We start from the raw sequence: 144,179 nt of genomic DNA on the forward strand, positions 1-144,179 counted from the left end.
CTCCTACCCTTGAGCTTAGTGCAAGCTCTTCTTAATGCTCTAGGATCAGCCTCAGGCTGGATTTGACTTATGATAGACATGCTATTAGTGAGCATTTCAGCCAATGATATCACTGTCATGAACTGCTCCTCACTTGATGTTCTTAGAGTGGCTAAGAGGTCAGCATTCAGTTTGTCCTTGAGATGAATGATGTATATAACAGCAGTTCTGTCTCCCATGTGCTTAACTTTTCACCCTTTTGGGTGGGGAGGGCCCACTCTTCTTCAGTCTAGGAGCACCAAGAGGCTGTATTCTAACTTCATTAATCCAAAAGCCTTCTTATCAGAAACAAGGGCATAATGATTACTCTCTCAAATGCTCACTCTTCCTTGGTAAGACAAAGTTTATTGATACTTGGGACGAAAGTATTATTGTATAAAGAACTTACTGACCAAAATGAGCTTCATAAGTTTTCTTCTTACTCTAGTTTATGCCAAGCATTTAAAAAAAATCTTGACAGGAGTTCTGTTTTCTTTATCTCCCAAAGGAAAACAATCACAAATATATACAAATTTCTAAAAATAATCAATATAAATTTATACCATAGTTTTAACTTCACCACTTTGGGCATTATCCTTTCTATAAATGTCGTAAGTTTTTTTTTCCTTATTTTAAAAGCTGATTTAATTTTTACTTTCAAGTTACATATGTAAAAATGAAGAGACTAAAAATTAAGTAATCCTTATTTGTGAAGCAACTCTATTCAAAGTGGCAACTAAACATTGTTGACAAATATCCTAATTGACACAAAAATTTTCTATCACAATTATATCAAAGTGGCTGTAGTGATAAAGAGGTAGTTTGCTTTAATATTCCCTTTAATGCAAATATAATTGGTGAGTGAGATAGTGTAGAAATAATTATCACTTTAAAATATTACTGCTATATATATGCTAGAGATTATTCTGGACTATATATATATGTGTAGTATAATATATACACACATATACACACATACACACACATACACATACATATAAACACACATATATACATATATATACACATGCATATGCACATATATATATACACATGCACACACACATATACACATGCATACACATATATACATATACATACATACACATGTATATATATATACACATGTATACACATATACACATGTATACTCATATACATATGTACACATACACACATACACATACAAACATACACACACACACATACACACACATATATATACACACACACACATATATATATAATTCCTTATAGCACAATATTCCCTACTTGTATTATTTCTATATTCAGATCACAGTATGTAATTGTGGTTTATTTTCCACATTCCCTTCTGGGACAGATACCCTGTAGGATAAAGGCACTGTGGGAAAAGGAGTCTGAAGAACTGATGTGGTAGAGAAGCTACCATACCTTGTTATGATCAGTTTATCCTGCAGTCATCTCATCTTGCCTCCCTGCAACTCTACTCTGACTGCCCACCAGGTACAACAGAGAATGGGTCTCCCCTGGTGGAAGCATGGGTTGGGGGGAGCAGGAAACCTGCCCCTCACCAACAGCCCTTTCCTCTCAGTCTGCCCAAAACCCTGCCTACAACTGAAGCAGATGAGTGGCATAAGGCCTCTTTGATAATTTAGTAGGAGGAAACCCAGACATCATTGTTGGAATGGGCATTGCTATAGACACTGTGATGTTGAAGCCCACTTCCTCTGGCTAGGAGCGTGACTACAGAACACAAGTTGATTAATGCTCTGCCAACACAACTTTACTTCACTGGGGAGATTGATCAGGGATTTTTCCTGTTTTCATTTAAGCTGTACATTTTTTTCCGTTCAAAATTCTGGGGGCAAAACAATTAACTGCAGCAAATACAGACCTCTAGAGATTGTGAGTGCTGAATCTTATTTTTTTTTACTAATTCAATGTGAGATCTAGGCTAGTCCCCTCCTTGGCTGGCCCTTGGACTTTACCTTTGTGAAAATGAAAAGGTTGATTAGTAGATTTCCTCTGTCATTTCCAGCATTAGTCTCCTAAGGGTTTAAGTGATTAATACTGGACCTGCGGTAATCATAGATTTTATGGGGTTCCACCTAGTGGCTCTGCCGCATATTGCAACTCTAAATTGTACAGGGTTTTATTAAGGCCTTCACTAAGGTACCCTGGGTAGATTTTGGTGTGTCCATCAGACAGTACATTTGCTATCAATAGAATTGGGGAGGATGAAAGTGGTGGTGAGAAGAAATATAACAGGACTAATATTTGTTTTGAGTTTTACAGTAATTAAATCTCAAATTTAGATCAAATTTAGACTTTGGTATTATCTCAAATTGAGGTAATATAGAAAGCTATTGAGCCTGTGTATTTTAAATATTAACCCTTTAAATGCAAACATTTAAAATATGCTTCAATTTTTGAAGCGATGTGTCAGAATTTCCTCTTTTAAATAATTAGGATTGGAGTTTTTACTCTTTCTGAGAATTTTTACGTTTAGAGAGTACACTTAGTGTTTGCCTAGCAAAATGCTAGATGCTGTAGTAGATTCCCAGGTGAAAAATTCTTAGGGAAGGTAGAATAGCATGCACACCTAGGATAGCCCTATAAAACATGATCATATTTTCACTACATAATTTACTTGAGATTAGGTTGAACACTGGGGATAGAAACATACCAGAGCCATGGTTCCTACTGTCCTCAGGAGACTGGTATTTCTGTTGGAGAGCAGATGTTTATAAACAGTCACAATGCTCTATGTAAATAGACAAGCTACAATAGAGATTTTAAAAATATACCTACAGTGATATATAATAGAGAGGTTTTTTGAGGGAGAGTTTGGAAATACTTTATCAAATAGAAGACATGAAAGAATAAAATAGAAGGAATCTTTCACAGAACAGATCCTTAAAGCATAATTTGAAGTTTTCTAAGATGTTGGGGAAGAGATTTTCAAAGAAACTGAAAAGCATAAAAGGCATATGTTAAGTAAAAAATAATCCCAAACAGTCCTTAATGTCAAATGTATTTAAGTGATTAGAGACTGAGGAAAGTGCATTTACCTTCTCTGTATTCTAGCTTTTCTTTTTCTTGGACAAAGCCCCACTACAATATGCATTTTTTTTTCCTGCAAGGACTAAAATCAGCATAACTGTGACTACAATGTATATTAGAAGCAAGTCTGGCATGGTTGTAAAAAATGGGGGCTTTTGAGGCTGTAGTCCTTACTTGGGGTCCTGTGATTTGTTTATTTCCCTGTAAAGGTGGGGATAATAATAATAATAATAATAATAATAATAATAATAATAATAATACATATTACATAGGGTTGCTGTAAAGATTAAATGTTAGAAAAAATAACATCAGGAATAAAAGTGAGATAATTATTATTTGATTATAAGAAATTAAAATGATACAAATAATGAAAAGTAGTCTCATTAAAGCAAACGATTTTGCTAAAGTGGGCATTACTTTAATTGTAATTTATTAAAACATGAACAAAATAATATGCAAATCAAACAGCACTATATCTAATAAATAATTGTGTCTGAAAACAAAAACTTTCCAACAAAGGAAAGTTCAGGCACAGATGAGTTTAATGGTGACCTATTTGAAACACTAAAAAAAAAAATCAACTTTTTTTCAGAGAATAGAAAAAAGAGGAACACTTCCAATTTTACTAGGCCAGAATAATCTTTATAGTAAAATCTTAGAAGGCCATTATAGGAAGTAAATACTACAGTTCAATATTTCTCATAAACTAAAAGCAAGAATTCTGAATATTATTAGCTGATTACTGAATCAAAGGAGATCCAGGTGAATTTATTTCAGATTATTTTAATATTCAGAATTTCATATAATTCACTGTCTTAACCCATTGTATATCATACTCCCAGATGTGGAACCCCTGTAAACATTTAAATATAGTATATAATATATAATAACAATAATTTTAGAATCAAAATAATTTTAGAATTATATTATTAATTAATATTCATTATGTGTAAGCTCTAGATTATGATTCCAACCTATTTTAATGCACCTATGTTAGTTTCATTGAGATATTCACAGAATTGAAAACTTGGGACTTAGTGGGTTAAGAAATCATGTCTGATTAGTTTCAGAACAGGAATGGAGCAATAGAATAGCTTGGTGGTAGAACTCTTGATTAGCAAGAGCGTGAGCAAGATCCTCATTTTTATCCTTAGCATCGAGGAAAAAATATAAAGTTGAAGAGCAAAAAGCATTTGATACCCTTAAGGTCCATTCATATTATTCACCTTTAGCATACCAGAAATAGAGGCAAAGTTCTTTAGTCTGTTAAGAATGTCTGTAAAACCCTCATTCTACAACTCATGGATAGAGATAAAATATTTGACATTTACCCTGTGAGCTAGTGATGAGAGAGGATGGTCACTCTTACCTCTTCTATCTAACACCGTCCTAGAAGAGACTTGTTCAAAGAAACAGTGGCTCAAGGATTAGAAAGGAAGAAATAACTCATCATTTCTCATGGAAAACATGATTAGATGTATGGAAAATCCCAAAGAATCTCCAGATAAACTAAAAGCATTAGCAAATGAACTTAACAATTTCAGCATGAAAGTAAATTTTATTTTATATGCAAGTAAAAAGAAATTAGAGGAAAGTTTCATAATTCTGTATCTAATGAATTATGTACAAGGTCTCCTTCTATACAGAATACTAGAAAACATTAGTGAGAGATTTTAAACATGTTCAGATAGAACCCAGATCAAAAGCAAAGATGTTCAGGGCCATGAATAAAATGTTAGAACTAATTGCGCACAAACTCCAACAAGAATGAAACAACTTATTAACGGCTTATCATAGGATAGCTGTCAGAAAATTTCTATGAAAACTTTCATTGATTTTAATTCTTTGATCATGTTTGGATGAAAAGGTTGTGGTCTATCTTGTGAATGTCTGGAGCATCTGTGGCCCTAAAAAATTTAATATTAATAGTGATCTTCAAACTACAAATAAGGATGGTCAAGAAAATGGGGAGAGTGGGTGAAAGAAACTGATTCATATATGTAAAGCCATTGCGGAAGTCCAAAGACAAACAGCAGATCACCTTGATTTGATTTTTCAGTTGGAACCAAATGATTGTATTAATAATATTTTTTTGTCATTTTATTCAACACTTATTTATACCCAACTCCAGCTTTTCGTATTCCAGAAATTATTATAGTCAGTTCTTGACCTTAATGAATTTATTGATGAAACTAAAGACACATGGAAAGAAACAATAAGGCAATGTCATTCAAATCAAGGATACATTTTCTGTACCTGTTTTTAGCTCTGTGAATTTATTGAGCACCTACTATGTTTCATGTGTTTATGAAGAGATTTTGCTTTCATAATATCTGCTGACATTATTGTCTCCATCTTAAAGATAAGGAAATGAGATTCAAGGAACCCAGATAGTTAGGAGCCAACTTTTGAACAAAAACCTACTTACAGCATGATGCTGTGAGTTTGAGACATGTGATAAACTGGTTAGCTTGATATCAGGGACACATCATTAGTATTTGGTAAATTCATTGTTATCATTCAAACATATGAGTCTCAAAAGAAGGTTCTTTCCCTCTCTCTCAATGTGAAGGAGCCTGACTGTCTTATTCAATAGGAATTGCTCTTTTTGATAGCACACACTATGAAGAATTACAGAAATAATGTAAAATATGGTAGAGATAAATGTTGCTAATCTTTCCTTCCAGGAAATAACAATTATGATAGTAAATTGACACTCCCTAAAGGAAGCTTTGGTTAGTATTTAGCAAATTCAATAGTGGGGTATTTTCTTAGAAAGAAATTCTAAAAAGTGACTTTTGGGAGTTTTGCTCTAAAACTCTGAGACTTGCAATATATTAGTCATCTGATAAAGCCTTAATTAATCTAACAGATGGCAATCTCTATTACAAATCCTGAAAACACCATAAATAAACTGCTAGTAAGTAAATAATTCTTCTTTCTTGACTAGATTAGATTCAGATAATCAATGGATTTGCAATGAAGGAATCCTTTTCTGCCTTCTGTGTAGATAATAGATCATATCTATCAGAGATAATTCCCTCTGTATATTTGCATGAACTTTAGAATTCTACCTAAGCAGATACATCTCAGACAGTGGGATGATAATGGGAAACTGTAACTAGCTGTCTTAAATCTTTTACATAAGCTAGGGTATTAATAATGAATGAATCAAAGATGTTTCAAGTCAGAATATAACAGATCAGTGTTAGTTCTGATATGTGTTAAAGCAACATATCACAGTATGCATCAGCATGTACAAAGGAGAAAAATAGATTTGAAATTTAGTTCTTTATAATTATCCAGTGTTTTAGACAAGTATTTCCTCTTCTCCACTTCTCATTTCTCCTTATTTAGTCCCTAGAGGATACCCAGCTCAATACCATCAGCCCCTTAGAATATATTTTGTTTTTCCACATAGCATGTGTATTAAGTTTTGTTCCGTGGTAATTTGTACACATTACCTGTATGAATACCTTTTTTCATCACTCAGATATGCAGATTTAACGACAGTGATTACTTTTTAATGTACTTTTATAAGCTTAAGGGAGACTAACACAGTGTGTTCCATCCAGCAGGTGTTCAACAAATGGTTGTTGAATAAATAAGAATAAATAAGAAAAACAGTAAGATTACTTTGAGAAAACTACAATAGAAAGCAGAAATTTAAAAAACAAAGTAGTTTTAAATTCTCTGTGGGAAAGTTTTATGCTATTCTGAAAGAAAAATAAAAAAGGTGTCAGTGGAAATTAAAAAGCCATTTGAGATATATACATGAGAAAAAGAGCAGAGTAATGGGAATGGAAAACAACATTTTTTTTTGCAAGTTATTTTCAGGAAAAAAGGCAAATGGTTTTTTTGACAAGAAAATGTAAAAAATAGTATTCACTTGTGAATCCACATTGTGAATTGTCTGTGACAAATATTTAATCTGTACATATCTTTTTTTTCCATTACACTAGATATTCTAGGCCAAAAGTAATGCTATTAGTTATCCCATCAATCCTTATGAAAAGCAAACTTCTTTTTATTTAAACCTAACCGAACATAATTATATTGGGATCATTCCTTTCTGGATCCATTTTATCTTCCGAGACAAGCACTGGGGCCCCTGCCCCACTTTACACCTCTTTCTCATAAATCTCATTCATTTTTATAAACTCAACTTACAAACCATACAGGTGACTGTTGTTTCCATATTGACAGTTATCCCAAGCTCAAAATCTTTACCTGAAAGTATCATCAACAGTGCTACTTGCATAGCCCACTATCACCACAAAATCAGAACTGGGTTAAATAAGATGTAAGTACCAAGTATCTGCTAGGTACTTTCTAGCCATGCCTAACTCTATAATCTCATCTTAAAAAATAAAAATCTCAAATTTGAATTTATAATCTCCTCTACACCCCACAAATCCCAGTATAGTACTATAACAGCTACGGTGTATGAAACAATCTACTGAGATTTATGTACTGTACAAGTTACTGTTTACACTTGGGATCTTTTAAATTTGAAATTAATAAATAAAATTATCATTTTTTTTAAAAAAAGGATACTTAAACTCAAAATGTTTTATGCGTTCAAGACTTCATATGATAAAGCACTCAAGTGGAGGTTATTACACTTCCAAAGTTTAAACTCTTCCCAGTGTCACTACTGTTTCCAATGTCTTGTTACATATTCTTAAAATAGAGGATAGTGCTTGCTCTAGTCACTAGTCAGTCTGAATTCTAGATGTTACACTTGCCATGCTTATTTCCCTTTGCCTCGTTTTCCCATTTAATAAAAAAACATAACTCAATGGAGCTTAATAAATGAAATAAGAAGCACCTAGCACAGCAACTGACACATGATAAACTCAACAGGAGTCATCTGATAGAATACCTTATCAGTGTTTTATTTAAAATTCTCCTGTATTCCTTTCCATCTTTTCAGACTTAATGTCCCTAGTATAATATAGGAATCCATAACCTTGAATGACTGTTCCATTTTCTACCCTCATAACTATAGTCAGCTCTGTACCTGCACTGGTTTTTGCTTGTTTTATGCTACACTTCCCTCCAAGAATACCCTCTTTGCTGTTCTCTTCCTAATCTGATCCTACCCACCTCTTTGGGTGAAGCTCAAATGTGCCCTAATCAAATATTTCTCTGATTAATCCAACCAAAATGTGTGCTTTCTTCTTTCCACTGAGGAACCAGGAGTTGACTCATAAAGGTTTGGATCAAGTTTACATTTGGTGGCCTTCATTATGCCCATGGAGTTCACATATTCACAATTCTTTCCTCCATGAAACAACCTTGTAGTTCTGTCACTCTGTCCATTAAGGTACAGACTTCTTTGATTCTTGACTCTCCTGTGGTTTTCCAGAGAAAGTTTTGCATATTTAATTCTTCAAGAAAATTATTATCTACATAGTGTTACCATGCATTTAGTTATCACAATCAGTGTAGGTATGAGGCACATAATTGTTAATATTCTCAGAATTTTGTAGAAATAGAGTTAGATCATATATTTATTAGGCTAATTAACTCTAGCTTCTAGGGAAAACAAACCCAAATCACATTGATTGAAACAGCAAATGTTTGTCTTTTGATTATGTTACAATCTGCACAGGATCAAGTGATTTGCTAGGGGTTTTGAGTAGTGCTGACTTTCAAGCAGTGATTCAGGCATATTGATTTCTCATCATTCAGCTTTATAATCTCATAGTCATGCCTGTCTAGTAATAAGGTCAGGAGAAAGTTATATCAGAAATCATTGAGGTGGTTTATAATGGGGCCTATGTAGTAGTACATCTTCATTCACATTTTATTGGTCAGATTCATGTCACATGACTTCAATTCAACTGTAAAGGAAGCTGGGAAATTACTATTTTTGAATTTTCTGAGTGAGGATCTTGATGAATATCTAGCTAGTCTGAAACCATACAACTGCTTCCTTCATACTGACATCCATTCATCTAACTTCTATCAAGGTGTTTCTTCCCTTTTGCACCTGAACTGGATCAATAGTGACTATTTCAATGACTTCCAGATTAAAAAAAAAACCACTTGAGTTCTAAGAATAGTCGCAGTGTAGTAATTAAAAAATATCCATTCTGCATTAAAAAAACCAAGAAAGTTAATTTGAACTTAAAGTTTTCTTTTCTACAACTTGCACCATATTGAGAAGCCAGTAATGGGGTAGAAAACATGACGAGCTTCTTTATAGCTGCAATTCCTGGCTCTCTGGGATTGGTGTAAGGAGAGGGCAGAGATTACATTCAGGCAATAGCATGTTTGAATTGTGTGGTTGTGATCTGGAACTAGTGCTCTCTGGGCATGATGGAACTTCAAAATTATTATTCTTCCCAGCTTAGTCACATTCGTAGTTCTTTGACAATTTCTCAATTGGGAACATCTGATTTCCATAGCTTTAAAATATCTTGGCAATTTTTTCCTTTTGACTGTCCACTCAAAGCTCCCATACCATTCTTTATTAATCTGACAGGTCTGTCAATAGGTCGACTCTTAGAAAGTCTCTTAAAAATAACTCTAGGCTGGTTGCCTACTACATAATCTATGTTGGGTCCTGGACAAATATGCATTGTTCCCCTGCCATCAGAGAAAAGTAGCTGGCTGTCAATGTAGGCATCATTTATCACTCTGGCAGTAGGACCTTTCATTACAGCATTTTAAATTTACATTTCACAAGTAGTAGTTCCAAGACTCCAAGGGATATATGTCAGGTCATCTAAGTGGTCTTTTTGAAACCTTTCTCAATAGGCTAAAACAGTCAAAATGCAAATGAGTGGGTTTGTTTCCCAAGAAAACAAATATTTGTTTATTTGTTTATTAAAATATTTGTTTCCAGAAGTACTATAACATTATCAACTACTTTCCTTCAAAAGTTTTCACATCCTTCAATCTTATTTAGGGAGATAGCTTTATAGTTACATTCTTTAACAATCTACATAGGTATCTTAGAATCCTTTTGGAATTTGGGAGGAGTAGGGATTTGTTCATATTGTTTTGTTTCAGCTATGGATCTGTCAACCAAAACTGGGGACATTACAAATTTAATATATTGTTAGCTAAGTATTAGTTATAATTTCCAAGAAATAATACACTTTAGAAAATCAGAATGAATTGACTCATGTCATGATCCACTAAATTGCATTTTGACTGTGAAAGAAAGAGGAAGAGCTAGAGCTTACTGTGCTGAGAATTTCCAGGCATCATCATTTTGGTGTGTTTATGAAATTATTTGGCATGTGGGAATATCATTGGTCATATGCATCTGTGCAAAATGAATGTTGAGAGCGTATGTTGAAGGGACATGAATGTTACAGCCTTCTTGATGTCTTTCACAGCACAGCCATCATGTATATGCATACTGGATATGCAGCACATAATGGAAGACCTTTTTAGCTATTTAACAATATGAAAATACCATACCATATTGTCAATATGAGGGAAATTTCTGTGGGTGAAGGAGATGAGTATGTTTGTACTTACCTGAAACGGATCAAAAGAGCCAATGTGATATAATACTAGCAGACAATGTAGATACTAGAACATTTAGAGGTTATTCTTACCTCTAAAACAACACGGACTATTATCAAAGATGAAGAGGGTTGTTAAATAATATTAAAGAGGACAACTCACCAAGAACATATAGCAGTACTAAATCCTGGCACTTGGATTGAGTGGGTTTCTGGTCTTTGTTTCTTCAGCATGGAAAGACTGATATTCAAGCATGTCTTTCAGGGCTTCCCATATACCTCCTCAACCTCAGATCTCACATAATTTTAAAATCTGATAATGCATCTAGGAAGAGATTGAGTATGTATTTCATGTTTATTTCCTACCATTGGTCTTGCTTTATATTTTAACCATCTGAGACTAAGGAAGTTTTAATCTTTCTTCATAGAAACTTTTGCCTAATTCCCAGCTCTGGTACAGCCCCAGAGTGTAGGAATTGCCCCACAAGGGCTCTTTAGAATTATGTTTGTTGAAGTTACAGAGATATGGTGTCCAAATTTCCAGTTTATTTTATTCCAATCTTGCATGATTGTCAACAGCTTTCATATTTCCCTTTCCCTAGTAAAGGTACTAGACCTGGGTAAAATCCAATCCTGGCTAGTCTTAGAATGGATAAATGATCTCAGGGGAAAAAGAAACTTGAGATTATGAGCAAACTTTTCAAGGGATTTTTTTCTTGGAAATTTTAATTTAGTGTTATTGTTTTCACATCCTCTCTTAATGTCTTTAAAATTGGGATTTGAATAATTTATCTAACTTTGTCTAGGCTTAATTTTCTCCCAGTGGGATCTATTCTCCTACATTTGAAAATAGAAATCCTTTTCTCTATTAACTTTTAAAGGTTAAACTTCATTTATTAAACTATATTCCCTAATTTGATGAGTCAGTTTTAGGATTTGACCATTTCTTCTATTTAGAATAATAACTACTAACTACATTTTGTCTAAATAGATTAATTGTATTGAGAAACAGTAAGAAATTAAAATTATTTCTTTGAAAATACATTTCCTTATCTGTAAACATGAATTAATGTTTGCAGAGTTGTGAAAATAATATAACACACCTGAAAGCAATTTGAATGATAGAAAAGAATATGCAAATATGAAGAATTTTTAAAATTATAATATGGAGGTGAGGGAACAATTTGAAAAGCAGGATCCCCTCTATTTGTACTAATTATGTTCATTGAAGCAACAGAGATATGTGTCCAAAGTATGGTTACAAACACCCTTTCCCTAAGCAAAAGCTTCTTAGGCATAGAAAACATTCAAGTGGAGAGGAAAAATGTAATTTATTGAGTATACAATTTTTGTTCAGTCGTTTTCATGTAAATTATCTTGTTGTATTTTCTCAAGAATTGGAAAGATATTATATTCTTCAGTATAAAAATAAATATGGCAATTCAAGAAGAAGGAGAAAAAGAAAACAAAATTAGCTGTGTACCATGGAAAACAACTGAAGTCCCAACTATTCTGGAGACTGAGGCAGGAGGAAGACTATTTGACCCCAAGAGTTCAAGACCAGTCTCTTCAGAAAAATAAGGCCCAACACCCACTGTGTTGGGAAAGGAATTGACTTCCTTAACAAGACACCCAAAGCACAAGAAATAAAACCAAAAGTCAGTAAGTGGGATGGTATCAGTTCAAAAAGCTTTGGCACAGAAAATGAAACAAAGGCATGAACAGACAGTTTACAGAATGGGAAAAGATCTTTGCCAACCACAAAGGTAGGGCATTGATATCCAGAATATACAAAGATCTCAAATGCTTAACACCAAAAAAAAAAAAAAAAAAAGGGGGCAAAAGAATCAAACTGATACTTCTGCAAAGAATGAATAAAATACGTTCACCATCTCTACCAATTAAGAAGATGCAAATCAAAACTACATTAAAATTTTATATTACCCCGCTTAGAATAGCAATTATCAAAAATGCAAATAATAGTAAATGTTGGTAAGGATGTGCAGGAAAAAGGTACACTCAGACTTTGTTGATGAGACCAAATTAGTTGAGACCACTCTGGAAAGCAATATGGAGATTCCTCAAAACCTAGGACAGAAATCACCATATAACCCAAGCATTCCACTCCTTGGTATATATCCAAAAGAAACAAAATCAACATACTATAGGGAGACAGCCATAACAATTCACAACAGCCATGGAACTATGGAAGCAACCTAGGTATGCTTCAACAGATGATTGGATAAAGAAAAAGTGGTATATATACATAATGGAATATTACTGTTATGAAAAAGAATGAAATTATGGCATTTGTTAGTAAATGGATGAAACTGGAGATTATCACGCTAAGTGAAACAAGCCAGACCCAGAAAGTCAAAGGTTGAATGTTTTCTCTGATAAGAAGCAGCTAGTTGAAAACTAAGGGGAAAGGAGAAAAAGAGAATTGGGAGGGGGGATTCCATCAAAATAGAAGAAATATCAGTGGAGAAGAGGGAGGAAGGATATTGAGGGCAAGTGAGGAGGGATGGGATGAGGGAAGAACAGTGGAATGAATCTGACCTAACTTTCCTATGTACATATATGAATATAGCACAGTGAATCTCCTCATTATGTGTATCCACAAAGCACTAATTTAAAAAAGAAACAACCCTATAAGTATATAGCAGAAAGATTAGTAGAATAGAATAGAAGGAAGGTAACATGGGGAGAGAGGAGGGGAGGGAAAGGGAAAGTACTGGAAACCGCATTAAGCAAATTATATTCCGTGCTTTTATAATTATGTAAAAATGAATTGCAATGCTATATATAACTAAAAAGAGCCAATAAAAATGAGAAATAAAAAATAAGGCAATTCAGGCTGTAAAAAGTTTGAGATCTTACATTGTAGACACACTAGTAGAAGAGTGAAGGACAATTATTCAAACCTCTAAAAGTAACGACAAGCCTGGGCTCTGAACCATACCAAAGACCCCCTCCCCACCTTTTTATTTTCAATCACTGGGAAGAGAAATGAATTATGACTTCAGATTCTCCTTGAACTATTCTGTTATAATTGCAGCATAAAATACATTTAAATGATGGATAGTATCTTCTTTAGTAAATGCATATCCACCTAAACTCATTTGCTTGGAGGTTGAAAAAACTCATTTTTATATCCAAACATTTTTATTGATTTTTGTTCCTTTTAAAAAATATATTGGTTCGTTTTAGTTATACACGACAGTCTGAAAAAAAAATCATTTTGAAAGCCTCACGTGGAGTGATCTTTTCTCAACTGCTAACAGTACATTAAACCTAAAATTATACCCATATGCTAGAGAGCTAGAAGCAAGGTCTTAGCAAAATCATTTTCCAGAAGATGTAGATACTGTTCCACAATGTTAATGGAGGATTTTGCTGATTACAGACTAGATGTGAGTTCTTGAGGACATAGTGCAAATGTTTCAAAGTTTGAGGACTGCAGAGGGGAAGAAGTTAAGGCTTTGGTGAAAAATGGGATCAGATTTGGGGATACAGTCCTTTAAGTGGTGGAGGGTCCAGGAGACCTGGGTGTTCTGAGCTTCTGGAGGTGAATGCTATGAATCACAATACAGGCGCAATTGCCTTAGTTTGGAAAGGCTTTAAAAGCAGACAGCACTATTGAAACTGTGACTGGTGAGTGCAGGAAGGAGAGGATAGTAGCTGAGAACTGGAAATAAGTAAAAGCAGAGTGGTTCTCTGGGGAAGCCATCAGTGTTTGGTGATAACAACCATAGAAGAGTGGAAAAAGATGCAGCGAAAGAGTAAGAAACTTCCGCTGACAGATCCAAGAAGCCTGAATCAGCAATGTGCCAATTCTTCAGCCAAGAATTCTTGATTATCACTTAACAACTTTAAATTTAGCAAAATGTTGCAATTTTTCAGCTGCTTAGTTTCAGCTATTAAATCCAAAGAAATAGCACCAGCTGTCATATGATTAATGAAGTACAATACTTCCTAGGCATTACTCTTTAGGGAGGTCCTCTTCTTCTTTACTAGATGTGTATTAAAATATGTTCATCTTCATTCCCATGCAGCCAATCTGAGAATTTTCTGAGTAATTTCAATGGCATTAAATCAAGGACTTAATTATTACAAAGTTGATTTGATGTAACTATATTTGCTAATAGTGTATTTGAAGATCCATATCTTTGCATTACTTCCAGTGAGTCTATTTTATCACCCTGATTTTAGTGCAGAGTATAAGAATAAATATGATCAAAGTACCAGTCAGGAAGGTTACCAGATGAAGCATGAAAATGTATTTAGTCACTTAATATTAACTTCATACCCCATATGAGAACATTGTACTTTATAATTTTCCCTTTGATTTTACAAAGAAGCCAAGTCTGTTTAAATAAGTTTAATATATTCAACTAGGCAAATTCAAATATAATATTTAGTTCTGGTAAACATATTACTTTTCTAGGTAATTTATTCTCTCACAAAAGGCAGAATGTATGCTTAGATTTCTTTTTAAGTCCAGCTTTTTTATTCCTAGAGCACATACTGTCTGTCCCTTCTATGTGGAATCATCTCCCTATCCATACTATTTAGAAAAATCTTTTCATCATTTAAAACTGAATCCAATGTCTCCTCTATAAAAGTTTTCTTGATCCTTTTATCTCCATTACTATACCTCTGAAGTTAATGTTTCTATCCTCTGAACAATTTCTGGACATATATAAAATTACATATATGTTTAAACATAAATACAAAATAAATATGCACATATTTGTTTTATTTTTACCATACTATTTTGCAATTTATCTTCATACCTGCCTCTCTTAGTGATTATTCATGGGAATATACAATATTATTTTTATCTGCATATCCACAACTTTGTAAATGTTTTCATTACATGTCCAGTAAAGTTTGAGTTGAAATGTGTGTGGCTTATGGATGGATTTGCCACTTCTTTAGTTTTGGACAATTTTGAAATGTGTTTGCCTAAATTAATACACATTTTTCATTAAATGAGGTGGAATGCAAGATAGTGATTTATCAGATACGGAAAATTCCTTAAGACACTTGGAGTCCAGGGTAGAAAAAAGAATATGCCATGTCTGAAATGTCTCCATTAAAGTAATTTTTAAACATTAACTAAGATATTTTTATGTAGAATAGTTCCATCCTTATAACCCTCTTTTCCCTGTCCCCTGGATCCCATTTATTCTGACAATTTTCTCATCAAAGTTTGGGAATTTCAGAAATGTAGAGCAAATTCTTTCACCACATATCTATTAGGTAAAAAGTTCTATAGTAGATCCAAAACTTGAGTAAAATATTGACCTTCCTTAAAATAAAATATTTTCATGGGTTCCTAGTGTTGGCTTAAGTTATTTTTATTATAATGTTACTGATATATGTATAAGATTAAGCCTAGTTAAAAACAGTTCTTTTAGAACTATAAAATGCACAAAACACATGTATAGATTAAATTAATAAATCTAGAACTAAATATTTATTTAAAATTAAATACCAATTACATGTGATAGATAATATCATTGACATTTAAATTCCAATATTAAAATTAATAACGATTCACCTGAAGTGCAAATAATGCATTGCATTGTTTTGTTTTGAATTTTGAATTTTGTGGACTTGATTTTGTTTGTTTGAATTTCCCAGACTGTCCTTTGGTGGTTTTAAAAATTATCACTATTATTTTAATTTCATTTTAAAAGAAACATCTTTGTAACTACCCAAACATTATTTTACTGGACCAGTACAATTAATGGTGCATTATTAAATGCAACACTGGAAGATTTAAAGGTCCATTTAATAAAGACTCAATCATTTTATATTTATTACTCTGGTGGAAAGACTGATTCTATTTAGCGTCATGTATGATTCCTTTTAGGTCATTTCTTTTCCAGCTTCAGAGAGTTTCCTCACATACATGTGCTGATCTGTACTTTGCTGAAAACTCAAGGGGTGCCCTTTGCATAAAGCCTGAGTTCATCTCTGAAAAACTCTTTCCTTTCTGGTATGCTGCCCTGTGAACTATAGCTGCCTTGGTTCCCCCAGACTTCCATCTCTGAGTCCTCAAATTTAGAGTGTGCTGGGATCTGCCTGTCTCTGCCTCCCTGAGCTAGGTCTTGGAAACACACTGCAGACAGCAAGCTGGGACAGACATAGAGGTCACTTGCTCATGGTTCCTCAGGGATCACTATCATTCAATGCCTGATGTCTATGCCCAGTGCATAGAAAACCACTGTTTCAAATATTTTGTTGAATTCATTGGTTATTTTAGAAGGAAAGTAAATCTGGGTCCTTCAGACCATTTTCATTAGAAGCAGAAATGGCCAAACTCCTTGCATCTTATGGCTCCTTTACTCTCAACACAGCTTGCACAATCTCCGTGCTCTTTTCATCAAGTCGTGGAAAGAGAAAAAACTTGAAAGTTCACATGTGGGTAGTTTTTATGAGTCAGGTCTAAAAATGGTTTCTCAGTTCTGTCACACTTCTCTGGCCAGACATCAGTCACAAGATTACACTTGACTGAAAGGCCAGTGGGAAATAATAGTCAAACTTCAATCCCAGAAAAAAAACTAGGAAATGGTTTTTATGAACAGCTAATCCCTTCAGAGTTGCAACTTTATAGGTACCACACAGCTATTTTGCTTTTCCTCCCATATAATAAAAGATACTCATACCATTTTGAGGGAGACAAACTGTAGTCTCATCACAATTATGATCTACAGGTGCTACTCCTTATCTCTGTTAATCTGAGTATCATCTCTAATGATTTTTAAGAATTGGAAGCAAAAAATAAATAATGTATTTACTCCCCCATATCCATTTAATAAATAGTATTGAAACAGGGATGGGATAACTTCAATTAAAACTTCCATTCACACAAAGAAGTGTGAGATTTTACTTTAATCAGTAGTACATAGCAATGATGAAAATCCTGCCAGGTAAGAAATGTAATATCATCATACTATAGTGATACAACCACATCAATGTTCATAGCAGCACAATTCACAATAGCCAAGCTATGGAACCAACCTAGAGGCACATCAACAGATGAATGGATAAAGAAATTGTGGTATATATACACAATGGAATATTATTCAGCCAGAAAGAAAAATGACTTTATGGCATTTGCCAATAAGTGGATGGATCTGGAGACTACCATGCTAAGTGAAGTAAGTGAATCCCCCAAAACCAAAGGTTGAATGTTTTTGCTGATATATGGAAGCTAAACTATCATAAAAGTGAAGGGTAAGAAGAGAAGTTTACTAGATTAGACAAAGGGGAATAAAGGCAAGAGAGGGGAGATAGGAATAGGACAATTGGTAGAATAAATCTAACATAATTATATATACATATGAAAATACCTAAGTAAATCCCACCATTGTGTCCACTCACAAGAATGGGATCCTAACTAGAATAAGATATATTCCATACTTGTACAATTTTATCAAAATGTATTCTACTGTGATGTATAACTAAAAAGAACCAATAAAAAATAGAAGAAAAAGAATTATAAGATCTTACTTTACTAGAAAAAAAAGATTATTCCATGATTTAACTTTTATTCTATGTTCTAAAAGGAACATTTTCATCTTTTATTTTCTAAAGACTAACTACTCCTCTGCGAGATATTTCCCTAATAATTTTTATCCTCCATTACCTTTCATGATGACAGCTGAAGTTAGTTTTGGGGAGTAGTTGCTTTTCAGGGGTTACACATATTTCATAGTTCTTTTCTGCTCATGGCATTTTAGAGCATCCAGATTTGAAAACAGGTAGTCAAGGCATTTTTTTTTTGGTATTGATTCATTTAATTTAGCAATTAAATTTCCTCAAAATATAGTGGATCTGTTTCCTTTCAGGTACTGAAGTTCTTTTAAAAATTTGTCAAAGTATAGTTGATATACAAAAATCTAGGTATATTTCATATATACAACCATTAAGTTGTCAGCTTAAAATAGGCCTCATAGAATGTTTCACATAAGACTCAAGGTAACCACACACACACACACACACACACACACAAAACACATAAAAACAAACCATAGGGGCTGGGGTTTATGGCTCAGCAGTAGAGCGCTCACCTAGCACATGCGGGGCCCTGGGTTTGATCCTCAGCATCACATAAAAATAAATAAATAAAATAAAGGTATTTTGTCCAACTACAACTAAAAAATAAATATTTTTCAAAAAAGAAGATATACAAACAGAGAGAAGTCAAATATATTAATGAAAAAAAATTGGCAAGTCAAAAAAGAAGACAGAGAAGAAGGAGCAAAGCAGACCTGCAGAAAATAATTAATCAAATGTTTATTAGTATATACCTATCTATCAATAATTACTTTAAATGTAAATGGATTAAGCTCCTCAATCAAAAAAAGCCCAGTGATGAAATGTATAAAAGAAATCCTACTATTTAATGTTAAAGGAGTAAACTCTACAGGATGATGTAACAATTATAAATACATAGGCACCCAACATCAGAGTACCTAAATATATAAAGCAAACATTGACAGATCTAAAGGAAGAGATGAATGGCAATACAATAGGAGTGGGAGATTTCAATACCCTACTTCCAAAGATAGATGTGACATCCAAACAGGAAATCAATAAGGAAAAAAACAAGTTTGAACAACACTATAGATCAAATGGCCTTGACAGAAAAATAATTTTCCACCCAACAGCAGTGGAATATACTTTATTCTCAAGGGCACATGAAACTTTCTCTAGGATAGTTATTTTCTAAACTCACGTGGGAAGTCTGATTCATTTCAGTTTTTGCCTTACATATCTATCATTCTCAATTTAAAAGATAGTTATCTGAAAACTTTCTAAATAATCTGTGAGAAGGGTACATAAATAATCTGTGAGAAGGGTACACACTTTTAATCTTTTTCCATCTGAGTTCTATAACTGGTCATCTTTTTCCAATCCTTGAGGGTCCAAATTCAGAAAACCATTACCTTTTAGTTGTGATTGAAAACTATTATCTAAATAGACTTGGTTCTCCAGACACAAAATATATATTCCATGGCCATGCCCCAAACGAACCATTTCCTCTAGGTGCACCCCAACTGCCTCCAGTTACCACCCCAGTTAACCCCATCCGGAATCAATCAACTTGATTAGACCAAGACTATAATCCGATCATTTCTCCTCCAAACCTTCTTGCATTGTCTCACACATGAGTTTTGGGAGGACACCTCACATCCAAACCATAACAGATGATGTCTCCATCATTTTTTGGGGAGGAGAAACATGGAGGATTTTTGCCCACTGCCTCTTAGCCAGAATTCAATCACAGTCACATGGCCAAATTTAACTATGAAGAAGGCTACAAAATGCACATGGGCCAGTTGTATCAGCAGGAGAACAAGATGAAAAACTCTGGTAAATAGTCATTTAGCTTCTACACAGAAGCCGATATTGTGAAAGCTAGAGCAGGAGGACATAAGAAACTATGTGCTTCTTTGAGCTACTGGGTCATGTTTGACCATATTTTGCTAAACTGAATGCTAGCTTACATTCCTTTTATTATTGAAGGCCATTTTACTCATTAAGCTGAGCATTGTAATTAATACAGTTGTCAGATGAATTTTCCGTTGAATAACCTAACAAACCAAATACCTTCTGCTGCCTTCCTTTTATCTGTTTGTATAAAGCACAATCAGAATGTTTAATGTTTGGGTTGCCAATAAAGCAGCTGATACATTAAGTTTGCATCCTGGGAGATTCCGTTCTAAGAAAGTGTAAGGCTTCAAAATGTGTAAGATAGCAGTTTGGGGCAGGCCGGTTCAGGTCTGAAGGAGCCTTTGGAATTCAATACTTATTTGAGAGTAAATCCTGTAGCAGGAATGTGGTTTGCGATAATCCAATAAATCCTCATAATCTATGGCCACACTTCTGAACTTTCCTAGCAGAAGAAAATCCATAGATCTGTACCTGGTTGAAAACACCTCCTGTGTTTTATTGGTTTTTCAACCTAAAAATCATCTGAGCAGAAACTAAACTTCTTGGTGATACCCAATTTGAACTCACACCTTTAACTAAATTCAAATAACCTTACTTTCTAAGGTCAAAATTCAACTGAATGCAGTTCCCACCTCCCTTTGTCTGCCTCCCTTTGCTTATTGTATAAGAACAAAACCTCATTTTCTCATTTTTCTTCTGCTTTTTGGAACCATTCATTCACTCAGCCAGTTAACAAATGCTTAAAAAAAATTCATAATACTGTGTGTCAGACTCTGCAATGAGCTAGAGAAAAGACAGACAGAGGTACTTCCATAAATCAGGCAGTAGAAAAGCCGATTTCTAGTGTTGGATATGTAGATATAGAACCAAATACAGGTTTTGAAGTCAGATACTTAAACCCCAGCTCAATTACTAACAAGAAGTGTTCAATTTCATTTTCTTCTGTAAAACACAGATAAAGCCTGCATTTTATGGTTAGATTGATAGTTAAATGATGCAATGCAGGTGGCAAGAAGTATGGGTGCAGTGAAATCCCTCCCTCCCTCTTCTCACTTCCCTCCTTCTGTCACCTTCTCTTTGATTTTATTTTTTCTTCTTTCCTTCCTCTTTTTATGTTTATCTTGCTTCTTTTCCAACTTCTCAGTTTTGTAATTCCCTTTTCTGGTAAGCATGCTAAAGGCTAAATTCTCATCCTCCAGGATTACATTGAAATACTAATAAAGCCGAGGGTAGTGGCTCACACCTGTAAGTAATCCCAGCAGCTCAGGAGGCTGAGGCAGGAGGATTTCAAGTTCAAAGCCAGTCTCAGCAAAATCAAGGCACTAAGCAACTCAGTGAGACCCTGTCTCTAAATAAAATACAAAATAGGACTGGGGATGTGGCTCAGTGGTCGTATGCCGCTGAGTTTAATCCCCAGTACCCTCCGCCAAAGGAAAGAAAAAAAAGGAAATACCAATAAATGCTCCTTGACAAAAATGCTCCAGATTAAATGCCCTTTGAATAACCTAGGAATATAAATTATTCTATATGAGATACATACTTTCTTCCTAGATGGCTGAATGGGTTGTTTATTCTTCTGATTCTAAAAGTAAGGCATTAATGTTAAATTGGGATGGCATCCACTGACACTTCTCAGATATATTTTATAAATAAAACTGACAACAAGTAGTTAGAAATCCTAAATAATGATCACAGAAAGCTGAAAACTAAAAAATGGCAGAGGATAATATTTTAAAAGGATGGCAGAAGAGCATGAGGATTTAGTAAAGTCTTCATCGAATTGACTCTGCTTAATTTTAAAAAATACTATTTGAATTTATTGCATTTTAATAAATAATTACAATAGGTAAAAAATAGAAAAATTATTTTTAATTCAATTTGCAGTATATTTTTCTTGAAATATAACATTCATTTCAGTGCTTTAGAAACAGTCTGTAGTGATATATTATTATAGGTAGTGTCTTATATATTTTGGTAGAATTTCTTGTTAATATAATTCCAAATTAGATCTTTTAAAAGAACTTTGAATCTTTGTTAAGATATGTGAAATGCTTTCATATATTCAAGATAAGCAGTTCTAAGTATAATTAGATGTAGACAATTTGCATATGCTAAAAATTATGTTCAAAGACCTCATTGATTTTTTTGTGTGTGTGAAATTTGCACATGGGAGGAACTCCCAAAATATCTGAAAGATGACATATATAGCTCAAGAATACTATTTTTATAATTCTCTTCTTTATTTCAAAAAAAGCAGATGTTTTGTTACCTTTTGAGGAAGGAAAAGACACTTTCTTAAAATGCTATTTCCTGTGATATATCATTTTATATGTAATGTGTTTAAAACTCATTAAGACTATAGTGATGTTATATTTATAAAAACCCTATTGGATTAAAATTATAGCATGCTGAGCTTTATCTTAAATGCACTTTTAAGAAACAATGGGCTATATATTAAAAAAATTCATAATATTTAAAACCAAATATTTAAAACTCTATTACATAAACAAGTGCAATTTAGAAACCAAGCTATGTTTATAGAATTTTTTACTTTATTTGCATATCTACATATACACACATATATACAAACAGAGCAATAAATAGTAAAATGCAGTAAACTTTGGCAGCAATTGTGTTAAACAATGAAATTCTGATTAGTTTTCCCTATTTCTGTATTTACCAAACTTCATGAAAATGCACCTGTATGAGTTATAATAAAAAACATAAAATGAAAAATACCCCCTAATTTGTCTCATAGTGATTAATGATAATTCAGCCTTAAATATGTATTATCAGAAATATTTATTACTTACTAGTAACTCTACAACGCATAAATTATTTATTTTTAGTGCTTATATACTTTGCTTCTTCATAAAATAGACAGTGATACAGTATGTTTACATTACATATTGGTGAAGAGGTCAGAAAAATCATTTTCATCAAGCAGTGATCATTTTTATTGAGTACTTTCTTTAAGTACTATACATATATTAATTCAGCACTTAGAATAAACCTACAGAATAGGGCTACACTTATCTCCATTCTACAGGGAAGGAAACTGAGGCACAGAAAACGTAATTATCTTTCCCATGGTCACACAGGCAATAACTGGGAGTGCCAGAATGAACCCGGACACTTTGGCTTCAGAGACCAAACTTTAAACAAGATACTATGCCTGCAGCCAGTAGATGTCTACTATGTGCTCTGTACTTTGATCATGTATTATTACATAATAGAAAGGATAATAACCTCAGATCTGGATGGTTTGGGCTTAAATTCTGATTCAATTAGATTAAGAAATTCATTGTATACATGTTGACTACAATTAAAAACAATGTTCCATATTCTTGAAAATTTCTGAAACAAGTACATTTAAGCATTCTCACCACCAAAATGTGACATGCATATAAAGTAATGCATGTGTAAATTAACTCAATTTATCTATTCTGCAGTGTGTACGTATTCTCAAACATGTTGTACATGATAATTATATATAATTTTATTTGTCAATTAAAAATAATAAATGCCAGACATGGTGGCACATAACTGTAATCTCAGCAGCTCAAGAGGCTCAGGCACAAGGATGGTGAGTTCAAAGACATCCTCAGTGAAAGTGAGGTGCTAAGCAACTCAGTGAGACCCAACCTCTAAAGAAAATACAAAATAGAGCTGGGGATGTGGCTCAGTGGGCAAGTGACCCTGAGTTGAATACCTGGTTAAAATAATAATAATAATAATAATAATAATAATAATAATAATAATAATAATAATTCAATTCAGGTATTTACATGTGCTGTATCTTTAGAAAAGGAATTAACTTCTCAGCTTGAGTTTCTACATAAATAAACTAACAGTAGTATTTGTTGTTAAAAGAATGAGCTTTAATTATACATTAAATGCAAACATGAAATACATATGTCTTGACACATTAAGAAACTTCTCCAAGGTCATACAATTAGTAAGTGGTAGAAGCACAATTCAAAATCAGGTCTGTTTGATGCAAAGCAATGCTCAGTGATATTTTTTTTAGAGGGGGTGAAATCCTTTAGCTTTTAGGATGGATGGTAGACTTATATTAGATTCATAGTAAAGCTGTATGTTTAGTCTTACAATAGAGTATTTCAACTTCAGTACTTCAATAGAACCATTACTGCCATTAGTGTTTAGTCTTACAGCAGAGTTCTTTTGATCATATGGCATGGACACTAGGAGTAGTGAGAAATCATAATTTTGTATAAATATCCCTTCAATTTCCTAAATAATTGCTCAGCCATTTTTCTGATTTGATTTTTTTATAGCCATGGAGAGTAGATAATATTCATCAAATGTCACTGCTAATGAATCTGAGGCTTGCTATTTCTTTATCTATTAGCCAAGATCAAGTGCAGAATCTAGGCTGAAAGAGATCCTAATAGACTGCCCATGTTCACACTGCAGGTGAATTGTGGAACTGATACTAAACTCCATAACTTGTCTTTTTCAGTAGAATTTGTTTAAGAGATTTATGTACATTTATCATGAATGCAAAGTGAAGAGTGGCCTCACAGCAGAGTGTGTCCCAGTGATCTGCTGTATGTCTTTCCTTCTCTCAGGCAAGATGACCATCAATCACTTCTGTGCTGAGACCCATAATTACAACCTTAAGTAATTCTTGCCAGCCCCGGGTTGGAAATTATGTTTTTCCTAGTTCTGCCAACTTCTCTATAATAAATGCCAGATTGCACTAGCCAATTAGTGAAGAGCAGGCAATGCAATTTGATACATAACTCTTACACCCTTCCAACACACTCAGTGATTGTGACCTCACTGTGAACCCAAGTGGTAGTAAAGCTACCATTATGAGTAGGGTTAAAATAGATATAGTCTTCTTAGCCTTTGTTGAAACTATGAAAATCTCTTTCATTTTCAATGATTATTTATTTGATCCATTTCTCTGGAGGGCGGGGGGCTGTCTGATCCCTTAGGCTGAGCTTCCGGAGTCTGTCCCAGAAAAAAAAAAGAATGCCAGACTTTGCATTCCAGGAGCTGGGAGACTGGGCCATGACCCCACTGAGAATGGAAATGAGGATGCTTCCAGAGCTTCCCTGTCTGATATTTATTCAGCCAGGGACTGTTTTAGAAACGCTCAAGAAAAGTTTTTAGCATTGTAAAATTGTCCTAAGTGGAGGGGAATAAATAAAGATAAAACGTTTTATTAAAAACAACAACAACAACCACACACACACACACACACACATACACACATACACACACACACACACACACCATAGAGTAAACTGAATAACTACAGAATGACTCAAGGAGGACCGAGCTGATGAATGTGATGAATGTATTGCATTATGACAGCAAGCCAATGCATGCTCTTTGGAGACTCACAGACTTTGTTCTACAGCTGAATGTTGGAAATTGTGTTCATCAAGACCCAAATGGGATTACCCTGAAGTACCTTGACTTCAATGAATCAGTAGTAAAGATTCAGTTGGAGAACCATTTCATCTAAAGAAGGCAGCAGCACTCAGCAATAACTATCACCAGGTACACCAAATGAGGCTACCAGTGGAGGAGGAAGCCCTCCCACCTACAACTGCTGCAAACATTTGTCCCATGGGCCCTGGAGCTTTGAATTCTTGTAGCCCTAATCTTCTTGAGTCTTCTGGTAGTCAGCAAGCTGGAGTACCTGATGTCTCTTTTTTAAATTTTTGATGGTATTGTCAGCCTCAAGAAGCCAATAGATATGTCTAGTGAGAGGCCTCTGCTCCTCCTGTCTCTCTTCCCTACAACAGAGGCCAATTTGTACAACAAAATACCATACTTGGGGAAGATGATTGCAGCAGTCTAGATAAGTGTCTCTTCTCCAACTTGAATAGGCATCAATCAACATTAAAGGTTCGATTCAGGTGCTAAGCTGTTGGAAAAGATCTGGTAAATAAATCCTGATCCACAGACAACATTGCCAGAAACCTTTAATGTGTAGATTTCAATCTGAACAGAAAAGAGCTAAGGTACTTTTTAAAAATAAACATCAAACAAACCAACCAAGCAAAGAAACAATATAATCCTTTCATCTTTTCTCATTGCTTGGATTTTCTATCTTTCCTTTGAGTTCTCCATAACTAAAGTTTCTGAATCAAAGATGGTCAGAAAAATAGTAGATACCAGCCAGTTTTCCAGACTCCTAGCTTGAACCTATCTGAGGTTAGTTCACTAAAAGACTATTCCAATATCAGTACCATTTGAAAATTCCTACTGTCCATAAATCAATTATCTCCTTCACTAAAAACTCTTCAGTGTAAAATTTCAAAATACCAAATATAAATATAAATAATAACGATGAAAATATTTCCAAAATACTATACATTAATTTTACAGATTTTAATATTGACATATATATGTGTTGAAGAGTTCAGAAAAGTATAAGGAAGAAAAATCTCACATATTAAGACTATAACCCTATTTTGGTAAGTTTCCTTTCAGTATGTATAGAATCATGCACGTATGTTTATAAAATTGAGATGATAACTAGCACACACATATATATGCACATATGTATATAATTATATGTACCACATACATGGTACATTTCAATTATTTTACATTTTGCCTTTTTCCACATAGTATATCATATATAAAATAACATGTACAATTATTATACATAAAATTGTATATTTTACCTTTTTTCAAATAATATAGTATCTTGAACATTGTCAATATTCTTTATAAATTTATATGACAACAAAGTATTTAATTTTATGTATACAACATTTTTTTTATTTAACTAATTCTCTGTTGATATATACTCAGTTTGCTTTTAAAATAATGGTGCATTAAATATACTGTGCGTAAATCTTTTAAAGATGGCCTATTTTAAAAGAATAGATTCTTAAAATAGGAAAAACTGGTTAAAGGATACTTATCATTTGTTGTATAATTATGTCTATATATAAGACCCTTAATACATATGATCAAACTCTTTTAAAATGTCTTATCAATTTGAACAAGGTATTCAAATGTACTTGGCAGAGTGCAAAGTGACTCTGGAATTAGTATAGGAGTCAGAAAAATAACGCACAGTTCTTATAACTTTCATCCCAGTGGACTTTGGCTCCCATCTTCCCATTGTTTTCTACGGATGCTGGATGCTGGTAGCAATACTCAAGTTTCTCCTCCTTCTTTCAGTACTAGGAGTTGAACCCAGGGGATTACATATACTAGGTAAGCATTGAACTCCATCCCCAGCCTTTTTATTTTGTATTTTGAGACAGAGTCTCACAATGATGCCCAGGCTGGCCTTGAATTTGCAATCCTTCTGTCTTAGCCTCTCAGAGTACAGTGTGTCACTGTGCCCAGTTGCTGAAGCTTCCTGTAGAAAACAAAACAAAAACAGAAGGCTTACTATATCGACAGCTCAGTGGTTGGCAAGAACAGAAGACATGATCTTTCATGTTTCCTATCTTCCATTCTCATTAAAAGATTTACTGAGTGTCTGAGCAAGTCAGGACATCAAGTGCAGCCAGGCCTGAACAAGTATGGAACATGTCTTGGGCATACAGGTAAGACGTGACGGGTACTACGCCAGGTGCTGGTAGGGAATATACTTCTGATTTCACAGGTAGAGTCAAATAGGACAGAGATGAAATCTATTAAAAGAATGCCAGTAGGAGGTGGAACAATATTATACAGGTGTGCAAGGGAAGGACATAACCTCCTCTTTCACATCCAAGGAAGTTTATAATTTATGATTTGGTTCGGCTACATACAACAGAAAAACCCAACTCAATAAAAGGTCAAATAAAACAAAATCTGTTCCTCTCATATACAAAATAGGCTTCAAGTTTGTGAGTAGAGGAGCGCCCTGTTGAAGTAATTTATTTTTGAAGATTGATCTGCAAGTGATGATGGGTGTTCAAACCAGGGGAAATTGAATCAGAGATTACCTTAGGAATAGGTGAGATATTAAGAGGTATTGAAAGGGATGAGATGAATGAATGGAAGAGACATTATAGAGAAGAATTATCAGACACCTGGTGTCAAAAGTGGAAAAGCAAGACATGAGGAGAAAGGAGCAAAGATGAAATCTAGGTTTGGAAACCAGTGACCCTGGTGGGAATTTTTATCCAAATGGAGCATGTGGGGTTGGCTTCTATCAGTGCCTCTTGAGTGAATAACCCTGGACAATGTAAGGACCCTGTCTGACTGGTTCTGGAGTGTCACACTGATTGTGCCACCCATGAAATGGTGTGTTGATTTCCTTGGGAGGACAAAACTCAGCTCTGATAAGATCAGTGGGATCCGGATGACAAAGGTTGACTGGAAAAATACTGAAACCTAAGACACTGATACTGAGCGCTTGGTGGGGAGACTTAGACAAAATCGTCAGTACACTTCGAACTTGGAAGCCTGGAACTGGAGTTGCTGGGAATCTTCACCTGAGACTCATTCTGTGCACTTAAAAATATTTTTTATTTATTTTTTATTTTTTGCAATCAATAATGTTTCTTGTATGAATGAAGTAAGAAAATATATAAAAGCAATAAAAAATAATAAAATATAACAATAATCTCATCATTCAAGGATAAACTTTGGTAACATACTGGTTCTCTTAACAACATGTGTATGTTTATAAAATAAAAATGTTGTATTTTGTGCCTAATGTAGCATAAATTACAATATTTTGCAATTTGTTTTCTCTCAATTTTAAAATGCTATGAGAAAATAATGTGAACATCTTTCTGGCTTTAATATTTTTCTTTATCATCATTTATAAGGGCTGTATAATGTGCCCTCACATAATTATGCCATGATGATACTTAACCTGATTATGTTAGGAAGTTCCAATTTTTTGCTGTTTGTTGTTACATATTTATATAGGCACACAATATAATCATATTGTTTGGCCAATATCACTCTCCAGCACTTCAGCAACATTGTAATAGGCATTCTTGAAGTTAAATATTCATGGATATAAACCTCTAATGATTTCCTTATCATAAATTACTATGAATTGAATTGTTGTATCAAAGGGAACTTACATTTTAAGGTTTTTGATTCATATTGTCAAATTTCCTTTGAAGAGTTTATTCTTATAACACTGGTGGAACTCAGTGTTATATGATAGTATCTATTTGTTTGTATCTTCATCAATTTTGGGTATTTTAGTATTAAAATATATTTATTAATTTGAAAAGGGAAAATGGTGTCTCATTGTTTTTTAACTTTTCATATTTTTATTGCTAATGAAATAACTTTTTATATTATTATTGGCATTTTTTTTCTTATATGATAAATTGTTCATTCGTGTCTTATTCCTTTATCTGTTTTAAAAAATAATTTAATGAGTTTATATGCATAAATTATATTCCATTTTTGCTTCTCTTACACGTTGCAAAATTTCCCCATTTTGCCTTTGCCTTGCTTCTGGTAAAATATACATACTCACACACACTTAAAATATATTTTTTAAATATATTTTTTAGTTGTCAGTGGACCTTTACTTTATTTCTTTATATGTGGTGCTGAGAATTAAACCCAGTGCCTCACACATGCTAGGCAAGCACTCTACCATTGAGCCACCACCCCAGCCCCTAAAATATTTTTATTTTATAATTTTGCATTTCATTTCACCTTTAAAAATTCTATCCCTACCATAATGTAGAATAAATATTCACCTTTTTCTTCTAATAGTACTTTGATGCACTAGAGGAAATGAACTTGGGAATTTGAGATAGAATCAGAAAGTTCAGCTGACAGGATGTATGGGCAATATAGAGGGAGGAGTCAAGTGAGTTTTCAGGCTTCATAGTGTGGTAAGGGTGGATCCACCGACCCCAAACCAGGAATACAGGAAAAGGAACGAGTCTGTTAGAACAGATAATAAGTTCAATTCTGTACATGTTTTAGTTGCAACGCCTGCCAGAAAGCCTGATAGAAATGCCCAGCAGGCAGTTTGTAACCAGGGTATGGAATGTAGGTGTAATGTTGGGGTTTTAAGTACAGTTGTGGAATTCAGCAGACATTTGTTAGTTTAACTTTTATTTTTTGGTGGATATCCTGGGCCAAGCACTATGCTAAGCACTTTAATGCACTGTTAGTCTTCCAAACAAATTTGAGGTAGAAACTAATGCCATCCTCAATTTACCCATGAAGGACAAATTTATAGAAGTTAAATTTTTTTACTAAGATCTTATAACTGGGAAGAAGAAGAATTTGTGAAATCAAAAATTCACCAGATTTCAGAGTTGAATTTCTAGCCTAAACTACTGTATTGTCACAGGAGTGGATGAGTGCAAGCAGAGAAAGTCCCATTCCAAAGATGGAAAACAAGAAAATCACATATGAACAGGAAAGACAGGAAGTTGCAGTGAAAGGTCTACGAAGGTCACAGGGTATAGGTGGAGAGCCATATATATTTTAATGCTCTGACCAGAATGAATGCATTTTGATGGTTGAGGCTTATATCTTATACTGTCATCTGGATAAATTTGAGAACCTTTTTTTGACCCTGGTCCTCAAAAAAACCAGCCAACCAACCAAAACAAAAAATTCCTTTTTGGTGTTTTGCATATAAAATTGCTGGGTTGATGGTCTTAATTTTATGGCAACTTTTATCCTTCTGAGTTAGGCCACACCAGTCCTTATGTCATCACCTATGTAGGCTAGGGACTTATGCACTGGAGATCCTTGGTATGACACTATTACCTTCTCTGGGAGCAACAGAAATAGACTCTTGGTCTACTAGAAAAATAGACTCTTTATTAGAAAAAAACCCATGGATTTAGAAATTCTCATTTTGTCACTTCATATATGTGACTTTGAGGAGATAATTTAAATTATTTTAGCCCTATTTCCTTCATTATATAAAGGGATACATGCTACAGGGTGGTTGCGAGGATTAAATAAATTTACTAAAAACACAGAGTACTCAATACAAGGAAGTTGAAGTTCTACTACACACAAAATCATTTTGCTCCATATTTATCTTAGTTGCTTGTCATATTTATCTTAGTTGCTTGTTTTTGAAGACAACAGAGAAATGAATTTCAGCCTTAACCTGACAAACATATTTATTGTTAAAGTAGTGATTTAGGAGATTTTTCAAATGTTCCTGTTATTTGTAGATCTCATTTGTGATCGCTAACTCTCTGCTTCAGGAATGAATGTTCTCAAGGACATTCCTTGCTTGTTCCTGTTGTTTGGTGTAATCATTAAAATCTCTCCTATTACTTTCAGGAGGCTCAGTTTGGATAAATTATATGGTCATTCCTTAGTATATCTTTTGCAAAATAAAGGCCCATCTATTTTAGGACATATTCCTTGTAGGAAAATTTAGTTTACCTTTCCTACAAAAAAGCCTATGGGACCCTATCTTGCAGTCATCTGTTTATTACACATTCCTTGTAGAAAAATTGAAGAAAAATTAGTTAACCTTTCTTACAATAAAGTCTATAGGGCCCTATCTTGCAGTCCTTTAAGTATTTCTTTGATGCAATAATTAAGACCTTAAGCAAGCTAATAAATAACTCCCTATGGCTCTTTCAATGGCAAAAGCAAATAAGGTAATTTTCACAGAAGCTCACCTATAGCACTGGGAGGGAAACATGAGGGATTGTCCTTTCAGGTTTATATTTGCAAAGCAATTTCCAATCATTTTAATTAATTTTTCCACTTTATAAGTGCAAACATATGTATGCACATTGGATATCATAGGAATGAAGACTTAGAGAAATATGATGCTAGGCTTTCTGGGATACCACTCCAGGTTTTAATTCTGAGAAATTTGTGGTTGTCTCACATAACTTTTACAGAATTGAGTCATCTGCCTTTCTGTTCTTCAGGAGAAGGTGTGCTGTGGTTTAGCAATATAAGGGTAGTGAGAATGTCAAAACATTGCCAGAGATGCTTGGGGAGCTACAGTGGAAGACAGGCTTGCAGGGTGCTTTTTTGTAGTTGCTGGGAGAAAGAGCCACTTTCAGGTTCAGAGACAGAGATTCTTTAACAAAGATTTCACTGCACTGCTAGTCCATTATGCTTATCCAATCACTTTCGTCTAAAGGATTTAAAAATATAAACTGAGAGTAATTTCTTCCCACTGTGAAAAATTATCATGAGACCTAAATGAATTCCTCTGGAAACAAATTGTACATACTTCCTGCCTGACCAGGGAGCTTGCTCACCATTCTTGGCCAGTGTCCCTGAAAGAGTGATCTCTTTCCCTCAGAGAGGCAATGAAGCTGAAGTTTCAGGACCCTTCCCATGCTTACACAATTTAATTTTTAAATTTTACATTCATTTGCTTAAAGAGCTCCATAACCCAATTTTATAGCTTTGTGCCCAAGAAAACCTGAATCATGCCCTACCTGTCCTTTAACATAAAAGTAAATATCTAATGTTCTAATATGCTCTAGATCAGAAGGGGAGACCAGATAAAGATGAGAATAATCCAGACTGCACCTAGATTAGGAAAACCACTTGAGGTTTGCAAAGAAGGTGGGTGGGAGGAGCTTCATTCCCAAAATATTCAGGTATACAATACCTCATTTTGGTATGGAATACTTATCCTCAAGACCTGCATGCCCATCTTACTTCCTTCAAGTATTCACTGAATTGTCCCCATTTCCACAAGACTTTTCCAGGCCACTCTATACCATTATTTTTTCTTATCCCACATTTGTTCAAGCTAGGAATCCTTGTCTCCATTATTATTCCTGTATTATCCCAAGCACACAGAGCTGTGCTTAACAGGGAAGGTTCTCAATGTATGTTAATTAAATGAAAAAAAAAAAAAAAAAAAAACAACAAAAAACCTTTGACCCTGGGACCTAATTAAAGTGTCTGACAGTCCTTGGTTTCCTTAGTTGTAAGATGGAAAAAATAATGGTACTTATCTTTAAGACTTCTTGAGTGACTAAGCAACATATGTATAAAACCTGTGGCACATAGCAAATGCTCTATGAAAGCTTGCTAATATTATTACTTATGATAATAAAACCGATTGTTTGAATTGTCAGTGCTGCTGAGCTCTTAAGATGCTGAAAGTCATGGATGTGATTGCATTTTCAGCCCCGCCTCCTTCTTGCTAGTTCATTGACAGTAGAAAAGATGTGAAAGTGTTCAAAGTTCACATCTCAAAGCTGCTGACAGTTCACTGAGGCCTGGAGCCTGGGGAGCTCAGAGGAATTGCCCAAGATCTCTCTACTCAAAACCAGGGCCCTGCAGGACCCAAATACTGGTGTTGTGCCTCCTAATATTGCATTCTCTGTTGCTTCTACGCTCTAAGTGTGGGGTGGTGATAGAGCCCTGTGTCCTTGGGAGACCTGGGTTCACCTAGGTCTTTCACTGGCTCATCTCTCTCATAGTACATTTTTTTTTTTTTTCCCCAGGAGATAGGGATTGAACTTGGACCTCACGCGCTAGGGGAGTGCTCTTCCACTGAATTACATTCCCAGCCCCCCCACGGTATGGTATTTCTTGACACTCAATTTTCTCGCAGGCAAAACATAGAAAATAAAATCTACACCTGAAAGGTTTGTGCCCGGCATAAAAGGCGAAAAAAAATCTCTGTGGGAACTCTGAAGCACAGTACAAATAAGTGCAGCAACAGGCAATAAGACGCGAACCCGAGTAGCTCCTGTATCCACCCTTCTCCAAGACCGCGAAGTAGGAAGGAGGATTAACCTCAGGGGAGGAGTTCCGCCCTACGCCCCCGCCCCACCGCGGACGCCTCTCCCCGGCTCCCACACTTGCGCTACGGGTCTCTCTCCCGCGCCCAGCCCAGGCTGTGCTTCCCTGGCCAGGCACAGCACGGCGGGCCGGCCGCCAGGATGCAGGCCCCGCACAAGGAGCACCTGTACAAACTGCTGGTGATCGGCGACCTCGGCGTGGGCAAGACCAGCATCATCAAGCGCTACGTGCACCAGAACTTTTCCTCGCATTACCGAGCCACCATAGGCGTGGACTTCGCGCTTAAAGTGCTTCACTGGGACCCGGAGACAGTAGTGCGCCTGCAGCTCTGGGACATCGCAGGTGAGAGCCGGGGATGGTCGGGGGGCGGGCGGCAGCGTCTTGAAGCTGGTCTCCAGTCCCAGGACAGCGGCCCTCAGCCAAGAGTGAGATCCAAATCTCCAGGGCATTCCTGGCGGTTTGGAAACTTGTTCTCAAAGACAAGAAAAAGTTTTTTGCTCCAGCTGAAACTTCAAGTGCGTTCGGTGGCGTTTTATTTTCCCCTGGTGTCTCTCCAACTCAGAACAGGCCACTGCTGGCACCCAGAGTGAGACTCTCAGCAATTGCTTTAGGTGGTTCTCTTCTCAAGTTTGTTTTCTGGGCCGATAGTCTTACTGGTTAAGCCGCTCAGAGTGCCACATAGGCCCTTGTGTCTGAGCTGACCCAGGGAAGCCTCTAGCCGAGATAATAGGAGCAAATGGGATAATATGAAACTATCTGGAGTTTGCCCATTCCTGTTTTTTTTTTTTCAAGAGAGAGAGAGAGAGAGAGAGAGAGAGAGAGAGAGAGAGAGAGAGAGAGAGAATATTTTTTAGTTTTCGGCGGACGCAACATCTTTGTGTGTATGTGGTGCTGAGGATCGAACCTGGGCTGCACGCATGCCAGGCGAGCGCGCTACCGCTTGAGCCACGTCCCCAGCCCCACCATTCCTGTTTTTAATAGCTGGCTTTATTCCCAATTTCAACACCCTGTCCTTCAGTCAAGGGAGTTTGTGATTCTTTGCTTTGTATTTATCAGGGACAAATTAATGCCCCAGTCTCCCATCTCAATTTTTTTTTAAAAAATATATCTCTGTCTTTATATAATCTATAAAAAGCTTTATATGTATTTTAAAGCAACTCTTAGTCAGGGTCTATGACATTAGGCATAAAATTTCTTGATTTGGCATTAAAGTTGTCTTTTGAAAGATATGTAAATGAGAACCTTTTATTTTTTTTTATTTTTTTATTTTTTTTACAATGTTTGAAATCAGTATTTGACAATGAGAGTTTGTACCTGGACTTAAGTGTAATCAAAAGTGAGAATGTGAAAGGTCTACTCTAAGAGTAAGTCTTGGACTAAGAATATTTGCAATCCTGGCATGTCCAATCTCTTATTACAGGTTCTGGCTCTGCCACTCATTAACCTGCTCAGTGGCTTTGGACAACTCCCTTCAGTTCCATTGCATCCTTATTAAGTAGAAAAGGGTTGGACAATGATGGCTCAGGAGAAGTTTTAAAGTCCTTGAACTTCTCCATGAACCACTTCAAATAGTCCTACTCCATCTCTGACTGTTTCATGGTCTGGGGTACCAGGAACCTTTCTTTATAAGTGTTGCACCCAAACTATTCCAATCCTTTTTTAAGAAAACAGGTTCATTTCAGCTGTTGCTGGAAATGCTTTTTCATGGCCTGAAGGGAGAACAAATGTGGAAAATATTTGAAAGGGCATTTCTGTGGACTCTAGTGCCTCTTTAATCATGAGCTGCCAGGTCTTATGATAAAGCTCTTGGCATACGGACAGATTCATGCATTTGGAGTCTTCAGCAGCTTTAGAAGCACAGGGGTTATCAGAGACCAGAAGATGTCATCAACCAATGTTCGATTGGGTTTCCATATTTTAAAATTCACTGTGAGTCCATATACCTTGTTGTTCCATGTTTTAGTGTGTGAAAACTATTCTGGGTCCATAAGTCTCTGGACTTGGGTCTAGAAATAGCTTAGTGTTTAAAAGAAGATGTAGCTGTAATTTGTACTTCTGTTTCAAATCTAAGTAGTAGTATTCCCTCAGGCAGGTTATTGTCTATAAATCTGTTTTCTCACCTTAACCAGGGAGATGAAAACACATAGTGTTTGTGAGCCCAAATTCCAGAATTGAACTGGCTCCTTCTGAATACTGTGAGATTTTAGACAAGTTCCTTAAACTCCTTGTTCTTGTCTCCTGATCAATAAAAAGGGAGACTTTCTCCTAACAAAATGAAAATGAGAGATGAGCAACCAATGATGCTAGTTAAGGGTATTCGTGCCTACTATCTTGGAGATCTTCAAGGGTTGCTATTATACTAGCTACCAATTTTTTTTGAGCATTTATACATGCTAAGCAAGAGTCACATGACATACATGTGCTGATCAAATCCTAATAAATTACAATTCCTACATTACACATATATTCTGTCCCCAAACAGCCAGCATCATTTTCAGGCTTTCCCATTTTGCAGTATAAATTTAACTCCCAAGCTGGGAAATGCCTCCTGAACCATAGTTCTAGATGAATTGGAAAGTCAGTTCTACCTATAAGGTGGTGTTCAGCACCTCAGAAGGAAGTTTCTTTTTCACAGGGATCCATTCCCCTGTCTTTGGCAGCCTCAAGCTCAAAAGCCCTGTTAGATGAGTTAGAGATTGACAGAAGGCCAAGCTGGGGTGGGGGAGAGCTGGGCCATGGTGGCATGGGATGGTGGGAAAATACATAATTCAAGCTGCTTAGGACTTTTGTGGGCTATGATCATATGTGAAATTCACCCTCAATTGCTCACTCAGATTGTAGTTAGTTAAGTGAATATTCTTAAAGTCATAGCTTGTCTTCCTTCATCCTGCTCAGTTATGCTTGTGTTTGGAAATAAGAGGTAGTAGAGGATAGCAGGCCTAGTTTTAAGGGGTTGGGGTTGTCCATGAAGTAGAGAGGACTTTTCCTAACCTGACAGGATATCAGGTATGCCTGCTATAGAGGGAATCCTTGCTCAGGTAGACTCTTGATACTTGCTTGGTTCATTGCTAAGTAGGGCCCTATTTATTCAACAAATTCCCATGATGTATGTCTTGTGTCTACCTAGATTGGCCAGTCTTATCCTGAAAGTCTCCAAAAAGTACCTTTAGGACCATGTGAAACGAGGTGATTCATACCTCAAACTCCACAAGGACAACAGTTGCCCTAGATCCCAGGGAATCCATCATAGAGGACTAGCTGAGCAGCTCTATGTTCAGAAGCTCTTGATAGAGTCACAGAAATTAAGTAACTTTGCCCAGGGCCACCCAGCTAATAGTGGAAGAGCAGGATTTGAGTTGTGCTGTCTGATTTGGCATCAAGTCATGTTCTTTGTGTCCATAGGCCCATGGATGCCTGATGTTCCATTGGCCCATGGGGATTAGGCCCTCTTCCCTTCCCTAGTTAGGAAGTTATCTTTGCCCTCTTCTTCTTATTTCTAATAGATTTTTTTTTGTACCAATATGCAGAAAATGGAAAGAAATGAATGAAAATCTATTTCTGAACTAATTCTTAATTATGATGTGAATTTGTAGGTTTTTCTCTTTTTACATCAACTAATTAGGAAAGAGTAAAACAAAAATTTCTCATGTGAGGCTCTCCTGTTTTATAAATTTCCAAATCCAGACATTGCAAATGCTCCATTAGCACATTCAAAGAGAACTATATGATTTTATTTAGATTTCTTGATGTGCTTTGGGACTTTGCTACAGGAATTGGGCAGTTATAGTAATAGAAACTAAAATTTCTTAAGTACTTATTTTTATAAATGTCTGGACATATTTAATCTTCCAGTAAAATAGCTGGTTTTGTGGTGCTAAATTTAAAACATAACTGTTGAATCCAGCCCCCAGGTTTCTAACAGCTTTCTTATACTTCCCTCGTCTTAATAATAGAGTACGTCAGACATATTCTGAATATCTTGTAAATCATAGATACTTTAAAAATGTAACACTTGGCATTGAGTAAGCCATAAAACTTTGCTGAACCTCAGCTGGCTCATCTGATTTTATTTTTCTGTAAGATGTTATTTCTTACATTGTGCATCAACTTTCATATTATTGTTTTACTGTGCCTGGGGCATAGGTAGTACATGACAATTTTTTCAACTTTTTTGCTGAGGATACTTGTAAAGTTACCTATCCTCTATGCCTTGGTTTCCTGTCTGTAAAATTGGGACGATAGACCTTGCATATCTTCGAGTAATGATAAGAGTTAAATGAGCTAATTCTTGTAAAGCTGTGCCTGACAAATATTAAATGCTGAATACATGTAGCTATTACTCTTGTTGTTCTAATTGTGATTGTGACAAACTACTTTCACATACATTTTCCTGCTTGATCTCTCTGAGTACCCTTTGGTATCACTGAAGGTATAAACAGAGAAGATAGTAGTAAAGCCAATTTATATTAGAGAAGATGAAAAATCAGAGAGCTTGTAAGGGACTTGCCCAAGGTCACAAGTGGCAGAGAAGAACAGGAACAGTTTATCTGTTAAACTTCAGTATGACAGATGACGAAGCCTCTTAGTCATCAGAAAACCCAATTCTGGATTTAACAAATAGAATACAAAACAATTTATGCTTCTTCACCATACAACATTTCTCTGCAGAACTCTACTAAATAACAAATGCTTCTAACAGCAAGGTCAGTTTATAAGAACCATAGTTCCACGTGGAGCACAGGTATAGTAACTTCCCTACCTAACTGCATGTGGCAAAAAAGCACGGGAGAACATTATCTCCCAGGTAGAGTAACAGGGTGAAGAGTACTTGGGCAGCTGACTATCTCTTTATACCAGGGATGACACTGATTTGTGTTATGTCATAAGTAATAGGTTGTTTTACAATTTACAAAGACCTTTCAAATTGTGAAACTCAATTGAAGGAAAGGTTTGGATTTGACTGTCTATTCGGTATGTATTTTTAAAAGTAATTCTTGAATGAATTTTATAAGAGGGATCTTAAATATCAGGATAAATGATTTAGAAATGTAGAAAAAGCTAAATTTGGTAACCAGTGTGTTAAGAAATAAAAAAAGAGAGAGAAAAGAAAGATAAATTCATGTCAAGTCTGCACTACTCCCTTACTCTCTGCTGGGCAGTTTATTACCTTGTTTCCAGCCTGACTAATTATAGATTTTCTGATAACTATGTGAATAGCATGCTCTGTGCTTACCGGGAAACAATGCGTATGGTAAGCAAAACTGGTGCACTTTCAAAGTTGGGTGAGGAATGTGTGAGGAAAGACCTTGGGCCTATTGCCAGAGCAGCTGTTAGAGTTTATATATGTCACAGATGTGTGGGCAGGGCATGTGGGACTTGTTCTCATCTAGGACTAGTTCTGACAGGAAAGCAAGTAGCAACTTCATCAAGGGAAGCTGGGTCAATAGAGAAAGAGGGGCTAGGAAAGAGTAGTTCTTATATGTGTTGTTGGAGATATATATGGTATATGTTAGATTCTGTGCTAAGTAAAGGGAAAACAAGGATAAAGAATAGAGTACAACTTGACTCTTGACATTAAGAAGTTCTCAGTTGTGTGGGCATGATGACATGAAAGAAAATCACCTGTAACAGAGAGTAAAGTGCACTGATACTGGTATCTTCACAATATTCTTGTGCAAAGAGGATCCTGACCACACCACATCCTTTCAAATTCTGAGCCTCAGGAGACTGGACAAAGCCCCTGAGCTAGTATATTTCCTATGCTTGTACTTAGTTCTGTGCTTTTACCAATGGCTCTTTCCAGTGAGTAGTTTAAACTGTGCAGATGACTCAGAAACTGTGCCTATAAGCTTGACTTCTCATAAATCTCAAACACATAATTCCAATTTCCTGTTGGACATGTTCTTTATATTACCTTCACATAATGGCTGCTCAGTAAAAGTGGTTGGCTGTTAAGTAGTCACTGGGATTGATACTAGGGTCATTGCTCACCTGATGAATTTTTGAGAAAGTTGTCTTGAAATAGACTTACAGCTTTTTCTGTTCTGATCCTCACTTTGGAGGATCCTTCAAAGTTTTGAATCCACTAAGAACCCTTTTTATTTCTTTTGATCTCTGGCTCTGGGATAGATATTTGTAGAGGAATATGTTGTCTCCATTGCTTCAGGGATGGGAACTAATATAGTCCAGCAGGAATCATCCTCATTTCTAGGTTGGTCTACTAGAGTGCTTGCATTCAACTCAGCAAGGCCATCTTAGATTCTCTCCTGGGGTTCCTACTTATTGAGTTTCAAGCTTTCCCCCAGATCTTTGGGAATTTTATTAAGAAGATGTATCATCTTAGATTACTTAATGACAATAACTCGGTTTGGTTTATTGGTTTCTTTTGTGGTACCCAGGGAGATTGAACCAAGAGGCACTCAACCACTGAAACACACCTAGCTCTTTTAAAAAGTCTTTTTTTTTAAAGAGAGAGGAAGAAAGAGAGAGAGAGAATTTTTTTATTTTAATATTTATTTTTTAGTATTCGGCGGACACAACATCTTTGTTTGTATGTGGTGCTGAGGATCGAACCCGGGCCGCACGCATGCCAGGTGATCGCGCTATAGCTTGAGCCGCATCTCCAGCCCTTAAAAAGTTTTTTATTTGGGACAGGGTCTCACTAGGTTGCTTACAGTCTTGCTAAATTGTTGAGGCTGGCTTTGTACCATCAATCCTCCTGTCTCAGGCTCCCAAGCTGCTGGGATTACAGGTGTGCACCACCAGGCCTGGCTAATAACTCAGGTTTTAACTTTCACTCTTCTCCTCTTGATTTGCTTTCTCACTCTTAGGCATTAATCAAATCCTATCTTTTCTAACTTGTGAAATAGCTATCTCATTCTTATTTTCAATAGCCATATCTTCTTTACAAGTCATCTGAACTCCTCAGGCCCTCAGTTTGTAACTCACAGCTTTGACTCTTCTCAGCATTATATCATTCTCCACTTTGATATTCTCCAATTTGTTCTCCTCAGTGGATCAGTACCACTTTCAAAATTAAATGCTAAACTTTTAGCATGAAATTCAAGCTGTTAAAGATCAGGCTTGATTTCCTTGTTATAGTCTCATCTCTCGTTTTTCTCATGATTATTGACCGTGGTGGCAGATATCTTACGGTGTCCCTATTTACTTACCTTTTTCATTGCTTTATACCTCAGCAATTCTCTCAGACAAAATGTACTTTTGTCTTTTTTACTTATGTATTTCCTGTGGGTCTGTCCTCATGCTATTCACGTGACTCTATCTAGAAAGTCTCTATTGACTGTGTAAGACGCGGGGAGACAATATTTCTCTGCTCCCAGGATATTTTATTCTTACCCAAGATTAGGAAACCTCTACTACTGCATTGGAATGCCTTTTTCCTCTAAACTGTGTCACTGGGTCATAATTTAGTACTTGGCACATAGTATGTGCTTAATGAGTAGGTAGGTGTTCCATAAAAAGTTTTTCAGTCAACTGTCATATCATTGCTTTAATTCTAAGATATATCGTTGTTTTAAAAAAATTCTTAATAAAATAAAAAAAATAAACTTGCTAACTCATTTATTTCATGAAAGATTTCATGTTTTTATAAACATTAACATATTAAAATGTAAATATTTTAGAATAGAAAAATATGGTAATCACTTTTTATAAGGTATTATTCTATTGTAATTTTTTGATATAAAAACTGAGGAGTCACTTTAAATGCCGTCTTTTCTGGACACAATCTGTACCTGGATTGAACCCAGGGACATACTATCAGTGAGTTATATCCCCAGGTCCCCCACCTTTTTAAAATTTTGAGACAGGGTTCACTGAGTTGGCCAGGCTGACCTCGAACTTGTGATCCTCCTGCCTCAGTCTTCTGAGTCGCTTGGATTCCAGTTATAGGCCGCTGTGCTTACTTTAAATAACATTTCTGAAAATTGCACTTTTCTGTTTGACAGTCTATAATTTAGAGTGAATTTTTGTTTATTTGAAGGTCACATGGCAAAAATGAATCTTTCTCATGATTTTTAGATGTAATATATTCAATGATAGTCTTTGAAAGGTAATTTTAAGAGGTAAAAAATTTGACTACTCCTCAAAGCCACACTGGTCATTTTAGAGATGAGAAGCTATGACCTGGAAGTGGGGTGGCATTGCTTTCTTAGGCCCACAGAACATGATAATGAAAGAACTAGAACAAAGATACAGGGTTCCTTGGTTTATTGCTATGAAGTTTGAAGAATTATAAAGACTTACTTATATTTAACATCAGATGTTTTGATGCTGAGGTGCAAATATAATTGAATTGGGTATTCACCTAATCCTGTGGTGATTCATGCTGTGGAGAAGAGGGAATGATGGTTTATCATGGTAGACAACCAAAGTTATGCCCAATGTGGCTTACAATAACATTTCTAATATTATTAACAGCCACTGTCCATTATGAGGCTCACACTTGAGTCACTTGTGTTTCTTTGGTTCCTTATTAAGTCTCGTGTTTATGCTTGTATGTCTTTGCTCCCATTCTTCCCACTGGTTCACATGTCCTTTCCTTTATGTCCACATATTCATATCCTACCTGAGTTTTAAGACTCACCTGGAAAGCAACTCCTCTACAAAAGCTTCCCTTTGGATTCTCTCCCATCAGAAATAACTTCTTTCTCTTTTGAGTCACAAGCAGCATCGCTTTACCTTCCTTGTAACACTTCTCCAATTAAAATTTGCATTATAGTTATTGTGTACCTGTCTGGATATCCTTCACAATTTTTATCAGACTTTCCATTAGTTCCTACAAAACTTAATGAAATTATTGTAAGGTCAGAAAGAAAGTGGAGAAAATGCTAATAGGAGGAGAACCAAGCAAACACATGATCTGGAAGCAAGAGACAGAATTGAAGAAGAGCATTCAATAGTTTTAAATATCTTATTACTTTTTCCTCTGAGTCTGTACTTTTTATAATTTGTGTTATCCTGGTGTATTATTTAACCTTTGCTCCTTATCATTTATATTTGGATTTAACTTTTAATTAGTTTTTCAATCTTGCATAAAATTGTTCTCTCTGGAAGAGTGATGAAGGACTTAGTTTCTTGTGTACCTCTCAGTCTAAAGGAGACAAAGATAATACTTATAGCGTGGGAGGTTCAAACAAATTTCCATCCAATTTAAGAGTGAAATATAAAACAAATTGACTTAAATTCATTGTTGAGAGAATTGTTTTTCTCTACAATATAATGTGTTATAAATAGCTACTATTTATTTAGAGTCAGTCATGGTATTATGCATTTATATGTATCATTTCATTCATTGCACAAAATGAACTTTTGTGGTAGATACTGGTATAAAGATGAAAAAAACTGTGCTTAGATAGGCTATTTAACCAATAAACAAGCAAAGAAATACATAAGCTTTTTGAAAGTTACACAAAGGAGTAGTGCTGGAATATGAACTGATATTTCTCTGTTTTCCAACCAGTCTATTCTACTGTTTTCTAAGGCTTGATAGAACCATGCAATAGTTTTCACATCTCAGATTGCTTAAATTGCATGTAGAAGATGAGCTGAAGTCTTTGCATACATCATTGCTGAGACCATGTGATTGGTTTGGTTTAATAACAACCACCTTCATCTACTTTTATTTTGGAAAACCACAGAGCCTGAGGGACACAGGTCTTTATTTGGGAAAAAAAGACTAGGAATAGCTATGATGCTTTATGATATCAGAATCTAAATTAGGTCTAATAATGTGATGGATTGGATGAGAGAGCCTTAACTCATTCAGTGAATTAATCCCCTGTTAGGGATGAACTGAGGGGTAACTAAAGGCAGGTAAGGTGTGGCTGGAGGAGGTGGGTCTCTGGGGTTTGCCTTTGGGGCATATATTTTGTATCTGGTGAATGGCATCTCTTTCTGCTTCCTAATCCTCAAGTAAGCCACTTCCTTCTGCCACACTCTTCCACCATGATGTTTAGCCTACCTCCAGCTTGGAGGAATGGAGCTGGCTGTCTATGGACAGAGACCTCTGAAACTGTACTGCAAATAAGCTTTTCCTTCTCTAAAATTGTTCTTGTCAGGTCTTTTAGTCACAGCACCAAAAAATCTGATTAAAGCAAATAGGATGGTGAAAGGGACTGTATGTATGCTGTAGTGTAGTGGTGTGTGTGTGTGTGTGTGTGTGTGTGTGTCTTTTAAATTTAAAGTCAACAACCAACTAGACTCTAGAGGATACAGCAGAAGTTCTCAAACTTTAAGTTTAACAAGTCTCCTGTAGTGCCAAAGTAACTTTATCATTGTGCCTGAAGACTGAAAGAAATACCCAAGGGTGTTCTTCATGAAATAGCACCAAATAACCAAACACATATTATGTTCTAATTTTAATAGTCATGTGAGAAAAGTAGAACACATAAATTAAAAGAAATTTTTATTTAATTTTAGTAACTATAATTTACTCTAGGCATGTGGTGTTTGGTCATGGAACAACATCCCAATCCTTTGAGACATCACCTCCCTCATTTTCTATTCACATTTTCAGATGATTCTTGCTTTTTATCACAGAAACTTCCAATACCCGATTTTCAAAAAAGACATAATGACATCACAGGAATGTAGTGGCAAACTGTTAACTACCTTGTTGGAAGTTGCTGAAGTGTCTGATTGATCTTGATTATCACTGTGTTTAACTTAAATTTAAAAAAATTCTGTTGCACTCCATGAGTTTACTGTGGTACCTTGTCATCTGTTTGGGGAATTATAGTTCTAGAGGAATCTGGATATTCTTTAAGGATGGAAGCTTTGGAGTTCAGAATTTCTTGTGAGTTATTTATAAATGTATCTTAATAGTCTACTTAGAGGTGTTGGCTCAAAGGCCAAATAATTAAAGGTAGCTTTTTATTAAATCCTCTTGAGCTTACAATTCGGTGAAAGTATTTTATGTTGCTTATTTGTTTAATTAAAAACAAAATGCTCACCCTTCTATATTGATTGATGCCAACTTTTCACCTGCGACTTGGTTTCATTCTCTCACCCCATCATTATTGGATTTTTATTTGCTATATGATATTATTTCTCCATCTAAATGAATTATTTCACTTAAACTGGTGGCATTTGATCCCAGTTTGAACATTTATAACAAATTATTTACTATGACAGTGTACTAGTAGTCTTTTTCAAAAGCATAATATGTATATAGCTTTAAATTTAAATATAAATTCAGAGTTTAATGAAAATTTAACAATAAAACACTATAATTCATATATCTTTCTTTCAATAAGACTATTGTTTATGGACACCTAATAACCAGTATTGACTTTTTTTATCCTACCTTATTATCTTGCATTCTTTAGCTTAGTTAAATATACCACAGCTAGTCTTATCTTCTTGTTGAATAGAAATAAGGTTTGTCTATAAGTGGTGCAAACCAGCAGTTAGATGAAATGAAAGATATTGATTATAGAGGAAGTAAGGAAATTTCCGAAAGAATAAGAATGGTTCTACATTGTGGATAGATTCAGAATAGATCACAATGAGCAGGCATTGAGGAGGCATAGGAAAAAAGTGAAAATGAAATGAATTAGAGATATTGCTTTATTTAGTCTACTCCTTTCCCTGCTGGGGTTCCATATTGCTTATAAGAATCCAATTATTTGTTGATTCATTGTGTAAAAAGGACTTGTATGACCAGTTTTATTCTATTATGTAAGTCTATCATAAGCATAGACTTGAGCCTGTCAGAATATGTGTATGATGCGGACATAGGCACAGTAATTGAATAATTGAACAGTAGCCAAGTGATTGATACAGTCAATGTTATGGGGATATAGAAGAGTGGCAAGGTAGGTTGGCATCAGCTAGTTATGCAGAGTCTCCAAGAAGGCTGCACTTGAGTATAACCTTGAAGGATGGGTAGGATTTGGTTAGATGGAGGATAAGGAAGAGGGTATGTTCTAATGGAAATGGGGTTGCCATGGTGTGATGGTGCTTCAAAGTAAGAAACAGAAAGACTAGCCAGGCATAGTGTGCCTAGCCCTTAACTTGTAGACGAAGGTGCATAACTTCAAAAATCTCATAGAAGGCTAGCAGGTGAGATAAATGACCTTTTATTTTTTGGCCTGGCAATTACTTGTTCATCTTCTAAGAGTCTTTCTGAAAATTGTGTTCCCAATTCTGGGACATGCTTTCCCACAGTTCTGTTTCCTACTTTCTTCTCAACAAAACTCCATGTCCAGTTATATCAATATACTCTGAAAAACTAGAGTGTGTTAAAGTATTTTAATGCAAGAAACGAACACAGGATCCTAGGTAACCATTAAAAGAGCCTTACAATAAGATAGACTGATAGCAAATATCTGTTTTAAAATAAAATTATGAAATATATGTATATTCAAGGGAAATACTTCCTAATTCCCATGAGCATATGAAGCAAGGGACCAGAAGCAGATCCAGTTCATTAACCCATAAGGGAGAACCAAGCAAGGGCAGTGGAAGAAGTAAAAAGTTCTGTGTCCTGGGGATGAAGGGTCAAAGGTATTTGGAGGCTCCATGGACCAGGAGGTATCTAGGCCATACCAGTATGTGAGTGAAAATCAATGTAAGTTGGATGGAATCTTCAAAGCAGGAGAAAACAAAACGAACCAAGACACTGAGCCGTAGAACTATTGACTATTCAACAGACAGTGGAGTGTTTGTACTGGGTATGACAATAAAATCTTAAAGTGAGACAGCACAAAATAGAGAAAGAAACCTCACCTTATAGGGCAAAATACTTCCCCAACACAGAGGCTCCACATACTCTCTGTAGAGGTATGGTAGCTGAAGATCACTCTACAGGTCACCCTCGACTCCAAGGCCCTAGTCCCTTGGAACTAAATCCACGATCTAGAATCTCCCTTAATGTAAGCTCTCTCTTATCCAAAATGTAAAATAAAAACACAAGAAAACAGAACTCAAAAGAGACATCAAAGTAAGCTTTGACCCCTGTACTTCACTTGTATCTTAGTGGTTATGCTAGTGAGACAGGGTCTGTTTCATTCCATACACTGTTTGGTTACTCCGGGGCCTAACAACATTTAGCGTATCATGCTCCTGATACATCTTCCCTCAAAAGCAGTAAATACCTTGGGAAATATAAACTCACTCCAAACGAAAGGCAGCATCAACTCAGGATCTACTGTAATACTTTATAAATGACTTATTACTCATTTTTGTTTATGTGCTATGTATATGATTTTGGGCATGTGGACCTATGATTACCAATCTGAGGTCGACCAGTCTCTTCAGTTAGAATGTATAGGATAGGAAAGCTTTTAAGAGTTATTAAAATTGACATACTATAGCTATAAAGCCACTTCAGTGTTTATAGCAGCACAACTCACAATAGCTAAATTATGGAATCAACCCAGATGACCATAATTAGATGAATTTATTAAGAAATAATGGTATATGTATACAACAGAGTTTGACTCAGCCATAAAAAAGAATGAAATTATGGTATTTGCTGGTAAATGAATGCAAATGGAGAATGTTATGCTAAGTGAAATAAGCCAAACTCGGAAATTCAAAGGTTGAATGTTTTTTCTCATAGATGGAAGCTAGAGTAAAATAAAGGAAAAGGGAAAAGAAGGACAGGATAGCATAAGAGAAAGATCAATAGTGTAGAAGAAGGAGATCAAGAGGCAGAGTAGAGGGGTGGGAAACGAAAGGCAATGCAGAATGAGTTCCTAAAAAATCACGTTATGTGCATATATAAATATACCGCAAGGAACTCCACCTTTATGCATAGTTCGAAAGAACCACCCAAATGTACATAAATAGATGAACGAAAGAAAGTCTAGTAGAGGAAGGAATGTGGGAGAGGAAAGGGAAGATGAGAGTGAAAAGGGGGGATCATGAACTGAAATCGAATTCCCTGCAGGTATGAGTTTGTGGGGAACCCAACTACTATGTGTAACCATAAATCTCTAATAATAAATAAATAAATATTAAAAAGTTATTTTTACTCATATTGTTAGGGTTTAATTGACTCATCTTATGCTAATTAGAAGGTATGATGGACAGCTTTAGATTTTTTGATTAAAAACCTAAATAAACTTTTTTAGTCAGTCTTTTAATAATGAAGGTATTTTTGGTGAAAACATTAGAGAAACTAATCTAGGTGCTTAGTGAATATAGTTTGAATTTGTATATATGTTACTGTCATTTCTTTGTATTAATTCAGAAGTTATCTGTCAAATAATAAATCTTTCATAAAAGTAAAATAAAATTTTGTAAGTTTCATTTATATGTATTTGTTAGTTATTTTTGCAAAATTGATGGAAATTCACACACTTAAATTTAAGGCATTGTTTTAGTGGAATATAAAAATGTGAAAAGAATTGTATCTCATGACATTTTTATTTTTCCTTAAAGATTAGGAGTTTGGCATTGTTCAGCTCAAATAAACTAACTTCTGAACTTTGTTATATAATATAAGCCCTGTATCACTAAAGTGCTAAATTTTCAGTATATTCCATTTGTGAGATAGCTTCCAATTTATAATTTTAATAGTTCAGATTGTTTTAAATCTGGTATGGATCACAAAGCATGTTAGCCATTCAACTTCCATTTATTACAGCTGCTATAGATAGAGGAAGGTTCCTCAAAGTGTTTAATTAGGGAAATGATGGGGAGAGAATAGAGTCCTGGAAGATGAACCAGGCAGAGATGCACAGAAATGAAGCAACATTTTAAATCTTCAGTGCGGACCTTCCCTGGAACTTCAGATATATATCCCACTCTGCTTAAGATAGAGCCCAACAGCCATCTCAGACTTACACTTAACATGTCAGATTCCTACGCTTCCTCTCAGCATGCGTGCACACACACACACACACACACACACCACATCTATGCCTCCTGAAGTCTTCATCTCAGCCAATGGCATCTCCATACTTTCAGATTTTCAGATTCTAGGTATCATGCTTGAATCATCTCATACTCTACAACCCACTTATCATCTCTATCCCCACATATACCCAGAAAACAATCACTCTTTACCATCTTCACCACTACCACTTTGGTCCAAATCATTATTATCTCTTTCCTGAATTATTGCAATAATTTTCTGACTGTTCTTTTCTTACCTTGACTCCCAGACATGATTCATTTTCTCATGCCAGTCCATGTTTCTCATTGGCTCACAATCCTTCAGTGCTTTCCTCTTACCCAGAAATAAAGGTAACATCCATATGATGGCCTGAAAGTGTGTACAGTCTGAACCCTGTGATCTCCCTGCCTGACCACACTGTACTCTGACCCCGTACAGTTCTCTCCAGCCAACTCAGTCTCTCATAGTTCTCCAGTTCCTTGCCAGACATATGTATGCCTCAGAATCTTGATGTTTCACTTGCTGGTTCCCATGTTTAAAATTCTTCTGAGATAGAGCCCCCTACATTACCTCTTTCTGGTCTTTTCCCAAATGACACCTTTTTAGTGGAGCCTTCACCATCCAACCTATTTGACTCTGTCCCAAACCCCAGTATACCCTAGTCTCCTTCTCTGCTTTATTTTTCTCCATGACATTTCACCAGCTAACATAGTATTATTTACATTTTATTTACTTTTTAGCTTGCTGTTTATTTCTTCCCCGTGGAATGGGAAAGCAAGGATATTTTATTCTAGTTGTTAGACCAGTTCCTAGAAAATTATAGGCATTAGATTTTGATGTCGTTGTTGTTGTTAAATGAATGAGATGAGATGAGTGATTTCGGTGTGAGTAAAAGAGAAGTGATGAAGGGACAGATAGCTCTGAAAGACTTGGTAAGCCTGCAAGTACCTGCTGGAGGGGCAATATGAGACTAGGCTTATTCCTTCACTTAATACAGGGATCTTAACAGAAATTTCATTGTATACACAGTGCAGTGCTTACAAGGAGGGCTAAATAAACTTGCTCATGGTTATAGAATAGCTGGTAATTTTGTATGAAAAGATTTTGCAAGGTTAATTCTAGGATCTATGCTTTGTCACTTGGAAAAGTAGTGATTGACACATTTCTGTCACAGTTTGGCAGGGCAAAGGAGTGAAGAGATCAGATCAAAGAGTTTCAGAACCATTGCCAGGGGGCCAGATGGGTTCCTAAAAACTGGAGAAAACCTTGCGCACTAGAATGTCAACTTACTCTGATCCTGGTCCTAGGATGTTGTTTCCCCTTGGCCTTCAAAACCAGCTTATGTCATTAAAATCTCAGTGTCCTTTTGACTATTATAGCAATCATATAATTTGATTGTTTTCTTTTAGGTCAATGTACAAGATCCATATTTGCTTTTGTTTTTATATTTTCACACTGTTACATAGACATATAGAGAATATCATTGTAGCACTTTTATATCTTCTGATTGTACCAGGAACAAAAAGCATGTATTGTTTGGAATAAATTGATTCTGAGGGATCATTTCTTAATTGTGAGAATGATTACAAAAGCATAACATTCCAGTCCGAAACTTATTGCAATAGGTATGTACATACCTGTGTTAGAATAATGTTAATTTTCTCTCCTAATGAATTTCTATTGATTATTGACTGGGAATGAAAGTGGAATACAGAATAAGTGCATCAGTGTGCAGCAGTAGGTCATGAATATATGAGAATGTACTTTAGAGGAAGAAGAAATCTTAATCTCAGTTTATTTTCACCATAGTGTCATGAGCCCTTACTCGATCCAAAAAGTGAAGAAAGAGCCCTCAAGTTTCACAACATCAAAACATGACTAACCTGCTCTCCAGGATTTTCAATGCCAGATGGAGACTGAAGTATGAAGACACACCATGATAAATACTCATGGTATAGGATAGGGAAAATGCTGTGGAGTCATGCAGAAGGGAGTAAATGATTTCAGCTGTCAGGACAGGGAAGGCTGAGATTTCAGGGCATAAACGAAGGGCACACAGTTCACTCATCAGGAGCCATGAGGAGGGTATTCAGGATCTGGGAACTGAGATGTAAATCACAGAGAAATCCAGAGAGTAATGCAAGGTGTGTTTTAGGATGGAGGAGTGTTCAGTGTGGTTGGCCATGAAGTACTTTAAGGGAGTGTCAGGAAAAGTAGAAGAGTGCAGAAAAACCATCAGGAGTCCAAATGAGGAGCAAGGAAGGGCTGAAGTAGAGCAGCAGCCAATGCTGATGGAGTGGAGGAAGCAGAATTAAAAGCCACTTCTGAAGGGGAAGTGTTAGTGGGACATTGGAAATTCTTTACATGAGGGAGTGCAAACTGAGTTGGAAGATGACTGAAGGTACTGTTCTGAGCAGTTGTGTTGTTGGTGATGTCATGAGCTAGTCTGGGGAACAGAGGAGGAGTAGGACCTGGAGTACTGGATGCCTAAGTAGGGGAGTTTTCCAGAAGCAATAATGGAAGTGTCTTATAGTGTCCAAGCTGGTGTCCATATTTCAAAATAAGGAAGCTGAGGCTTGTAATAGAGCATTGACTAATCTGAGATTCACAAAGCTAGTTGGTAAGGGTCAGAATGGTTAAAAAGGTATTCTCAGTTTAATAGAAAACCCGCTGTGCTTCCTACCATTGGTTTTATGCCTATGTGAAAGATTCACTGCTTGATTGTGTCTGCTGAGAGCATCTATAGAGCCTTAATTATGAAGTGAAAGTGTCATTAAATACACATTATGACTGTGATGTTTGTGTGAGTTTTTAGCTGAATCTTTGACATCAAATGGTCCATTTCAGTCTGTTGCAAAAGACAGCCAGGGTTTCATTTAATCTAAGGAATTATAACAGGAAGGGTTCTTAGAGATCAGACACACGAACTTCATTTAACACATAAGAAAACTGAGACTCAGGGAGAGAAATACATTTGTTTAAAACTGGTCTGATTTGTTCAAGGCTTCCAGTGATTAAAATTAAGACCCATGTCTTCTGATTCTTCAAGTTAGTAGATTTTCCCATAAGGCTCCTGGAACTATTACTGCAGCCATTGTATTAATTTCTGTGATTTGGTTGATTGCTTGGTCATTGGAACACCTCTTGAAACTGGAAACTGAGTCATGAGCACATTTATTGTACTGTGGTATGTGTTTGAGGACTAAGAGAAGGGGTCCTTACTTGGTGAATTGGATCATTTTCAGTGCAGATTCTCAGTATAGCTTTCTGTGGTATAGAAGTTCCTCCTGGTCAAAAACCTGTATTAGCTGCACAAATCACAGAGCCTGGACTTCACCAGTCATTCAGTAATTGTGTTAGATAAGTGATCTATGCCAAAGGAAGTTTTTAAATTGTAGTCATGTTTTAAGTAAATTTACTCAGGATGAATTCATCACTCTCCACTCCGCTCATAAGTAGCCATTCACAAAGTCACATGTTTCTCACACTTTGATTAAGAAATGGCAGAGAGGGCTATCAGCTGATAAAGGAGGGATTAAATGTGAGTGTTAGAAATGCTCTGATCTGAATGTGACCCCTGCCCAGAATGCCAAAAACACAAACTTTCTAAATGGGCTAGCCCAGTGACCTCCATATACAAAGGTCTTTTCTTTCCAGAAATAAGCTAGCTTCTTGGTTCTGATGTGACACACAAGCACAAGTGCACATGTGTATGCATGCACATGCGCACATACACACTTCCCCCTTTTTTTAAAACGGTGCTGGAAATTGAACCCAGAGCCTTGCACTAGCTAGACAAATATTCTACCAAGGAGCTATCCCCAGCCCTCCTTTATGATTCTTCATGAAGGTATAAAGTTATCCCTTGCTCTTTGCACTGTGTCATATATTGAAATGTAAAATTTCTATTCTTGAGAGCTTCCTACTCTGCTCTGAAAATCTCTGGACAAGCAGATTATTGAATAACCCATGACTTTGCTCTTCATCTGATTAGATCTCTGAAAGAGATCATAAGACATCCTTTAAAAAGCCTAGAGGCCTTTGGAGTTCAGAGTGATCACAGAGGGCTTTTTTCCCGCCAATCCTCTTGATATGTCATGGCCTTTCCTGAACAGTATCAAAGGAAATTGCTGTTTGCATCAGTCATTAAAAAAAAAATAAAACTCATTTGGAAAAAATGAAAGTTCATCTGTGGGTTGTATGTCATATGAAAAGTATTTTACCCCTTTCTTTCATTGACTGTATAACTGTGGGAAATTTAAAAACAAATACTTTTGTGGTACAAGCTAGGTAAGAAATGCTTTAGGAGTGTTATGTGCTGTCTTTGATAAAAAGTTCTTCTTTCCAGAATATCCAGCTGGGCATATAGGCACCTAGACTAGGATTGAAACTATAGAATTCCATCAACTTTCACTGGTACATAGGGGTCCTTCACCTCCTCATAATGTCCCTGTGAACATAATCAACACAACATATTTTTAATTTACACTAAAGTTCACCATTGCAAAATCTTGTGCTCGAAATTTTTGTATTCTAAGGGTATATTAACCTATATTTTCTTGGATATACCTCAGTTTCAGCAATTTGTTCTTTTCAAAAAAGTGTATCACATTCCTAATTTGTTTTACTCTATATACTTTTATAAGACTCTTAACATACATTTTCAAATCAAAAAGACTGTCTGGTTGCACACTTCTGGGGTTTTTGTGTTCCTAAAGTATGAACCCAGTTTTCATTAGTTCCTGTCCTCAACTAATGCAGAAATAAATGATGTGATTTTGTTAACTTTTGTTGCTTGGTTAAAATATCTGCAATTTTTCTTTTTGTCAAAATCTTTAGCCTGGGACTATGATTTGAAAATTTGTACCATACTTTCTATTTTATTTTTAACCTGCTGAAGAAATACATACTGATTAGTTCTAAGGTACTGAACTGGGAGTTTCATATATATTAATTTATTCCATCCATATGACAACCCTGTGGTACATTTTCTTATAGTCCTTTTGCTGGTGAAGTGGGCTTAGGATGTTTAAGAAACTTACCAATATTCACTTAGAAAACTAAGCATCAGAAAAAAGCTGATTCTAGCTGATTACAACTAATTCTAAAACCAGTCTTCATTCTATTTTTAAAAATTACTTATTCATTTTTTTTGCAACATCTGGAGGTTTTCTTTACACAATAGATTATGGACTACTTGAAGGAAGATATGATACCATCTAGCTCATTATTGTATTTTGAGCATGTACCAGAGATTGCTATCAATATAGTAGATGTCCAATAGACATTTGTGAAGTTGGATTGAATAGGATGTTCCTGGCACATAAACCTGGAGGAGATAGAGTACAAGACTATGGTTCAGTAGTTGAAAGTATTCAAAGTTAGTAAATGATTATGGGCTCTAGTTTCAAGTGACTCAGGTTTGAATTCTGATTTTGCAAGCTTACTATTTGTTTAATTTGAGCCAGTTACTTAGATTTTATAAGTCTCACTTTAAAATGAGACAAATGGCCATGCATGATGTTGTATGCCTATAATCCCAGAAATTTGGGAAGTAAAGGCAGAAGGACTCTAAGTTCAAGGCTGGGCTTAGCAATTTAGTGAGGCCCTGAACAACTTAGTAAGACCTGTCTCAAAATCAAAAATAAAAAAGGCTAGAGATATAGTTCAGTTGTAAAGTGCCCCTGCATTTAATAGCCATTGCCAAATAAATTGAAATAAAAACAAAATAAGAATAATGACTGAGAATGTTACTCAGTGGTAGAATGCTTGCCTTTCACATGCCAGACCCAGAGTTTGATTCCCAGAATTGCAAAAAATAAAACAGAATGTGGATAATACCTTTATGATCATTTATGCAGGTCACATTTCTTATTTTTAGTAAATATACAATTAATGGTGCTAGTATTATTACTTTTAATTAAAGTAGATTTCGGATGTCTTTTTAACATACTACATAATTTGTTTATTAATTTGCCTTTTCAGTAAAATAATGTAAGCCTTATGACAGCAGGGATTTTTATGTTTGAGTCATTATATCCCAAATGTTCAGAATAATGTTGTCCAATAGAACATCCTGTGTTGATCCAAATGTTCTCAGTTGGCATCATCTATTGCAGTAGCCACTAGCCATGTGTTTTATCAAACACTTGTAATGTAGCTATTGTGACTAAGAAACTGAATTTTAAATTTTATTTAGTCATAATTAATTAATTAGCCACACAAAGCTAGTGAGATACTATATTAACACAGTTCTAGAACATTACATGGTGCATAGTATTTTCTCAGTTAATACTTGTTAAATGAATCTTGTGCTCAAAAGATTAAAAACAAAACTGCATGATTATATATTTAGCACACTTTTTAAAGACTAGAAATAAGACTTTATTGAGTGACTTGTTCTTATTGGAGCCCACATGAAGTTCTAATATTTTGTTCAGTTCCAGTTGTAAAGAGTTTCTGAATTATATTTCTTCTTGATGCAGGTCAAGAGAGATTTGGAAATATGACAAGAGTCTACTACCGAGAAGCTATGGGTGCGTTTATTGTCTTTGATGTCACCAGACCAGCCACATTTGAAGCAGTTGCAAAGTGGAAAAATGATTTGGACTCAAAGTTAACTCTCCCTAATGGCAAACCAGTTTCTGTGGTTTTATTGGCCAACAAATGTGACCAGGGGAAGGATGTGCTCATGAACAATGGCCTCAAGATGGACCAGTTCTGCAAGGAGCACGGTTTTGTAGGATGGTTTGAAACATCAGCAAAGGTAATGTGACTTTAGAGGATGAGCATATTATAGGCAAGATTCTCAAAGAAAATGCACATAATCATTATCATCATTATAATAATACATGTTTGTCTGGTAATAAAGGGTTTCAAATTACTTTATTAAACTTTGTCTTATCTCAAGGCAGTGAATGGGCAGAGTGGGACATATTAAGGTGATTGTGACTGAGGGATCAAATCCATTTGTACATTTTTATATTGATAATAGTTAATAACTATTCAATTTTTGAGCACCTACTGTGTGTGAAGGCATGCTTAAATGCATTTTTGTATTTAGTCCTCACAAAAGATCTATTAGGTAAGTATGAGTTTGAAAGAAATGGGCCTTAAATTCAGTGCCATTGCCTTATTCATAAATTTAGACAATTAACAGTTAATGTGTTTAGCTGTATGTCAGGAATTGTACTTTGCCCTAGAAATGAAAAGATGGCAATAATACAGAACTACCACATTGAGAAATCTGGAATAGTGGAGTGACAGGGCAATACAAATGTGGACAGCATTATGCAGCCATGTACAGCTGAAGCCTCCTGGGAGGCATGAAGTAGCAGATGTGGGAACAGAGGAAGGGCTAGAAGATACAGGATCCTATGTGGCATGATGAGGGTATATACTTCCCTTTATGCCCCGTAATGCTGTCTTCATTAAATGCATGGATTTTTTTATGCTCTTTTTTTTTCCTTTTATATAAAGAAAAAAAAAAAAATATATATATATATATATATATATATATATATATATATTTAAATTTCAGTATCTGAGAAAGAAAAACTTTCATGGTAAATTTTAAAATTAATTTTATTTTTTGATTGACATGTATTGCTCATATTTATGTGGTACAATGTGATGCTTTGATTCATGTATGCATTGGGTTATGAGCATTCTGATATTTTTTACATTATGATTGCAATCCATATAATTTCATATATTTGTGGAACACAAATATTTACATTTTTGTAGAGCACAGGTACTGTGCTACTTGTTTGGAATTTGGCTGTGAATAAGATACATTTCTGTCTCTTTACTTATGCAATTCACACTTATTTTGCACATTTGTGCACAGCATCAAAGAATGGTTTGAAAATATAACTTTAATGGGAGTCATTCAAACCTGAGTATTTTATTGCACAGTAGAATGTTTATAGATATTGATAATTTACTGTATTCTTCAAAAAGCCAGAAAAATGGTTTCTGGAATGCTTTTATCACAAAGAAATGATAAATGTTTGAGGAGAGACATGTTTGCCCATGTAATAAACATTACATGTGCCCTTGTGGGAAAATTATGAGACCTTGCTCTAGAATACAAGTAAAAGGGACTGGAGAGAGAAACTTTGAGATTATCACTAAAATGAGAAAACCATCAGAATAAAACCACTGCTTGGATTGGGAGATGATAGAAGGAGGTGGCAGTACACTTTTCAGAAACAATGGGCATGATCATTTATTTTTTTATTTTTATTTTTTTAATTTTTTATTGTTGGCTGTTCAAAACATTACATAGTTCTTGATATATCATATTTCACAATTTGATTCAAGTGGGTTATGAGCTCCCATTTTTACCCCATATACAGATTGCAGAATCACATCAGTTACACATCCATTGATTTACATATTGCCATACTAGTGTCTGTTGTATTCTGCTGCCTTTCCTATCCTCTACTATCCCCCCTCCCCTCCCCTCCCCTCCCCTCCCCTCCCCTCCCCTCCCCTCCCCTCTTCTCTCTCTGCTCCCTCTACTGACATTCGTTTGTCCCCCTTATATTATTTTTCCCCTTCCCCTCACTTCCTCTTGTATGTACTTTTGTATAACTCTGAGGGTCTCCTTCCATTTCCATGCATTTTCCCTTCTCTCTCCCTTTCCCTACCACCTCTCATCCCTGTTTAATGTTAATCTTCTTCTCATGCTCTTCGACCCTACTCTGTTCTTAGTTACTCTCCTTATATCAAAGAAGACATTTGGCATTTGTTTTTTAGGGATTGGCTAGCTTCACTTAGCATAATCTGCTCTAATGCCATCCATTTCCCTGTAAATTCTATGATTTTGTCATTTTTTAATGCAGAGTAATACTCCATTGTGTATAAATGCCACATTTTTTTTATCCATTCATCCATTGAAGGGCATCTAGGTTGGTTCCACAGTCTAGCTATTGTGAATTGTGCTGCTATGAACATCGATGTAGCAGTGTCCCTGTAGCATGCTCTTTTTAGGTCTTTAGGGAATAGACCGAGAAGGGGAATAGCTGGGTCAAATGGTGGCTCCATTCCCAGCTTTCCAAGAAATCTCCATACTGCTTTCCAAATTGGCTGCACCAATTTGCAGTCCCACCAGCAATGTACAAGTGTACCCTTTTCCCCACATCCTCGCCAGCACTTGTTGTTGATAGGCAGAACTAACATCATCAAAATGGCGATATTACCAAAAGTTCTCTATAGGTTTAATGCAATGCCAATCAAAATCCCAACGGCATTTCTTGTAGAAATAGAGAAAGCAATCATGAAATTCATATGGAAAAACAAAAGACCCAGAATAGCAAAAACAATGCTAAGCAGGAAGTGTGAATCAGGTGGTATAGCGATACCAGACTTCAAACTATACTACAGAGCAATAGTAACAAAAACAGCATGGTACTGGTACCAAAACAGGCGGGTGGACCAATGGTACAGAATAGAGGACACAGAAACCAATCCACAAAACTACAACTACCTTATATTTGATAAAGGGGCTAAAAGCATGCAATGGAGGAAGGATAGCATCTTCAACAAATGGTGCTGGGAAAACTGGAAATCCATATGCAACAAAATGAAACTGAATCCCTTTCTCTCGCCATGCACAAAAGTGAATTCAAAATGGATCAAGGAGCTTGATATCAAATCAGAGACACGCCGTCTGATAGAAGAAAAAGTTGGCTACGATCTACATACTGTGGGGTCGGGCTCCAAATTCCTCAATAGGACACCCATAGCACAAAAGTTAATAACTAGAATCAACAAATGGGACTTACTCAAACTAAAAAGTTTTTTCTCAGCAAAAGATACAATAAGAGAGGTAAATAGAGAGCCTACATCCTGGGAACAAATCTTTACTCCTCACACTTCAGATAGAGCCCTAATATCCAGAGTATACAAAGAACTCAAAAAATTAGACAATAAGAGAACAAACAACCCAATCAACAAATGGGCCAAGGACCTGAACAGACACTTCTCAGAGGAGGACATACAATCAATCAACAAGTACATGAAAAAATGCTCACCATCTCTAGCAGTCAGAGAAATGCAAATCAAAACCACCCTAAGATACCATCTCACTCCAGTTAGATTGGCAGCCATGATCATTTATTTGAGGCATTTCTTAGAGAATCTCAATGCCTTCTGTCTCTCTGCAATCATTAAGCTGCTCTTAGGTTTAGAAAGTTGTTTTCCCTCAGTTTCTAATATTCTTGTCTTCTTTCCGAGGTTCCAGTGATCAAGCTAGCTTTCCCCGCTCCTTCCTTTAAAAGTTCCTAATTTCCCCTATTTCTTAGGACATAGTACCCATCATTTTCTATTTCTTGGCTGTCATTGAGACTTTTGATTCATGTGTTTCAAGGATTTATTACTGTGAAGACAGACAGGTGGAAAACAATTCAGATATTAAAAGTGGCAGAAATATAACAAATATGAAATTTGATAGTTTGACTTTTTCCTGAACATTAGCTTGGATTTTCCTTTTTAATTCCAAAATGTGGATGAATTCATTTATTCTACTTTTCCCTTAGCTGCACACTTAACTTCACAACTTCTGCATTTTCTTTGAGATCTTTAGTTTCATAAAAAGAGTCACTTTCCAATTCAAAAGCCTACAGGCCTAGTGGAGAAAGGAGGATTTTAGAAAACTCATTTTCTCAGTTGTTTACTTTAAATTTTAAGGGAAAACTAGATTGAATGATATTTATGGAGAGGAAAGACCGTCTTCCTTTATTCATTCATTAAAAAAAATGTCATTGAGTGTCTGTTATGTGTCAGCCACTGAGAACAGAAACTTGCGAAACAGAGTCTTTGGCGGGGGTGTGCGTGCTGGGGTTGTGGTTCAGCAGTAGAGCACTCACCTAGCATGTGTAAGGCACTAGGTTAGATCCTCAGCACCACATAAAAATAAATAAATAAAATAAGGGTATTGTGTTCAACTACAACTAAAAAATAAAATATAAAAAACATCTTTCCCTCATGGATAGCAATAAGTAAAACTTACAGTGTTTTGGATGGCGATTAAATGCTAGTAAGAATAAAGAGAAAAGATGAGGCCTGTGAATGTGTGGAGGGGAAGATTGACATTGCTTTTGGGTCAAAGAACTTCTCAACATTTTCTTTTTACTTCACCCCAACATTCTTTGTTCAGCCACTGCAGTGTCAAACCCTATATGCTTAAGGACATGATGTTCATTAACTTAAGGTCTGGCTAACCCTCCTAGTTGGATACTGCACTTCTAATCCTCCAAATCCCCACTAGTGTGAACTTTGAAGAGAAGCTTTGTACAGCGTGGGAGAGGGGACATGGAATTTCACAAGCTAAGAGAGTACAAGACCTCATTGTAAAAGACAGAATCCACATTCAACATCTCTTCTCTCTCCAAATAACTGCTACTGACATTGTTGTTCTGAATAACTAATGAAAATATTTGGCCAGTGCCAGGTTAGTATTCAGACTCCACACCTGGAAGCCCAGGAACAATACTGCAGCAATGACAAAGTAGAGTTTTGAGCTGTTCAAAAGTCTTTTCAAAGATCTATGTAAAGTTAGCCAGGGACAGTGGTGCATGTTTGCAATCCAAGCAGCTTGGAAGGCTGAGGCAGGATGATTGAGAGTTCAAAGCCAGCCTCAGCAAAAGTGAGGTGCTAAGCAACTCAGTGAGACCTTGTCTCTAAATAAAATAGAAAATAGGGCTGGGGATGTGGCTCAGTGGTCGAATACCCCTGAGTTAATCCTGGGTACCCAAATAAAAAAAATCTATAATACAAGTCTTCTAACTTTCTGACTATAGCATCACAACATTTACAAAATTGAAGCCCAGATAAAAGTATCTGCCTGAAGCTAAAATAGCAGCATTTGGGGACAGCTACCAATTCCTTCTTTGATTACATTTGGGATGAGGGAATATCTCCCATAGAGATCTTTCTGCTAGAAAGTGAATCTGCTAATAATTAGAGAACTCTTGAGTGATATCACAATCATGCTGGTGATTGACATATGATTTTCCTTTCTTGGATCTCTGAACATCTAATGAGCCAAAGGTTATAGCCTCTGGCTTTGTCCCCATGGGCACACCCTGAGTAAATCCTTTGGGTGTCACCAACAGCGTGACCCTCTCTGAAACTGAAGCTAACAAAGCATTACAGGAGTTTGTTGTTGAAATTATCCTCTGTCCTGCTGTGGACCCAAGTGCTGAGGTAAATTTACCCTTTTGTTCCTCCATCTTCTGGAGTAACTTCTCATGAGAGTTTTCATGCCTGTTGCTGTTGCTGGAACAATAATGTAGCCCCTGACTGGCTAGTGCATTAAGAGAGAGAAAAAACAACATAGATGTCTTCTGGTGCATCTGATTTTTCACTTTATCTCTTCCAATATTAAAACTCAGGAAAAGAAAAGAAAATAGTATTTCCTACATCAGGTTTTCAACTTTTGCATTTTTTTCGTTCAGCTATATTTCTTTGAAATATTTTGTAGACAATATATCACTGGGATCCTCATATGTCTCAATTTGCCCAAATTGCTTTTGGGTCAAAGAACTTTCTCAACATTTTCTTTTCCCTTTATTCTGACATTCCTGGTTTATACCTGCTTTCCTAGTGGAATTATTAATAACACTCTCCAAACATTCCTGGTTTGTAATTTGCATTTTTATGGTTGCCCTATAGATCAGGAATTTGATCCATTTTACTCTCATTATCATAGCTTTACTCTTAAAATGAATATTTTGTGTATTCCTATGCTTGTGTCTAGACTTCATAACATGCTTTAGTATATATGTCTTTCAGGGTTATTTCCCTATCCTGTTCTTGTTAATGAATCCTCAGGGTTTGGAGTCTTGTCATCTGGGCCCATTTCAGAAGACAACTAGAACCTGCTACCTGCTAACCAATTTACATGGTTAATTCTTGAATCTCACCCAGGTCCAGCTTTTGTGTATTTGCTGTCTAGACACCCTTACCCACCTTCTAGAGTTGTAAATACTAAGAGAATGTATGTGGAGTCCCCAGATACATTATGTCTGATCCCACAAAACACACACACACACACACACATACAGTCTACTTTACCCATAACCTATCTGCTGGTCTGAGTTTTCTCATCTTAGTGGGTGCTGATGCACACAATAACCACACTCCAGTGGAAAGTCTGTTTCTATATTTTAGCTTTTTCCAGTTTATTTTATTCTGCTCATAAGGTGCAGTACTTCAGGTGTGGCTATGTTCAGAATTAAGGATAAGAAGGAAATACCAGCGTAGCTGGGAAATAATGGAGCAAGGTGTATCTAGGTAACAGTGAGAACAAGAATCAAATTCACAGAAAGAATCTGTAGTTAGCCCTGCTGTTGCTTCCCTCTACCTCAATTCCTACCCCTGAAAGATGCCCTTGATTATTTCTAACCTCCTTATACTGACTTTTTAGGTACACCTTCTCTCCCAGAATGTTCTGAGAGCAGTGGGTGTTTTGGTAAGAAATCTTCTTACATTAAATTGTACTCAATTTTGGTCTCCCTCTGAAGCTAAAAGAAAAAAAAAATGTTGATGTGGGTCGTTCTGCTGAGAATAATGAATATGCTCAATTGTGTTCTCACTGAGATGGCATTAGTCATTTTAGGGGCTGCAGTGATCATTTCAGACTACTGATTTTTGACTTTCTAGCAAATCTGAAACACATTTATTGTATTTGGGGAATTTCTAGCTTACCTGCATAGGAAGAACCCATAAGACTCACTACTTTTGCTTCATTTGCTGCTATGGCACAAACCTAAATTCCACCAATTATATGAGTTTGGAAGTAAGCCACTAGATTAACAAAGCAAATGCAGAGTCCATTTTCTGGGGGAAGGGGTGGCAGAAAAGACCTCCAATTTTGAGAGACAGCAGAGTTTATGAGGTCCTGTGTGAGACACAGAAACAATCACGGCTAGACCCAGGTACTCAAGTTGAGTTCTTGGAGCTTCACAGATAACAGGACATAGTGTTCTATGGTGGCTGGGAGCAGTTTTCTTCCTTCTTAGGACTCTTTCCTGTGGGTTTGACTTTTCTGCAAAGTTACACTGAAGCTATTTCTCTAGATGTCTGAATCATTCTACAAGCTACCCAATCTTCTTAGAATAAACTGTTATATTTAATTATCCAGCATCAGCTTTTTACTTCACAAATGAGAATTTGGGTTGCTATACATGGTGCAATCAATTTTTAGAAAACTAATTTAAACTACCATTATACTTACTGTAGGGCTTCCTAGGACTTGAATATTCCTGATGTACATTCTCAATCTACAGTAATAATATGGCTGTTTTTCTTGAGTTAGGTATATGTTACCTTTGTGCAAAAATTTGTATGTTTAAGAATTCTTTCAATCATCATCACAGCCCTATAGAATAATAATATTATTGTTTTAAAGAAAAAGAAAGAATTGAAGTTTAGGAGACTTCCTTAAAGATATATATTTGCTACTTTATTTCTTTGATTCTAACATTCACTTTTTTTATTCATTCCTGTGTTCATCTTTCAAATTCAAGATGTGCTCTATAATCAGTCTGGATTTCTAAAATGATGGTGTGACTTACAAATGATATCTTGGTTTTGTTTTTTTACTGTTTCCTCCAAGAGGAGACTGTACCATACAGCAGTTCCTAAATGTTTGGGGCATGTTGAATGCTTAATAGAGTAATGGGAATTCTGGCCTTGAATTCTTTTGTAAAAGAAAAGTTTTCTGTGTTTCATTAAGTTTAGTGAGCTGTTTTATTACTATTTTTTAAATTGCTCTGCAAGCTGAAACACACAGCAGTTAAAAATGGCTAGTTTTCTAGAAGCTACTTGAAGGGCAGTATCACACATCATTTATTTTATAGGCTTCTAGAAAATATACAGTTATAAAATAATGCATTTATACAAACTGGAAATGCATAGATAATTGCATTTGTGTATGGGTAGATAGTTACTCTAATCCCTTTTTTAATGGATTGAATATGGCACATTATTTTTAAAAATTATTTTATGTTTAAATTGAGTAGTGGTCCATCTCTGAGTGTTTGTCAATATATGAAAAAAACCTTTATAGGCACTGTGCATTCATTGATTAACACGATAGGCATCAAGTGACTTTCCTTTCTGCATCTGTGCTGTGACTGATGTGTATTATACCTACAGTGTATTCAAAGAAAGGTGCTTGTTTTACTTTTTATCATGTCACTGTGTAAAATAGATATTCCAGGATTTAGGTATCTCCAAAGAATTTATATGGGGTTGTAGGATGTGACTTTTCTATCTTCTTTGCCTACAGCATTTTTAACCTTATATTTTTAGCTTATCTGGTTGGAACTGGTAGTACTTAAGGACATTAAAAAAAAGAGAGACCAATATGAAATCTAAACTCAGAGCAAAGTCAGAAGGCATAATTTAAAGGAAACTATGGCTGTGTTTAATAGTCATGATCAGTTCACATAATGACCAGCAGTCTGTAGTACAACTATTTGAATCATTGCTTCTGACAGCTTCGTAATGCCCTGCTTGAAAAATGGAAACGTTTCCTGATGTTGGAAATAGCTTAACAGAAAAGTCTCAAACTCAGGCTTCTCATCCGCTTAAGGATCAGTATAAATTAATGATAACATTTTTATTTATATCTTTAGCTAATTGGTTCTCTGGAGATGATCTAGGTCTATGCTTATAATTTACTAGGTAATATGAGATCCAGCTATGAATAAGGCATTATAGGAGACTAGATATGTACCGCCAGAAGCTATAACTATACCTTGGTGTATAGAAAGAAGGTGGTGTTACATAGGTCATTCTGTCCTGTGTGCTTCACATTTTCATAACTTTGAGCTCAGATCTTCCATTTCATGATTAGACAATTATAGTAATGCATTATCAGACTTCACTAAAACTACACAATTCAGTAGTACGTATTGCTAAAAACTTAACATGCCAAGGGATCATTTTGATTTTGTTAATGTCTAGTTCAGAAACCTTCCATGGGTCCCACTTCTTAATTATTAAAATTTAGACAACTTAGGATAGGTATCAGCAATTTTGGTCTATAGGTCAAATATGGCTTGCCTTCTGTATTATAAGTAAAATTTTATTGGAGCTCCTCTATGCTCATTGAAAACAACAATACATATTATCAATGGCTACTTTTCTGCTATAACTATAGAGCTGAGTAGTTTCAACAGAAGCCTTGTGGCTTACAAAGGCTAACTCATTTACCATTTGATCCTTGGCTCTGAAGTTTGTCACTGATGTCTTAGAATACAAATAGCTTCTTTGTAGCCAGGCAATGTTCTATGGCTTTATATGCTTTAGTTCATCTCACAAACAAACTACTATTAATTTTCCTCTTTACAGATGAAGAGACTAAAGATTAAATTAGAAAATGTAAACAAATAGCTCAAGGGCTCATAGTTGGTATGTAGTAGGCTTGAGATTTTAAGACTAATGTGCTAGCAGTACCACCCCACCACTCAGTCACCACCTTTACTACCATGTAATTTGTCCCTGTATGAGCTTATACCATAACTATGTCTTGAGCAATTGTATGGTAGATCAGGGACTAGGATAGGTATGTGAAAAAAATGTGAAGGCATAAAGTCTAGTGAAAAAGAGAGATGTAAATAGGTCTTCTAGGAAATGTGATAAAATAGAGCAATTCACCTGGAATTGTTAATGGGCAAAACAAGGAAAGCCTTTGCCCACGTGTGCTTTTTTTTTCCTCCAGCTATTGTCAGACATCTGCCTTTTCCTCATCTCTGTGCTTATGTTCATAGTACTTTTTCCAGCATGGGATGTATAAGGTGTTTGATGTTATGGTCTAAGTTCAACTTTGCACAATAAAGTTCACTTTGGGTATGAAAAAAGAAAGATAGAAATCCCCTCCCCCTCTACCCACTGACTTTAGAAATAAGGGGTGTTCAGAAATTAAACCTCAGTGCACTCAGAGACAAGCCAGTTCACTTTCCCGATGTCTCCTTCCTCCCAGAGACATTAGAGAACAGGTCTATGAGGATTCTTTGTTCTCAGAGAAGATCAAGACAGGTTTTTCACTGCCCTCACAACTCCCAACAAGAAAGAAGCAGACCCAATGGGGCACAAAACACTTTTCAATGGCTGTTTTTAGTATTATTTAATTGTGGTCCAGTGGAAATGATTTTACTCATCCCAACAGGGGATATTTTCAATGTCTACAAATATATTTGCTCATTAGAACCTATTAGGGTATGGAGTCCTACTGACACCCAGTGGGTAGAGGCCAGGGAGTCTACATTTACACCCTTCTGAACATCCTACTTTTCACAGCATATACCTACCTTGTTCCCACTCAGCAAAGAATTATTTGGCCTGAAGGGCAGCAGAGCTTAGTTTGGGAAACCCCAGATACTATGCTTTATATTAGAACTTTGCAAACTCTCTAAAGATACTATTTTTAAGAATTTTTTGTTACTTAACATTTTTGTTTTAAGAGAAATAGGGTCATCCTTTGATTTTTATATCATTACTAAAATACAGTTGAGTCTTGGGCTTAGAATTCTGACTGAGATATTCATGCCAAGGGACATGGTTGGATGCAGAGCAGAGCCTTGTCTTTTTGGTCCTCACCCATCTTATAAATCATCCTCATTGAACTTTTGCATTTTTAGCACTGTTATTTATCACCTCCATGCCTTTTTATATGGTGTTCCTTCTGCTTAGAATACCTTTCCCCTTCCATCTCTGCTGTTGGAAATTCTACAAACTTTTTATGTCTGTGTTTCCCTTCCACCCATATTATATGGCCTCTAAATATTTCCTTAGGAGTTTCTTCTCTCCCATCTATGAGACTGGGATCAGCAAGAAAACATGTATTTCAAGCCAACCAAATGGCTTAGCTCAGCCTTCTCTTCTGATCCCTGCCTAGAGATGAAACTGAAATGTGGGTACCTCTAAGTGACTGCATCCTTCTGCCCTCAGGCTTTTCCTCTTCTGGACCTGGATTTTAGGATCATTATGGAATCCAGAACCTGAGAAATAGCACTAAGAAGCATGAAGAGAGCTACTTTATCAAAGGTTGAAAATGTGGGCTTTGACCAGGCAAATATATGCCAGCCTCTGACACAAGTCTGTGGCTTTGGGCATGAAATTTAATCAGGCAATACCCAGTTGTCTCAATGAAAAATGGGAATGATGCTTCATAGTGGTGTTGTTAAATATACGTATTTAGTATGCAGTAAATTCCTGGTCTCTAAAAAATACACGTACATACAGTAATCTCAGACAACAGATTTCAAGAGCTCCATCACAGGTTATGTTAGGCTGCATAAAGTCCCCTGTTGACCTTGATATTCCGAATGGCTGGGAATAATCTTTTCTATCTTATGCACCTTATCTTGTCACTCTTCCTCCAGGTCTCAACTTGAGCATCCTGTTACTGACTCTTAAATGGTCTCCCCTCCCCATTCCACACTATGTCAAAATTATTTCTTTTAGGGCCTGGACCCTGAACTACACTGAGTGCTTCTGGTCATCACCTAGCACAATGGCTTGCACACAGAGGGCAATTGCTTGGTCAGTGTTTATTGAATGGAATGGGATTGTTTGCTGCACTGCCTTTCAAGGACTCTTTCAGAAGATTCTTTTACTGTGTTATTCTTTCTCTTGCCCTTTGTGGGGTATTTCTGTCCTTAGAGAACTCTGCAGAAGCAGAAAAATTAAATTACTGCTATATTTCCCAGAAGGACTCCAACATTATATAACTCCTTTCATCCAGAAATCTCTGTAGGCACATTGCACAGCAAAGAGATTATAGTGCCCTGCTGTGTGGATGGGGAAATAGAGAAGAAAAATGAAGGTGAGCTAAGCAGCCACCCCCCTAATGCCCTAAGTCTCCAATGGGGGGAACTTCAAATTCTTTGTTTGGTAATGCCACATAGCACCCTGTAAGAATCTAACATTAGCCAGTGGCACTGATTACCCAACTTAGTCCATCTTCACATTTCAGGACCAGAATATTGCAGTATTTTTTTTAATTGAAATCCTTGTTGTTTTCAGCTATTATCATTTGAGCCACACACAATGGCTATAATGTTTACCTTTTTTATTAATGAATTAACAGTGTTCCAGGGAGGCGTTTTGATGTTTTGCATTGAAGAAATCAGGCCAGGCCTCAACTTCAGATATAATCAAATGCTCTATCAAATGACAGCAGTCTTGAATAGGCTTATGCTTCAGGGTCACCTGCGATGCTTGTTAAAATTGCAGTGCCTTGGTTCAACTCAGATATTTCCAGAGGGGATTAGAAATATTTTTGAAAATGCTTTTTTTTTTTTTTTTGGTGATTTGGATTAATGAACTGGTTAAAATGCATTGTGCTGGATTTTATTGATTCATTTATTCAAGCATGCATTAATTCCAAAAGCATTCCTTGAATATCTACTATGAACTCAGGCAGGCACTTCACTAAGTACTGGGACACTGATGATAAAGGGCCCGGTTTCTTTTCATTAAAAACCTTCCAATCTTCCAAAGAAAACCCATAAACAAATAGCCACAATACATTTTGATATTCCATAAAACTTGGTGGCTTCTATAAGAGCTGTGAGAGCACTTGGAGGAACAGCTGATACCTCTACCTGAGAGTGAAGCAGTTTCCTTGATGCTCGACCAGGATTACTAAGGATGAGAGATGCTATAAGGGAAGACTCAAGGGGCTGCTGAGAAGAGCTTCTTTAATGGATATTGTGCAGTGAGACATTAGGAATCATCTTTAGGAACCCCTGGGTTGTTTTCAAAAGCAGACAACAAGCTTTTCATCTTTATTCTAAGATATCTTAGCAAGAACATGTTGCTATTGCAGAGTTACTAGCTTTATGACTCATCAGAAAATTGTCAGTACAAGGCCATGATGAATCCATACTAATAAAATGTTGCATTTATAAAATGCATGCTTATTTTTAACTAGATGTTGTCCTAGGATTTTATTTCTTCCTTTCATTTAGTTCTCACAAACCCTCACAAAATAGATTTTGTTATTATATCCATTTTACATATTAAGAAGTTAAGGCTTTGAGAAGTTAAATGATTTAACTGTAATTATATGGTTAGCAAGTAGCAGAGTTAGAATTAGAACCCAGCTCTCTGTTTTTGAATCCCACCTTTTCTACTTTTCTTATTTCCAAGTGTCTAAATAGTACTTGTATATTACTTTTTCCTTATTTATTAGATTTAGACATATTGATAACCTAATGATCCCCTGACTTGATGTAACATCCCAAACTAAGTCTATGAATCTACTTTTTTTTCCCCACACATTTTCAACACTTTGTAAGTTTTGTTTTATTCTGTATATTTATTTGACTTATTTTTCAACTATTTTAATGTAATTTTAATTTTGGCATTCATAATTTTAATTTTGAAGAGCTCCTTACTGTTCTTTTTCATAGCATCCTGTTCTTAGTTAAGAATGTAATAGTCTTTGTGAAGATACTAATTCATTTTTCTGAAGTTTCTTTTATAATTTATTTCATGAGTTATTTTTGTTCTTCTGTTATTTTCAGGTTTCTTTTAAATCTTTTGATGATCCTTGGCAGAACATTTCTAGGTAGGAGCAAGACCATCAAAAGTAGACACTAAATTCTGTGTGTATAGGTGGGCTAATAGATTGTGGTTTTGTTGATTTTTGCTATGTGGTTCCACTTTGCCTTAGTAGTCACTGAAGACTTCTAAATGTCAGTTGGAGGTCTTTTCTCTATAGAATGCTTATTTCCTGGTAGAAATAAAGATGCCAGAGTTCAAAGGGTGGGGAGTGCGGCCCAGTTGCCATATTGAAATACTTTTAGTGACTTTTTTTCAACTCCACACTATCTACACAGGCACACTAATTGATGTCTCCTGAGTCTGATGTCTCTTTTATTTATTCAGAGGATAAAGGCGTATTGATTTGGGGTATAGTTGGTCTAGCTGTTTCATTTTCTATGTGGAAAATGAAGTAGGAATGGGATTGGTATCCCTATTATGACTTTCAATCAACCCCCCTAATTTACTTTTAATATGTTAGCGTTGGGGCTCTTGGGTTCTGTGAATGTGAATCAGCTCTCTTATTGTTCATCTCTCTCCCTCTTCTTTTTGTTCTTATGTCTATACACTAGGAACTCAATACTACTTTTCCATTACTACCATGTTTCTAAAAAAGTGTTAAAAGCCCTTGAATGCTAATAGATAGTTTATTATTCTCTTAATCCTTGAGATTCTATTTGAAATATTATTTGTTTGTTTGTTTGTTTTTGGTACTGGGGATTGAAACCAGGGACACTTAATGATTAAGCTACATCCTCAGTCCTTTTGAGACAGTTCTCCTTAGGTTGCTTAGGGACTTGCGAAGTTGCTGAGGCTGGCCTTGAACTTGTGATCCTTGGGCCTCAGTCTACTGAATTACTGGGATTACTGGTCTACCACCATGCCTGGCTGAAATAATTTTTGAGTTTTTGTAAAGAAAAAAATGAACATATTTTCTGCTCTCTTTAACTGGAAAGTTCCCATTTTCTTTGAACACATATTGATTGTGCACCTTACTTTTGACCCAGTCCTAGTCAATATGTAATTGAATTATTATTTTTATTTTTCATTTATTTTTATTTAGTTAGTTTTTATTTATTTTTTATTAGTTTTATTTTTTTAAATTAGTAGTTTTTTTATCCTCATTTTATAATGTAGGAATTGAAGTATAGTAGGATTTTAATATCTTACCCACAGTAATCCAGCTAGTGAGTAATGGAACTAGGATTTAAAACTCACATCTAATTGATTCAGCTTTCTTTCTTCTTTTCTTTCCTTTTTTTTTGGGGGGGGGGTGCTAGTGATTGAACTCAGGCACATCTTTTAACACTGAGCTGACTTTATTTATTTTTAATTTTTTAGTGCATTATAGTTATATATAATAGTTGGGTTCATTTTAACAAAATTATACGTGCATGGCATTTAATTTACTCCATTTTAGTCCCTAGTGCCCTCCTCTTACCCTCTCCTCCTTCCTGTCCCTATTCTTCTTTTCCTATTCTACTCAACTTTCTTTCACTCATATTTTTATTTATTTTTATTGGTGCTTTATAAATATACATAAACGTGGAATTTGGTCAAATTCCTTCTGAATTTCCTCCCTTTTCCACCCTTCCCTCTACCTTGATCTCCTTCCTCTACTCCACTGATCTTCCCTATATCTTTATGATATCTGAATCCTCCCTAGATGAATGGTATATGTACACAATGGAATTTTACTCAGCCAAAAGAAAAATGAAATTATGGAATTTTCCAGGAAATCAATGAAAACGGAGAACGCCATGCTAAGGGAAATAAGCCAGATTTAGAAAATCAAGTCTTGACTTTTTTCTCCCCTTTTTATTTTTTAGTTTGAGACAAGGTCTCACTGAATTGCTGAAGATCTCACAAAGTTGCTGGAGGCTGGCCTCAAATTTTTGATGCCCCTAACTAGCTTCCTCAGTTCCTAAGATTACAGGTGTTGTTTTAATCAGCTTTTTTTCTGCTATGACTGAAAGACCCTATGAGAATAACTGTAGAGGAGGAAAAGTTAAGGGCTCACAGTTTTAGAAGTCTCAGTCCATAGACAGCCATCTCTATTCCCCAGGGGTTACAAGAGAGGCAGAACATCTTGGAGGAAGAGTGTGGAAGAGGGAAGCAGTTCACATGGTGATCAGAAAGCAGAGAGATAGAGACACTTCACTCTCTAGACACCAAATCTATACCCCATAGCCATGGTCCCAATGAACCACTTCCTCCAGCCACATGTCACCTGTCTCCAGTTACCACTCAGTTAATCCCATGAGGGATTATTTCACTGACTACATTAAGGCTATACCCTGCCATCCCAATCATTTCTCCTCCAAACCTTCTTGCATTGTCCCATACATGAGCTTTCGGGGGAATACCATGTCTAACCATAATAGGTGTGCATTACCACATCCAGCAGGGAAGCTTAGTCCTGTCTCCTCTGTCTGAATCTATGTCAATTTTCCTTTCTTTCAACCCAGGCAAAGTCATCTTCTTGTTTCGGGAGGTCTTTTTACTAAGATGGGTTTGCCATCTCCCTCCTTCTTTTCTTTATTGTTTCCTGTATCGATTTTGCTTGTCCCCTGTTTTGTGGTGCTTTGTCTTCATTGATGTGTCTTTTCCATCTTTGAGGCATTCTTAGACTTGTGGGAGACAGGCCTACTACCATCTCAGGGTCTTGCATTTCATCTCCATCTGCTTCACTGCTGGTGAGGTACTGATTACTTAGCCTGTCAGGACTAGGGGAAATCAATATCCCATTAGAATAAGTGAGGAGCTGCAGCATATTCTGCTGCCCGTCCACTTACCTAACATGCTGGGGCAGTGCTCAAAGACCAGATACTGTGTCCATAGATAGTCAGAAAGGATTAGATCATCCTGGGGATAATGTAGAAGCCAATGACAGGACAATCAGGAGTTGTAAATCCATTTTGCTGAACAAAATGACATGGAGTCATTTTGTGAGAATAATTTGCTTGTTAAAGATTGCTCTAGAGGAAATCTTAGAATAGTTTTGAATTGCATTTCTCTAGTTGCTAGAGATGTTGAACATTTTTTCATATATTTGTGGATTGATTGTGTATCTTCTTCTGAGAAGTGCCTGTTCATTTCCTCGGCCCATTTATTGATTGGGTTATTTGTTTTTTAGTGTTAAAATTTTTGAGTTCTTTATATATCCTAGAGATTAGTGCTCTATCTGACGTGCACGTGGTAAAAAATTTGTTCCCAAATTATAGGCTCTCTATTCACTTCAATAATTGTTTCTTTTGCTGAGAAGAAGCTTTTTAGTTTGAATCCAACCCATTTATTGATTCTGGATATCATTTTTTTTTCACTATGGGAGTCTTATTAAGAAAGTCAGGGCCTAATCCAACATGATAGAGATTTGGGCCTGCTTTTTCTTCTAATAGACACAGTGTCTCTGGCTAATTCCTAGGTCCTGATTCATCTAACTCCAGTAAGAATGGCAACTATTAAGAATACAAATAACAATAAGTGTTGGTGAGGACGTGGGAGAAAAGGCACACTCATACATTGCTGGTGGGATTGCAAATTGGTGCAGCCAATATGGAAAGCAGTATGGAGAATCCTTGGAAAACTGGGAATGGAACCACCATTTGACCCAGATATCCCACTCCTTGGTCTATACCCAAAGGACTTAAAAATAGCATATTAAAGGGACACAGCCACATCAATGCGTATAGAAGCACAATTCACAATAGCTAATCTGTGGAACCAACCTAGATGCCCTTCAATAGATGAATGAATAAAGAAAATGTAGTATATATACACAATGGAATTTTACTCAGCATTAAAAGAGAATAAAATCATGGCATTTGCTGGTAAATGGATTCAGGAGAAGATAATGCTAAGTGAAGTTAGCCAATCCCAAAAAACCAAATGCCGAATGCTTTCTCTGATTTAAGGATGCTGATTTATAAAATGGTGGTGGGGAGGGACATGTGAGGATTAAATGAACACTAGATAAGGCAAAGGGGAAAAGGGGAAGGATGCACGGGAGTAGGAAAGACAGTGGATGAGATGGATAACATTATCCTAAGTACATGTATGAAGACACAAATGGTGTGATTCTATTTTGTGTACAATCAGAGACCTGAAAAATTGTGGTCTGTATGTGTACTATGAATTGAAATGCATTCTGCTGTCATATATAACAAATTAAAATTTTAAAAAATGAAAAAAAGATTGCTCTAAAGTAAGGAAATTCTCTCTTGAAACTTTTATAATTCTTTGTCATTTTGAATTTCCTAGTATAGACAACATCTTCGGTTTTAAGTCCAGGCTGCAGATACATGTTTGGGTGTTATGAACATATCGATGGTATTTTAATCTCCATTGAGATTACCTTGGGAGTGAGTGTACAGAGAAAAGGGAAAAGGACCAAAGATTTATCTCTTGGCACTTTCACATTTAGATGGGAAAATGAGACCACAGAGAAGGGAAGTGTAGAAGGTAGAGGTAGCATTATTGCAAAAGAGCTAAGACTAGAACTCAGTGGACCTGCTCACTCTGCAACTCATAATAAGATCCTGTTGAGTAACCTGAGTTTCATCTTTATTTGTGCTATTCTCCTGAGGAGTAAACTGGGAAGATGCTAGAAAAAAACACTAGATGACACAGCAGCATCGATTCTCTGTCTGAATCCTCAAAACTTGGATTTATTTACTGTGTTTCTGACAGTTAGTGGGTCTAAAAATCAAAGTAGGAAAATAAAGGATTTAAATGTTTATCTCCTTCTATGATGCCAATAGTACAATTTCTTTTAAATTATTACTAGTTCTAACATAACCAGATGTGTGTAGGGTATGTTAGGAACAAGGTTTGTACCAGGTGTTAGAATACAGGTATGAAACCTAATTCAGAGTTCAATGTGCAAGGAAGTTTCAGATCTACAAAAGAGCCAAAATAATCAGAAACCTTGTAAATACACTCTTCATCTAGATCAAAAAGTCAGCTTTTGTTGTTTGCCAAGAATGTTCCAAATTATAACATATGACAGTTGTATGGAACTTTCAAAGTATGAGTTTCTGACATCTGTTTTCTTATCTGATTTTTACAAATCCCCAGGAAAGAGCCATCTTTTGTATTTTGTAAGACTTCTCTTTGTTGAGAATTCCTGAATTACTCATGTGAAATACAAGAACCCTTACCATTCTAGTTGCCTTATCTGGATACTCTAATCTGTCCATATGCTATTTTGAGTGGCCAGATCTGTTGACAGATATAGACTTAACAGAATATGACATAAAGGATGGGGCTCCAACCTACTTTGCCTGGGTGACAAAATTTCTATTTTATATAGTATTACACTATATTAATTTATTTTTCAATAGCTGTATCAAATTATTGACATATTGTACTTACGGTAAACTAAAAAGTACCCTTATTTTTGCAAATAATATGCTATAAAATGAAGTCTTATATATTTAAGCTACTGATAATTTAAACTCAAGAGTAGTATTTTATGTTAGTAACTACTCACTTTTTTTTGTGGTACTGAGAATTTTACCCAGTTGTGTTGTACAACAGAACTACATCCCAGCCCTTTTGATTTTTGATTTTGAGACAGGATCTCACTAAATTGTGGAGACTGGCCTCAAACTTGTGATCCTCCTGCCTCAGCCTCCTGAGTCACTGGGATTATTTGGCTATGCTACCGTGCCCAGACCTACTGATTTTTATTCTGTGATTTTAATGTATTATTCCAGTTTCATTATTGATCTATTATTTTTGTTTATAAAAATAAACTATCCATTTTTGTTAGAGTTGTGTTAGTTTTGTTAGAGTTTTGAAGAGACACTAAAAATCTGACTTACTCAAAGTAAACTTTATTTTGAACATGCAGCCAATATAGAGACAGTTCAAGGATATCACAAGGGCTCAACTTCTTGCTTCACTAGCCTCAGCACATGGCTGTCTTCCTCATGATCATAAGATGGCAATTGGTGTTTGTTTTTTATTTCTGTGTAACAAATCACCATAAACTTAGCATATTAAAACAACACACCTTTATGATTTTAATTTTCATGGGTCAGAAGTCCTGGCACAGATCAGCTGGGTCCTCTGCTCAGGCTCTTGTCAGGCTGAAATCAAGATGCTGGCTGTGGCTGCGTTGTGATGGGAAACTTGGGCTCCTCTTCCATGCCCATTCAGTTATTTGCAGAACTCCATGTATCTTTCCACCACATGGCAGCTGACTCTTCAAGGTCAGAAGTAGATTTCAGTCTGAGTCATTAGAGTTCTGTATGAAGTCACCTAATTAGGGGGTAGCTATCTTATCATGCTCATAGCTCTCCATGTACTTATTGGGCATGTACCCTAGGAGGTTGGAATCATGGGAACATCTTAGAATTCCATCTGCTGTGCTCTGGAAAGGTTGAGAGTAAGAGTCCTGGAACATCTGAGACTACCCTATCCCTTTTCTTTTTTAAAGTTCAGAAAACCTGAGCTAACATATATTTGCCAACAATGAACAAAGTGTCCATCTCTCCCTGTCAGAACATTCTAAAGTCCTGGTTTCATCTGTCATGTCAGTTTTATGTCTCACTTTTGTAACTAACAAAAATTTGGTTAAGTTGCCTTTTATAACTTCATCCAATCTTCTTATAAAAGGAGGGTAGTTCTGGACTGGTTTAATGTAATTAAAAACATTCTGGTCCTCAATTTGAGCCCATACAAATAGTCATTTTTCTTGAGAGCCAACTCAGTCGCCTTGTGGCCAGGAACATTATGAAGAGCATTATTCTCAAGATAAATGCACAGAGCAATGCCGCAGTCTGGCTGGGCACAAATGCCGCAGTCTGGCTGGGCACACAGTCACGAGCCACCACACAGCTTGTAGATTCAAACAGCAACTCTTTATTCCCGAACTCACACCAGCCGTCTACAAACACGTTCTGGGGAAATCCACGTTCTCTGCCCAAATCCACCTCCACTGGGCTTCTATCTCCCAAAAAATACTGTCTGAATCCCGTGAGAACTCAAGGGGAACTCAGGCAGCAGGATACGCCCTATTCCCAGCAGGAATAATCTTAAACCTTAAACCTGGAACCTAAACTGGGAACGCCCTAATCCGCCCTGGTCCTTGAGCAAGGTCACCTACATTCAATGTCACTGCAAAATGTCAGCAACATGGGGTACGCTGGCAAGGAAATTGTCATACCTACTTGGCTAATGGCTCCCAGCAGAGCAATCTCCTGATTGTTCAGTTTGAAATCTTTATTAGGGAAGAAAATGAAGTTAGTTTACTGTGTAAGGTCTTTTTTTGTGTCTTCTTTTAAACTTGTATTACTTTTGCTCTGAATAAACCCCAAACTGTCTTTCCCTGCCATTTGTAGTTTGTTTAAACTTGTCCTTATATTTGGTTTGAGCTTCTTGACCATTTGGATGAGTTCAGACCTCCTTTGAATCTATCTAAGTTCACTTCCCTTCTTCTTATATCTTTTGTACATCTTATTTTTAAACCCGATCTTACCTGAGATGTTCCTGTAGTCAAAATGGTTTCTTTTATATCTCTTTCCTCTTTCTTCTTTATTGCATTACTCATGATTGTGTAGTTATAATTTCTGTTTTTTGAATTTCCTGTCATTATTCTTTCTCTAGACTCAATCTTACAGACTGTTTTCCACCTGTGACTTGAACCTACATGTAGTTTTCCATACATCCTAATATATTTCTATTTTCCAGTTCATGGAATATTTATTCTAGTCTCATTCTTTCTTTCATATGGTCTGGGCCTCAAGGGAGTATAATAAAGATATTAGGACTTCCTATATAATTCATGGTTCAAAATTTAGTATTCTTATTTTCTTTGTTCCACACTTTTAAATGTAAATATTCAAATACTATATTTACCTTATAAAGACCTTAGAGAATAACCAGAATTATAAAAAAATTGAAATTATCTGAACTCAAACTACAAATTGATTTTAACTGCTAATGTTTTATTTTCTTTCCTACTAATAAAGAAAATGTGTATTTAAAATAACTCCATCTTATTTTAAGCCATACTTACCCTTAAAGTTTCAACCCATAGAACTGATTCGTTATCCCTAGACCTATAGCCACATAATATGATAACTGCAGAAGGAAGAAAAGAAGCCATGAGTGCACAGGACCAGTGGTCAAAGTAGTCTTCTGAATAGTGTTTTATAATGAAGAAAGATATATCATAAGTTGTTCTCAGCAATAATGTTCCAAGTTTTAAAGCTTACATTTGAAGCAGAAGTATCTTTTAGCAGGCAAAGGTATTGCCTTTTTGGATCTACTTGAGTTGGTAAATTCTGTGAAACAACCAGAAAATCAGAACTGAGTTTGATTCTTAAGTTCCAAGAAAGCTAATTTTTCTTTTATATTTTCTCAGAAAATTTATTGAGTAATTACTTTATACCTTTCTCATTAAGGTAGCTCTTTTAAAGTCATTTATGTTCAACTCTACTTTCCTCAACTCCCCTTTGTGCATATTCAATTAGATAGCCCCAATTATCCACTTAACCTGCATATTGTGAGGTTATCAGATGGTACCTATTTGATTTGTTTCTATTTGGCAATACACAGATTTGTGGAAATTTTTTTCTAGTTCTGTTTAGAAGTTACATATTGCTTATGTCTATCTAAAATATAAATATATACATCAACATTGGTCTTGATGAAATGTTTGGAAAGTGATGCAGCAAATACAGCTGAGGGTTTCTAGATTCAAAATTATTCAGCCCTGTTAATTGTGTTCTCCTATTCCCAGCTGTCCTTTTCTTCTCCTCCTACTGGTTGTCTCAGTGGAAGTTGCCACTTCTATCAAGTGATCAAGTCACTGTAATTGGCTACTAGTGTCCATGTGACCAAATTAATGCTACTCCTGGTGCTGCTGTCTCCTGGACTTGGAGTTGTAGTCTCCTGTGTGAACATGTGACTAAAGCTAAATTCCCTGGAGTCCTTCCTCAGGGTTTCTGAATTGAGGTTGACTGTAGGAAGCCTTTTCTCTTTGGTGGCTAAAGTATGAACACATGAGCCCAAGCCTCTTTATATCCAAATAATGACTGGCAGATGAAGAACAGAAAGGTGACCTGATGGTGTTTGCAAGTCTGATTTCATTTTATAAGGTTCATGGAATAATTAGCCTGATTTTTTTTAGTAATTTTGTGACTCCTAGGAGCTACCCTCCATATGGCCTAGGCAACACCATGGTTTTCTGATTTTTTTTTTTGCAACCAAAAACTTATAGCTAATCAAGTTGATATAGTGCAGTCACTTTAGTAAGTGGTCTCTTAAACAAATGCTTTATACTTAAACTCTCACTTTGAGAAATATTTCCTATTAAGGGAGCATTATTCTCAGATCTCTGCAAGTTTAACAACATTAGTCAAGAGATAGAGATAGTCTCAAGAGTCATCTTCAATTCTGCTTGGAAAAAGGCAGAATATAAATTCTGTCCCTTCGCAGTTGATGAAATTGATACCAGAGAGAGGTCTTGATTTCCCTGTAATGACCAAGAGAGTTTGTAGCAATATCAGGACTAAGGCTGAGGTCTACCAGTTTCCTGTTCTAAGCTGTCCTCAGTTTAAAAGAACTTCACTATAATGAATATCAATGTAGAACATCTCACAATGATTTTCTAATTTTTAATTGGAATTAGTTCAGTTTTCTCTTTCACAAAATAGTCTATCCATAAGTTATATTTCAAGGATCTATGGCCAACAGACCCTATGTTAGCTACAGGCAATACTCCGAGTGCTTAAGTGCCATTTCTTTTCTATTCAAGCTTATTATTCAGTGAAAATGTAATGTACATGATAATAGCAATTATAAAGCACCACTAGGAAGCCCTGAGGAGAGGCACCCAATCCTGTTTTGCTCAGGGGAACAATATCTGGTCATAACCAATTAGGCCAATTGTTTCCAACTTTACATTGTGGGATCTTACTCTGTTAGCGTCATATTTAAAAAAAAATATGTATTTCATCTTAGCATATGCTCAGAAAGGCAAAAGTGGAGGTAGCACTACTGAGGTAAGGATGCAAAAGCCCAAGGGCAAAGCAAAATCAGTTAACATGTTTATTCCCCGGCCCCTCCATGCACAGACACTCCCACATATACCATTACTAATCCAGGCCACTAGTTGCCAAGTTGTTTAGAAGAGGACTAGGCCTGAGAGATAAAGCATTTGAGAAGAGTTCTGTGATCAGATCCAGTTGACTACTTGTCAACAACTTCCCTGTGTTGTTATGGGAAAGAGAAAGGAAACGGTTCTTCTCTAACCCTCCCATCACAACCTGAAGTTCCCTTTTCCTGGTTCACACATTACAGAGGCACATCTTTCTCTATGCTCCCCATTTTGCCATGTCACTCTGGTTCCTCATATGTCATCCCACCAATGATACTAACCCACTTTTCCATTTAATGCAAAAAAGTTAATCACATGCCTCATTATGTGATGCTCCAAGATTCTGAAACATTTCTTAGAATTATTTAACCATTAGATGCTCTTTTCCCCATATAATCTTGTTTATCAATTTCAGATAACTTATAATCAAAACGAAATATATTTGCATCTCTAAAAATTCTCATATACAACATAATAACTATGCAATGTTGTGTTATGCTCTAAGTGCTTTTTTTTCAGTGTCTCTTGTGCCCCTCAGTATTTCTGAGTTATCACACATATCTCATCTCATTTTATATACCTCCTCAACAAATTTGTATTATTCTTAGCATAGATTATAAGTTAAAAAAATGAGGCTTCCCTGAGGTTAAATGGCTAGCAGCTGGCAGACCTGGGACAGTTCTGGTCATTCTGCTGTTTATTTCCCCTTAATATTAAATATATACACACAACAATAAAAATTCAAGGTACAAGAAGATTCTGAAGCTGGAGAATGTACCTGAATTTCATCCAAAAGTTCAAATAAGAGTAAAATGAAATGTTCATGAAACATATCAGCACCTAAATACTTCCATATGAGATCTGTTTGGTCTGGATAAGCAGGGTATTTAGACATAGAAATGGAGTAAGAATCACACAGGCAAAGACAGTTTGTGGATCTATAGATAGGGATGGGAGTAAGACTCAAGCGAAGGGCACAGTGAAGGAAGGGCCTATGGTCCAGCTCAGTTAGAACCTAGATAAGTAAAGGAAGTCAGTAGAGACAAGAGAATTAATGCTGGTTAGCTCACAGTTTAGTGGCCTGTACTTACTATGCCTAGGTGGTGTGAGCCGATAAAGTATTTTAAGCTGGTATTTGAGGATGAGATATGAATGTAACTACATTTTGTGTGTGTGTGTGTGTGTGTGTATGATACTAGGAATTGAATTGCTTTTGTTATTTTTTATTTTGAGACAGGGTCTCACCAAGTTGCTAAAGTTTTCGCTAAGTTGCTAAGACCGGCCTTGAACTTGTGATCTGCTCATCTCAACCTCCTAAGTCTCTGGAATTATAGATGCATGCCACCATGCCCAGCTCATAACTACATTTTAATTAGAGTAGCCAGGAGATAGTCTGGCAGAAATGTGATAAATGGTTATACTTGGAAGAAACTGAAAGCACGTAGCCAGAGAAGAGATTTCACGGGGCCTGAACTAGATTGAAATATTACAGTGACTGTGAGAAGAAAGCATATTATGTTTATCATCAACTCTAAGTAGAAGCAGAAGAGTCTTGGACTAATGAGACAGTCATACAATGACTGACTCCATTGTGTACCAAGGCACAGAGCAGAAAGCTTTGATAAATACTGCCTGGGACATGGAAAGTGCTCAATAACAGTTTGCTGGATAACAAGTTATTTAATTTAGTTACCTTCTATTTCAAGTATTAGAAAAAATTCAAATTCATGTATCTCCTCTTTCTTTTCTTCCTATTATAAGTTTTTGAAATAAAAAAAAAAGAAACATGTTATTCCTTATCAGAAAGGGGGGGCGGGGCGGAACTACATAGCATGTGGTAACTGCTGGTTCGGGGAGATATCCCCAGACTGAGAATGACTTCTTATCTAACTGTGGAATTTAGGACTTAGACATCAGGGATTTGGTAAGGTGAGGAGACTTAGGGCCCAGAGTTGAGGCCAGAGTCTTGGTGGTTAATTAGTTCATTGACTTTCCAAATGTAAAAAGGTGGTTGTTTAACATGTGGATTTGTTTAATTTTAGAACACATCTATTCTTATATACACCTCTTTTTCCTATTTGCTTTCACCCAAGCTAACATTATTCAAATAATTGTGGCAGAGATAGTTTTGCTTATGTTATCCAGAAAAGTAAGGGCTTCAAACACCCTACTGAGGAATTACTTGAGGGCTGGATGAAAGCATAGTATATAAAGAAAAAAATAAACTAAAGACCTGGAAGGAAATTGTCAAACTAGAACTGGCCATGCATTTAGTCATCATAAAAGTTCTTAATGGAAGAAGAGGATGTTAAAATAATCATAAATAGAGTAATAATGTAAGCTGCATTAATATCTAGTCACTTATAGAAGGTGGTAATATATATAGAGATATCTATATGTATAGATATATTGATATAGATATATCTTCTACTTTTGCCCCAAATATCATATTTACAATTCTCATAATTCCATCAAGTGGATATTATTATATCTATCTTAAAAGTAATTGCCAAGAAAATTAAGAATTTTACCTGAGTAAATCCAATTATTAAATAGCAAATAAAATAAAATAACCCCCAAAACAACAACAAAAACAAACACTTGAAATAATTTTGGAGCATCAGGCCATAAAGTATTATTTTTAAAACAGCAAAATTAGGATTCCAACTTAGGTCTGCCTTACTGCAAATCCTAATTGCCAAGTTGATTTCAGCTTAGTATTTATAAACTCTTCAAGCGGTTGTCCTTCTATTTCACCTAAAAAGCATGGTGTCAAAGAGTAAATGAAAAACAAAATAAGAACAGACAGTTTGACCTTTGAAGTAAATTTTGTTGTGAACATGTTTTCTTTTTCACTCTACAGAAGTCACCCACATCTAAAATTATTTTCAGATTGCATCCTGAACTTGCACTTCTGCGAGGACCTTGTTCACTCACTCATTCATTCAGAAAATCATAAGTTGATCATTAATTTATACATTTACCATCTGCAGAAACCATGCTGGGGACCACAATATAGCAAAGGACTCCCCAAGAACCCTCAGTCCAGTGGAGGATGCATACAAGCAAGCCATCACCTGATGGCTAGGGATAGGTATCCAAGTATAAGGGTGCCTGTCTGTTCCAGCCTGGGGAAGCCAGAGGAGATTTCCCATAGGAAGGGATCATCAAAGAATGACCTAAAAGAAGAAGGTACACAGAATACAGGAGAGGGGCCTTGTATTGATTGGAGCAGTTATGTAAGGTCTGGGTCCTTTATCTGAGTATTTCATTTAACTGTAAGAAGAACCCTATAAAATATAGTTATGATTGACCTCATTTTCTAAATTAGAGTAGGGGCAGAGGCTTTAATTTGTTTCTGGCCCCACAGTAAAACCAAATGATGAAGCTTGACTCCAGACTCTTTCTTTTTCCATTACTCCCCGGGACAGTGATGCTGTAGTCTCAATTTGCAGTCTTGGCACACAGACATGCCAGAATAAAAACAGTTAATCATGATAGAAATCATTGTAAATCAGATCATTTCTGTCCATAGTTACCATTCAGTATATAACACTTTAAATTGAAATAAGTCCAGCAAATACTTGTGGCTAAATAGTTTATTCTATGTGTCTTGGTCTCTTCCTTTGTAAAATAAGGTTAATAGCATATCTACTCATAGGATGTGCTAAGGGTTAAATGAGATTATGCATGTAGTAGAATATACAGCATAATGCTGAGTAAATGTTCAGTATTAAGTGTTCAACAAATGTTAGCAATTATTACTATTGATATTTTGTGTCTGGTGGGTCATTTATCTTATCATACTGACAAATGGGAAAGTATTTTAACTGAAAGCCGCTATTCTTCATGAATGGGGTTTATTAAATCTGGCAAAATGATAGTTTTTGAGCTTGTGTTTATTACTTCTTCTCTTTTCAAAACCCATTATTGGGTGCTCTAGCACAGCTTCAGTAAAAGACTCACAGCGAGGGCAATTAAAACATGACTGAGTTGAAAATGAAGTGTTATTAGAGGAAAATCTATGAATGCTCTGATTCTCAATGGTCATTCATGCTAAGTCAGACATTACATATTGGCTTTGGCAAATATGTCTCAGGAATGCTAAACTAAGAAAGACTTGGGAACTGTGTCTGCTTCATATTGGGATTATAGGACTTAGTGTATAGGAGGAGAGGTAAGGAGGATGAATTAATTTTCTCAGGTGCCATGAATTTATTAGGAATGAATAATGTGGCCTACTAGAGGGTGCACATATATCATTTAAAGATTTTTAAAATTAAAAATCACCAAATTAGTTAATAATATGGACTTAAACATAACACTTTATAGACTCTTAATTCATAATTTTTGATAGGAGGAAAGAAAGCAACAGCCAACAAGTTAGGAGGCCTGACACCTCATATCTTCAACAAATATTTTTGGACAGCCGTTGAAGGGCAGGGACTCTGGGCTTGAGTCTGGCTCAGTCATCTGACAGCTTTGGAGCTTGCAGGGATTACATGACTAGTGGCAAAGTGCTGAAAGTTTGACTTGTTGGCTGTTTACTTTGGGGACAGTTATTTAACTTTGGTTGCCTTACCTAGGGTTTTGAGAGGATTATCTTAGTTGATGCAGGTAGAGTCCTTGAATGATAACCTGGTTTATAATAAGTTGTCCATAGGTATTATCTACATTTGGTAATATTATGGTTTAGAGACATCTTACCATACTGGAGGTCAGGAATACTAACATAATTAGATATAATACTTCAGTGCAGGCTGCAGGCAATAAGGTATAGTAATCATGTCAACTGAGGTGGATACTAAGAGCCAGAGATACATTTCAAAGTACTGGGAGAAGACTACTCAGAAAGAAGATCTTTCTGGAGACATAAGGTATGCAGGCAGCAAGAACTAAAAAGGTCGGGTGCACTTTACATATTTCTCTGTAAGTTTAATAGTCTATAAGATGTCAGACAAGTCACTTGCCTTCTCTTTGCCTTAAATTCCTAATGTGGAACTCCTTAAATTCCAAACAGCAGGTTGAATTAGTAATGTCTGATTTCCCTTTCTTTTTTATACTTGATGATTCTAATAAGCTTGGGATATTTGATGCCTGAAATAGGCTACTAAAGGCTGGATAATGGAAAGAAGGTTCATTAGCAGGTAAAAGAAAAGTGATAGATGGTATGAGGCTCTGCCACTGGGTGGAAAGGAAATTTGAAATGGACTTTAATGTCTGATAAAGGACAGGCACTGAGGTGAGGCTTTGGTGGACATGGAGGAAATATAATTAGAGGGACACAGTGTTAATCAGCTTTTTGTTGCTGTGATAAAATTGTTGAGAAAAGCTATATGAAGGAGGAAAGATTTATTTTGGCTCACAGTTACAGAGATTTCAGTCCAAGGTCAGCTGGCTCCATTGTTTTGGGCCTATGAAGAGGCACAGCATCATGGCAGAAGGCCATGGCAAAGGAAAGCTGCTCACCTGATAGTGGCTAGGAACCATAGACAACAAAAGAGGAGGGGGCCTGGATCAATATGTTGTCCCCAAGGGCACTCACCCAAGGACCCACTCCCTTCAACTAAGTCCCACCTCTTTCAGTTCACATTATCTCCTGATAGTCTATTCAAGTATGAATGCACTGATGAGGTTAAAGCCCTCATGATCTAGTCACTTCCCCAGAGCTCCATCTCTTAACATGGCTGCACTGGGAACCAAGTCTTCAACTCATGAACCTCTGGGGGGCATTCCAATTCCAAACCATGGCAGACACAATCTTTGTAGTTGGCTTTATTTGTGAACTTTCCTTCTCTGCATCCCATTTCCCCATGCTGACCATGTGACTCTGTTCTGAATTAAAACCAGTGACAGTATGGCTCCATCTGTCTTTCCCAATGCCGATTAGACTAAAGTCTGGTAATAGTCATATAATATAGCATCATTAAGACCTGATAACTTGGCATCACACTCTCCAGTTACACCTTCCCTTTATGAAGAAAATGTGGCAGAGTGCCAAATTATGGGCTTTGGATGCAGGTGGACATTGTTTCAAGCATGAACAAAATGTAGGCCATGGACTATATATAAGAAGACAGCAAGGAAAATAAAAATAGGAAAATATTGGCCCTCTGAGGAAAGGAATTTGAAGTCAGTTTCTGACCCTTACTATCCCTGAGACCTTGCACACATCATTCTATGAACTTCATATTTTTCATGTGTAAAAATAGGGCAATAACATGGACTACAGCATTATTGTGGAGATTAGTGAAATGCCACATTCTGAGAACAATGCCTGAGAAATAGGGCTCAGTTTGAGGGAGCCCCAATAGAAGCTCAGGATCACAGTGGGAGGCAGCAGTTTCCCAAAGGAAATGGAAGGGAATGGTGATTATTAGGAAGGGGGAGGGCAGACATGCTTAGCAGACAAAATTCCAGGTGTCCACTACACTGGCACTCAGGTATTAACTTAAAGCAGACGAAAAAATCTAACAAAATGTTTGGCACTTAGTGCTCAGTGAACAAGTGCTGAATCTTCTCAGAGGAATTTAAAACCCCTGTTCTATGCAAGACTTGTTTTAGTGCTATTAATCTCCAGAAGGCCAGTGGCTCTGATTAAAATATCACAGGGCTGAGGAATTTAGTGCCCTAACCCTGGAGCCTCTGGTACACTTGTTGTTTTGTTTGAGGTTGGTGTATTTGGAAAATTATGAGAGGATGGATTCTTTGCCAACCTCTAACTAGGCAGATGTGCAGATTTTCTACTATGATTTTTTTTTTCACTCTGGTACTGGGGGTCAAAGATTAAATAATTTGCCTCCAGATGGATGTTCTGAAGAGCTAATTAAAAAACTGACAAGTGCTGAGGACCTCAGCTGATTAGATTTGTATGCCTTCCTCCATCAAAAGATCAGAAGTACTGCAGTTTAGAATCACTGTATTAGAGTATATTTCCAGAAACTCAACAATAAAAATAAAAAGGACAGTGCAGTGTCTTTAAAAACATTCTTATATCATATGAGTGTGTCTCAGAACTGGCTGAATATTTTAAATAAGTGAAGAATTTTTTTAAAAACTTCCTATGTTGGGGTGCTATGCCAAACCAATTAGATCAAAGTCTGGGAGAAGGACCCTGGTAATGTGTTTTTAAAAACTTTTTAATGGCATGAATATTCAATCAGAATTGAGAACCACTGATTTAGAAATAAAACTATTTGAGATATCTATTTAAATCATGGGAGACATTGTAACATAACGTATAGGAAGAAGTAGGCTGGGAATTTGTCAACAGAGCCATCTTGGTTGACATGTCAGATTGGCAAAAATCATACTCTGTTCTGAATAAGTTATATAACTTTTTTGTTGCTTCTTTACTTTTAACATGTGTCTATCAGCTTTATAATAGATTTTTGTGAGGAGTACATGTGAACGTTATTTCATAAATAAAGTACTTCCTTAATTTGGTAGTTACTATCATTTGTTTTTAGTAAAATGCTTTGTTAGTAATTTTAAGCCTGTTTCTCAGGCTTACTTATTGATATAAATGAAAAGATTCTTAGCAGTGGCACAAACATGAGCATGCATCAACCTAAAGCAGTCAGCACAATAGAACATCTTGTCATATTGCAGATATGTGAATAAATCACAGTCAGATACAGTCTGAGTGTACGTGACTTGGAAGTTATAGAATGTGTAAATGTCCTTTCTAGCAAAAGATGCTTTTGGGGGTTTTGTTGCTACTCTCTATAATAAATGCAAATGAGAACTCCCAGGTATTATTTTACACTTAATCTGGCAGCTCTGTTTCTACACAATCACCCAGAAAATGTGAGCTGGCTATATCAACCTGGATGCCAAGTAGCTTAATCAATCATACTGCAATCTAACTGCTCACAGGATCTGAACTTGTGGTTTCATCATGCAGGGTTTGATTATCCATTCTAGCATTAGGATAGAAGGGGAGAGAGAGGTTTGCTCTGTATTGCCATTCCTTCTCCCAGTCTGGACCCTTTGGCTGTGACTTCAATGGTGTATAGAAAGTCAGAGAGAGCAGATATATTTGGAAATGTGTCAATAATACAAATCAGCCTTGCCTGAGGTCCTGAGTGTATGCTCTTATACTTTTTTGTGCTGGAACAAAGATCCCTGTTCATTCTGTTGCTTTATTTATTTTAGTAAGTATTTTAGGGAAGCTGAAATGAAGGTTTGGCTTTAACCTGTACTTTAAATGATATACATCTTACTCATATTTTTGTAGAAAGCATGTGATCAATCTGTTATTTAATCCTTTCCCTGAGCTCACAACTGGCCCTACCTCTTACTAGTGTGTGACCTGGGGCCAGCCACTCATTCTCTTTCAACCTGAACTTCCTCAGCTGCCAAATGAAAGAAAGAGCACACATATTATTGTTGAATACACCTCATTATTGACTAAGTGAGGTGTTGTATGAGGAGAATATGGATATAATATATATCGAATGTGTGCTGTATGCCCTTCACTGATGTAGGTATTTCACACATTCTAAGTAGTTACTTGTAATTGATTCATAATCATTGGTGAGGTAGATTTTAAAAGTTTTCCTTTTAAAGATGAGAAAACTGAGGCAAGCAGTGATCAAAATAAGTTTCTCAAGGTTACACATGCCAGAAAGTAGAGGAATTGAGATGAGGGTTTGACTTCAGGCCTCTGCTCTGAACTATACCCCTTGCCTATTTCTAGAAAGCATGCAGTAAATATAGTGGTGATAATAGCATGTGCTTTTCTTCATGATGTCCTCTTAAAATTCCTAATCTGAAATTGGTGTACTGTGGCATCTACCACAATGGGAAACATTGTAAGTGTTCACTAAATGCTTATCAATATACTAATTGTCAAAACAGAGTGCTGAGCATCTGTACAGTCCTACTGATATTGGATTTGTGTAGTACTGTGTTTTCCAACACTTCACCTGCAAGAACAGCTAAGTGACATCACTTGACCAACTGAATATTCAAGGCTTTACAGTGATCTGTCCCTGAGATGCCCTTTCCTCTCTTTTAAAAAAAAGTCTTTGTTGCTTATACAAATCTTGCTCATGTCTACGCTCAGTGAGGAATGGGACCGATTTTATTATCTTTATCTCTGTGCGTAGTACTTAGCAGAAATCTAAATTGTATTAATTAAAAGAATCAATGCGGCTCATTCACCATAAACTGCTGCTGTATTCGTATCTGCCATCTCCACACACACCCTTCCCACTACTTGTCTTTGCCTGTTCTTTGTTCTGAAGCCCCATCCTCAGAGACTTCATGTCCTAGTCCTAACACCAAATAGCGTTTACTTGGTGTAAACAATTTCACCAGCATCATCTTATCTTTCACTAACATGATTCTTCTAGGCTTAGATTTTTTGTTGTTTTTCTTATAATGATGATGGATTTTTATTTATTTGCCCATGCTAGCATTTAACTCTGCTCTGAGTAGATTTTACTGATTTACATGCAATGTACCTATTTAAGTGGAACATTAATAGATGAGCAGAGACTTAAAAAAATACTAGTGACAAATCTAATTTACATTGTATGTGAAAGAGACCTTTTTAAATGTTTAGAGCTTTTTTTCCCCATCACTTAAACATTTTATCATAATATATGAAAAGGAAAGGAATTAAAATTTATTTAGTACATATTGGTTCTAACATTGGGAAATGTTGTGTTTTTTTAAAATTTCCTTTTGTACATGATTCTAAAAATAATTTTTAAAAGATATTTGGCTTAGCAATAAAAAGACATTAATGTCAGAGGGACCTGGGTGTGAGTTCTGGACCACCAGCCCACCTGCTTTGTGATTGTAAGGAAGTCTCTTGTCTATACTTAATTTTTCTTATATGTAAACATATATGATGCTATGTCATCATTGGTATTTGGGGTAGAGTTTTATTCTATCTTTCCCCAACACACAGGCAATAGTCAAATGGAAATCCAAGTCTTAATTTATTAACTGCTGGTCAAGTATGTTAAAGTCCTTCCAATCAATATAGGGCTTCTGCTTGCCTATGGGGCTGAGGCTAGATGGTGAGGCAAGGCTACCCATCCCCACCATCCTGATGGTGAGACAGTAGAGGACCATTGAGAAGGATTCTACTCAAACACATAAACAAGTGGTTGGACTCAGGAGCAAAGTGTCAAACTGGGTCTGTCCCAAAGAGCCGTGCCAGGTCTAGGTCGCATTGTTGCTTGGGAGCAGGTACTTCAAGTGTGAACTCTGGGCATGACAGTAGGAAGAGAAAGAGTGACAAAAGGTGTGTCAAGCATGGGCAATGACTTAAAGCACAGGAGCCTGCTCAGCAGGGGACAGGGCACAAGCACTGCTAGTCTCTGCCATTCATGGAATGAGTCAGACACCTGAGTTGAAAGAAGAAACACCACCTTTACCTCCATCCAACAATCACAACAAAATCAGTTAGAACAAAAATCTAATCTTTATCTAGTAGTGTTTAATATGAGATTAAATACTATAAAGTGCCTAGCTTCTTCCCCCTGTGAAGGCGTCAATAAACACAACACCCTGTTAAGAGAAGCAGGTTAATTTTGTTAGGGAAATGTTATCAGCCAGACCATTTTATAGTTGAAGAAACAGAGGCTCAAACACCTCTATACTGTTTAGGTACAAAAATCACAACAATAACCTAGCACAAGCAAAAAGGCAACAAGACTTTTATCTTGAGTTTTGGATTTAGAAACTCTCAGAAGCATTTTCATTAAAGTACTATACAGCCTGGGCCTCTAGGTTACCTTGTGCTTTCACATCAGGTAAAATCAGGATTGGACTTGAGTCAGGGGAGCATGCTAATGAGTATTAGCATGTACAGCTAATGCCATTAGCCAAGGGTGCATTTAGAAGCCATCCCTGCCTCTTGCATTTTCCATGTAACATGACTTGATGCAGTGATCTCAAAATACATCAACAGTTTAGACATTCACACAAAAATTAAGGGTAAGTAGTTCTATTTCAGATTGGTTAGCAAGGTAGTGTAGTAAAACAGTTTGGAAACAAGAAAGTGCTTGTCTCCTCATACTGAATATGAGGAAACACATCAGAGAAGTTCTAAAAATTGTGAGAAAAACAACACAATTTAATTTTACTGGAGATCTTCACTCTACTACTTTTCACCTGAGAAATGATATGATATTTTATTTTAGCATACTGGTAGCAAACATTCTGTATTTCTCTTTTCTGACTAGCAGGAAGACAAAGCAATTTATTCTAAAGTAATTAAATACATAACATATTTTGGATTCAAATGCTTGCTCCATATTTTCTCTAAATTAAAGCTTGTTTATTTCTTGAAACTCTATTTGTATTTCTGATTTTATATTTTCCTGTAAAGAGTTATATCCATCTGGATTGCCTAGGTAATGCCGCAGTAAAAGACAACTTCAGGTCTCAGTGGTTTGAAACAATGAATTTATAATTTTCATATACACTAAAAATAACTTCATGGGCTGAGGGGAAATTTGCCTCTGCTCCATCCTTCACTATAGACCTAGGCAAGAGAATTCCTCTCTCTGTTTCCATGACTGCTGAGACAAAGAAAAGAAGATGGGAAACTGAGCATTCACTTTTGTTGCTGCTATATAAGGGTGAGACTCATCACCTCTCACATTTCACTGATCAGCAAAAGTTAGCCAGCCAGGCCTAATTTCAAGGAGGTCAGAAGTAGTGGACACCTACCATTTGCTGAGTAGAGAACCATAAATTTTGTTAATCCACTAATGACCACTGCAAAACATGTTCCATTATTTTTATTTCATATCAAGACCACAGAAGTAGAATATAGCAGAGGACAAGAAACCTATGCTGGATTGAAAACCTGTGCTTCTTCTGCAGTATTATGTTATAATGTAAGATACATGCAAATAGGAAAATTGCCCTCTAACAAATTCTACCTGCTAAGTGAATCCATCAAACACTACTCCTGTGTCACAAATTAAAATAAGTACATGTACTTTTATGAGGGATCAAAAGGTAAATTTTTTTGAAGGAATAAATGAAGATGAGGGGAAATAAGAGAATTTATAGGTAGTATATAAAAGGGTATACTTATGAATCATCAAGTAACTGTCCTTTTGTCACATGTGGGACTCTGCTTCATTTTAGAATGTTCAAGGTCATTTTAGAATGTTGACTAAGAAAAGCTGTTTTTTGTCCTTAGGAAAATATAAACATCGACGAAGCCTCCAGGTGCCTGGTGAAGCACATACTTGCCAATGAGTGTGATCTAATGGAGTCCATAGAGCCGGACCTGGTGAAGCCCCATCTCACCTCACCCAAGGCTGTCAGCTGCTCCAGCTGTGCCAAGTCCTAGTAGGCTCCTCCGCTGGCCTGTGATGAAGATAACCCCATGATCCCATGAATTGAGCCTTAATTTTTACCATTTTGGGTAAATGTCAGGATAGGGAAACATATGTGGCAAGCCAAAGATCTCTGCCTGTATCTTTTCTATAAAAGAGAAATAATAAATATTTGTTTTATGTTTGTTCGCCACCATCAGCACAGTGTTTACAAGCTTTTTAAATATTTAGTCTGTTACAAAATTGTGTTGAGTAGCTGAGCAAAATGTTGCAGGATCAGAATCAGCCCTGGTATTTGCTCCTTTAAATCAGCAAAGGCCTCAGGACTTAAAGAGAAGGGGATAAGAGCAAACTAGCTGTCAAGTTAAGCATTGGTGTTTGCTTGCCCTGGTGTGTCTTTGTTCAGACTTCAATACATTCTGTGATGGTCTGACAGGCCTATTAAATAGAAATGGTATTTTCTCCAGAGATGACCTCCATTCTTGGCAGACCTGGGAGTTGTCTATGATTTAGCTCTTCAGAGTCATGTACACAGGCTTCCTGTGCTTTTGTTGTCTGCATTGTCATTTGCCGTGCCCTGGATGTTGGTTTAACTGAAAACTTTATGAAAAGACCTGCACTCTCTATGTGCCTTTCTGTTAGCTTTCTCTGAATCTGTGGGACTCTTCTGTACATGTAATATATATATTATATATATATTTTCAGAAGCAAAAAATAAAACATAAAAGATGCTGTTTCCCTATTTTTGGAAAGTGCTTTAAGTTTCTTAGTATTTTGAACCCCCACCCCTGCCCTTTGGCAGTGAAACCATGCTTCTCAAGATGCATTTCTAAATTTTGTTTCAGAAAGGACATGAGAAATTGGAATGAATCTATTCTATTTACATCTGCTATTCATATCAGTATTTAGGCCAAGAAAATAAGTAGTATGTATACATTTTTGGTTAATCACAGAAATACATCCTCAATTATCAAGAAGGTGTCAGACCAATCAACGTAAAAAGAAACAACTGAAACACTTATGGTGCTGCCTTGCTGATCACAATGCTGTGGTGCTGATATTCTGCAAGTAGCTTGTATTGTTTTCCTCTAATAATCATATCAGTGGAATACACTCACAGCAGCCTTGTCTTTTGTAACAGATATTTTTCCTTACATATTCTTGACATTCACTGTTTCTATAAGTACCAGCAACATAGCTTCCTATGTAAGTCTATATAAGACCCCTCTTTGGACATTCTCTGGCTCCTGGAGCAGCCAATCCGCAAGTTAGGCCAGGAGTGTCAGGGATTCAATGTCTCCAGGAACAACTCTCAGCCAATGATAGCAGATGCTGGGGGATAAATACTCTAGGTTCCTTGTTGCTCAAATTGAGCAATTCTGAGGCATGCTCTGTGGACTCTCAGAGGTCTTCAGTGGAATTAAGTCCCTGGTTCCCACAAGAGTAATCTTTCCACATGTCTCACCCTTAAATTGGCTTTCTATCCTTTCATCCCTTATCTCCTTACTCTTTTACCTTGATTCATTTTCCAAATAAATGGCATTAAGTCAAATCCTTGTCTCTGGGTCTTCTTCCTAGGGAACACAACCCAAGTTAGGTAAGACAGAGGAAACAGGAAGCTTCCTAGGAAACAGATCCTTAATATCAGCTTTCAGAATTCAATCGTTCACCACCCAGGTGATAGATAGCAAGGAACCATTTCTGGCAGACAATGTTGTAGAGCTATAGCACCATAATTGTTAAGAATCTTGCTTGGTGGTAATGCTATTACTCTTGTGTTTGAAAGATTAAAATATTGTGAAGTTTGTTAATTGCTATAGAAATTCTAAAGGAAGAAGGGAAATACTTCAAAACATTGGTATAGGCAGTGATATTTTGGATTAGATCTCAAAAGCACAAGCACCAAAACCAAAAATGGACAAATGGAATGATATTAAACTGAGAACCTTATACACTGCAAAGGAAACAATCATTAGCATGAAGACCCAACCTACAGAATGGAAGAAAATATTTGTGAACTATTTATCTGATAAGGGATTAACATCTAGTATATATAAATACTAAAAATGTTCAACAGCAAAAAACAGCCCCCCCTCAAAAAATTAGAAAACAAAAGAATAGATACTTCTTAAAAGAAAATATGCAAATAGTCAACAAATATATGAAAAAATGCTCAGCATCATTAGCTAACAGGGAAATGCAAATCAAAACTACAATGTCATTTTACTCTAGTCAGAATGGTGAAGTCAGAATGCTTTTTTGCATCTCAAAAGCAAAAAACAACAAATGCTGATGAGAATGAAAAGGTAACTCTTATACACTGTTGATAGGAATGTAAATTAATACAGTCATTGTGAAGAACAGAATGGTGGTTCTTCAAAAAACTGTAATAAGAACTATCATATGATCTAGACATCCCATTTCTTTTTGTTGTTGTTGTTTATAAATTCATCTTTTATTTTTTAAATTTTGTATTGTTCTTAATTTTAATTTGTTATATATGACAACAGAAGGCATTACAATTTATATTACACATATAGCACAACTTTTCATATCTCTGGTTATACACAAAAGTAGAGTCACATTTTTCGTGTCTTCATACATGTACTTAGGATAATGATGACCATAGCATTCTACCTTCTTTCCTACCTGTAAGCCCCCTCCCTTACCCTCCCTTCTCTTTTCCCCTTTGCCCTATCTAGCGATCATTTAATCCTCTCATCCTTACCCCACTGCAGCATATTATGAATCAGCATTCTTAAATCAGATAAATCATTTGGCATTTATTTTTTGAGGATTGGCTAATTTCACTTAGCATTATATTCTCCAACTCCTTCCATTTACCTGCAAATGCCATGATTTTATTCTCTTTTAATGCTGAACAATATTCCATTGTGTATATATACCACATTTTCTTTATCCATTCATCTACTGAAGGGCATCTAGGTTGGTTGCACAATTTAGCTATTGTGAATTGTGCTGCTATAAACATCGATGTGACTATGTCTCTTTAGTATGATGTTTTTAAGCCCTTTGGGTATAAACCGAGGAGTGGGATAGCTGGGTCAAATGGTGGTTCCATTCCTAGTTTTCCAAGGATTCTCCATACTGCTTTCCATTTTGGCTGCACCAATTTGCAGTCCCACCAGCAATGTATGAGTGTACCTTTTTCCCCCACATCCTCACCAACACTTATTGTTATTTGTCTTCATAATAGCTGCCATTCTGACGGAGTGAGATAAAATCTTAAGAGTAGTTTTGATTTGCATTTCTCTCATTGATAGAGATGTTCAACATTTTTTTCATATATTTGTTGATTGATTGTATATCTTCTTCTGAGAAGTGACTGTTCAGCGCTCTTTTGTCACTAGACACCCCATTTCTGGGTATATACCCAAAGAAAATGAAATCAACAAACTAAAGTCACATGTTTATTGCAGCACTATTTACAATTGGCAAGATGTGGACTCAATGTAGGATGAATGGCTAAAGAAAACACTATATATAAACAATGGAATATCATTCAACCATAAAAAATGAAATTGTGTTATTTGCAGCAAAATGGATGGATCTAGAGAACATTATATTAATTAAGATAAGCTAGATGTGAAAAGACAAATGCTACTTGTTTTCTCATATATGTGGAAGCTAAAAAATTTAATCTCAAAGAAGGAGAGAGTAAAGTAGCAATTACTAGAGGCTAGGTAGGCAGGGTGAAGAAAGGGATAGTAGATAATGGACCCAAAATACAGTTAGATAGGAAGAAAATGTGGTATTTCACAGCACAGAAAGACTATTATAGCTCACAGGAACATACATTTCATGAGAAATATATTCAAGAAGGCTCAAACATGGTAAGGAGATGAAAATGCTTATTACCCAAATTTGATGAGTGTACATTATATATAAATATTAAAATATCATATTGTACCCCATATATGTGTATAATTGTTATGTGTTAATTTTAGAAAAGAAATATAGACTGGCAATGTAGCTTAGTGATAGAGCAGTTGCCTAGCATGTGTGAGGCCTTGGGTTTGATCCTTAGTGTGCACACATGCACACACACACACAAAGAAGAAATAAATTATAGAAAAAGAAAAAGAAACTCTGAAGGAAGAAAAATATATGTACTCAGATGCACCAATAGCACCAATACTTCAATTAGGATGTAGTGTGAAAGCTGAAGACCTTTAAGCAGCAGCCAAAATTACCCTTCTTTTCTTCATTTACAGCACAGATGATGCTGTTAATCAGTCTTTAGATTTCATCAGGAGAAGCTGAGTAGTAAAGGAGGCTAAATTCAAAGTGCTCACAAATGTCTGCCCCTAAAGTGAGTACCTTGTAGAAATGGAAAGGGACACTAAAAAACAGGATGAGATATTTGGGGGAACATCTTTGACTCTTGAAACCCTAGGTCCTTTTGAAGAGTGGAGGATGGGTAATTGTCCTGTAAAAGCCTCATCTAAGTAGGATGTTTTAGGTATTACTTGCCTCTTTCAAGTTCTGTTCTCATTTCCCATTATTGCTTCTAGACAAATAATTACAGCCAAGGTTTGGCAGGACGTGAGTAGAAAGGGATGATCTTTGGTTGCTTGACAAAATGGATTATTCATCAAATGAACTACAGAATCTGGCTAATAAATACCAGTAGCAATCTGGGAGAATATTCCAAAGAATTGATTTTGACATATTGAGATATTGAATCAGGGAGGAGAGAATATAAAACCAAATAGTAGAAAATCTATTTCTATAATGGCACTCCTTCGTGAGTTAGATTTCAACATTTTGGCAAGTCCACCTGTAGTCTATCTTAATATGCTACTGAACTTGAAGTTTGCAAGTGATGTTGGCCTAAATTAAATGATGTGGAAATTCTAGAACTACCCTAGCAAAGTATCATCAGAGAAGAGATCCAACTTCACACAGAAATGGAAGTATTAGAAAGTATCTAATTGAAAGGCCGGGGAACCTGCGAGCTGGTTATTTTCTCCAGCTGAGTTTAGAAGATGCTGTCTTCTAAACAAATAAGAGGTCTAAAGCAATAAGAGGTCTTCCAAAAGGAGAGATGCAACATCAAGAAGAAGCTCAGTGGTGGCTGTTGTCTATAGACTTGGTTCAAGATTGTAGAGATGTTGCTGTATTTTGATAGGAATAACTCCCCCTACATGGTTAAGAAAGATGTGCTGCTGAAATGAATATGGTAAATTGTAATGTCCTAGGAAAGCTTAGAGCAAAAAGCAGAAGCACCCAGGTAATAACTATGGAATCTCTAATCCACTTTTAAAAATATTCACTGAAAGGTGTTGTTTGAGATATGTATTTTAAAATGAGAACTGTCTTCTAACCCTCTTCCACCTCTGAAAATTATATGTATAACATGTATAACGGTTTTCAAAATGAATATTCATTGATTCAGTGGCCCCCTCACTCCCCAAACAAATATTTATTAAACAATTACTATAATCCTAACACTTGGGGTAGGCACTGTTATGCAGATATAAATGACCAAGATATGATCCCAAATCATTAGGTATTTTGGTCAGGTACAACATTCAAACATGTAAACAACTCCCCTAATTTAAGAAAGAAGTCTAATCTAAACCCAGGTATTTCTTCCAAAACAAAATTTGTTTCTTGATGCAGGAATTGGAGCTGAAATTATGCTTCAGGAGACAAAATATATGTTCCTGCCATTCTCTTCCTAGAACAGAGATCAAGCCACTCTAGTTAAGTTCATTCAGCAGACAATAGCAAAGGAAATGCCCATATGCCCTCAGCCCTTAGCATATGGGCTGTTGTTTGGAATATTGTTTTTTTTTCTGAATATTTTAGCTATCCTCAGAGATGAGTAGCCTGACAGTTTGTTCATCTCTGTAGAGACAGTGAGTAGAGTTTCCAAAGTATACATAGGAAACCAGTAGCAAAATAAAGATCCAAACTGCAGCCAAATTCCAATGTCCATGCTCCAAAACATTATGATAAACTATCTCCTCTTTTTTTTTCCATTTTTATTGGTGTAATAAAATTATACATAATGGTGGGATATATTGTTACATATTTGTACATGCATGCAATATAACAATATAATTTTACAAGTATCATTTTTTAGCATTTCCCCTTTCCCTTCCAACCATCTCTACTTAGATTTCTGAAGGTGACAACAATCTCTATGCAGAATGCAACGCTCAGCCTAGAAGATGATAATGGAGCTTGCCATATACAAGATACCTCTAATCACTTCTCTTGATTATTAGAGGTATTGTCATGAGATAATACATATAAAACAGTTGACATAGTGTCTAAAACATAGCAAGTAATCAATGTGATTTTTATAAATTCTATCTACTTATTAGTAAAATTGAAATAGTGTAAACAAAGCTATATGATAAAAATGGCATATATTTTTGGATGTGACAAAAATGAGCTCCAGGGCTAGCCCAGAGGCAAAAAGTTGATTAATAGTTGAATAAGGTTGGGGGCATTGGTGGGTGACAGGTGAAAATATGTTTTCTTTTTAAGGTGATAAAAATATTGTATAATTAATTATAATGACAATTATACAACTTTGTGAGTACACTAAAATCCATTGAATGGTATACTTTAAATAGATGGAATATACAGAATTCAAATAAATACCAATAAAACTCTGATAAAAAGCAAAGTCATAGAGGACACAGCAATATAAAATTATTGTTTTTCCCAGTTCATTAATTTGGCATAACTGGACTATTGTCCTGGTGTTATTCCACAGGAAGGAATATAAGAAGTGCCTTTTTACCAAGCCTGTCATCTGCCTCATTAGTCATCACCTTCGAATTCACAACTTGCTCTCAGATGTTGGAACAAGCATTATGCATGGGTTTAAATTCAGCTGCATCTGAGATGTTTCTATCTGAAAATGTTTTTGACTTTCTGAGCTCAGCAAACAAAGAAAATGCCTTGATGCTAGAAGAAAAAGAGCATGAGACATTCCAAAACAAAAGGTCACAAGTGCCCATAGACACTTGAGGATAAAATGCCTCTGGGAAGTGTGCCTGCAAGTATTCACTGCATAGATGAGTCTGAAGTTTTCCATTTCAACAAATCAACTTATTTCCTTCAATTTGACTGATTTTTCACAATATTAATTCCCAGGCACAGGCCGTATACTCCTAACTGGAATGTACTCACTGAAACAGTAATGGTAGACTTAAGATTGGAATTTAAAATTCCAGATGGCTCAGATTATGCTTTCCATTAGAACAAAATTAACTTTCAGAGGAACTCAAAGAAATCTTATGGAAGTTGTTTTAATGTCAAATACCAAAGAGTTGCTGTTACTTGTAATAAAAATAAAATACCTTCTGAGTTGTCTTGAACTGAACTTTTAAGTAATTACCTCATGCCAGATGTGAAACACCAATCAATTTATATTTATTGAACTCTTTAAATCAAACAGCTATCAATTTGCTACTCTGAGCAACTTGCTGTGTCTGGTGTATTAAGTAAGTCACATGTCAAAGTCTCTAACAAAATGCATAGTATTAATATATGTTAGTTTCCATTCTGTGATAGTTGTTGTCATGGGAACATGAGGAATAAAGAGTCATGGTCCCCTGCTCTTTAAGTTTGGAATTTCCTTAGAGGAAGAGGGAGTGGATTAATAAGACAGACAAAAGATACAGTTGAGGATCAAGAAAAGAAGATTGTTTCTGTTTCTACCACATGACATTCTTCATTTTGCTATCTTTATCATCATAATAATTGTTAAAAGCTATTTATTATTCATAGCTAGATCCCATATTATGTATTTTTCAAATATAAATGTCATTTAATCATCATTACCACTCCATTGGGGATAAATTTCAAATGTCATAGGTAAGAAAACAGGCTTATGGAAAAAAAGTCCACATGTATCACATAATTCTGGCAGAATTCTGGTCAGTGTACCTGTGCTCCTGGCCACAATGGACTAATCCAAGGATTTTATTCCTCCTGGCAAATGTGACAGATCTGGAGGTGTGCCTGTGATCTAAGCTGCACCATGCAGAGTCTCTGTACCTTTTCCCCAAAGCTTTAGAAAGGGAGTTGTAGGGATGGCCATCATTTTCTCACGCCATGGGCAGTTAGGTGAACACATATCAATACATAGATCCACTTCAGGCAGTGAGAGAGGAGGGCAGAGAGGAAGGACAATCCCATCTGAGTCTTAGTACAGCTATGTGTGAATTCTGATTCAACTTTTAACTTCCTTGCTACAAGAAGCAATGAATTCCTCTTTGGTTTCTTTGTTCACTGCTTAGGGGAGACTGAGTTGATTTACTACCACTTGTAAATCAAATGTTCCTGACTAATACAGCCAAATGGCCATTAAAGGTGGAGCTATATTTGTATCCATATATCTGTCTACATGGTCTGCAAGGTCCCAGCTATTGATAATAGTGTTTATTAAAAATAATAACTGCCCAATTGATCAACAAACATAGGAAAAAATGTTCAACATCTCTAGCAATTAGAGAAATACAAATCAAAACAACATTCACATTCCATCTCACTCCAATCAGAACGACAATTATCAAGAATACAGCAACAATAAATGTTGGGGAGGATGTACAGAACAAGGTACACTCATACATTGCTGGTAGGGCTGCAAATTGGTGCAGTCATTATGAAAAACAGAATGGAGATTCCTGAGAAAACTTGGAATGCAACCACCATTTGACCCAGCTATCGCACTTTTTGGTTTATACCCAAAGGACTTAAAATCAGCATACTACAGTGATGCAGCCACATCAATGTTTATAGCAGATCAATTCACAATAGCCAAACTATGGAACCAATCTATGTTCCCTTCAACACATGAATGGATAAAGAAAATGTGGTATATATAAACAATTGTGTATTACTTATTGTTTAAGAAGAATGAAATGGTGGCATTTGCCAGTAAATGGATGGAGCTGGAGAATATCATGCTAAGTGAAATAAGTGAATTCCCCAAACCAAAGTCTGAATGTTTTTTTCTGATATGCAGATGCTAATTCACCGTAGGTGGGGATAGGGAAGAATAGAGGTACTTTGGACTAGGCAGAGGGGAGGGAAGGGAGGGAAGGGGTTAAGGGGGTAGGAAGAACAGTAGAATGAATGGGACATTATTATCCTATGTGCATATATGACTACACAACCAGAGTGATTCTACATCATGTACAACCAGAATGAGAAATTATACTCCATTTATGTATAATGTGTCAAAATGCATTCTACTGTCATATACAACTAGTTAGAACAAATAAAAAGAATAACTGTCAATGCGGAGGATTTTATAGGCATTGGAGTCTTTATTTCAAATATTCTATTAGTAGACATAAAGTACATAAAGACATGATTGGCAGAAGAATATATGCCTTTTGATAATATAGATTAAGTGGTCAGTAACACAAAATAAGTAGATAAATGGTGGCCTATGGAATAAAAACAAAGCACATAGATACTTTGGGGGGAATAAATGACACGATATTACTTTAAAGAATAGTGTAATAGTCATAAGGTCTCACAGACAGTATATCACCTAATACTTAAAAGTTGACATAAAATGTCTAACTAGAGTATGTTCACATATAAGAGTCAGGAAGCAGGTTTTCTTGAAAGTTCATAAAGTAAGGTCTGGAAATCTATTTTAAAGAGAGAGCAAGAGCAAGAGAGCAAGAGAGAGTGCACACGTGAGAGAGAATATTGAGAGGAATTAAAGAAGGATGAAAAATGATTTTGTGCAAGTGCAAAATGATATGGGGGGTATTACAGAGTACACAAAAGGAAGCACAAGAAGGAATTTGATAAATATTTTACACATTGGTTAATTTTAAGAAACATAGTTTTTTTTTTTCTATTCCCTCTGGCAAGGAAAACAAAATAAGAGAACATAGGATAGCAACATTCAGAAATGCTCTACCTAGACCTAAGTGCACAAAGAACAACGGTGAGCATATTGGGGAACACAATCATTTGAACATAACAAATAGATAAAATAATGTTTAATCATGGTACAGAAAAATCATAGTGAATTAATATTCAAAATTCTATTTATTTATTACTGGCTTTGTATCAGCTACTTGGCCTTTATAGCAACACTACAAAACAATCATTATTAAACCAGTTTTAGAGATGAAGAAGCGATTGTGGGAGACTGTTCCAAGGTTATACAGCTAAAAAGTGAATGAGACATTACTCAAATTCAAGACTGGCTGACTCAAAAGATCCTACTTTGCTATGACTCAAAAGACCCATTTTCCAATTTGACTCCATGTGACCATTTATTCTTATGACCATAATTTAGATGGCACAAATTTTTAATTATATTTTTATTATGTGTATCAGTTTCAGTAAAGAGACGGACATTATACAGTTAAGTGAACAAGGAACAATTCATATAATGAATTATTCACTAGTAAATGGATATTAAGAAGAGTTCGTTGAGGAAAACTGTAAAAGGGTTCAAGAAAAGCAGATATGGAGGAAACCACCACATCTATGCTTGAGGGAAAACATTCAAAGAAGGAAAAAGCTTAGTTGAGCTTTCCCATGTTCCACCCATTGCCTGGAGCTGAGATTCAGGCTTTCTTGGTGAAGGTTTGAAAATTCACTGGATGATGGTGGAAGTTCTCTAAAGTACTTTATTCCAGGGAGAAGAGAAGGAAATGACTTCCTGGAGTCACTGGCTGGGTGCTGCTGAAACTAGAGGGTGTACACAACTTGGTCTCCTGCCTTTGGTGTTAATGCCTTCTGGCAAGAAAGCTGTCTGCTGGTAAGGACTGTGTCCTTGGGTAACACGCCATAAAGGAAGAGCATTGGATTCAGAAGAATCTGTCTTCCTTTAGTATCTCTCTAGCACCCTCTACTGACAAGACCTTGCATTGTGCCTACTGACAAAGGAGAAATGTTCACAGCGTCCAGCTCTCACCTGGAAAAGAAGGAAAATAAGGGTAGGTTTGGGGCAGAAAAGCAATAAATTGATAACTGGCATAGTGTATTAATTAGGGTAAGTCATGATAACTGGAAACAAAGAGGTACAAAATGTTTTTATAAGGGTTTCCTTCTCACTTAAATCATGATCTGGTACTGGTCAGATGACTTCTATAAAGCTCATCTTCTACAAGTAGAAATTCAGCTCTTTAGTTGAATTAAAAAATCATCTGTGGTTGAGATATTTGGAAGTTAGATGGAAAGCATGAATTTGCAAGGGGAAGGGAATGGCAAATGGTAGTAGTACATAAGAAAAGGTAGAAAGGGCACTGTGTGAAATGGCTTATCAGAAACTGGCATTTATGAGAGCAGAAGGAGGGAAAGTAAAGAGAGTGATGAGGTAATATTTATTAGAAGACACAGGGGATAAAGAAGGTTGAGAAGTATTTCTGTAAGAGCTTATTAGGCACCTGCCTGAGGCATGTGCCTGCCTGTATCATCATACCCATTGACTGAACTCACATGCTTAGGATGAAGTGTGAGTGCTTTGGCTCTGAAATGACTGCCTACATTCAAATTCTAGCAATGTTATTTAATATTCATGTGCCCTTGAGCAATCTCCTCAGCCACCTGTGGTAGAGGCTGTTGGTTGCCACAGATTTTTCTCCTTTTTACTTGATGATATAATTTTCAGATGGGCATTTGGACACACAGACAAACAGTACATTTCCCTATCTTCTCCTGTTGGGAGTATGGGCATGTGATTAAATTTTGGAAATTAATGTGAGTGCCCTCCAAAGAAAGGAATATGTCTTTCATTTCCCCTTTGAAATGTAGATAGGAAGTGAGGAGCTGGAACAGGCTTCATGAACAATAACACAGAAGCCTCATATTGAACATGAAAGGGTAAAAAGAAGGATTCTAGTTTCTGGATAAGAGTGAGTTGCTCTACCACCTTCTTGAATATCTTTAAGATAGAAGAAAAGAAATCTATCATGTTGAAGCTTTGATATGGAGGTTTCCTGTATAGCCTAGCATGATCCTGAGTGTCTAGTCTGCAAAATTGAGATGCCCCATGACATTAATACTTGCCTGTTCTTGTGAAGATTCCACAGCAACAGCAAGGCAGCAATAGAGATTTCTGGTGTTTATATAGCACATATACTGTGCTAGGCACATTTCTGAGTACTTGTAGAAAAACATATCTAGTACCTAGTAAATCATGGATATTTTCTATTGTTATTTTCCTACTTCCTTCATAATTTCAAGGATAACCATTCTAATTCATATTTTACTCTAGCTTCTCTGATTCCCAGGGGAATTACAATTAATATCCAGTATGTTCAATTATTTCTATGTGGATAGCAATATAAATATGCGAATAGCATATAAAATACAATTATCAACAAAATATAGATTATTTAATATCATCATTATGTATATTATTAACTTTCTTTGTTGGACAGCTGATAATGAGTTGTTGAAATATAATAATATTTATGAATATAGAAATAAAACCCAGCATTTTTATTATAATGTTAAAGAGCGACAAAATCTTTAAAATAAATTTCTTCTTATAGCAAATACAAAACATATATATTATAGAAAATAAAACTGCTGTAAAAGTTAAAAGTGACAACACTACTCAAACTTAACAGAAATTTTCTTTAAATGGAATTGTATTTAATGTGGTGGTTTGGTGCCTAATTTTTTTCTCTTTACTGAATATCTAATTCATCAAATATTTTTATATGGTATGAATTTTGGGGTAAATTCATAGAAATTGCATTGTATTAATACATACTATTGGTTTACTTAGTCAAACCTCATTTATGTTTTCATCAATACTTTTCCTTTATATAATATGAAAAGATAAATTTTATGTAAATCCATGATGGTTTCCTTAGAATAAATTTCTAGAAATGATATTGCTGCACCAAATTTATGAGAAAATTTTAAATAATATGAATGTTACTTTCAGAAAACATGTAAGAATTTCCACTCCTATCATTGGCATTTGAAAATACCCTAAGAGCACAGCAATTTATGATTCATTCTTTTAAAAATACTCCTAACTATACCAGATAACTTCAGAAAGCCTTCCTGAGTGTGTGTGTGTGTGTGTGTGTGTGTGTGTGTGTGTATTGGTACATGTATGAGGAGAAGAAAAAAAGCTTGCCTACATCAAAAACATGATGTCACACATCATGTGCATCACAAGAATTCGGTTCTTATTAGAATAAGATATATTCCATGCTTGTATAATTGTATCAAAATGGATTCTATTATCATGTCTAACTAAAAAAGAATCAATAAAAATGATGATGTCAGATTATAGCAATGCCACTTTCAGTTGGAGAAGATATTAAATTAAAATTTTAAGACCCCTTCACCATCCCTTTTCAGTACCTTTGAGAAAGTTTAATTTCCTCTGTAGTAGTTGGGGGAGAAGTTATGACATCAGTAAATAAAACAGAAGTTTAGGTAAAAAGTGTTTACTAAGAACTATTTTGTCTACTTGAAAGATGTAACCTGCAGTCTCCTGCAAAACCTTGGCATTACTGAAACCGACATGAAACCTTGGTGTTATTTTTAGAGTGTTATATTTATACTACAATAGTATTATTACCACTTTGAACTACTAGAAGAATCAACTTTGTTTTAAATCTATGGCAATAAATTGTACTTTCCAAAATACTATTGAGGTTGTTTACACCTTAACTTTGTATGAAATAGAAATCTAATGCCATGATAAATCCAAACATGAAATTTTCTTCCAGAAATATTTAGTATTATATTTTAAATCACAGAAAGAGCCAGGTTCTTTGGTATATTGGATTGCTGAAATATAAAATAGGAAATATCAAGAACTATTAGAATATAAAATATAATTTTGATCTGTCATTGTAAAGACTAATTTCTATGATTTTCTTGTTTAAAGCTATACATAACCTCACCATCCCCTCCTTTATTTTTATACACTTAGAAGAATACTAAGCTCACATGAAAGGGTAATTCCTAAAATATTTTGATTTATCTTGTTTGACCTTGAATCAGAGTTATGTTATATTTCAATGTTGTACTAATCTTTTTCTTGGATTTGGTGTAGGCAACACAATGATATTTTAGTTCTCTTTTCTCTTTTTCTTTTTCATTTCTTCTTTTCTTTTCCTTCTCCTTTCCTTTTGGTTTACACAGTGTGCATTTTATTAAGGTGAGCCATTAAAAATTACTTAATGATTAAACACTTCCTGATATAAATGTAAAAATGAAGTTCCTAATCACAGAATTACCAATACATTAAAAGAGATAGTCAATTTGAAGCACTTAGAAGCATCCTTGGCATTTGAAACTGAGAAAATGTTAGCTAGTATTATTCTGATAAGAACAGAAATTCAAATATCACAAACAAAAAGCATGCCTTGATTCTATGTGCCCATAGTGCATTCTGAAGCAATCATATATTTATATTTAGAAAGATTAGACTCAACATCCTTGTTCAAGGAGAATATCAGACACTATTAGTGTTGGAAAAAACTTATCTGGCACATCGTAACATATTCTATCATTCATTGGACTCTCTCAAATGAAGCTCTGTGTTTGTGGTGTATAGTGCACTAAAAAAATATACCCTGTGTTGTGTTTTATTTAGGTATGCATACACCTTGGATTGGTTTCTTCTCTTATTGATGATAGTGGAATATTAATGTAATGGAATTTCTTTCTGCATCCATGTGACATTCTTTTTTTCCCTTTGTCAGCTAGCTTTTCATCACTGTAACAAAATATATGAGAAAATCAATTTAATGAAGAAAATATTTATTTTGGGTTATGGTTTCAGAGGTTTCAGTTCAGTCACTTGGCCCCATTGTTATTGGCTTCTGAGGCAAAATATCATAGGAAGGAGCACCTGGCAGAGCATAATTGTGGCCTCATGGTGGCCAGGGAGCAGGAAGAGAAAGCATGCTGGGGACAAGATAGTCTCCAAAGGTAGGCCCTCAAGGCCCTATTTCTTTCAAGTAGACTCCACCTCCTATAGTCTCCACCATCTCCCATTATTCTGTTCAGCTACAAACTCATCAAGAGATTAATTCATCCATAAGGGTCAGAACCCTCTGTGGGACACTCCAGATTCAAACCATAATACCCCTCCTTTCTTTCAGTTTTTTGGAAATGGCATAAAAAGGAATCCTAAGGCTCAAGAAGAGGTAATTAATTCTGTGAATGTTGGAAAACAATAACAATGAAAAGGATTTCCTTGAGTTCTAAGAAATAAAGGTCATTGGATACTTAGTAACAAGGCAGGTTTGATTGTAATATCAGCATTTTTTCATAATTTTATTGCATTCTCATATTATACATATTCAGTTTACATAAAAGAAAATTATAGAGATAATTTCTTTTTTATTTAGATTGTTTTAATAATTTAAACCTGAGACATAGTTCTAAGTGATGTTTTAATAATTATCACAACAAATGGAAATGATTAAAAAACTTATTTGAAATAATACATAAGGAAAAATTTTCATTTCATTTGCTCTACTCCATGATAAATCAGAAATAAAATTATTGACACTTGAATTAACTTTGTTAAAAAGAATTCTCAATGTACATACAAGTTTATAAGAAACAGAGACTTGGAGAGATTCAGTAACTTATACAAGGTCACACAGAGTAAAGATGGCTAAAAAGCCAATTCTGAGTCTTAGTGTAAGTCTTTCTGATACACTGTCCTATCTCCTTCAGAGAAAGATCTCCATTCCATCCTGCTCTTGAGTGCTGAAATACCTTTCATTGTTCTCATACCCTATATTGGCTTTGCGCCAAATTTCTGATAAGATGGGCAGCCACCATCAAAAAGTCTGCATACATGTGTATTTGTAGAACTGCTTCTTTAACACAGCTGATCTGTACTGTCTCAAAATGGGGCTCTGGGACAAATTCCAAAAGTGTTTAACCATTTATTTTCACAAATCAAATAAAAAAGACCGGTTATGGCTGATTACAAAGTTTGACTTCACAAAAAAAGAAGAAGGAACAGCAGAGCATTGACAAAGTAATACTCTTTTGTAAATTGATCTCATATACATCACTGTATTAGATCTCACAACCATCTGTTTTACTGATAACTGAGGCCCGGAGACCTTAATATATTATTAAAGACCTCAGTTATCCAGAGACACAATCAGGACATAGCCTCCTTTAGAGCCCCCATCCTGTCCCTTCTACTTTTCCAGGTCTTCCTCTTGTGTAGGAAATTCTTTAAATTTGGGAGTGTGAAATTCTTTAAATCTGAGAGTGTATAAATTGGGTGTGAAAATATAGAACTAACAGGGCATTAAAGGATGAAGGAACTCACATGATCCAGGCAGTGGTAGATGGATTTGGCCCTGGTGTGTTCATCAGGTCCCATCATACATCCTTTGTGAGTCACAAAGCTGAGGCTGCCACATGGCACACTGTGCAAGGAGGGGATGGAAGGAAACCTGGGGCTCCCTGGCGGTGCCTTGGCAGGGTTCTACTCTCATCTTGTTTACTCTTTGCTCTGTGTTTCTGCAAAAGTAGGCACATGCATTATTCACAATCAAAGACTATTTTGCTTTCCAAATGCAGACTCAGTGTTCTCTTCCTGACAGTTTATAAACTCTTGGGGGGCACAGATGGAGTGCTCTGTTGCCTCTGGACTTAGCTCATACCAGGCAGGGGCTTGCAAGTTGTCTGAGTTTGCCCAAGATGTGCATATAGAATTGGGCCTGAGACACTCCATCCCTGTAAGGTGACAGGCACTCCAGTGGGTGATGAGGGATAGTCTCATAGATAGATTTCTTGGGAAATGGGAGAGGAAAGCAAAGTCTCTGCTCTTTGGGTAAGCCCGTGTCTACTTTAATTAATCCAGTGTTTGAGCTTACTGTGTAGAAAATGAGCTTTAAAAATGAGCATAGAGTGTACAACCAGAGATATGGAAAATTGTGCTCTATATGTGTAATATGAGTTGTAATGCATTCTGCTGTCATATATAACAAATTAAAATTTAAAAATAAAAAAATGAGCACAGATATATATATTTTTCTTTCTAATATCTTATGGTCTTAGGAAATTTCTACTCATAAAGAATTTTCACAGATAAAAATCTCTTCTTTTTTTAAAAAAATATATAAAATTTCATACCCTCCCCCAGAATCCCCCACTATAGTCATGTTGTTGACATAAATTTCATATGTATATGAAACAAATGTGTGGAATATACATTTGTTGACATATATAACACATATACTTTATTGACATGTTTCTAGACTATTTTCTGTGTATGCATTTTTTATTTTTAACTTTAAATGTTATGATATGAAATGCATATATATTGTGTCTCCAAACAATAAGAAAATATTTTCAATGTATAGTTTTATTTTTAAATAAAGTAGCTCCTTCCTCAATTCCTCCTTTTTTTTCTTCTTTTTTCCTCCCTTCCTTAAATGTTTCCTCTTTATTTTTGTTGCAATAAATATTTTCTTCAAATGCATTCATTTATTCAATAACTAGTTAGTATCATTGAAATTACAAGGGCTAAAGCAGCAAATAAAGCTGGCAGCATTGATCTTCCATGATCAATATATAAATAAATATATGATATGTAAGGTGTTAATGAGTTTCATGGAGAAAGGCAAAGGCACTTAAGAGGCAGAGTGTTCATTGAGGCACTATTTAATACAGGTCACTCAGAGAAGTCTTCTATGATGAGTGACAAGTGAGAAGAGCGCACAGGGAAATGTGAAACCATGCTATAAAAATGTCTTGGAAGCGAGAATTCTAGACAGAAAGGATATATATATATATATATATATATATATATATATATATATATATATTATAAAGGCCTTGAAGTGGAAACATGTTTGGAGTATACCAGGAATCCCACAGAATCCAGTGACTTGAGGATACTAAGGAAGGGGAAATAGTAGGGAATGAAGTAAGAGAGGGGTGGGAAGGATGTTGATGACGTAGAATTTTACTTACCTTGACTTTTAGTGGAAGAGAATGGGGAACCATTAGAGGGTAGTGAGAAAGGAATTGTGTGATCCAACAGGGCTTTCGTGAAGACCACTCTGGGTACCATGTGGAGAGATTTTACAGGGCTCAGAAATAGAAGCAGAGAGATCAGACAGGAGAGAGCTGTGATCTTCCCCAAGGTAGAGGCAACACAGCTTGGATCTGGGAAGCCATGGATGACGTGGTGGAAATCAATGAGTTTTGATTTGAAGAAAGACCCAAAGAGATTTCCTGATGAGTTGGGCATGAGGACTGAAGAAGTCAAGGAAGACTCAAGGCTTTTGTCTCAAGTTAACTGAAAGCCATGGGCAGAATGGGAGGGTGGTGGTGACAGAGGGGAGATCAGCAGTTAGGTTTAGGGATTGCTAAATTTGAGATACCAAGCAGAAATAGGTAGTTGGAGTAAGATACATGACATTAGAATGGAGAAGGAATGCCAGATTTAGTCAAAACTTTGGGAGTCATCATCTTATACACAGTATTTAAAATTATGAGGTTAACTAGGAAATAAATGTAAAAAGAAGAAAGAAACAATCCTAGGATTAATCTTTGGAAAACTCAACATTTAAAGTTTGGAAAATGAGAAGGAGCATCATCAAAGATAGGAGGGAATAGCCAATCTCTTGGAGAAAAGAGTGATGTCTTAGAAGCCAATGGAGTTTTGAGAAGACAGATGGAATGATAACAAAGCCTGCTGATAGGCTGAGGAGGATGAAGACTGAATCTATCAGTAAAGGGTCTTTGTAATTCTGAAAAGTTGAGTGTCAGATGAGAAAGAAGAGAGGAGATCCATATCCATAAACATGAATAGTTCCCTGTGAAGCAGAAAAATGTGATTGTAGGAGAAATGGTGCTTGGATAAAATAATTGTTTTGTTGTTGCTATTTCTTTTGTGTTTTGAAATTGAAAACTTATAGCATGTTTGCACATTGAAAGAAAAAAATCAATAGACAGGGCAGTGGAGGGAAAGGTGACATTGCAAGAGAGAGAAAGGAAATTCTTGGACTGATGTATCTGAGTGAGAAGAAGTCGGGCGCATGAGTGGATGAGTTGGTTTTAAGTGAGGCAATGGCTTTCTGTCCACTGTAACTGGCAGAAGGCAATGTTTTGCTTCTATTTGTCTGTGAATTAAGAAGTAAGGCACAACTGAGAAGAGAAAAGCATATGTTGAATGTTCAAAAAGATATGAAACAATCTTCTAAGAAATAAGGAAGACAAATTGCCTAAGAAAGTATATAATTACCTGTCAGCACAAAGAACACACTTGCAGTTGGTGGTTATGAATTTTAAATGAGATCAGTAAGTACAGTTGTGCTTCTTTCTCCAGTCACATTTTGCAGTGCAAGCTCAGGTTAAAGTAAATGGATATTTAGTTTCAATTTGAGTTGAGTACAGTAGAGGAAAAGAGGAGCAAGGGATGCAGGTATGTGTGAGAGAGTTAACCTCATGTTTAACAGTAGAATTAAGTGGATAAGAAAGAAAATGAAGGCAGGAGGAGTGGAGAGATGGTGCAGAGGTACTGGCATCAATTTATTGTAGGTATAGGTGAGAACAAAGGATGGTTCATTAATAGTGAGACTGGCTATTCTATGGACAAATCAAATAAAGACCTCACAAGTGAGTGGTTGAGGTATCTGGAAGAATGAGGTCATTAAAACATAATAAGGCTTATGGTATATCAAAAGTTGTATGCATATCAAAATAAGAGAAAGATTATTATACAAGTGGAATGGGACAGTCCTGGTAAACCATGACAACATCATTAAAGAGTGAGTTCTGAAAGTTCCAGGAATTGGGGTACAGAGAGGTATGTTGGGAAAAGCACCAAACCTGACTTCATTCATTCTCTCAGTATTCATTGAGTATTCTGATACATCAGGAAATGAAGATATGAACATATATGATGGATAAGGATCCTACTTTCCTGAGGTTTCTACTTGATGGAAGAGACAGGAAACACATCCTTAAAGCCATATCTTGTGTGCCCCTTGTAGTCATGGAAACAATAATGTAGGCATAACCTCTTATATTCAGGAGCTGGAGTAACCTCTGAGGTAAGTTAACAAAGAGTCCTTTGAAGGATAAGTAGATTTTTCAAGACAGAAAAAGAGGGTAGGAAATCTGGCAGAGACATTGTATGAAAATGAAGTGAAAGTCAAGTAGGTTACCTGGCATATATGAAAGATGTTTCTGGTGTAAGTCGAATAGAAGATTTCAATGATGCTGAGGTAGAGGGATGGGATGAAGCCATGTGACCATATTGTATATTGTAAGCAGTTGGAATAACCAACTTCAGATCTAGATTTTAGAAAGATCATTCTGGCTGTAGTATGGAAAATAAATTGAAAATCTTGATGGAGGTAGGATAAGTTAGAGTACTGATTCAATAATCCAGGTGAGTGTAAGGGTCTCAGTCAACAAGAGGAATGTCTACAATTACATAAAGTTGGGATTTATCTTTATCTGTTTCTCTATTGATCTGGAGTAACTCTATACATATCTAAAAGTAGATATAGATAAATCCCAACTTTATATATAAATATATACATAGGTAGAGATATATAGATAGATAGTTATTCAAAGTATAAATCAATGATTTTTAATATGTTCACAAAGTTGTTGGAAATTGAACACAGTTTTAGAACTTTTTCTTTACCTCTGAAAGAAATCCCTTATTCCTTCAGTCCGTCCCAATTATCACACTCTCAACCCCCAGTAATCTCTATTCTATTTTCTGTCTATTGATTTGCCTATTCTGGATATTTCACATCAATTGAATCACAAAATATGTACTTTTTTTTTTTTTACTGATTTCTTTGACTTGGTGTCTGCATACAAGTGGTGTGTGTGTGTGTGTGTGTGTGTGTGTGTGTTTTCATTTCTCTTGGCTATACTTGTAGGGGAATTGTCAGATTATACAGTAACTTTAATTTTTAATGCAATAGAAAATGTTTTTTTTTTCAGTATAGATGCACCATTTTCTTTCCCCGTCAGCAACCTAACAAGGTTCCAAGGACTCCACATCCTCACCAATATTTGTTATTGTCTCTTTTCAATTGCAGCCATCCTAAAGAATGTGACATGTTAAATCATTTTGTTTTTCATTTGCACTGAATTTATGTTGAGCCTCTTATCATGTATTGATAGGTCACTTGTATATCTTCCATGAAGAAATACATTTTCATATCATTTGACCATTTTTAAATAAAGTCATTTGTATTTTTATTAATAAATTACAAAAAGTTCATCATGTATTCTGATTGTTATTTCTCATCAACATGAAATTTGTAAATATTTTTTCCCATTTTGTAGCATCCTTTGAAAATTTGACAAAGTCTTAATTACCTATTGTTTATTCTGTCTCTTGTGTTACTATTATCATGTCTAAAAAGGCTTGACCTACCCTGGAATCCTAAAGATTTACTTCAATTTTTTCTAAGAGTTTTTGTACTTTTAGCACTTATATATAAATGCACGACCCACTTTGAGTTATTTTTTTTTTGTATAGTATGAGGAAGGGTTCCAATTTCATTTTTGGTTTATGAATATCCATTTGTCCCAGCATCAGCTACTGTAATCTATACTAGTACCTGATTTTGCCTGAGAGACTAAGCTTCCACTGAGGCCTGAGTTCCACTACCTTCAAGGACCATTGCTCTCTCATGGACAAGCATATGCTGCTGCTATGTGAAAATGTTAGTGGAATTAAAGATGGTGAGGAGTTTAATAAGAAAGGGAATAGGTTAAAAAATAGCTCTCTTCACTCTTCCTGTCTTTCTCCACTTTGGGAAGGTACAGAGAACACTAGCCCAGAAGATGAATGAATAAGGGAAAAAACAGACACCAAGATGATATGTGGAAGCTGGGTACAGTGGCACATACCTGTGATGCCAGCTACTTTGGAGGCTGAAACAGGAGGATCATAAGTTTGAGTCCAAGACTGGGTACCTTCTTAAGACTCTACCTCAAAATAAAATAAAAGGACTGTGGTTGCATCTCATTGGTAGAGCATTGCCTAATGTGTGCAAGGCCTTGGGTTCCATCCACAGTAGTCGCGGCGGAGTGGGGAGAAAGAAGGAAAAAGAAGATGACTATGACCCACTTGGACACATTAATGGAGCACATGGAGCTCTACTTATCACCAACCCCTTCCAAGATAGAGGAACTTTCTCTAGGTAGGGGAGGGTAATCTTAGGCTCATGGGGAACAGACCTCCTGGGCTAGGTACTGCCTATGACTGAATCCTTGTTTGGCACAATTTTTAATATTTTGTATTCTGACTTGGATATCATGTTTGAAATATTCTAAAACAAGTGCTTTTCCAATTTTAGTCATTGCAAATCTTTTCTCCAAATACATGTCTTGCCTTTTCATAATTTTAAAAATGAATTGTGAAACAGTAAACATTTTAAATTAAGTTGAGGACCAGTTGATTTTTTTCTTTTATGTTTCATGTGTTTTGTATCCTTCAACCTGCTCTTAAACCCAGGTTCATAAAGTTTTTCTTCTATGTTTATTTATAATTTTAGTTATTTAAAATTTCAAGATCTATGATACATTTAAGGATTTTTTTTTTGCAAAAGATGTGCAGCAAGGGGACACAACAAACCAAATTTATGTCAAAAAGTCTTTATTAAAATGAAAACTTTAAAAAACATCCCTACGTTGTACTGTAGATGAATTGTAGAAGCCCATAATTTAGCCAAATGATGTACTACTGCTCAATGACATTTAAAACTATTGATAACCACAGTGCTGTCTGAGGAGGTGAAAGGGGCCATATCAGGCTGGACCACCTTGTGATTCTTCGACCAGTTCTCCCAAATACACAGAGCTTCCTAACAATGTTACTTGTAACAGAACTTAATGCAGCCCAAATGTCCTTCAGGTGAATGGTGAAGCAGTCTGTGGTATGATCATAATATGGGATATTATTCAGTTGTAAAAAGGAACTATTGTGCTATTTCTAAGGATTGTATTGTCTATTCTGGGCCCCTTGTTTTTCCAAATGAATTTCATGACTGCGTTTTCTATTTCTAAGAAGAATGTCTTTGAGATTTTAATAGGAATTGCCTTAAATCTGTATAGCACTTTTGGTAGTATGGCCATTTTGACAATATTAATTTGGCCTATCCAAGAACAGAGAAGATCTTTCCATCTTATAAGATCTTCAATTTCTTTATTTAATGTTCTGTAGTTTTCATTGTAGAGGTCTTGCACCTCTTTTTAAAAGATTTATTCCCAAGTGTTTTTTTTTTTTTTTTGAAACTATTGTGAATGGGGTAGTTTTCCTAATTTCTCTTTCAGCTGATTCATCAATGGTGCACATGAATGCAATTGATTTATGGGTGCTAATTTTATACTCTGCTACTTTGCTGAATTTGTTTATGAATTCTAGAGGTTTTCTGATGAAGTTTTCTGGGTCTTCTAAGTATAGAATCATGTCAGTATATAGGAATAGTTTGAGTTCCTCTTTTCCTATTCATATCCCTTTAATTCTTTCTTATCTCTCTTCTTCTTATCTCTGGATACAGTTTCAAGGATTATGTTGAAAAGAAGTGGTGAAAAAGCATCCATATCTTGTTCCAGTTTTTAGAGGAATGATTTCAATTTTTCTCCACTTAGAATGATATTGTCCTTGGGTTTAATGTATAGTTTTTATAATGTTGAGTTATTTCCTAGTATCTATAGTTTTTCTAGTTTTTTGAACATAAAGGGATGCCATATTTCATCAAATGCTTTTTCTGCATCTGTTGATATAATCATGTGGTTCTTGCCTTTAAGTCTACTAATATGTACTGTGATATTTCTAACAATGGGGATCTTGGAAATCAATCTCCCAAGGTACAGAGGGACTTACGTGTGTGTGTATGTGTGTGTGTGTATAAAAATATATAACAACTATATATGTATGTATATATTTGTTAAAATGATGAATTATAAACTTAAAATTAATGAGTTGTATCTTATGTAGATTAAACAAAGATAATATGTTAATCAGCTTTCTGTTGCTGTGACAAAATACCTGAGAAAATCAACTGAGAGGAGAAAAGATTAATTTTGGGTCAGTGTTTCAGAGGTTTCGATCTATGGCTGTTTGGCCTCATTTTTGGTGGCCAGTGGAAAGGCAGAGCATCATGCGGGCAGAACATGCTGTTGGAAGGTGGTCATCTCATGGCGACTGGGAAGCAGAGAGAGAGCAAAGGGTAATGGCCCCAATATTCCCTTCAAGGGCGTGCTCCCAATGGCCTTCCATTATACTCTACTTCCTAAGTTTTCCACCACCTCCCAACAGTGCCACAGTCTGGTGACCAAGCCTTTAATACATAAGTCTTTCAGAGATATTCTGGAACAAAATTATAAGAGCTAATTTTAAAACACCTTTAAGAAAAGCATAAGTGACTTATTCTAAAGTTAAACAGGGGTCTTCTGAGTTATGTTTTATCAGGTCAGTTAAAGCCTCCATATCTTGTTCCAGTTAGCCTTAAGTATCAGAGCTGGAAATCTTAGAGATAGATATCTGAGTCATTATCTTGTTCACAGGATAAAACTGAGGTAAGGGGGAAAAATGACTTTGTTTTGGTATCAGAGCTACTTAATGAGAATCTTGGACTAGAAGTTATTTTCTTGAATTGCTGACACATATTCCACATTATATAATAATCTCCTCTGAGGGTACAAATGATGTCTCACCAAACTTTTCTCTTTAATTCTCAGCTACTCTTTTGACCTACTCTGGCCAGCTGTGGTCGTTTGCATATGACAGTGCTGTATATGTCATTGAATTAATATAGAAAGAGTGAGAGATGGAGGACAAGGGAAAGGACACTGCTGAAGGAAAAGGAGGCAGCCTCAGTATCCATCATGTAACTGGTACCACAGTTTCACTGCATTCACATAAAAATGAAGTTTGTTCCAGTTCTATTTTTTTAAATTTTTAATGCAATTGATTCAATTTCAGATATTAGATATTCAAGTTCTAGAATTTTCATTTGGTTATCTTTTTTTAATGAATGTTCTTATTTGTTTTTAAATATTTTTATTTATTTATTTTTATGTGGTGCTGAGGATCGAACCCAGTGCTTCACACATTCGAGGCAAGCACTCTACCACTGAGCTAAAGCCCCAGCCCTCATCTGGTTATCTTTTATGAAGTCCTTTTTAAGGAAAATTCTTCTTTTTGTTATTCCTTTTCTTCCTCTACCCCATGGTAAATGTTCTGTAAAGTTCATGTAAGTCAACTGGAGTGAGTTGTAGTTGTGGGGCTATTTTGTTCTATGCTTTTAAAAATATTGTTCTGTGTCAAGTGGTCCTACAATTTAGTACTCTTTTATTTAAATTTTTTTTGATTGCCTATTAAAATATAGAAAATCCACACGGTGTCATTTTCTGTCCTTTTCCTTGTTGGTAAATTAGGGGCCTTATTCCAGTCATGGCTATTTCTGAGGGAAGGCTGATTTGCAGTCCTGTTTAGTTTACTGCTGGTTCTTCTGACCTGTGCCCCAGTTTTTGACAGAGCCTGATATATTCTTTATACTTCTCATTATTGAGTTCAGAAATCTAATCTTCATTTCATGAGACTCCTGAAACCCCTGCACAACTCTTTAGAAGCTTCCCACTTTGGTCTTCAGCCACTTGCCCCATGCAGCTGTAGAATTCAGCACAGTTCTGAGGGGAAGGCTGGCAGTTTGTTTGAAGTCCCTGAGTCTCCTCCAGTCCTCTTTGGTGTACCTTTTACGGATTCAAAGCCTGAAGTGTTAGTCTTGTGTCCATGCCCAGAATTAACAAGTGCCCCCCGAAGGGTAAAAATAAATAAATAAATACAAAGTAATGAAGGTTAGTCCATAGGCCTGAGGCTCTTTGTCCTCCAGAATTTCAGCATCTTTAATTCTAATGGCCTCAGCAGCTCTCTGCTACTGTCAGATACTTTACCCATCATTACCTTATCCTTTGTACCCTGAAACAGAAGTCCAGTGCTCATTGCATAATACTCAACAAATGAAATATTTACAATTACAGTACAAATTGCAGAAAACGGATGCTGTGATTCAGGATTTAGGAGTAAGGTTAGTGACTTTTTTTCCAAAACTCAATGTTTTGTTTTCATCATTATAATAATATTTACCATTTTAATGGCATTCATTTCACACCAGGAAGTGTTTTAAGGACTTTATCTACATAATCTTCCAGGTTTTCCTCTCAACACCAGGACATGGGTCAACTATTCTCATCTTACAAATAATGTCCTTGAAACACAGAGAGGTCACATAGCTAAAGGGAGAGATAGAAGAGATTAGAAACCGAATTTTTCTTAATTATTAAGTCAATCAGCTTATGTGCAAACTACTTTTATAAGGAACGTCTTGTTGTGTGATTCACCACCAGTGCTTCTGACAAGGGAGTGAACTTTACAGGACTCATGCATATGTTGTAATATAAATATCAATTCTTGAGCTGAGCACAGTTGTGCATGCCTGTAATTCTAGCAACTCTGGAGATTGAAGCATTTAGGTCAAAATTTTAAGTCCACTTGTCTCAAAACAAATGGCGGGGAGGTTGGGAATATGATAGAGTTCTCCTGGGTTCAATACTTAATACAGGAAAAAAAAATCCTTGTTTCATATGAAAGGAAACAAGTTCCAGCAGGTATACTTTGTGGGAGGCCATCCCTTGGCCTTGAAGCCAAGGAGATTTTGGTCTGGCATTACCAGTCATTTTGTGGCTTATTAAACAAAACATGTGACCTCAGTCTTCCCTCAGCTATAGACACTGTTCTCTAGCTCTGGAGTTGGGTGTTACCCATTGGGCTTGAACAGCCCACCTCCTACTTTATTTGGCAAAAGAACATTCCATGCATATCTTTTGAAGCTCCCCTTTGTATAAATATAGGAAACACAGGCTCAGCTCATGCTCTCTCTCTCTTTCCAACATGGAAGCTTGACTCTTAAGGTCATACAGCCATCCTCTCCTGCTTTCTGGATACTAATTTCTGTGTTGTGTGATTTTTCGCCACCGCCTTCTTAGTTTTATGTTGCAGCCAGCCTGTTTAAACCCAGTTTATCTCGTCTGCTCAGGATGCAGTGGAGAATAGTTCTTAGGGCCTTTGCATTTTTTTTTTTGCCACATCAACTAAAAACTCCATTATAAAAACTGAACACGCAGGCCTCTAATGAGTTGATGTTGATCACATTTTCCTGAAATTCATTCATCAAAGACAGGCAGTTCCAGGAAGAAGGGCCCTGTGCATTGATTTCCTGATGGATGCTTCTATTTTGCAGGGCCCCCGTGTTTCCATAACAAAGTGCTATGAGTGAATTGTTAGGTTTCCTTGAACCTCTTCTGATGCAAGAGCAGGAGACCAGAAGTAACTATGGAATAGTCCAGGTTGAGGGACCTTAGACAGCTTCTCAGAATTAAAAGGGACCAAATATTTTACCACTGTGGCCAGGCATGGTATGTTTTGTTCAAACTGATCATCAGATGGGGGAATAAAGACATGATTTGGTTTACCTCCTGGAAAGATGCTTATAACAGGATCCTAGACAACTTCTACCTGCTATATACACATGTCCACACACATGCGTACTTGATGTGGTACTATGAACTAATCCTCAGGCAAATGCTGATTTTACTGAAAATCATAGAGGAAGATGATAAGATGTGTGTTGCCAGAAATGGTGGGGAGGTTGAACACATATGATTATTTCTTTCTTCCAGGAAAATACATTATATGATAGAGAGAAGCCTGTTATGCTTTGAGTACCTGCAATGCTCAGAGCTTGCAATATCAAGAAATTCCTTAAGTTAGAATTGATCGGTCCAATATGAATGTACTCCTCATGTTATTGCAGATTGGATCAGAGATGAATTTCTCACCCAAAGGCTATGAGGATGCCTAGTAAGAAGACTGGCCATCAGGGCACCAGGAGACACACCAAACAGTTGCTGTTTCAGCAAACTAATTAGATTTTCTCTTAAAGAGTCTGAAGTTGAGAAATAGAAAGATAGTTAATTGGTGGGGGCTAGGACAAAGGAAGTAAAACTGTGATCAACCACAGTGATAATGTGTCCCTAGACTGTCATCAATAGATGTTTTTTATCTTGTACAATCCTCCAGTTTCAGAATTCTTCTATTTCTTATGAGGTCTGTTTTCTTTTCTGGTCTTCTGTATCCTTAAAGTGACCTCCCTGACTTTAAATACATTTTCCCAAACTTTGTTTATTTGTATACTTCCTCTGAAGTATAGGCTCTGTGACTTGGAATCTTACTCAGACTTATATACTAGCCCTAATATCCAGCTCTTTGAAAGGCTCACGGCCCAGTAATTGGCCCAGCATATGCCAGGTCTCATCAACCCACAACAAAATTAGGAGACCATGACACATTAGACCTTAACAACCAAGCTCCAAGGCAGAGGAATGTTTAAGTGGTGCATGCACAAAGGAATAAACAGAAAATTAACTCTATGAGTCATCTTTGGGCAATAATGAGATTATTTTACTTCCTCAGTAGCATTTGACTTATAATAAATATTTTTGTGTTAGTGACTCTTCTTAGATTAACAGCACCTGCTGGCTTCTTAGGGAAAAGGTGAGGAGCCATATAAGGAAGGAAATACAGCTAGGAGGACATACACACGAACAGCCCAAGTCCATGACTGACTGGATCCATAACATCATTTTGCTTCATTCTGCACTTCCAGACTATCATAAGCTGTCATTCATAAGGTTGTCATAATAGATTAGGGATTGTTTCTTATTGACTCAACTGCTAATCCTTGGTATATCAAAATATAATAACACTGTAACTGAGTATGTTTTATGCAATATTTTTAACTGAGAAATGAAGACTTTCTTTCTCAAAACAGTATTTGCAGTACTTCATGATTCCTAACTATTCTTATTCCCTTTCATTTTCCAAAGCAACAGAGTCAATCTTATGATTTAGGACTTTCTGAAATGCATCTATTATGCCATTTAATCTCACAATAACCATATTTGTTATTATTCTTAAATTAATTATTATTAAATCATATTTGTTAAGTGAAAAAGATGAAAACTTATAGAGATTAAATTACTTTCTCAAAGTCATACAGTTAATAGCCTGTAAAAACTAAAATTCAAATTAGTTTATGGACTCTTGATGGTTACCATACACTCTAGGCTGTCCCTTCTATTCCTGACTTTACCTTGAATGTACCAAGAAAGGCAGGCTCAGGGGTAAGAATAGCCTCCATTTTTCTCCTTCTAATTAAGCAGGTGCCAGCAAACTTTGACTGTAGATCAGATACCAAAGCCTTTAGGCTTTACGTGGTTTATGGTCTCTGTATTCACTACTCAACTTTGTGGTTGTAGTGAAAAGACAACAGACAATATGTAAACAAGTAAACATTCCTATGTTTTGACAAAATTTATTTATGAAATTAAGTGACAGATAAATTTGGCTTATGGGTTTCTTTTTACTTAGAACAAGTAAACCCCATTTATTCCTTATAACCTTCTGGATTGATACAATTATTTTCTTCAAACATAATTTATAATAAATAAAATTTTCCCATTCCATATAGTAATGTTTAGCCTCTGTATAGCATTTAGTATAAGATAGTGACATATGGTAATGGTAATGGAATTTAATTAGTTTTGGAGCCAGAAGATTTTGAGTTCTGCTTTTGTCAGTGATGAGCTAAATGACTGTGGAAAAGCCGCTTCATTTCTTTGGTTAGTGTTTTCCCCTTGACCCTTCAACAAGACCTCTATTCTTCAGTCTTCAGGAACTGTATTCATGAGTGCCCTTGCCTTCCAACTCTTGGTTAGGTTTGACCTGTGGGAAGAACCAACAAGAGGTAGCAGTGAGAGAAGTGAATGAGTTTGGTTCTCTCCCTGCACGATCACTGGAAGCTGGCCAATTCCTTGACCAGAAGATCATGGCTCCTGCAAAGACAGACCTCGTCTTTTCAGAGTCTCTTCTTCCAAGTTCTGGCAACCGTTGATTACCAAGAATGTGCTCTTTCCCTTGTGGTTCTTTTGCATACTGGTCTATTTCTTTTAAATAGTCTTCTTGTTGAACTCTCATTAAATTATTCACCTTAATGATCATCTATTTTTATCAAACCCAGAGTTATACATTTCTTCACACTTTAATTATTCCTTCATTAAATGTAATAAAAATAATCAATCTGTCTACTTCATAGGAATGTTTTTCTCATTTTTATTTAGCAAATATTTATCCAATGATATCATATTCTAGGCACTATACTAGTACCAGTGCTACAAAGAGGGCCAAGATGTGGCTTCACTCCTAAGAAATCCCTAAAGAGCGGAGGAAAACCCCAAATAACAGACCATTCTATATTATGATAATGCTACCATCAAAGAAGGAAGAATGCACTCCAATAAGAGAGAAAACTGTTATGTGAGGCTGAGGGAGAGAGTCAAATAAGGGCGTAATGGCCAGGCACAGTCAGTGGTGTATACCTTTAACCCCTGTGGCTTGGGAGGCTGAGGAAGGAGGATTACAAGTTCAAAACCAGCCTCAGCAACTTAGTGAGATCCCAATTAACTTTGTAAGGGCCCGTCTCAAAATAAAAATAAAAAGAGCTGGAGCTGTGTCTCAGTGGTTAAGTGCCTTGGGTTCTATCCCTGGTACCAGGAAAAAAAAAAAAAAAAGGTCCAGTGTTTAAGCATGGCCTTGAAGAGTAAAATGGGGCACCTGATCAAGAGATTTAGTGATTCAAAAATCCTACTAATAAAAGTGTGGCCTGACTAAATGACCTAGTCTCGCTTCATTCTTCCCTTCCCTTTCTGATTAATTTCTAAATCCGTCAGCAGGTCATTGTGCTTTCTCCTCATAATGACAGTGACTGATCAATATGATTTTTTTCTCTTCTCTTTTATCTTCTTGATGAGCCCCCACTTCCTTCTACCTGTCCTGTCCTTTCTGGAGAGATGCCATTATCCTCCAGACTTGACTTATTGCCTGAACTCTATCTCCAGAATTCTAGTACAACATTAGCTTTTCCTCTCAGCTTCCCTACTCCTGCTATGTGTTCGATCACCTTAGTCTGTTAGTGCTGCTCTGACAGAGTATCACTCACTGGGTAATTTATAAACAATAGACATTTATTTCTCACAGTTCAGGAGGCTGAAATGTCCAAGATCAAGGTGCTAGAAAGTTGAACATCTGGGGAGGGCCCTGTTTTCTGCTTCCAATATGGTACTGCTTTGCTGAGACTGTTATCTGCAGAGGAAGAAGATAAAAGTGCTTACAAATCTAAACTAGCTCCCACCAACCTTTTTTATTTTTTTTATTTTTGGTACCAGGAATTGAACCCAGGGGTTCTTAAACACTTAGCCATGTCCCAGTCCCTTTTTAAATATTTTATTTAGAGACAAGTTCTGAGTTGCTAAGTGCCTCGCTAATCTGCTGAGGCTGGCTTTGAGATTCTCAATCCTCCTGCTTCACCCTCCCTAGTTGCTGGGATTACAGGTGTGTGCCACCATGCCGGATTCAGACCACCCTTTTTATAAAACATAAACCATCCATGAAGGCAGATTTTATTAGTTAACCACATTCTAAAAGACCACATATCTTAATACCATAATATCAGTACACATCAGTACACATTCTGACTTTTGATAGTCAGAGATGATTAGAATGTCATTCTTGATCTAAATTCCCAGGCTATTTTTCTGTTTCACACATACATAATATAAACACTTAGGAAAACAGTGGTTGTCATGTTAGTGGCATCCATATTTGTCACGTTAGGGCAAATATGAACTGGTTGTAATATAAAATGCTTATTTGAGTTATTTCAGTTATGTAATAGCTTTACAAGATATCTATTTTAATATTAAAAATATCACTGAATTTAGCTGGGCATGGTAACACAGGCCTGCAATCCCAGTTACTTGGGAGGCTGAGGCAGGAGGATCACAAATTTGAGTGACTGAGCAAGGCTCTGCTTCAAAATAAAAGAAAAAAAAGGGCTGAGGTGCACCTCAGTGGTAGAGCACTTCTGGGTTCCATCTCTAGTACCAAAAGAAAAAAACAAAACAAAACAGAAAACCTACCAAACAAAAATCATTGAATTTGATTTTGATCAAATACAATAAATAATACTAATGTGTATCAGTATTCATCTTAATATTCTGATTTCTGCCACCCAGAGAATGTCATTATTGACCTAAATCCCCAGAGTATTTCTCTGTTTCACATATACATAAAATAAAAACTTAGAAAACATTGCCCATCATGTCAATGGCATCTGTATTTTAATTTCTGGGAAAACTCTGATTGAAAAAAACAAAGAGAATAAATGCAATCACTTCTCCTAAGGTCTGGAAATATCAATTTTTCTCGTTTCAATTCCCACTTTGCATACTTGCTTAGGAATTTACTGTGTTAACAATGAGTTTTCTCTCTCTCTCTGTGTGTGTGTGTGTGTTTGTATTGTGAATTTTTTATTTTATTTATTCTAATTTGTTATATATGACAGCATTGCAATTCAATTCATACCAGACATAGAGAGCACAATTTTTCATATCTCTGGTTGTACACAAAGTAGAGTTACACCATTTGTAACTTCATATATGTACTTAGGGTAATGATGTTCATTTCATTCCACTGTCTTTCCTACACCCATGTGGTCTTTCTTTTCCTTTTTCCCCTTTGCCCTATCTAAAGTTTGCCTATTTCTCCCATGCCCTTCCCTTCCCCATTATGAATCAGCATTCTTATATCAGAGAAAACATTTGGCATTTGGTTTGGGGGGATTGGCTTATTTCACTTAGCATTATATTCTCCAACTCTGTCCATTTATCTTAAAATGCCATGATTTTATTCTCTTTTGATGCTGAGTAATATTCCATTGTGTATATATACCACATTTTCTTTATCCATTCAGCTACTGAAGAGCATCTAGGTGGTTCCACAATTTAGCTATTGTGAATTGTGCTGCTATAAACATTGCTGCGTCTGCATCACAGTAGTATGCTGTTTTTAAGTATTTGGGGTATAAACTGGGGAGTGGGATAGCTGGGTCAATTCCATTCCCAGTTTTTCAAGGATTCTCCATACTGCTTTTCATATTGGCTGCACCAATTTGCAGTCCCATCAGTAACGTATTAGGGTACCTTTTCCCCCACATCCTCACCAATACTTATTGTTGTTTGTATTCTTAATATTTTGAAAATTTGTATTCTAATAGAAAATATCAAAGGCATTGACAAATTTCTCAAGTCATATGATTTGCCCAAACATAATCAGGATGATATACACAACTTAAACAGATCAATTTCAAGCAGTGAAATAGAAGGTGCCATCAGAAGCCTACTAATGAAGAAAAGTCCAGGACCAGATGTATATACAGCTGAATATTACAAGACTTTCAAAGAAGAACTAATACCAATACTCCTCAAATTATTTCAGGAAATAGAAAAAGATGGTGCACTATCAAACTCATTCTATGACACCCTGATTCCAAAACCAGGCAAAGACACATCAACAAAAGAAAACTTCAGACCAATATCTCTAATGAACATAGATACAAAAATTCTCAATAAAATTCTGGTAAATTGAATACAAAAACATGTCAAAAAGATAGTACACCATAATCAAGTGGGGTTCATCCCAGAGACGCAAGGTTGGTTCAACATGTGGAAATCAATAAAAGTAATTCATCACATCAATAGAATTAAAGATAAGAATCATAAGATCATTTCAATAGATGCAGAAAAGCATTCAACAAAATACAGAACCTCTTCATGTTCAAACCACTAGAAAAACTAGGAATAACAAGAACATACCTCAACATTGTAAAAGCTATCTATGCTAAGCTCCAGGCCAATATCATTTTAAATGGAGAAAAATTGAAAGCATTCCCTCTAAAAACTGAAACAAGACAGGGATGCTCTCTTTCACCACTTCTATTTAACATAGTTCTTGAAACACTAACCAGAGCAATTAGACAGATGAAAGAAATTTAAAGGATATGGATAGGAAAAGAACTTTTAAGTTATCATTATTTGCTGATATGATTCTATACCTAGAAGACCCCAAAAAATTCCACCAGAAAACTTCTAGAACTAATAAATAAATTCTTTAAGGTTTTATTAGTTGTTATTTGCTGATTCATTTCTAGTACCTAAGATCAGGTAATAATTTCATATATGAAAGACATAACCAAATTAAAAAAAAAGTTATTGAAATCTGATAATATAGATGATATATTATCCAAAGCAACTGTATTATCAACAAGATATAAAACACAAGCCCACCTTATTTTATGTTATATTCTCTAACTTTAATTCCTGATCAAATGTTCTATCTAGTCTAAATACTGAAATTTCAGTTTGTTCTTTTGTGGGATTTGAGTCTCTATAAACTGGGTCCTCCTAAACATTTTTTTTCTTGTTTGACAGACAATGGAAAGAGTATTGACATTCAATGTTAGACAAAAATCTCAACTTTGATGCTCAACCTCTCTATATTGTAGATTTCACAAATGCAAAATGGGAAATATAATAACCAGATGACTGGATTAAATAGTGTGTGAAAAGCACCAAGCTTAATGTTCTTTTACTTTAAGTATTGACTGTTGTTATCTTCCTCTCACATACATGCTTTATAATACAGGAGTCATAGTGATCTACTGGGTGAACATAGCTTTAGCATTGAAAAGAGGCATGAATTCCAGCCCTGCTATTTAGTGATGTTATATGATATTCAGAAGTTACTTAGATTGTCCATTCTTTTGTTTGTTAGTTTTTTTTTCCATTTGTTAAAATGGGATGATAACAACATCTATCTTAAAGTATTATTAAGATTAAATTACATAAACTATTGGCATAGTGCTGGCACTCAATGAATAGTAGCAAACAATATTCTGCTTTTACCTATTATTTTGACCTTTCTCTTTACCATTTCCTAACATTTTATCCAAAACTCATTCCCTGGATTCACAACTCATTCCCAACTCATTTGGATTTCCCTGAATATTCTTCAGTGTAGACTCAGTACCCACCATTCCTATTATAACTCTGTGCAGATACATTCATCCTAATAAGAAGAATGTTACTGTTCAGTGAGTACTTACTAAATAGCAATAAATATATACTTTAAATACACTAAATGCACTTGTTTCATTTTTCTATACATTGAAGACATTGTGTCATTTAAAATTCAGTCACCATTAAAGGGAAGTCTAATTTATGACAAAAGAAATCAGAATGGTAGTAGTCCCTGGATTGGCATAGATTGGCATAGAAAAGGGCCCCAGTTGTAAAGTTAAAAAAAATGTACTATATATCTTGATAGGGTCTTGTGAGCATTTGAAAGTTCATCAAATCACACACAACCAATGAGAAATTGAGAGGAAAAAACTAATCTGGAAATTGTCACATAAAATAGAGGGGGTTTTTCCCCCTTAATATCTACTTTTCAGACAAGAAAACCAAGGACCTGAATTTTTCAGGTAGTTTATTCAATATCACACTTATTGGTGGTTGTGGCAAGGTCAGATCCAGATGTATTTTAGTACACTGTCCATTCACTTAACCCTTAGGCTCCTCTCCCTTTAGTGAGATCATTACATCCTTCCCGTGTTTTAAAATCTATGCTGTGTTACTTTATGCTTAGATACCTATTACACAGATGGAGGCAAAGCAACAGGTTCTGAAATATCCTGACTGGTCTTATTGAAGATAGTGACTTGCATATTTTGGTCAAAACTCTATAAATGAAACTTAAGAATCCCCAATGTTTAGCTAGGATGATGAGGCCCCAGGATAGACTCAGGGAATCAATATGCATCCCTCAAGAACTTTGGGAGGGTTTGAGGTAACATTCCAGCTGTAATGACTTCAGGCAGCTTACATGCAAATGTGGCTCACTAAGACCTCTAGCTGCAAAACTGCTGCAGATGATGTCTGTTGTGCAGTGAACCAGCAAGGGGTCAAGAGGAACTCTAAGACAGGATTTTAGCAATCAAGTGAACTGTTCTCTATCTAACCCTCTGTTACAAAGCATACATTTAAATTTCCAAATCAAACATGTCAGCAAAGGTCCCTTGCTACTTGGGTGATTGCAAAACAAAGCAGTCATCAGTGCCTTTGAAGGGCTGGAGTCACTGCATGATTATTTCCTCTTTAAATGAGGCAGCAGCTTCTAAATTTATAATATCTTGGCCCCTGTGTCACCTTCCAACTCCTCATTAAAATGCCCATAGAGATACAGAAAACTGAATCTAAAATGTAAATTTAAAAAAGGACAATTGATCAAATTGAAAAGACATTTTCCTTTGTGTCATTCTGAACATAAACCGAGAAACGTCTTATTGTGCTATAATCTATGAGTTCACCCTCTTTAACCTAATATTCATGCAGAACACTTCACAAACCCATTTAATCCTCAGAGCAACCCTGTGAGGGCTGCTCTATGAATCTTTCCATTTGTAGATTAATAAAATGTGATAGCTGAGTTAGTTGTTTTGCCCAAGGACATACATCACACAGTTTTGAGTGGGAGAACAAGATCCAGGTCTCTTTACTACCCTGTATCTCCTACTAAATTATCTCTTCCCAGAGGGGAAGAAAAATATGTTGATTTACTTTGCTGTCTATATATGAGGCTGTGGGTGCATTGACCCACTTAACCTAGTTTTAGAGCTAGGTGACCAGGGTTATTCCTGTCCCTTTTAGCACTTCCTCAAGCCTAAACAACCTTTTAAAGCTCAGTCCCAGGATATGGCAGACTGAAGCAAATGTATTAAAATTGAGATCTCAGGCAAGAAGAACATTAGGAATATTAGGTGCCAGGAGATGTGGTTTGTCTTTTACTATATTTACCAAAAAATATTATGTGTAAAAATCTTAGGTTTATTGAAGTTACAAAACCCATTTTTTATGGCATTTAAAGGAGAGTCGATATTTGTAAAGTAAGTCTAGACCTAAGAATCACACCTGAGCTGGAAAATAAACACAAAACTTCCCCTTCATATCTGGATCTCAGAGGGAGATGGAACAAATGTGTTAAAAGCTGGCCTTGACTGAATTCAGCCTGCATACAGATCACCAAAGACGGTGAAAAATTGACAAGAGTCATAGTGCCCAGGATCACGTGTTATGGCATAAGGACAAAAGCTTCTTCTTAGAAAAAAAATCTCCCTGAAAGTAATTATTTATAAGAACCCTAAGATTTCTCCACTAGATTGTAAATCCCATGGGAGTAGAAACACTATCTGCTACCAGTGTATTTCCCAGCACCAAAGACAGTGTTTGGCAAATAGCAGGGACCCAAAAAGAAAAAGTGTTTATTGAATATCTGTTGGAAAAAAAGAAAAGAATCATGACCAAATAATTCCCCAAATTATCAAGTGCAAAGTCAATTTCAATTACAAAATTACTCAAATTTATAGCATTTTAATGTTATTCTTGAGAATTTGAAGATGTATGTTTTTATCCAAGGCATGAATCTAATGTACTTAATGCTAATTGCTTTAGAAACAACCTCAATCTCAGTAGCTTAATAGAATAAGGACTGTTTCTGATGTATGTTATAGACTAATTGTGGGCAGAAGGTTCTCCTGTACAGCTCTCATCTAAGTGGCTATGTAAGGATCCAGACTCCGTTGAGTGTTATATTTAATTTGCAATGGTATGGGTGAAAGAAACAATATATGGAATATTACATCACATGGTATAGCAGGCTAATCCTGGAAGTGGCATTCATTACTTTCTTTCATATATCATGAACTAGGAGCCAGTCACATGGTTCCAATTCAACATGGGAAATAGGTTTTGGAATGTTAACTTTCCATGTCCCCAATAAGAGGAGATGGAACTTGTAAATTTTTAGCCAAGTTGTTCTGTTTGCCTCTATCCTCTGTTCTATTTATAGACATAATGCCAAAATCTGATTTATTATTTTTTTGTTGTTGCTATCCTTATCATGAATCTTTCTCTTGATATAAGTGCATCTCCTCCTTGAGAAAGCCTATTCAACCAGGACATTTTACTGGACATTTCTCAAAAGTCTTAAAAATTATTATAGAAAAAATTTAATGTGTATAAATGTAGAGTGCATAAAAAGCCACCCTAATCCTATCATCCAGGTCCAGCAATTTCCAATGCATGATTAATCCTTACCCACTTGTCTCAGGATGCATATTCTGTTACTTTAATGCAAAGCTTGCAGAGAAGACCATAAAGACTTCAGTATGCATTTTGAAAAGAGAATGATTCTTAAAAAAAAAAGCAAAAACAAAAAACCACCAAATATGTTTCATATCTCAAGAAAGCAGCACTTCTTATCATCAAATATTTGATAAATGGGAATATTTGTTTTTCCATTTATTTAATTAATGATCTCACAGAAATCTATTCTAATCTATTATGACCTAATAATATGATTCTTGATTTTTTTTGACCATTCATTTTTATTTATCTCCTCACAATTTAATTGGTTCTGTAGAGATTTTTATAGTTGGAGTTTTGCTGTCTGTAACCCTGTGGAGTTATTTAAAATGTTCTCCTATAAACTATATGTCTATAAATTCACAATTAGATTTAGATCCTTGATCAGATTACAGTGCACCTTTTTTTTTTTTTTGAAAGAATACATACTTGACAGACCAATAATTCTAATGTCCTAATGCTTGTGCCTTTGCATAATACCCTCTTTTTGGTGTGCACAGGACTTGTGATTTGCTTCTAAACAATGGAGTATAGCTAGGTAGCAAAGTAGTGAGATGCCACTACTGCAATTAGGTGACATCACAAAAGACTTCATAGCAGACTGAAGATCCTCCTTGCACTTTTATGAATTCAGCAGCCATTTTGAGAATGCCTGTGTGTAAAGAAATAATAAGGGGGTTCTAGTAGTTAGGGTCTCAAAGGAAACCTTCAATAAACCACCAGTGAAAGCTAAGCACCCACTCATAAAGCTACCGGACGTGGGTTCTTCCCTGGTCAAGTCTCCAGATAAAACCATAGCCCAGCCAGTACCACGATTGCAGCTTTGCAAAACTGTAAGCAGAAGCTCCAACTAAGCAGAAACCAACCTTTAGACTCTGATCCACAATGTTTTGAGACAATAAAATGTGTGTTGTTTTAAACTGCTATGCTTGTGGGATTCTCTTATATGGCATAGGAAACAAGTGGAGAATATTTCACTGGAGATATTGTTTGCTATCATCAGAAATACAAATTGTCTAGTGGTCTTTCTATGGTGCTAGCAGCCAGAAAGAGTTTTTAAAAATAAAGTGAAATATATTTTAAAGAGACTAAGGCAATCCCTATTTACTTCTACAAAGATAAGTTCCCATAACTAAAATTATTGATATGATGGAAAATAATAGATCTCACTCTCCAAAGCATTCTGTTTTAATATATGTGTCATCAACAAATGATTGAAATAATATGATCTCAGCTTCCTCCTCCATTCCCCTTACTCCCTTTACCAGTGAAACAGTACTAATGAGTCACTAATAATTCACTCATCTTAAATTTTCTACATAAGAGACTCCATTAGCTATTTACTTCTCACTGGAATGCGAAACTTCAGATATGAGAATAATGAAACTACCTAATGAGATGGAGAAAAATATATTCAGATTCTCTAGCTGTCTCAAAGATGTTATTCTCTTTATTTTATTTATTCTGATTTGTTATATATGACAGCAGAATATGATTCAATTTGTATTACACATACAGAGCATAATTTTTCATGTCTCTGGTTATACACAAAGTAGAGTCACACCATTCGTGTCTTCATACATGTACTTAGGGCAATGATGTTCATCTTACAAAGGATATTATTTTCAAGACTATAGACTAGATAAAGATACTAGATTAAAATTCTGCGACTTGTAAACTTTTCTAAAGTCCTATCACCACTAGTACTGCTATTAGGTAACATTTATTGTCCATGTTGCATGTGAAAGTGGTGTTACAAGCTGGGCATTTTGATGTAATTTGGCTGAGAGAACAGAAATTAGTAAATTCAAATAAATTTAACAGCTAGGGATTGAACAAACTGAGTCCATGGCTCTTCCATAACTGCAGATTTAGGGGACATAGATTATGCATGGGACTGTGGGATTGAAGCAAATTCAACTCAAAGAAACTCAGTGATTTGATGAAGATTACAAACTTAGTTGGGGGAAAACCTGGGACTAGAATACCATGTCTCTGAGTTTTTAGTCTAATTCATCTTTCATATTACTGTTTTGTCATGCTTGGATCAATTAAGGGCAGTGAATACACATTAAGCAACTATGTATGTTGATCACTTATTATGTAAAACAAATGCTGTCTTCTGTAGAAATTTAGGGATGTTTATGAGGATCTCAGATTTACAAAACAGAAATGTTTACAAGATAGACAAATCAAAGCTCTGCCAACTCTATTTCTTCAAATATTTATACTTTAATTTTTCTGTATTAAACTTTTTTTCCTCTAATATATTCAGTAATAGAAATATGAGCATGTATTTATCTGACAATTCCAAGGAGTTTGCAATGCAAAATGAAAAAAAATCCAGATCAGTAAAATTGAAGAAGACATATAGAGGACTAAAGATTTCATTTTAGGTGAACTGAATCAAGTCTTTTTGTACTCACTCAGCAAAGACTTGCAGCTATATGAAGACAAAATGAGCCTGACCCTTTGCTCTCTTGGTGACACCTCCACATGGTGCCTGAAGGGCTCTCAGTGGAGCTGTTGGCAGGTCTTGCTGGCATGCTGTGAGTTGATCACATGAGAGGAAATCAGGCCTCACACCTGTGCTCAACTGTATTCCAGGCAGTTCTCTAGGGCAAAGAAAAAAAAATGTCATTTGAATTTCCTTTATTATAGGCAATCAGAATTATGTTTTTAAAAAGTTTCTTTCCATTGCCTCAATGCTCCTAATTTGCTCTAGTTTAATGTCACTAGTTAGAATCAACCCTCTATTTTTGAGACAAACACATACTGCAATTTGATTCTTAAATGATCATTAAACAAAGTGATGTCTTCATTTATGATACATAAACAGGCTAATGTCTCTAGACATCTGGGATGTTTTTTCTAAATATGTATGATTAATATTCTCATTTTGCTCTGCACTTAAACTCATGCCTAATTTGCGATTTTCATATTACTTCAGAGGCTTCTGCCAACTGCCTGCACTTGGGTCTTTTGCAGCATTTGTGGCTATCCACTGTTTGATCCTCCTGAACTATAAATCAGAACCGGACAGAAATGGATACTTATCTTAGCCTTTCCACTATATAGTGCTATGACCCAAAGCAGGCTACACTGTTTCTCTCAGCGTCAAGATCTTTATTTCCAAAATCAGTAAAAGTCTTGTCAATCTCAAAATTATTGTTATTACTGTAATGATTACTACTCAAATACCATCATATCTTCATGGTATTGATAATGTTGGTTAGATCAGTGAATGCACAAAAGTTCTTTAAAAATTCCCTTCTCTAATAAAACAAGTTGTCCTCACATGAAGTCCTCCCATCTTTTCTCTGATTCCAATGCCATTTTATTAAGCTCCTTAAAGGTAGGATATTTTATATATCTTTGCTGTCACTGACACAATGCCTTATATACTTTGAGATGACCATACTTTTTCAGGAGAGAAGATTACTTATGTAATTTGGTAAATGTTTTTCTTCTAATCTTGTATGGGCAGTGGTTTTCTACACTTGATCTTAGCCAAAAGGCCGAGAAGCGATAGCAGTGGTTTTCTAATGAAGGGAGTTTCGGTAGTATTTGGAGAAAATTCTGGCTTCACAATTGGGAGATGCTATTAACAAATGTTTATAAAGGCCAAGGATACTGTAAAACATGTTAAAATATATATTGTATACACACAATAAAGAATGATCTAGCCCAAAATGCTTATAGTGCCTAGATTGAGATACTTTGTTGCTGTGGAAAATATGGCTTTGGAGTCAGACCTAGGTTTTAAGCCCAACTCTGCTCTTCACTTGCTTTATGATATTCATCAAATTATTTACTTCCGTATATCTTAAGTTTACAACTCTATAAAATAAAGATATTTCTTCCATTTATTTTGGGAAATTAATAAAATAGAATAATTCTAAAAAGTATGCACTTCAATCCTTGATCCATAGGTGGTACTCAAACATATATGAATGTTTCTGGTATGCTCACAGTCATAGCAGACATTAAATGTTACAAGGATCTAGACACAAAAAGGTAGATGAAAACAAATCCTTGTCTTAGTAATAGCCAGGGATCTGTGGATCTTAATACGTATGTTAACATGACTCAGGCTATTCTCTGGAGACAAAAACAGAGGCAATCCTGATCAAAAGTTTGCTTATCTAAAGGGAACAAACATAGATTTCATGCCTCTTCTTATTTGTGGCCACTACCTTTGCCTTTGCCTCCCAAACACAGACTGCTTTACAAGAAATGGAAGCATGCCAAAGTACTAACAAAGCTGTTACTTCGCTCACTTCCCAAGCTCAGTAAGTATAAAGTTGGATATTTGCTTAATTGATTTTTTAGAATCACAAAGGTTTACTTTTACCAAGACTGTCACAGTGAGCCAAAACAGACTGGGAGCATCTAGAGAATCTGGTGTGAGTACAGTGGGCAGAAGCACGTGTGCACCTAGGACAACAAACTTTTGCAACCCTAGCCCAATGCGAACAGTGCTCTAGGTCAGGGCTTTGGATGTTTCAATTGTTGACATTGTGTTGATGCACCTGGTGGACTGGAGCCAAAATTCCAGGACAGTCTAGCTTGAGGCCACTGCAAGCAGGAATGTCACCTTGTTCTCTGAAACAGCTACAGAACTATAGTGCCCAGCACATAGTAGGCATTTAATAATAATCATAATATTTATTTATTTATTAAATCATTATTAAATGCCTCACAGAAACCCTGAAACAGAGTATTGAAGTAACATTTGGCTGTAAATTCTAAGGGGAGCATGCTGAGCAGAGGCCAAAATAGTCTTCTATGAGGGGCATGTGGACTGTGTTAACATGTTCATGACTCAAGACCATTGAGACTCACGCCTGAAAGATAACACCTTTTCTAAGTAGCAAGGCTTAAAGTCTTATATGAAAGGGAAAACTGATGAATGAGGTGGACCCCAAATCTCATGTTAGCCAAGGTACTCAGGGAAACCCTTATTATGAATGGAAAGAGATCACAAGCCAGAGTGAATTATGATCAAATTCAATCAAAAGAAATAACTAATTAGCAGACTTAATGATTTTTTCTCTTCAAAAATGTATTAATAACTAATATCTATTAAAGATTTACCATCTCCTATACACTGAAGATTTTTCATACTTTTTAAAAATTTTATGCTCACAACACTTGATGATATAGGTCCTATCATTATTCCCAATCCATATACAAGGGAGGTTTTCTTTTTTAAAAGTCACAAAACTAATAATATATAGTTCAGTATGAGTCCAGAGGTTGAATTTTTATCCACTCAACAGTAATATTCAGGGAGTAGATTCTCCAAGTCACAGATGTTCCATACAGAAAAAATTGGTTCCAAGAACATAATGTTATGGTTGACTATCTGAAGATTATGCTATTCCTTTGTTTCTTTAGGTACTGTAAAATCTATCTATAGAGTGCAAATGGCCAGTGGGAATGTTCCTAGATTTTGTGGTTAAGGCCTTTTTGTTGTGTGCCTTTTTTACAGTCAGGATGTTCTTGCATTCATGGTTAATTAAATTAAACAGTGTCCTCTCTCTGAGGCCCCAGAGGAATGACTCTCTGGCTTTAACACCAGAGATAATTGTGCTTCGATAATGCCTTTGGCTTGCCTTTTTCTCTTCCACATCAAACCTTGTGAATATTCCCATTTCTTTCTTTGTTTTGGCAGCAAAAATGTATGGCCACTCACCTGTAAATTTAAAGGACCTTGCACTGCAGGTAAGTACCTCCTCTGGCTGAGGCAGACTTGCCAAGCAATATTTTTCATTTTAGAGGATGCTCCAAGGAATTCCCTAACCTCCTATTATTTTCACCTACTGTTCCTGGGAAACGTCAGGGTAATTGTGTGTGTAGAAGGGTGAAGATGTAGAGTAGCTAAAAGGATCCAACCAATGAACCAGGGCCAGATTACGCAGATTCAAAGACATATTCTTCACCTATAAAAAGTTCATATCTTTGTGGGGGAAACATATAGGTTTAAAAAAATAATAATTGGCTGAGCACCTTGGTGTATTCCTGGAATCCCAATGGCTCCAGAGGTTGAGGCTAAAGGATCACAAGTTCAAAGCCAGCCTCAGCAACTTAGCAAGGCCCTAAGCAATTTAGCAAGACTCTGTCTCAAAATTAAAATAAATAAAAATAAAAAGAACTGGGAATGTGACTCAGTGGTTGAGTACCTCTGGGTTCAATCCTTGGTACTAAAGACTAAAGTAAAATAAATTGAAATAATGAATTGCATTCAAGACAGGATGGGAACACATGGGAGACCTTCAAGTTTCATGCTTTCCAAAGGAAATTTTAAAAGTTCTAATGCAACAGTTGACAATTGGACAGAATCTGAAACCATCAGGAAACCTTTATCAAATATGATATGTCATTCTTTTCTTTAGTTAGATTAGCTTACTGAACCCGTACTACAACTCTGTACACTGCACTTTTCCTCATTGTTGAGAGAGAGGATAAAATTGAGGCTCAGGGAACTCAAACAGTTACTCTGAGTGGCACTGGGATGAAGCTGAGACTGCAAGCCGGGTCCACTTGACTTCAGACACACCCTTTTCCTTGTGATTAGGGCTCAGGTCTTCTGAGGCCTTCAAAGTGAGAATGTTTGTTTTATGAGTGGTTCTGGTAAGTGGGTGAGAAATCTTGACTCAGAATACCTGGTTGAATGTTTGTGTCCTTTGCAGAGGCAAAGGAATGCACCAAATGATTCTCAGAGTGTACTTTCTGAGCATACTTGTCCCAGGGAAGAAAATGTCTCCACTTCTAACTTGTGATCAGTTTTACTCTTGGTTTAAGTGTCCCTCCAGAGGTACAGCAAAAATTTTAGATCAGCTACATTGAAGCTGGATGGGGGAAGAATCAGGTCAGATAAGCTCAGTGTTCATGCCTACATCCTGACTCACAGAGGGCATTAATATATCTTTGAAATTTACCAAGTGTGCACAGGAATCACTGAGAAACTTGAATATGAATGTTACTGTCTCAGCTTTGGAAGAAGGTACTTACCTGCAGTTTAAGGTCCTATAAATTTGCAAGTGGGTGGCCATATACTTGGTGGCCAAAACAAAGAAAAAATATGAATATTTACATGGTTTGATGTGAAAATGAAAAAGGCAAGCCAGAGGCATTAGGGAAGCATAACTGGTATTAGATTCCCCAAGTACCCATGAAAATTTTATGTGTTCATTAAATGTTTTGAATGAAAAAATAATAGCAGCATTAATAGCAGCATTTATTCTAGAAAGACCTCCTTGAGAATCCTCCCTCTGTTTCATCACCACCCTAAACCAAACACAATTTCTGCCCCATGATTCCTATCACACTCTACATTTTAATCAAAGCATCTATTGCCATTTTCGTAATTGCCTCTGCCTCTGAATATCTCCCCTTGCTCCTCTTTAAGCATCCTGAATGCAGAGACTATGGTCCTTTGATTCACCTTTGTGTCCATTAACACCCAGCCTGGCATAAAGTAGGGCTGTCTGGTTAAAAGAATAAACAAATTACTTAATCAATTAATAAAAATTAATAACAAATTACTTCATCAGTTTGTGCTTGATTAACATTCATTCAGATGATTTGAAGGTTTTGCAAGGAGTTATAATCCACAGAACTAAAAAATACACTTTGCAATATTTTAAAGCATATTATTATATAAAAAAAACTACCTCCCCATAAACACACAGAAAAAAAATACAAGAGTTATACATGGTACTTAAGTAGCAATATGAGGCCCTCAAAACCCAAATAAAACAGGTTCCTTTGTATCACTTAATCACAAGATCCTTCATTTTATGTCTCATTTCTGTAGTCTCTTCTTCCAAGACTTCTGGTGCCTCCTACTCTGAATGGATGCATTCTAAAGGTTAAATTTTTCATAATGAAAATGTTAAACTCAGTTCTTCTTTCATTTTCTTGCATCCTTCCTAGGAATAGGCACACTTTATATCTTTTACTCCCCACAATCCTTTGGCCAATTTTCCCAAATACTCCATAATATTTTCATCTTATTTTTCACATTTAAAATAAAACTAAACATCTTCTTACTCTTTTTTGTACTACTTTACTTTTTTCATCACAATATCTCTATCATACAAAATCGTCTTCCACACTTTGCTATTAGGAAGACATTATATAAGTGATTGATTTTCTCTTCTTAGTCACTAAACATTTTGAAAGTGATTTGAAAATCTCTGGATCTTTTCATACCTATCTCAAGACCCAAAACATTTCAGTGATAGCATATTACATGTTATTCAGGGCACTGTGTTTCTATTGCTTTACGAATATAGCTATTTGAGATTAATCTAATATTGATGGTTTATAAAGTACCATATATAAAGTAATACTCAATAATAACTAACATTTGTGTAAATGTGTAGTTCAAAGGCTATTTTTATATCAGTTAATGTTTGCAGCAGCTACTCAAAGTGCTGAGGATTTTTAATTCATTTTATAGATGAGGAAACAAATGCTTACAGCAGTTAGCGCAGATCAAGTAATCAACCTCGGTCTTTTGTCTACATATTATTCCCTCCTTTAACAACTAGGGTGAAATTCAGAGCCAGACAATCTGGACCCTGTGAAAAGTGTTCTAATCCCAGTGTTTGTTGTTTTTGCTCTTATTGTTCTGGGACCATCCATTCTTCCATAGTAGACTTGGGAGGTCCACTGATTAATTCCAATTGCAATTTTTTGCTTCTGTGCTTTGTGCATAAAACCTCTTCCTCCTGCCTGCAAAGCCCATTCTTACCTCAAACCTGAAAAATGTTATGTATCTTCATATTCAGATATTGCTTTCTCTGTGAAGCATACCGGTATCCCTGAACAAAGTTAGGGGACTTCTTTATGTTTCCTCTGTTTCTTGTATATCTTTCCACTACTGGACTTAACACACTGGAATGTCTAGGAAGATTTCTGTCTCCCTTAATATGATTTAGGCAGTTTAATAGCAGAGATCATGTCATGTCAAATAGATACTCAGTAAATCCCAGTTGAGCTGAACTAGCCATGGGGTTTTTAGCTTTAAAACCATGTTTGGCACACTCTTAGATAATATTTACTTCCCTTTTGTTTTTTTATAAGACTCATGCTGATACTCTAGGTGACCTCATTGCTTCACTCAGATGTTTCAAAGCTTGGAGATTGAATGAAGTACTAATTTCTCCATCTAACATATGAAGTTGGAGGATCTTGGAAGGCAGAAAACTAGGCTCTTGGAAGGCAGAGACCTAGGTTTATCCTAGCCTGATTCTACAAGCCTCAAAAAGCAAAATGGATGAGGAAAACTCATTGAATGGAATGAAACAGGAACTATTTATAGACAAGAAACATGCTGCCTTCATAATATCCAAGCTCACAGAGGTGTGCCTGAGTATGTGCTTTACATATATTTATCCTCACAGTAGTCATGTGAGGCATGTATGCTTTCTTCATTCATTTTATGAAAGTGTGGTCAAGACAGGTTACGATGACTCAACAGGTTCAATTACACAGTAAATAGAAGACATGAGATTTGCAAGGGATTCTGCCTGAATTTAAAGGGGGTACTTTTTATTCTATACCATATAATTTTTTCTTGCTGTATGAACAGTGATGACATAAATTAGAATGCCTTTCTCCCTGGTTTTTTCAAATGTTTCTTTTTGTCTTTTTTCCGGTGGTTTTACTGTGGGAAGAAAATCCTTAAATATTTTCCTCCAACAGTGCAACTGGTTGAGCTAAAGCGACTGTTTTTTCCTTGGCAAACCTCTCTATAGTTAAGGCTTTTGGTGAAACTAATTTAAATTCTTTGCTTTGGTCATATGGCCCTAACCTCCCGATAACATTTGTTTTTAACTTTACTTTTCTTTCCCACTGTGAGTGAAGCTCCTGCTGGTTTTCATAAGTGCACTTTGCTCACTGGACACACAGCTTTCTGATGACTTTCATGGTGGTTTGATTTTTTTTTTTTTTTGGAGGATATGAACAGAAGGCATGTGTGTGTATGTGTGCATGTGTGTGTATATATCTATCTTCTGTGTATATGTATACACACACAATGAAGGCATGGATATGTCTGTGTTTGTGCATAATGTATATATATATACTCACACATTATATATATAAAATTGCCCTGCTGTCTCCTAGAGGCAGCAGTGGGAGGTATGTAAAATTCAAATTAACCTCCACTCACCCCACTTTTTCTTTGGAAATCAAATCCTCAGCAAGTAAAGAGACCCCAGAAACTGTAAGATTCCTTGCTGATTTCAAAGGTGGCCTCAATTTCTTCTAGATCACTAGAGATTTTCATCTATTTAAAAAACAGCTTTGAAGGAAACAGCTGTAAGTGTTGTCATTAATGTAGCATTGAGAGGTCAGTGTTAGGTACTTTTGGGAATGGAGGAAATTATAAGAGCCAAATTATACTCTTCTCTTGGTATTTTAAAAACAAGAATATCTATTTGGTGAAATTAAAATGTGGACTTAGGGAAACACACAAATAAGACCTAAATAAGCTTTTGTGTGTGTGTGGCGGGGGGTAGTGGGGATTGAACTCAGGGGCATTCATCCACGGAGCCATATGCCCAGCCATATTTTGTATTTTGTTTAGAGACAGAATCTCACTGAGTTGCTTAGTGACTCACCATTTCTGAGGCTGGCTTTGGACTCACAATTCTCCTTCCTTAGCCTCCAGAGCCCCTGGGATTACAGTTGTGTGCCACCATGCCCATCTCTAAATAAGCTTTTTAATAAAAAAAGATGGCTACCTGTTAGTAGTAGAGGATGTATGATTAAATACATGTGTTAAAAATGCATTAGAACTATATACTAAAAAACTTGAAAAGTTTCCAGGTATTAATTTCTTCAACTAATCTTTTACTTTACTTTCTGGGAATGATTGCTTAAGTAGCAAACCTCTTTTATTGTCACCAAGTCTCACACGTGTGTGCACGCGCTCTCTCTTTCTCATTCTTTTTTGCTCTGTTGTTTACACGGGATAACTTATATTGATCTCTATCAGTTCTCTGACTCTCTTCTCTGTCATCTACATTTCATTGCTAAGTACCACCAGCAGGTTCTTTATTTCAGTTACTATACTTTTTAGCTTTAAGATGTCCATTGGGGTCTTCTGTAAATCTTCCAATTGTTTGCTAATACCTTAAAATTTTTTTTCATTTGTTTCAAGAATGTCATAAATGCTACTCAGAATATTTTTATAATAGCTGCTTTAAAGGCTTTGTCAGATAATTCCAATGTCTGGTCTTGGCATCTATTGGTTATCTTTTTTCCAGCTGAGCTAAGATTTTCTTTGTTCTTCACAGGATGACTAATCTGGGATTGTGTCCTGTTTAAACACTACAGAAAATGGACTTTTTGTTTTGGTGAGCTTCAGGCAGCAAGTACAATCTCACCGTCTATGTGATTTTTTTTTATGATTCAAGTGTCTGTTGAGTTTTCAAAGTCTTTGCTCCTTTCTGCCCTGCCTGTGCTAGCTAGTCAGAAACATGGGTGGTGATGTACCTATTAGGTCCTCAAACATTTTGGGTTATCCATTATAATAAGATACATGCATGCACAGCCTAGGATTTCATATGCAATTTCATAGGATCACTTTCCTGAGTTCCAAGCTATCCTCAGTCTCTCTGGTAGTTTCCATTTCCCTGAGAGTCACCTTTTTGGCCTCCAACCAGAAATCTGGGGTTTTATTTACCCTATTTTACTATAGGCCCATTATTACTTCTCCAGAGTAAAACTTAAGAAGATACCAAATAAATTCAATAATAAAGATAAATAATGTATTAATGCAACATTTAAAAAATTAAAATTAATGCAAAAATCAATAATGAACAAACAATGCAATTTTTAATAAAGGATCCACCTCTGCCCTTAAGTATCTTGGCTTACTCATCTTCATGTGGATTTTACAACTCTATCTCCAACTGAGGCCAAATGGTAGGAAACAACAGGGAAAAACTGTAAATACTATCTGTTTGGTAGTACTTTAAATTCTTGTCTTCTTCCTCAATGTGCCTGTTACTATTTATTTTTCAAAGCCTTCAAACAGCTGCTATATACATTCTTACAGGTTTTGGAAGAAACAGGGTGGGGGTGCTAACTTCATCTTAACTGGGACCAGAACCAGAGAAGAATATTCTTAAATTGCTGTAAGGAGCTAAATGAGAGATGAGATGTTGGCAAAGGAAGTAAGTTCTCGGAAAAAACTGTAAATATTTCAAAACACTATTCTGTCACGTTATTCTTCCTAGAAAACTTTGTATCCTTGAAAATAACAAATATTATAGGAATTACAGAAAGTACTCTTTTCTTTTCCTTTATCCTTCAGAGGAAAGTGCATGTGTGTATGTTTGTACACATGTATGTGTGCATGAGGAAGCATGTATATACTCATGCCTCAGAGAAAGAGAAAGGAAAAGAGAGAGACAAAAAACAGAGTCCAAACAGGGTGGGGATTTGAATAAGGATGCTGTGGATTTAAAGAGATAAGGATAGAAAATTATTGACTTCTTTTTAAATTCATGGTCTTTTGTTTTCACTGAAGTGACCAAAAAAAAAAAATCAACCTATATCTTGGCCCAGAAATGAATTTCTCTCTTATTCTGGAAAACCCTAAAATATCCTTATCTATTTTTCCTCTCTATCTCCTTCCCTGCCTCCACCTTGTCATTGTTTTTCTCCCTGTTATTTCCTCCCTTGCCAGAAACACTAACTTAGCACCTTCTTTTGCCTGTCATTGCTAGCCACCTTAGACTATGCACAAGTAGAACAATGATCTAGCTGGGAGCATGGTCATTTACTTGAGGAGAAACATGATCACATGAAAGAGTCAAAATGATCCTGAAACAATATACATTTTCAGGATGTATCTTCGGGGTGTAGAAATGTCTCACAAATACAGTATTTCTAGGTTACTTGATCTCTTTAGAGTCAGTCAGTGTGTTTTTGAGTTTTTGACTTGATACTTTTACATAGGTTTACTCATTTTTGTAAGAAAGAAATTATGCTATTGCCCTATGTATTTGTGTGTGTGTGTATGTGCGCATGCATGCGTGTGTGTGTGTGTGTGTGTGAAGAGAGATCTTTTGTTTAACAATGCATATGTTATGTGTGTTTCAAGTGCTTGTTGCTGCCCTAAACTACTGCTTTAAAGAAAGTCAAATTTTCTTCTATTACCCTCTGTAGACACATTTCTGTTCTAAATCTCTGAGCCAAGTCAGGTGATAATTACTGATTGTTTAATAAGTTCTGAACCTTGGGTCAGGCATTCTGAGAGCCAGAAGATCAACTCAGTGTGTCACGTTTTACTGAGCACTTTGCAATTCCAAGGAAAGCTTTCCCTTGAGGTCCTTTTACTATCTTTGACTTTATCTCTAGTGATAACCTTACAGGCAGCTGCATCCCCTTGGATATGGAAACCTAGACAGGTTCTGTCTGCTTCCAGTAAGTAGGGCAAGAGAGCTGACATAGATCTACCTGGGAATTAACAGTCTCCCTTGCACACTCCCTGGCTTCTCCAGGAATTGTTATATCATTCAGGAGGGAAGGGGGGGCCTATGATATTGTCCTCTGGCATGACTGATTTGTGGTGCTCTGAGGAAACCTGGAGGCTGATAGTGTCAGGAAGTAATAATGAATATAAAAAGAGAGCCCTAGGGAATTAACTCACATGATGGATGCCATCAGGCTTCTCCCACCCCAGCTTCTCAAAATGTCCCAGGGAAGCAATTAATGCTGGCAGTTGGTGGTGGAGCCAGGCTGTGAACAGGAACTACTGCCCAAGTTAGCAAGTGTGCAGGTCAGGGGCTATCTCCTTTGCAGATTTAGCTGTTTTCTGGGAGAATTTGAAATCTAGGGAGAAAATGGCTTCTGCCCACTACCAGGAAGTTTATGGCCTATAATTTGTTAGAAATGTATATCTGTTTTTTTTGTGTGTGTTTGTTTTTTTTTCAGAAAAGTGAGTTTAGTTTATGGCAAATCTTGAACATAGATGTAACAAAATGTCCTTTGAAATTTCAGAACCTGGGCTGCCTTTCACTACATTTGAAGTGCTCTATTATTTGTCTCCCTAAACTTGTACTCATTTGCCTGAGTTATGGCCTTGGTGGATTTAGTTTTCAGGGTCCAGTTCTCCATTTTAATAAGCCAAGAATAAAAGTGGCTGCTACCTGATGGCTTGTAACAGTTTCCAGCAGGATCCCGGAGAGCCTCAGCTGTCAGGTGTCAAGTGAAGGCTGCACTCAGGCATCCCGGAGACTGTCAGCCATATGTATCAGCCACAGATCAGGCAAAGGCATCTAGAAAGCCTCAGTAGGAGAAACAGTTTCCAGAAAAAAATATATATCTTTGTTTTTCCTTATCAAGATGCTGTTTCTATTGTTGCTACAGGGAATGCAGAAATATATCATTTTCAGATTTATTCATTAACTAAATATTTTCTA

At 36.0% G+C, this 144,179-nt stretch overlaps 1 protein-coding gene across 1 annotated transcript; it reads left to right on the forward strand.

The window, feature by feature from the left end:
• Positions 1-33,718: 33,718 nt before the first annotated feature.
• On the forward strand, positions 33,719-93,106 carry Rab38 (RAB38, member RAS oncogene family). Its single transcript, XM_046439352.2, has 3 exons — positions 33,719-34,040; positions 55,050-55,330; positions 91,416-93,106. The coding sequence occupies exons 1-3, from the start codon at positions 33,839-33,841 to the stop codon at positions 91,566-91,568; spliced, it is 636 nt and encodes a 211-aa protein (XP_046295308.1). The 5' UTR covers positions 33,719-33,838; the 3' UTR covers positions 91,569-93,106.
• The last annotated feature ends 51,073 nt before the right edge of the window (positions 93,107-144,179 follow it).

This window comes from Marmota monax, unplaced genomic scaffold (assembly GCF_021218885.2).
Source record: "Marmota monax isolate L192 unplaced genomic scaffold, Marmota_monax_Labrador192_F-V1.1 WCK01_AAM20220418_F8-fsc00096, whole genome shotgun sequence".
NCBI lineage: Eukaryota > Metazoa > Chordata > Mammalia > Rodentia > Sciuridae > Marmota > Marmota monax.

What these genes read in the sequence shown, in the direction of transcription:
- Rab38 (XM_046439352.2), top strand. Translation starts at nt 33,839, where the DNA reads ATGCAGGCCCCGCACAAGGAGCACCTGTACAAACTGCTGGTGATCGGC. An exon ending in GCAGCTCTGGGACATCGCAG is followed by an intron (nt 34,041 to 55,049) that starts GTGAGAGCCGGG and finishes TTCTTGATGCAG; the next exon opens with GTCAAGAGAGATTTGGAAAT. An exon ending in GGTTTGAAACATCAGCAAAG is followed by an intron (nt 55,331 to 91,415) that starts GTAATGTGACTT and finishes TTTTGTCCTTAG; the next exon opens with GAAAATATAAACATCGACGA.